General features: G+C 48.1%; 1 protein-coding gene across 1 annotated transcript; it reads left to right on the top strand.

Moving 5' to 3' along the window:
• Positions 1-11,415: 11,415 nt before the first annotated feature.
• nwd1 (NACHT and WD repeat domain containing 1) lies at positions 11,416-90,243 on the top strand. Its single transcript, XM_068050071.1, has 19 exons — positions 11,416-11,533; positions 21,587-21,672; positions 22,852-22,968; positions 23,104-23,458; positions 24,167-25,445; positions 27,904-28,107; positions 30,916-31,075; positions 36,147-36,264; positions 52,704-52,868; positions 54,043-54,237; positions 63,464-63,586; positions 66,252-66,451; positions 68,114-68,386; positions 70,530-70,620; positions 77,859-78,013; positions 79,128-79,404; positions 81,316-81,866; positions 84,681-84,786; positions 89,930-90,243. The coding sequence occupies exons 1-19, from the start codon at positions 11,416-11,418 to the stop codon at positions 90,241-90,243; spliced, it is 4,887 nt and encodes a 1,628-aa protein (XP_067906172.1).
• The last annotated feature ends 36,116 nt before the right edge of the window (positions 90,244-126,359 follow it).

The raw sequence follows: 126,359 nt of genomic DNA, 5'->3' as shown, positions 1-126,359 counted from the left end.
CAGCTTGTTTTTGAAATGTCTGTTAACCCCTGAGCGTTTTAATGGTCAACAAACAGACTTTAAAAGAAATATAAATGTTTATTATACAATGCCCAAAAATACACACAACTTCACCCACTCACACGTGCATACAGACACACACACACACACACGCGCGCACACTTGCGCATACACACACACACACACATACAAACACAGACGCACACACAAGAAAAGATAGGGATTAAAAGATAGCATGCGTTTAGTTCTAATGGTTTAAAAGAGTTTGCTGTAAAACTTGCTTTTCCCCCGGGGTGATGACTTGAAACAGTGCAGGCCTGGTTTTTCCTTTTTTCTGGTTTACTGGGAAAAAAAACTCGGAAGGTTCAGGAGGATGAGTGCGTTGCAGATTCTCTTATTGTATCTCAGTCACAGTTCAATGGTGAAAACTTGCTGATCTTAGGCAGGGTCTTTCCGCTTCGTTGGAATAGATGAAATTCACACTTTTGAATTAATAACTGAATTAAAACTGACACTGATTCTGCTCTAATTGTTCCAGAACATGCTATCGCTTCAGTCCCATGCCGATTGGACAGTTTAAATCCAGGCCACTTTAACACACCTCAAGTCTTTTTGGGTTTGTTTCATGAGTTCATGATATATTTCATAATTTCTCCTTGTGTGATACCTAAACCTTCTGATACTATGATCACTGTCCCCTAAACGTTCCCTGATTGACACTTGACTCACTTGACCACCGCCCCCCCACCACCCCCACCCCCCCCCCCCCCATTCCCCAGAACCAGATCCAGCAATGCCTCCTTCCTCATTGGACTGGAAACATACTGATGTGGAAAATTCTCCTGAACACACTTTAGAAACTCTTGCCCCTTTCTGACTTTTGCACTATTACTATTCCAGTATATATTAGGATAATTAAAGTCTGCCATTATAACCACTCTATAATTCTTGGACCTCTGTGATTTCCTTGCGAATTTGCTCCTCAATATCCTTTCCATGAATTGGTGGCCTATAGAATAGGCCCAGCAATGTAATGGTACTGCTATTTTTTCTTAGTTCGAGGACCACACTAAGAAAGACTACAAGGAATGCAAAAACAGGTTTAGACTGCATGTATATAAATGCACAAAGTGAGGTGAATAATATTGGTGAGCTATAAGCACAAATAGCCATGTGGGAATATGATGTCGTGGCAATGACAGAAATGTGGCTTTAAAATGATGAGGACTGGGCACTTAATGTTCATGGATAGAAAGCGTTCAGAAAAGTTAGGGAAGGAAAAAAGAGGGGGCAAGGACAGAATCCATTTGGTTAGCATTAAGAAGTAAAAAGGGTATGATCACACTACTGGGGGTATTCTATAGGCCTTCAAATACCAAGTGTGAGATAGAGGAGCAAATCTGGATGAAAATCACAGAGATGTGCAAGAACTATAGAGTAATGATATTGGGAATTACCCAAATCTAGATTGGGATAATGTGACAGTAAAGGATGTAAACGGGTATGATATAGTCGGGATTACGGAGACATGGCTGCAAGGTGAAGAAAGGCAGATTATTATCTGAATGGCTATAAACTGAGAGAGGGGAATATGCAGCGAGACCTGGGTTTTCTTGTTCACCAGTCGCTGAAGGTAAGCATGCAGGTGCAACAGGCGGTAAAAAAGGCAAATGGTATGTTGGCCTTCATAGCGAGAGGATTCAAGTACAGGAGCAGGGATGTCTTGCTGCAATTATACATGGCCTTGGTGAGGCCACACCTGGAATATTTTGTGGTCTCCTTATCTGAGGAAGGATGTTCTTGCTATAGAGGGAGTTCAGCAAAGGTTTACCAGACTGATTCCTGGGATGGCAGGACTGACGTATGAGGAGAGATTGAGTCGATTAGGATTATATTCGCTGGAGTTCAGAAGAGTGAGGGAGGATCTCATAGAAACCTAAAAAATTCTAACAGGACTTCACAGAGTAGATGCAGGAAGGATGTTCCCGATGGTGGGGGCGTCCAGAACCAGGGGTCACAGTCTAATGATATATGAGGACTGAGATGAGGGGAAATTTCTTCACTCAGAGAGTGGTGAACCTGTAGAATTCGCTACCACAGAAAGCAGTTGAGGCCAAAACATTGTATGTTTTCAAGAAGGTGTTAGATATAGCTCTTGAGTCTAAAGGGATCAAAGGCTATGGGGGGAAAGCAGGAACAGGTTACTGAGTTGGATGATCAGCCATGATCATAATGAATGGTGGAGCAGGCTGGAAGGGCCGAATGGCCTACTCCTGCTCCTATTTTCTATGTTTCTATGTTTTAGGAGGAGGTGAAATTTCTGAAATGTGCTTTGGAGAACTTCCTTGGCCAGTATGTTCTCAGTCCAATTAGAACCATAGACAAAGTATGGCACAGAAGGAGGCCATTCAGCCCATTGTGTCAGTGCCAGCTGAACAAACGAGCCACCCAATCTAATCCCACCTTCCAGCTCCTGGTCCATAGCCTTGCAAGTTACAGCACTTCAGGTGCATGTCCAGGTACCTTTAAAAAGAATTGAGGGTTTCTGCCTCCACCACCAATCCTGGCAGTGAATTCCAGACACCCACCACCCTCTGGGTGAAAAAGCTTTTCTTCATGCCCCCTCTAATCCTTCTAACAATCACCTTAAATCTGTGCCCCTGGTAATTAGCCTCTCTGCTAGGGGAAACAGGTCCTTCCTGTCTACTCCATCTAGGCCCCTCATAATTTTGTACACCTCAATTAAGTCACCCCTCAGCCTCTTCTGTTCTGAGGAAAACAACCCTAGCCGACCCAATCTTTCCTCATAACTTTCAAGCATTGGTAACATTCTTGTACTCATAGGAAGGAGGCATTACTGATTCTGGTGCTGGGGAATGAGGTGGACCAAGTGTCTGTAGAACACTTGGGTAAGAGTGATCATTGTATCATAGGGCTTGGATTAGTAATGGAGAAGAGCAAGGTAAAATCTGAAATAGAACTTCTAAATTGGAAGAGGGCTAACTTCAATGGGATGAGAGGGGATCTATCCAGGGTAAATGGAGTCATAGGTGAACATTATGGAGAAAATGTTTCAAGAACAGGCTAGAAACATTCCAACAAGGGTGTAAAGTAAGGGTACCAAAACCAGGGCTCCTTGGATGATGAGGGAGATAGAAAATATGATGAATCAAAAAAAGAGGGGTTGATGCATGTCAGGTGAATTCTTCAAGTGAGAACCAGGTCACAGACTATAAATTGAGAGGGGAAATGAAGAGGAAAATAAGACTGACAAGGAGAGAATATGAGAATAGAATGGCAGTTAGCATAAAAGGTAGCACAAAAACCTTCTACCGGCATGTAAATATTAAGTGGGCAGTAAGAGGCAGAGTGGGGCCTACTAGGGACAAGGTGGGTGATATATGCTTAGAGACACAAGGCAAGGTTAGAATACTTAACAAGTACTTTGTACCAGTGTTTACTGAGAGGAGGAGGATACGGACAAAAAAATATTGGTCGAAGTGGAGATGGTCGAGGTAATAGATAGGATGAACATTTTTTGGCAGGAGGTGGTGGGAAGGTTAGCTATGTGTAGAATGAATGGGCTAAAATTGCCATAAACAATGGTGGCCTGCATGTGGGGTCTGAGATTCGTGGAGCCGCCTCGGTGGCTCATTTAAATGGCCATAGCGGACTGTCCCCAGCTCCCCATCCTAATGGCATGGAGGGGGTGGGCAGTCCATCTCTGGCAATGGCTTCAGGCACCACTGAGCAGGCGCTGACACCATTTTTAAAGGGCTTCGAGCCCTTCCATTTTGTTTAAATATTTAAAGATATAGGCCTTTTAAATTTAATCAAAAAATTTAAATTAATGTTTCTAGCCCCTCTCCCACTTGCTTCCAACAATAACCATACAGTGCATTCCTTGCCCTCTCCCCACCAAACATACTTACCTTGTGTACCTGACCTTCCCCCCAACAAAGTTTATGAACTACACCAATCAGATTAGTTTGACCCCACTCACCGCCCCCGCCCCCCCACACTGAAATACTTACCTGCTCCCCCCCTCCCCACCAGTGTCCAGACGGAGATCCGAAAACGCGGGAGTGTCGGCCATTGGCACCAATATCGGAGTGTGACGGATGGTAGGAGCGAGTAAGTGATTAATTTGTTAACTTACATTTTAAAAAATATTTAAATTCTGGTCTCATTGCCGAGCGACAAGGGGACCGTCATGAGGCCTCGTCGCCGCTGGCAATATCGGGCATTCCCGACTTCGAGACCCCTGGTGGGCCTCTGCCAGAGGCATTTTCTGGCCCCTCCCCTGCCACAACCCCCGACGTCATGGGGGGTCTGTAAAATACAGCCACTATGTCGCTTGGTCTTGATGGCTTGCATCCAAGGTTGCTAAGGAAAGTGGGTGTGGAGACAACAGAAGGGCTTGTCATAATCTTCCAATTTTTCCTAGATATGGGGGAGGTGCCAGAGGATTGGAAAGTGGCAAATGTGACACCCATGTCCAAGAAAGAATGCAAGATCATCCTGGTAACTACAGGCCGATCAGTTTAACATTAGTGGTGGGTAAGATTTTTGAAGCAATAACCAGGGAAAAAAATTAATAGGCACTTGGCGAGGTTTGAGTTAATTAAGGAGTGGAAGCATAGATTTGTAAAAGGCAGATCATGGTGAACTAATCTAATTGAAACTTTTGACAAAGTAACAGAGAAGGTTGATGAAGGAAATGCAGTAGATATTGTCTCTATGGATTTTAAGAAAGCATTTGGCAAAGTTTTTTTTTTGTTCATTCATGGGATGTGGGCGACACTGGCCAGGCCAGCATTTATTGTCCATCTCTAATTGCCCTCGAGAAGATGGTGGTGAGCTGCCTTCTTGAACCACTGCAGTCCATTTTGGGTAGGTAGACCCACAGTGCTGTTAGGAAGGGAGTTCCAGGATTTTGACCCAGCGACAGTGAAGGAACGATACAATTCAATAAAAGTACAATATAAAAGGCTGGTTAACCAGTTGACGCTCATGGAATAGAAGGATCAGTGACAGATGGATAAAAAAAATTGGCTTAAGGACAGAAAACAGCAAATCGAGGTAAATGGTTGCTTTTCAGACTTGAGGATGATAGACAGTGATGTTCCCCAAGGATTCACCATTAGCTGATGGGGAACAGACTGAAGGCTTTGGCTGTGCTCTAGTTATGCTAACCTTTGCTCCAGGTCTTTTGTGTTTTGCAGTACCCTACACCTGTTGACAGAGGACCAGGCAATAAGGTGGCCTGTGAGTATGCCTGAGTGACTTCCCAGAGCAACATAACTCTCTCAACATCTACAAGGCCTAGGTTATTATATCATTCTTTAATTCTTCAGGCTACCAGCCCTTGGGGATCTCATGTATGTGGGAAGCCTGTTCTACTGGGGATGGAAGACACTGTCTAGACCTCTCTCTTGACCACTGTGGAGGAAAAGCCAGTGTTCTTTCTGCTTTGGGGAAGGAGGGCAATCCATGTTCAGAGTATTTACACTGAGCATTGTGATACATTCTTTCGCAATCCTACCCTTCACCAGGATGGACCAGCTTCCTTCTCCGTGTTAAAGAGGACCTGCTCATTGATTGTGATAACCACTTGTATGCTGTTGATTGAGACAGAAGTTGTCACTCATTGGTCGGCTTAGTCCTGTGTGAGATTGGCAACTTCTGACGAGATGGGTAGGGTGAAATGAGTCCCTGCAGAAATCCTATATCTCCCTGCTAATTTTTCAAGTAAATCAGAGTTTTCATCCATTTGATTGAATGGCTGAATCCCTTCACATTCGGAGATGATTTTGAATTTGGCCATGGGCCTCTGCTTTGTGTACCCTGTGTAGGGGGGCAGGCTTTGGTGTAGTACAGGGGTGCCTGGCTTAGGTATAGAGTTCTCCATTTGCTTCTGTCCTTTGGAACTGTTATCACTGGATCCAAAGAAGTACTGAAGGAGTGCTGCAGTGTCAAAGGTGCTGTCCTTCAGATGAGAGGTTAAACCAAGGCCATGTCTGCCCTCACAGCTGGACATAAAAAGTCCCATGGTTGCTATTTGAAGAACAGCAAGGGAGTTGTCCCCAGTGCTCTAGCTAATGTGTATCCCTCAACCAACATCACTAAAACAAATAATCTGCTCATATGTCTGATTGTTGTGTGGGAGATCTTACTGTGCACATTTTGGTTGCTGCGTTTGAAAGGCGCTCTTTAAATGCAAGTTCTGTCTTTCTTTCTTTAGTTGTCCGAATCTTCTTATGTGCCTATCATGTATGCCTTTTCCCTAGTGACATGTTTAAGAGTGCACCCCGCCCCCCACCCCCCCACTCCACCATTCATTCAAGATTCCATTCTGCATCCAGAAACCAAAACCTGTGTTGAAAGCTGAGTGTGAGCAGGATTTGCCTATACCTGGTCCATACTAGGTATTTTACGGAATGTTTGTGGATCTCCGAGTGACTGGTGGAGCTGGTTCACTCCATCTATCAATTCTGGAATGTTTCGGGGTCGAAGGCATGTTGCATTTGCATTCAGTGTTTAACAATTATTTGTCCGACAGCGCTACCATGTTTGAGTCAGAATTTGTCCAGTGGCCTGAGGATTGAGAGGATTTTAGAATACAGTAAAGGATGACCTGGAGATTTATAAGGAAAAAGAAAAGAGAATATGAGAGTAGATTAGCAAGAGACACAAAAGCAGATTTATATTTCTATAACATTTAACATTTCTATAGGTACATAAATAAGGAAAAATTAGCGAAAGTAAATGTGGGTCCATTGGAGGCAGAGACAGGTGAAATTATAATGGGGAATAAGGAAATGGTAGAGACATTAAACAAATACTTTGCATCTGTCTTCATAGTGGAAGACACAAAAAACATTCTGAAAATAATGGGGAGCCGATGGTTTAGCAGGAATGAGGAACTTAAAGAAATAGTACTGGAGAAATTAATGGGACTAAGTGGCAACAAATCCTCTGGACCTGGAAACCTGCATTCGAGTGTTTTAAAAGAGCTAGCTTCACAGATAACGGATGCATTGGTTTTGATATTCCACAATTCCTTAGATTCTATAACAGTTCCCAAGGTTTGGAAATTATAAAACATAACCTTGCAATTTAATAAAGGAGGGAGAGAGAAAATGGGGAATTCTAGGACAGTTAGCCTGACAGCAACAGCAGACAAAATGCCAGAATCTATTAATAGGGTTGTGATAATGGCACAGGTCAGAAATGTGATGGAATACTCTCCACTTGCCTGGATGGGTGCAGCTCCAACAACACTCAAGAAGCTCGACACCATCCAGGACAAAGCAGTCCACTTGATCAGCATCCCAGCCACTACCTTCAACTTTCACTCCCTCCATCACCGACGCACAGTGGCAGCAGTGTGTACCAGCTACAAGATGCACTGCAGCAATGCACCAAGGCTCCTTAGACAGCACTAAAGGCCTGCTCAGGTCAGGGAAAAAAAACCCGACCCGAACCCAACAGGACCACATCGGACCCAAGCCCTAACCAGTCTGAGTCCCTCCAATTTTTCCCATGCCTGACCCGACCTGAGCCCGAGCACGACCCAACCCGACCCGAGCCCAACCCGACCACCGGAATGTTCCCTTTACCGACCTTGTGCCTCCGAATCTGCAGGAAGCTGCAGCATGAGCGTGATGACATCATAGAGATGCTCACTCACTCAGCGCGCAGACTCAGAGATTCCCTCCTTGACGTCCCAGACTCCCAGCGCAGTAGATTTTTTACTTTTAACACTTACCAGCAGGGCAAAATTCAATTCTTACTTTGTGTGTCCAATTCGGACTGGGCCCAACCCGGACCTGGCCCGACCCAGCCCGAGCCCGAAAACCGGACCCGGAAGAGCGACCTGACCCGACCAGAACCTGACACATGTCGTCGGATCCTGTCGTTTTCAGGTCGGGTAGCAGACCTTTAGACAGCAACTTCCAACCACCTCTACCACTTAGTAGGGCAAGGTAGATGGACAAGGACAGCAGATGCATGGAACCACCACCAACTACAAATACCCCTCCAAGTCACACACCATCGTGACTTGGAATTATATTGCCGTTCCTTCACTGTCACTGGGTTAAAATCCTGAAACTCCCTTCCTAACAGCACTGTGGGTGTACCTGCACCAACCGGACTGGAGCAGTTCAAGAAGACGGCTCACCATCACCTTCTCCAGGGCAATTAGGGATGGGCAATGAATGCTGGCTTTGTCAGTGGCACTCACATCCCACAATGAATTTAAAAAAAAGAAAAAACACTGGTTCAACCTCAACTGGAGTATTGTGTCCAATTCTGGGTACCACACTTTAGGAAGAATGTAAAGGCTATAGAGTACAGAAAAGGTTTGTGAAAATGATTTCAGGGATGAGGAATTTCAGTTTTGAAGATAGATTGGAGAATTTGGTGTTCTCCTTAGAGAAGAGAAGATTAAGAGGAGTTTTGATTGGGGTGTTCAAAATCATGAGGAGTCTAGACAGAGTAGATAGAGAGAAACTGTTCCCATTGGTGGAAGGATTGAGAACAAAGGACACTGATTTAACGTGATTGGCAAAAGAACCAATGGCGATATGAGGAAGAACTTTTTTACACAGTGTGTGGTTACAATCTGCCTGAGAGTGTGGTGGAGGCAGATTCAATTGTGGTTTTCAAAAGGGAATTGGACGAGCACCTCACAAGAAAAAATATGCAGGGCTGTGGGGAAAAGGTAGGGGAATGGGACCAGCTGAGTTGCTCTTGCAGAGAACCAGCACAGACATGATGGGCCGAATGGTCTCCCTCAGTTCTGTAACCATTCTATGATTCCACATTAGCATGTACACTGCCAGGATCCTTCCTGCATGCTGCATTATTGTGAACAATCGGGGTGTCACTGGATCTCTGTAACTAAAAATGGACAGATCCTCTTCCTGACTCAACAGTTGTCGTGGGGAAAGTTGATCTTCAGTGTTTGTACCAGACACAGAACAAAACATAGCAACAATATACTTACTGCTGGTGGTTAAATACTGAAAGACTGCATATAATTAAAGCTGATTGAACACTTTATTTTTCTTGACAACAACTGAGGGTTTAAATCTCAACAGGGCAACATTAAAGGGGCAGTGCCTTCAAGATAAAAGCTGAGCAAATGTTTTTTGGAGTGGGGGAGGGGAAATGGATAAGGCTTGTCATTTTAATCTTGTGAGATCAAACATAGTGATGCGTTTTGATGCGACTGATGTCACTACACTGTTTGAAGGGTTTAACACGACACAATGAAAATAGTGCCCCTTTAATTTGGAGGGCAAGATAGTGAGTAAATCTTTGTTCCATCCCCCTCTAGTTTCAATATTTTCTGTCACTTAACATGAGGGCTGATGGTCTGGGTCCTTCCTGGTGTCTGTCACTCAGCTGATCACTGGACACCCTCATGCAGCCTGGTCATGCCAGGTTTGGAGGGCTTGAGTTATAAAGAGAGATTGGATAGGCTGGGTCTGTTTTCCCTGGAGTGAAGGAGGCTGAGAGGGGACATGATAGAGGTATATAAAATTATGAGAGGCATAGATAGGGTAGAGAGCCAGAGTCTGTTTCCCATGGTAGGGGTGACTAAAACTAGAGGGCATAGATTTAAGGAGAGAGGAGGAGGGGATCAAAGGGGTGAATTTTTCACACAAAGAATAGGGGGTATCTGGAATGAGCTGCCTGAGGAGGTGGTGGAGGCAGGAACAGTAGCAACATTTAAGAGGCATCTGGACAAGTACTTGAATGAGCAAGGCATAGAGAGATATGGAATTAATACAGGCAGGTGGGATTAGTATAGATAGGCATTATGGTCGGCATGGACGCGGTGAGCATGTTTCTATGCTGTACGACTCTATGACTCTATAGGGAGGCCTACCCATGACCCTTCTCCCCATACTTATTGAATTGCATGAATTACAGAAAATCTGTACACAGAGGAGAGTACAGGTTTATCATTGGCACTGATACTGTCTCACAATACAGTTTGTCTATATGGAGTATATTGTTTTATCATTGGTATATAAACATCCAAATCTCTGATGCTCATAACCTACCTTCCACCAAGTGTCATTCACACATGACCCCTGTGCTTACTGACCTACATTGTCTCCCGGTCCATCAATGCCATGATTTTAAAATTCTCATTCTTCTATTCAAATCCCTCCACCGCCTCATCCCTCCCTATCTCTGTAACCTCCTCCAGGCCTACAAACCTCTGAGGTCTCTGCACTCCTCCGATTCTGGCTGCTTGTAGCTCCCCAATTTTAATTACACCATTGGCGGCCGTGCCTTCAGCTGCCTAGGCCCTACGTTCTGGAATTCCCTCCCTAAAGCTCTCAGCCTCTCTACCTCTCTTTCCTCCTTTAAGATGCCCCTTAAAACCTACATCTTTGACCATACTCATCACCTGTTTTAATATCTCTTTCTATGGTTCGGTGTTAAATTTTGTTTGATAACATTTCTGTGAAGTGTCTTGGGACATTTTATGATATCAAAGGCACCATATAAATGCAAATTGTTGTTGACACTGTCTCACAATACTGGTTTCATCTCCCCTTTGAAACTTTCTAACTTTAATACAGAATAAAATAAAAAATATCAAAGTGAATAAATGCAGTGTTTGAGGTGTTTTCAGTGTGTAAGAGAGTGTAAGCGGATGAAAAATACCCACACGTCTTTCAATACGATGGTTAGGCAGTCGTGGTCTCGACAAGTGTCAGTGTTGACAGCATTCACATTGTAATTAAACCTGGTATTACTGCTCCAGCCTCCTGTTAACAAAAAGAATCCCACTGTTTGCACTGATCAGTTCCTCAAGTATCACCTGGGATTAGCTCAGAGGTGAAAACAAACTGTTGTCAAGGTGATGCATTTCCGGGCTGAGGATAAATAGACATATGAGATTGCAGCTCCCAGAATGGACACAGAGGACACTTAGGAGACGGGTCAAGATAAAGGGAGAAGGTAAGGGAGAGTTCGAAGGGAGTGAAGAGAAATTAGGGCGGGTGAGGGCAGGACTGCAGCGAGCAAAAGAGCAGGTAGAGGGAAGTTCTACAGTTAAATTGATTGAGGCACACCATGAGCAGATAGTGATTAAAGTACTAAACACAATTGGAGTTGGAAATGGAGTCAAAGCACATACTTTTTTTTGGAAGGAGACTGAGAAGACGAAAAAGGCCAAGAGAAAAGAGCAGAGACAGACTCTCAGACAGATGGGAAGAAGGGAAGGAACATTGTTGGTTGCAAAATAGACAGAATGAAGGAATGAAAGAATTAATTTGCATTTAACACTATATCTTTTTTTACTGTTCAAACAGACCAGAACAAAATCTACACGGCTAGTGAAGGATTGACAGGACAGCCTAACGTGTCAAGTTGTCTCTCGACAGGATGAAGGCTAGGATGTTGTGCGCTGATCATCGACATGCTCTACTCCGGGGGGAGCCCACCAACCTCCCAGTGGACCAGTCTAATGTGGTCCGGGTGTTCATCAGCTCCACTTTCGCAGGTTCATTTCACAACAGCTCTCTGTCATGCTTTATATGAAGTCGAGAGTATAGGCCCACTGGGGCAGTACTGAGCAAAGGAGACCACGAGGCGCCAAGGTTCGATACCTGGTCTGTGCCAATTTAGCTAAGTGAAAGCTATAGCCACAGTGGGGAATGATCATTTGGGTTCACTTTTGGGAATAGGGAGAGAGGCAAAATCGCCGCTTCCCATCACTAGACAGTGGGAAATGTGTGGATCCCAGCTGAAGACAAGATTATGCTCAGCTGTGCTGCCTCCATAGGAGAATATCCTCCTGTCAGTCACAATGTAGGCCTGAAGTGATTTATGACTTTAACCCCTTATAGGGACTAAACCAAATCAGGAGTACATCCCTATGAATCTCCTTTAATTAAGTTCAAGCCAGACAAATTCTTATAGAAACTTATTTGGGTCCAAAGAATTGAACAATTTATTAACGTTTATATATTTATTAAAGAATTTAACATGCAATACACCTCTAAGTGGATAAGTACACCATAATATCAAATATTACTAAGAGATGTAGCACATAATCATATTTATAACATAGAATCCAAAAGTTTAACCTTGCTAATGTTACAGCAAAATATCTTAGAATATTCATCAAAATTTAATGTGAACTTTTACTTTAAATTCCCCGAGTAGGACATAGGATGAGAAGTACTGTTTAAGGAATTGAACACTTTGCTTCAAATAGCCCCATGTTTGTACTGTTTCTAAGGTGTCATATGACCTCTTAGGGATATAGGTGTTACCTTTCTGTGTGTGTTTTTCTTGCTTTCAAGATCCATATTTGGTAGTAGCATTAACTAACTCTCTACTTAATGTTTTACTGGAAATCTCCTGTTCTTGAAGTTGTGAGCATTTATCTGGTCAAAATATTCATAATTGTTTTTACTTGACCTCTTGTTCCTGCAAGCACTATTTCATTTATTGTTTAATTATCTATAATTGCCTTTTTTATGGTACCTTAAAGCAACCTTTTGAGCCGATCTGTCTGTATCAACAACCCCATAAAGTAATTAAGTTTATTGCTACCTCTTACTGATGTTACTCAGGATATTTCAATGTGTGTGTTTATCTTCCAAGTCCTTGGCAGCAGAGACACTGAAATGGATTTCCCAACTTGAAAAGTTGTTTCTGGTTCATAACAGGCACCTTGAAATTTTTTAGCTCTATGTTCTTCAAGGGGAATTTCAGTGAGTCTTGAAATCTGACAATTTATTCAATTTTTAATTCTAAAAGGTATAATATATTAACTGTATCTAAATTCTACCTAATTAAGCCTATTATACATATATTCCATCACACCCCCTTCTTGACCCCTATAAAGACGAACAACAAAAATACATTGTTTAAAATGCCTAAAATATAAACATTCAATAAAGTGTCATAACCTATTTTGTGAAGCAGTGCAATAATGCAAAAAACTACATTGACAACAATCATAGTCTGTGTTTTTACATGGATCATCTAGATTTTCCAAAAATAAATCTTTTAATTCTATCACAAATTTCAGAATAAAACTATGCAAAGCGTCCATGATCTGAGGTCGCAAAATGTTCAATAAGGTGACTGCATCTCGACATGTCAAACACCAATGATCAATCAATGAAACCATGTGATGAGGTAGAGAAGATCCATAGCTGCCACTTGATCTTGAACTAATAAAGTCCTGTTGAGATAAATTAAAATGTGCTTTAGTCTATTTTCAGTCACATTCCAGCCAACGTCCTCATAACAGGAATAAAATGAAAAGAGCTTAACATCAGGGAAGTCTGAGGTCACCTGGATAGAAGTGTTATTCAGAACCTGATTATCTTTATAACAGGTGAACTTTCCATTAGAAGCTAACGTGGCGATACAAAGAAGAGCCATTCCGCCATGTTTTCCTCAGTACCCCCATCGCACTCTTCCAATGTTATGATGAATTAAGACATCACATGCATTATCTCCCCTCCAAATGTCACACAGGGCAAATGCAGTAAAATGTTCTATTTCTGCTTCTCTGCAAGAAATCGCATAGTGTGAGGTGTTTAAGCTGTAAGACATCCCTGGCAGCTCAAATGCACTGCCTGCAGCCAGAAGACCTGTAACAAAGATTCCACCAGTACCTTTATCCTTGCTTTACGCGAGAGCAAGTCCCATCACCGAGAGTCTGCGTGCTTCATTCCTGTCCCACAGTGTTTTCTTCTTCCATCATTGTGACTTGACTATCACTCGTTGCGATGAGTGTGGTTCCCTGTGAAACCAACCTTTGAGGCACTGTGAGGTCCTGCATGGGGGAGGAACAGTTACTGACACAGTTGGTTGCAATTAGATTAGTGCTGTTCCCGATGCCATTCTCCAGGCTGGATCCTGAAAGATAGTGTACTGTTCCTCCATGCCTATTCCCTTCAGGACACCTCTTCAGGTTGTCTGCAGAGACAATTTTAAAAGAGTGCTTGCCATTCGGCTGGTTAGCAAATATTTTAAGAGTTCTTTCATTAATAACGGAATATATTTGAACAGGTTTCTTCCACTTCGGTTGCAAACCAGGTTTCTGTTCAAACTTTCTCTCCTGAACCCACTCCCCGGTTACAGCTTTGTTAGTTACCTGTTTTTGTCTATTCTTCTCTCTGATCCCCTGATCAATTTCATGAATTTGATCTGTTATTTCTTATTTCAAATTTAATTGTTGCTGTCGGGTCAAGGAGTCAGAAAGTGTAGAAGCAATAAAAGAACTGAGTAAATGGTGTATGCATTTCAACACCATTCATTAAATAATACAGTGTTCTAGGGAACACTGCCCCTGATGTACATATGGGCACATTATTTAGTGATAACTGTACCTCCGGAATGACGGCAGCCCACTTATTCCCTCTGATTCTCAACAGCTTGGTCAATAGGTTTCTTACTTCCTGGTTTTTACGTCACCAGTCCAGCTGTCTGTGGATGATGTGGTGTGCTGTGCTCTAACCCAATCCCCCTTTGCACACAATAGTCTTTGAAACCTTGGAAGCAAAGGCTCCACCTTGATCAGAGTGTAGGATTTTGGGTGCAGCAGCTATATTAGTAATGTCAGTAATAGCACTGACAAGTGCGGTTTCCGAAACAGTTTTTGCAGGGACCAGTCAGCAGAAAGAAGTGCAGCCGTCAACACAAACGAGAACATGTTCATACCCCATTGATGGGGGAAGTGGTCCAATGAAATCAACAAAAAATGTCTCTATTGATTTATTAGGCTTCACAGGAGCCAACAAGTGATGATTTGTTGATCAAATTACATGGCTCACAATTTGCTACATATGCTTTACAAGCTTTAAGCATGCCTGTCCACCAATATAAAGGAGTCAATTTGCAGAATGTTGTTCAGGCACCACTATGTGCCTGATCCATACCTTTGTGAGCTTCTTTTACAAGCTGTTCTCATTTGTGACTCAGGTATACCTCCCGGACACCCTTGGGCAACTGAACCAGTACAATACCAGTCGCTGTCTCTGAATAGAAGTACTTTGATAGATAGTCTTTTGGATTCTCTTTCGTCGAGTCTAATAGCTGAATCAGTTCCTCATCCTGATTAACTGCCTGTTCTGCCCTAGTGATTACATTAACTATGACAGGCCCCTCTCGAGGGGGTGTCATGCAGACTGAATGTTTTGCCTGTCCATCGGCAAGACTGTTGCCCTTTGAATGTACTGAACCAGTGGTATGCCCGGGTACATGAATTACTTGACAATTATGTTTCTCCTTTTGCAAATGGAGAATATCTTTCCAAAATGATTTCTGTTTTATGGATTTACCTTTATGTTTGGTAAAGCCTGTCTGCTCCAGAACACAAAGTCTTGATTGTAAGACACTTTACAATAGTCACTATCTGTACAAATCAACGTGGGCTTAATAGGGTCTGCCTTTTCTAAAGCATACCGTAATGCTACAGCTTCAGCACACTTAATTGTGTCAGGATCTAATCTCAACTAGGATTTAAAGTGAATTTTAAAGGAAATTTCAAAACCTCAAAAACAGAATGAGGGAGTTCTGATTTAAGATCCACAAACCGTGATCAAGAGTTTGCCGTCCCTAAATTCATAAATTGGGGTCTTAATACCACTGACAGAAAACATTCCTTCTGTACTTACAAATCTAAAATATTGAAAACTAATGTATAAGTATTGGATTCTGTTAACAACAAGACCACATTTTTAGGCGCCAACTAAAGTGATTTATGACTTTAACCCCTTATAGGGACTAAACCAAATCAGGAGTACATCCCTATGAATCTCCTTTAATTAAGTTCAAACCTGACAAATTCTTATAGAAAGTTATTTGGGTCCAAAGAATTGAACTAGCTTTCCATCAAAGAAAGAAAACCAACAGAGAATATTACCATCTTTTAGATAGCCTATTTTTAATAATTATGGCTAAGTCATAAATATCCCAGATATTATAAGGGCCTGGGAAACTCTTTTCAATACGTATCTCTCCACTTAAAGAGACACAGAGAGGGGGTCCTTGTAGTTGTATACAGAATACTACATGAGACAATTTATTAACGTTTATATATTTATTAAAGAATTTAATATGCAATATACTTCTAAGTGGATATGTATATCACAATATCAAATATTACTAAGAGATGTAACACATAATCTTATTTATAACATAGAATCCAAAAGTTTAACCTTGCTAATGTTACAGCAAAATATCTTGGAATATCCATTAAAATTTAATGTGAACTTTTACCTTAAATTCCCCGAGTAAGACACAGGATGAGAAATACTGTTTAAGAATTCAACACTTCTAATTTTTGCTTCAAAAAGCCCCATGTTTGTACTCTTTCTAAGGTGTCATATGACCTCTTAGGATAGAGGTGTTACCTTTTTGTGTGTGTGTTTTTCTTGCTTTCAAGATCCATATTTGGTAGTATCATTAACTAACTCTCTACTCAATGTTTTACTGGAAATCCGCTGTTCTTCAAGTTGTGAGCATTTATCTGGTCAAAATATTCATAATTGTGTTTACTTGACCTCTTGCTCCTGCAAGCACTGTTCCATTTATAGTTTAATTATCTATAATTGCCTTTTTTATGGTACCTTAAAGCAACCTTTTGAGCCGCTCTGTCTGCATCAACAAACCCATAAACTAATTAAGTTTATTGCTACCTCTTACCGATGTTACTCAGGATATTTCAATGTGTGTGTTTACCTTCCAAGTCCCTGACAACAGAGACACTAAAATGGATTTCCCAACTTGAAAAGTTGTTTCTGGTTCGTAACAGGCATCTTGAAAATTTCTAACTCTACCTTCTTAAAGGGGAATTTCAGTGAGACTTGAAAACTGACCATTTATTCAATATTTAATTCTAAAAGGTATAATATATTAATTATATCTAAAGTCTACCTAATTAAGCCCATTATACCTATATTCCAACACAGGCCACATAGTGCGAGGTAGCAGAGTGAAGTGAGATGGCGAGAAAATTGGTGTGGAGGTACATCCTGGGAACACCTGCCAATATTAACAATATTACCTTCACTTTTAGTAGTTTTGTTCTGTGGAACCTGTAAAATTGGTGGACAGATCTCCTGTCCTGTTGCTCCAGGTGCGGAGAGTTGTTGTGGGGAAGGGGGAGGTATTTTTTAATAACAGGTGTGGTGGGCAAAGTGTGACAAGAAGTAACTGTGAAGTGCATGCTATACTTGATGGATGTAATTACAGTGCATACTGAGGGATAGAAACTGACAGTGATGACCAGGCAAGAATCTAAAAGAGTTACCTGCTGGGGTTAGAGACTGCGGCTCAGAATATTTCCTTCATCTCGCTCTACCAGCTGTTGTTATTTATTACAATACATAGCACATGCTTTACCTTCTTACTTCCTTTCACAGCCAAGCCTGATTCTCTCCTCACTGAGTGTACTCAAACATCTGCTTCTGGCAGGGGTCACTGCACAGTGACCCAATGCTGCTTCCCCAGCATTGGTGACCCAAAGGTACCATGGTTAATTGTAACAGTCCTACCCAAGCCTGGATGATATCAGCTGATTTAGCACAGAACCTGGCATCTTTCTGGTCTCTGCTGAGTCATCCACAACTCAACATTGAAGCTATCCTGTTTGGCTCCCATTAGGAAATCCACCTAGTTATTAACCCTAACCAGCCATGGCTCAGTGGTAGTGATCTCACCTCTGAATCAGAAGGAACATTGGAAATAAGAACAGAAGTAGGCCATTCGGCCTATCGAGCCTGTTCTGCCATTCAGCCAGATCATGGCTGATCTTCTACTTCAACCCCATTTCCCGCGCTATCCCCATATCGCTTGATATTTTTAATATCTAGAAAACTATCCATCTCTGGGGTAGAGAATTCCACAGATTTACCACCCTCTGAGTGAAGAAATTCCTCCTCATCTCAGTCCTAAATGGCCTACCCCTTATTCTGAGACTGTGTCCCCCAGTTCTAGACCCTCCAGCCAGGGGAAATATCCTTCCTGCATTTAACCTGTCGAGCACTGTAAGAATTTTGTATGCCTCAATGAGATCACCTCTCATTCTTATAAACTCTCGAGAATATATGCCCAGTCTCCTCAATCTCTCTTCATAGGACAATTCCGCCATCCCAGGGATCAGTCTGGTGAACCGTTGTTTTACTCCCTCTATGACAAGTATATCCTTCCTTAGGTAAGGTGACCAAAATTGCACACAATACTCCAGGTGCTGTCTCATCAAGACTTTACACAATTGCAACAAGACTTCTTTACTCCTGTACTCAAATCCTCTTGCAGTAAAGGCGAACATACCATTTGCCTTCCTCATTGCTTGCTGCACCTGCATGTTAGTTTTCAGTGACTCATGAATAAGGACACCCAAGTCGCTTTGAACATCAACACTTCCCAATCTCTCAGCATTTAAGAAGTACTCAGCAGTTCTGTTTTTCTACCAAAGTGGATAACTTCACATTTTTCCACATTATATTCCATCTGCCATGTTCTTGTCCACTCATTTAGCCTGCCTAAATCCCATTGAACTCTCTTTGCCTCCTCCTCACAACTCACATTCCCAACTAGTTTTGTGTCATCAGCAAACTTGGAAATATTACATAAGGTCCAAATCATTAATATAGATTGTGAACAGCTGGGGCCCAAGCACTGATCCTTCTGGTATCCCAGTAGTCACAGCCTGCCAATTTGTGAATGACGCATTTATTCCTATTCGCTGCTTTCTGTCCGTTAACCAAATCTCAGACCATGCCAGTATATTATCCCCAATCCCATGTGCTCTACTTTTGCTTCCTAGCCTCCTGTGTAGGACCTTATTGAAAGCCTTCTGAAAATCCAAATACACTACAGCCATTGGTTCTCCTTTATCTATTCTGCTAGTTACATCCTCAAAAAACTCCAACAGGTTTGTCAAACATGATTTGCCTTTCATAAATCCATGTTGACTCTGCCCAATCCTACCATTATTTTCTAAGTGTCCAGTTATCATATCCTTTATAAATAGTTTCTAACATTTTCCCTATTACCGATGTCAGGCTAACAAGTCTGTAGTTCTCCAATTTCTCTCTCCCTCCTTTCTGAAATAGTGGGGTTACCTTTGCTGCCATCCAATCTGCACGAACTGCTCCAGAATCTATAGAAATTTGGAATTTTGGTTGTTCTTTCACAGCCCCACTATCTAGTTACATATTTCCCAGCGCTCAAAATGTTTCAGGTAAGTTGTTGTGTTATGGCTCAGTTTCATAACAGGGAGACTCATATGCAATAGGTCATTGCTTTCTTATCATCAGGTTTCTTCCCAATGCTCATGAACCCCTAGACTGTATTCCCAGTGCTCCCTAATTCCTTTGCCACCCCAGTGCTGCAGAAGCTTGAGAACTCCCTCCTCAGTGGCCCCGGTCGTTGAATCATTTCCCATGATTGCAAATTGAAAAACAACAGCTTGCATTTATAGAGTGCCTTCAGCACAGTAAAACAGGAGAGCACTGAGCCACAGAAAGAGGTATTCATAATAGGGACCATTAAGCTGGAAAGAGGAACAGAGTGATCAGGAAAAATAAGGTAACACTGAACTTGGGTACTAAAAGCCTGTAGATTGTATAAAGAATGAAAGACTGAGGAAGACATGCCTCACAGTTTGGAAAATTTGGGAAAGAGTGAATGAGAACAGGACAATAGTGTTGATGTCAAGAGAGGAGGGGAGAATAGGACAACTTACAGCCTAGGAAGAACAAGTGTGCAAAGTTCAGAGGAGAACTAACTGTCGTAAAACTTATAGGATTCCTGACACAGTCACCACTGTCATTCTTAAAGCTACAGGAGATCTGCTGGTCTTTATATATGTTTTATCTCCAGGGTCATCTGTCACCCCTCAATGTATAAAAAGTGTAATAGTAAAAGTGAGAAAAAAGCCAATATAAAAACAGAAAGTGCTGGAAATACTCAGCAGGTCTGGCAGCATCTGTGGAGAGAGAGAGAGTCAGCGTTTCAGGTTCTTGACCTTTCATCAGATGTTTCTCTCTGTTTCCTCTGTTTCTCTCTCCACAGATGCTGCCAGACCTGTTGTTTATTTCCAGCACTTTCTGCTTTTATTTCAGATTTCCAGCATCCGCAGTATTTTACTTTTATTATATGAGAAAAAAGCCAGTGATTTACTACTGTGCTACTCCAATGGCTTTGTTGAATGATAATTTTCTTTAATCCACTGACTGGAGATCTGAATTTATTTTTCAAGAGACGTTTAAAAATGAAAAGCTTAGGATGGTCACCTAGTTTGCAACACTGTATCCTTCACTGCAATGCTGTGAGAAGGGAGATGAAATGTCTGCTAATTCCCTAGCAAGACCCAAGATCCAGGAGGTTTAAGGGAACTGTTTGTTCTCTTTCTTTTAGCAAGAAGAAGTACTGCTAACTGCTATGTTTGAATCACTGAGTGACGGTCGTGTGACATGCCCCTCCCCATGTGGTTTTAAGCTGGTGTTTTCTCTGCAGCAGAAGAGAAGCAACTGGAATCAGACATGTGTAGACCTTAAGTGCGGGTCCCTCTCTCTCTCTCCATTCCAGCTTGAAAGCTTTCAAATCCTGCTTGTTGACTGACCACCTTTGCATACTCCCAATACAATCCGAAACCCTGTTGGAGGAAATCATCCACATCTACCTCTTCAAACTAAAAGCCTCAGGACCACTGAATTCAGCTAGAAGTCAGCCAAATCACCAAATCCATAGACTGTATACCTTTTTTATGGACTCTAATTCAACCAATCTACCTTTTCTCACTCTGTAACCTATTTGTGTGTGTGTAAACCTCTAGTGTGTGTGTGTGAGAGTGGAAGTTGGCACGTTGTTCATTATTTTATTAGTTCGGTTTAGGTACAATAAAGTTAACCTCTTCCTGTGTTAACTCAAGAAAACCTGTCCGATTGGTTCTTGTTACGATCATAGCAAGTAAGTAATCAAACACTGACTGAATTGGCCAGTACATCCACTTGAAGAAAGAATTAAACCTGTTGTGGTCAAACAAAGAGAGGGAAACCCTTCGACTCCCTCCTCACTTGACCGTAACAAGTGGTTCTTATGACTTTCATCCAGGAATTTGGTAAAAAATTATCCTTTCCCAATTTATCTCAAGTTGACCTCAGGATGTGCCTACTTACAGCAATCAGAGTTTTTTTTAGCCTTAAAAGGACATGCTAGTATTGCACCTTAGCAGCATGATAATACACTATAGGTTGTCTGGTACAATACCTGTGTCATTATAAACCAGTGTCACTAAGCAGAAATAAGGAGTTCTGCTCCTCGTTTTTAAAATTCCTTTTTCCTCTTTGGATAGAGTTTTTGTAAGATCTCATCAAGCCCACGAGGCATTACATGCGGGCCAAGTACACTGGCCTGTGGAGGTAGTACAGGTCAGGGGTCAGGAGCAATGACCAGGGTCCAGCTGGAGCTCAGCTTCCTCAGATCAATAGCAGAGCTCGCTCAGCAGAGCAACCCTCCTCATCCTGTCCTGCTGCCCAGAATCAGAATTCCCACAGTGACCAGCTCTTCCCATGTTTTCCAGATATGAACATGGAACGCGATGTTCTCCTGGACAAGGCCTATCCAGAGGTACAGGCTTTCTGTCAGAAATTGGGCCTGGTCTTCGAGGTGAGTCAGACCATCTATCAGCTTAGGGACAATAAATAAAGGTCAACTTTCTTTCTGGAATGAAACTAGGGTGCTAATTTAACCATTCCAATGACAGGAGAGTGTGACAGGAATGGAGTAGGACAGAGAGGGAATGTGGGAGGGAGGGACTGTAATAGGGAGTGTGACAGAGGAGGGAGTGTGACGGGAGAGTTGACTGGAAGAATTACAGGGAGGGAGTGCGAGGAAGCATGACAGAGAGTAAGTGTAGTGGCATGTGGCAGAGGAAGGAGTGTGAGGGAGAGGGTGTGTGAGGGAGCGGGAGTGTGACAGAAAGGGAGTGTGACGGGAGAGGGAGTGTGACAAAGAAGAATGTGACAGTGGGAGTATGACAAAGAGGGAGCGTGGCAGGGAGGGATTGTGAGGGAGACGGAATGTAACAGGGGAGGGAGTGTGACAGAGACAGTGGGACAGAGAGGGAGTGTGACAGGAAAATAGTGTGACAGGAAATTAGTGTGACAGGAAATTAGTGTAACAGGGAGGGATTGTAGCAGGGAGGGAGTGTGACACAGAGAAAATATAGTTGGGAGCCAAGCAGAGATGAGTTGGACATGGTGGGGATTAGGAGTGGACGATAAGGGGGATGTTGGATATTGGAGGTCGAATATTGAGGAGAGGGGTTCAGCCTATTGGGAGACTCCCATCATGTGTTAGTTTTAGAGTAGTGTGGGCAGGTTGATGTGGGGGCGATGGGTGTGGGACAGGGGTCTGGCGGCAGGGGACGCCTTTGGGAATCACTCCTGCTCATCCTGGCCCACAAGCAGTTCTGGAAAGATATTTAACATGCTGCATTCAGCCATTCTCAGCCCCCCTTCAACTATCAGGTTTCCTGAGCTCTGGGAAACATTTGCTAAAGTTGGTAAATGTAAAGGTCAGTGAAATTCAATTTAAGAAGACCACATCTCCTAAGTACATTAGTTGCTGCAATAACTACCTACACTGGTTAGGGCCCCAACTTCCAAACATGCCTTTGTTAAACCTGAAAGTAGGTGTGTTGAAGCTCGGTTGTGATCGTTATCCAAAAATCAGTTATTTTAACTACCCACCCATTCTTGGGGGTTAAAGATTCCCCCCACCCCACGACCCCATTGTTAATGCAGGAACACGTGGTAACCTTGTTTGTCCATTGCCCTCTTTCAGGTAGTGGACATGCGTTGGGGTGTACCAAATACATTGACAGCTGATCACATGAGCACAGAACTGTGCCTGAGAGAGATTGAATCCTGTCAAAGGATGTCACTGGGGCCTACGTTTATAGTAAGTTGTCTTTTTTCCTTTATTTTTCATTGTTCTCCTCCCCTCCCTTCAGTTTTTGTAGTTATTTTATTTTGATCACATTGACTATGGTCCTTCACCTATGCAATAATCACAGTGCTTATCTGAAACTGGCAGGCTCTTGTTGGCAATCGCTATGGATATCGACCTATCCCCCGTGTAATAGAAGAAAAGGAATTTGAGGAGTTACTGTTGAAGCACTCTTCAGATTCCACATCCTCTAAAGTGCTTCTGGATTGGTTCTGGAAAGATGAGAATGCTGTTCCTCCTGTGTATATCCTTCAACCAATCACCACACACCTGCCACATTACAGTGACAAAAACCCAGGGAACCGGGAGCAACACGAGAAGGCAGTGCACACCTGGTCTGAGCTGCAGCAGCAGATCGCAGATCTACTTCGAACAGCAGCTACGCAGGCAGAGGAGGAGGGCCGAATCAAAAAAGAGGCAAAACACAAGTACTTTAAATCAGGTAAGCTGCAGAGGGCTCTGGACTGCTCGCCACATGGCCTACTGGTTAAAGGCACTCACGCCCTCTGCCACACAGGCCAGATTGTGCTGTTAGCTGATTCTGGACACCAATAGTGCTCTTTGCCTTAAAAAGGAAAAGAAAGAATGTCAGCCAGGGTTCCAGCTCCTGGTGACTGGATTGATGCCCAGAGTTAAATATGTTGTTCTTCAGTAACTGTATTACTGACCGTTCTGACTACAGACTGAGCTGTACTACATAGAGTAAAAATACAGGTCAGCCATAATCTCATTGAATGAGGAATCTTCACATAAATCCAAGCTGTTGACTTATCTTGGCCTCTCTGGCTTTTCTGTGGCCTCTTGCCAAACTGCCAGGTTTGGTGACTCGTGGACATCGTGATAAAGTCAAAGAGGGTTTGTGGCATTGGAATCTAAAGTGATCCCCTGCGTGCCTGCCTGTGTGCACTGCACTCCCATATGAGTTTTCTAGGAAGAAAAATGGCATTGGGCAGAAACGTTTTGGGAATCTGCCAGCCGCTATTTTATCTTTGCTCCCACCCTGCTCACGCTGGGTGGCCTGAGTGAAATTGGGGCTGTATTCTCCGGGTCTCACCGATTCTGCCGTTAAATGATTGCTGCTTTCCAGCATTGCTCTGTCCTACAAAAGGCTGCTGTCCTTGTAATGGTCACATTGTCCTTTGTCTTACAGTCACTGAGTTTGAGATTGACCAGGGTCTTCGGGAAAGAAGAGAAGGGGATGTGTACTCTTCCATCTTCATCCGAGATGTTCCCAACATCCAGGATCACTATGACAAGCAACAATTTCACAAATTTATCGACGTTACAAATGATGGGAGCATCGACACTGAGGCTCAGGAGCTTCTCACTGGCTTAAAGACCCAAATTGTCACCAAATATTCAAAGAACCTCCACGTGCACCAAGTGCAATGGTCAAGTGAAGTATTGGATATACAAAGCGAAGCTCACAGGGAATACCTCAATAACCTGTGCCAGAACTTTATTGATGACATGAAACAGCAGGTTCTCAGAAGGATCACGGATCAGCAAGAAGCCCAGGATGAGATGGACTGGCTGTTTGAAGAATTATCTCACCACATGGCTCTCTGCCAGAAGAAACGCAGCATCTTCTGTGGGCGAGCCCAGCTCCTCACCAACATTTGCCAAAGTATTGGATTGAAGAACAAGTGCACCCACAGGCCGTTGGTTGTGTATGGTCCTTCAGGGACTGGGAAGACAGCAGTCATGTCAAAACTTGCCGAGGATGTCAGGAAAAGTCTTGGTAAAGGCACTGTAGTAGTTACCAGGCTACTGGGTACATCACCTCAGAGCTCAGAAATTCACACTGTGCTGAAAAGTGTCTGCTTCCAAGTGTGCTTGGCCTTCAAATTAAAACCTCCTTTGACCCATGTTGTTAACTCCTACAATGAGCTGGTCCGATTTTTTCACAGCCTTCTGAGTGCAGTGTCCAAGAAGAACAAGGAGGCCCTCGTCCTCATTTTTGACTCTCTGGACCAATTGTCTTCCAATGACGGAGCTCACAGGCTCCATTGGCTGCCAAAGGAATGTCCCCCAAAAATCCACCTTATTGTCTCAACCTTACCTGAGGAATGCAACATCTTAAACGTCCTACAAGAAGCCATGCCAAGCCAAGAGTGCTACTTCCAGGTAGAACCACTATCCTGTGAACACGGCCAACAGGTGATTGCTATGCTGTTGATGACGGTGAGGAGAAAGCTCACTGAGGAACAGCAAGAGCTCATTTTGGAGAGCTTCAGGCAGTGTGGACAACCACTCATGCTCAAGTTGTCTTTCGATGAAGCCAAGAGATGGAACTCATACATCCCAGCTTCTGAGCTGTACGTAGCGAAAGGCACACGGGAGGCCGTGCGCTTCTTGTACGCACGCCTAGAGAGGAAGCATGGCAAGGTTTTTGTATCACACGCTCTGGGATATATCGCCTGCTCAAGGTTTGTCCTACTCCATTCCATTTGCAAGACCAAGGTCACTAGAACCAGTTAGTTCGACTGTAATGGAACTTCCGCAGAACTTCTGACGATGGAGTGGGAGAAGTCCTGAGGAAATTCCCAGTGATTCACGTTGGTTCAGTAGGTGTCGGAGTAAAGGAAATTCTTACTGCAGAGAAGAGGTCAGCTTTTCTCTGCACCCAAACTGTGTCAGACCTGATCTGGGAGTGCTAAATGGGGAAATTCATGGTCAGCTTTATTCTCCGTGTATCTGCACTGACCTGACGGTGGGGCCCAATTCCGTTAGGAAAGAGTTTATGAAATTTCCCCCAAGTACCGACAATTCAAACCGGGATTTGAGAACTTGGTCAGCCAATCCCACAGTGCTGTCTCACCACAATGGACAGAAAATCTGACCCCCATTCCTGAACTCCTGCGCTGCAAGTAGCAATCACAGTCTTGTCTCAGTGGTCACACTCTCACCTCTGAGTCAGGAGGTCATGGGCTTAAGCCCCACTCCAGAACTTGAGCACATAATCCAGGTTGACTGCTGCACTATTGGTGCTGCCATCTTTTGGATGAGACGTTAAACCGAGGCCCCGTCTGCCGTCTCAGATGGACATAAATTATTCGACAGCACTACCTGAGAAACAGGGGAGTTCTCCCTGATATCCTTGCAAATGTTTATCTCTCAACCAACACCCCAAAAAGAGATTAGCTGGTCATATTGTTTCATTACAGTGTACAGTGTATAATTACAGCAAAAACAGCCTGCTTTTATATAGCACCTTTAGCATAGTGAAACATCCCAAAGGCCTGTTCGGGTCTGGGAAAAAAACTCCGCCCCGAACCCGACAGAACCACATCAGACCTGAGCCCAACCCGGCCCGCGTCCTTCCATTTTTTCTTGCACCCGACCAGACACACGCCGGACCCGACCCCGACCCAACCCGAGCCTGTCCATAGTGCACTCACTGTACTTAGCACATTTCGATGAATGGAATGGAAGGAAGCTGCACTGCTGCAGCATGAGCGCGATGGCATCATAGAGACGCTCACTCGCTCACTGCACAGACTCAGAGTCTGTGGTGTACTGTGTGTGTCCGACCTGGACCTGGCCTGACCCCACCCAAGCCCAAAAGCTGGACCCGGAAGAGTGACCCGACCCGACCCAAACCTGACACATGTCGTCGGATCCCGTCGGGTTCGGGTGAGTAGCAGGCCTTTAAAACATACTAAGGCATTTCACAGGAGCCTTATGAAGCAAAATTTGACATTGAGCCAAATAAGGTGATATTAGGGCAAATGACCAAAAGCTTGATCATTGAGGTAAGTTTTAGAACCATCTTAAAGGAGGAAAGCGAGTTAGAGAGGTGGAGAGATTGAGGGAGGGAATTTCAGAGCTTAGGGTTGAGGCAGCTGAAGGCACGGCTGCCAATGGTGGAGTGATTAAAATTAGGGATACTCAAGAGATCGGAATTAGAGGAGCACCAATATCTTGGAGAGTTGGGGGCCTAGCGGAGATTACAGCGGTAGGGAAGGGTAAGGCCCTGCAGGGGTTTGAAAACAAGGATGAGAATTTTAAAATTGAAGTGTCGCTTAACTGGCAATCAATGTAGGTCAGGTGAACATAGGGGGGGTGGGTGAATGGGACTTGGTGCAAATTAGGACAGAAAAGCTTTGGATGACCTCAAGTTCATGGAGGGTAGAAATGTGGGAGACCAGCCAGGAGTGTTTTGGAATTGTCAACTCTCGAGGTAACACAGGCATGGATGAGGTTTTCAGCTGCAGATAAGCTGAGATAGGCAGAATCGGGTGATGTTACAGAGGTGGAAATAGACACTTTTAATTGTGGTGCTAATATCGGAATCTCATGTCAGGGTCAAATATGACACCAAGTTTTCGAACTGTCTGGCTTAGCCTCAGACTGTTGCCAGGGAGAGGGATGGAGTCAGTGGCAAGGGAACAGAGTTTGTGGTGGGGACCAAAGACTATGGCTGTGGTTTTCTGAAAATTTAGTTGGAAGAAATTTCTGCTCATCCAGTACTGGATGTCTGACAAGCAGTTAGACAGTGGAGGGGTCAAGGGAGGTGGTGGTTGTCGTCAGCATACATGTGGAAATTGTCGCTGTGTTTGTGTTGCCAAGGGGCAGCAGTAAAATGTATGGCTTCATTACTGTATCATTGCCATAGAGTGTAGATTCATTATAATGTAATGAATAGTTTCATTACAGTCCCGTGTATTGTCCTGTTACAGCACAGTATATTGTTTTGTTACAGTCCAGTGTATTGTCCTGTTACAGCACAGTATATTGTTTCGTTACAGTCCAGTGTATTGTCCTGTTACAGCACAGTATATTGTTTCGTTACAGTCCAGTGTATTGTCCTGTTACAGCACAGTATATTGTTTCATTACAGTCCAGAGTATTGTTTTATTACAGTACAGTATGTTGATATTGCAGGAATGGACTATCAGAGGCTGAGCTGAAGGAGATCCTGTCATTGGATGATGAGGTGCTTGGTGACATCTACCAATATTGGTCACCTCCGAACAAAGACATCATCCGCCTCCCCCCCTTACTGTGGACACGGCTTCAATATGACATTGGAGAATACCTGGTAGAGAGACAGGCTGATGGTTTCCCGGTCCTTGGCCTTTACCACCGGTAACTGTTTAGAGTCTCCATCATGAATCAGTGTCCTCGCTGCAACAATTCTTCTGCACCTTACTGTTAAAACTTCCTTCCTTAGGTGCCAGCTGTGGCTCAGTCAGTAACACTCTTACCTGTGAATTAGAAGGTTGTGCGTTCAAGTCCCCCACTAGGGTTTGAGTATAAAAATCAAAGCTAAGGGCGGCACAGCGGCGCAGTTGTGGAAGGGACATCTTACTGTCCTACAATGAAACTCATGAGTAAGGACACAGGAACAACCCGTCAAACCTGTTCCACCATTCAATCAGATCATAGTGGATCTGTACCACAGCTCCATTTACCCACCTTTGATGCAAATCCCTTAAAACACTTGCCCAACTTCAATCCATCCATATGGGTCCTGAAAGCTCCATTTGACCCCGAGAATCCACAGCTTTTTGGGGGAAAGAGCGTTGCAGATTTCCACTACCCTTTGTACGAAAAATGTTTCCTTATTTTACCCCTGAAAAGCCTAGTTCTGATTTTAAGGTTATGCCCCCTTGTTCCGGACTCCCCCACCAGAGGAAATAGTTTCTCTCTATCTATTATATCAAATCTTTCAATCATTTTGAACATTCAATAGATAAATCCCTCAATGCACTGTGCTACTTTAGCTACCATATTCACACAACCCTCTGAAATGTAATGGATGGTAAGAATCAGATTTTACAGTGTTGAGGGGGATACAGTCATGAAATTAATGTCTCCCCATTTAAAAACCATGCTATCGCCATTAAAAGATAAAGGCCTAGAATTTCAATTGCGCCTTTAGAGGTGTAAAACAGGCGGCTGAAGGGTCCAATATGGCAGGCAGTATTCGTGCATCCATTCCATGCCAGAAGTGTGCCACCCACAATATTAGTAAAAGTTCCTCCATGGGCATCCACTGCAAATGCCTGAAGCAGGCATCAGGTCCTTTTCACCTTGACCTGCACTCTGCTTGCTGCCATCAGTAATCTTGAGGGCTTGGCAACCAAACCAGCAGGTTTTAAATGGACCACTGGAAAGCTAAGTTTTACACTTTTGATTTACTTTAGGGCGGCACAGTGGCGCAGTGGTTAGCACCGCAGCCTCACAGCTCCAGGGACCCGGGTTCGATTCCGGGTACTGCCTGTGTGGAGTTTGCAAGTTCTCCCTGTGTCTGCGTGGGTTTTCTCCGGGTGCTCCGGTTTCCTCCCACAAGCCAAAAGACTTGCAGGTTGATAGGTTAATTGGCCATTATAAATTGTCACTAGTATAGGTAGGTGGTAGGGAAATATAGGGACAGGTGGGGATGTGGTAGGAATATGGGATTAGTGTAGGATTAGTATAAATGGGTGGTTGATGTTCAGCACAGACTCGGTGGGCCGAAGGGCCTGTTTCGGTGCTGTATCTCTAATCTTTATTGTGAAGCTACGAGGAACAAGAAAACTCACCCGGCTCCACATTAAATTCGCGGGGGAGCTTCTAGTCACTGCCCGCCAGCACCCCCTTCCCTGCCATTGCCTCCTTCCCACACTAGGACTTTCCCGAGGACCTCGACTAGTATCTGAGCCAGCTAATCCTGCTGCCCTCCAACCCCCACACCCAAGCAGTCTCTGGGGCTGTGACTTGTGTCCACAGCTTGCCAGTGATAAACAGATGAGGCTAGTGGGTCAATTTCTCAAGGCCCTGTCCTGATCTCCGATTCGGAGCGGGAAAGTCTGCAGGATCAAATTGCGTACAGTGTTATGTATTCTGAGCCTAGAGAACAATTTTCCCATTGATATATCAGCCTGAAAACCGGAGCGTTGGACATACGTGGGCGCATTGATGTGAACTCTAGATATGCGATGGTTAGTCCCTAGCTCCAGAATCTATATTGTTACCAGCGGTATCAATGTGAAAACCTCTCTGTTCCACGCAAACACACCTTTCAGCTGTTTAAAGGAGTGTTTGATAGGGATTCCATCACCCAGTTGTTTTACAGGGTGAATAGAGCAGAGCCCATAGAAATACTAATCAGCTCGTCTTCCTCTACTGACCCTTATCTGCACATCTAGGAATGATTGTCCTTGCTTGAGGTAAGCAGGATCAAGTTGGCTGCACACTGGCGATAGGTGAGTGGAACTCAGGACTCTCTATGTAACTTGGTAACTCAGGCCTTGAGCAGGGCTGACGCACAACTGGAGGTGAGGTAGGTTGGGGCCAGCTGGAATTTCTCCCCACTCACCTCTGGATAACCACGTAGAGCCAATCCCCTAAGCAGTAGGGTGGTTCTAAGTGGCCAAGCAGCAGAAGCCCACCTGTGACTGAATCTTGAGTGTTTCAGTCTGGAGCTCTGTCCCTGGGATAAGAGAATGTGCTCTCCATTTCAGGCAAGCAGAATCTGTAATAAACAAAGAAAATTCTGGAAATACTCAGCAGGTCTGGCAGCACCTGTGGAGAGGGAAACAGAGCTAACGTTTCAGGTCAATGACCTTTTGTCAGAACTGGGAAAAGTTAAAAATATAACAGGTCTTCAGCAAGTGAAAGGGGGGAGGGGTTGGAAAAAGAACAAAAGGGTCTGTGAGGGCAGGAGACATTAAATGGCAAAAGAGTTGGTGGTGTAGGGCCAAAGGGAGTGGTAATGGGACAAGTAAAGAAACAAAGAAACAAAAGATGTGTCTGGAGGAGGTGTGCATGACAGAATGATGAATTCACAGTATTTTTCTTTTGTGTTGAAGCAGAATCTGTACTTATGTGAATTTCTCAATAATTTGAAATTTAACCACAGTCTGTCAGCCAAGAGCCAGAGAAACAAAATGCTTCCTGTGCTCATTTCAGGCAATTCATGGAGGTTGTGCACGAACTGTATCTTCCAACAGAGGAAAAAATCAAACGTCACTCAGTGCTGGCAGATTTTTTCAAGGGAACATGGAGTCAGGGGAAGAGAAAGACCATCGCACTTCCACTACTGAAGGAGACACTGGTTGCAGACAGGAAGGTACTGTTCAGTCAGACTACACAACTCCACACTGAGTGTTAAATAGGCATCTAGACAGAGAGCAATATCCTTGAATATAATTTTTCAATGACAATTTGAGGATACATTCAGTGGATAGTGTGCTCACCTCTGAGTCAATCAAGGCTAGCTCTCAGCTTACCCCAAATATTGCAGGCCCCAATAGTGGCACAGTGGATAACACTCTTCCCTTTGAGTCAGAAGGGTGAGGGTTTAAATTCCACTCCAGTGGCCATAATCCAGGTTGATGCTCCAGTGTAGTACTGCGAGAGTGCTGTGCTGTCAGAAGTGCTGCACTGTCAGAGGTGCTGTTTCTTAGATTAAGATTGTTAAATTGAGGCCCTGTCTGCCTCTCAAGCGGACGTACAGATCTCAGGACTCTGCTTCAAGAAGAACGGGGTGTTCCCCCAGGTTGTCTGGCTAATATTTATCCCTCAACCTTTATCCCATCGTTATCACATTGTTGTGTGTGGGAGCTTGCTGTGTACAAGTTGTCTGCCGCGTTTCCTACATTTCACAGTGGCAATAGTTCAAAAGTATTCCATTGGTTGCAAAGCGCTTCAGACATCCTGAGATCATGAAAGGCGCAATAGAACTGCAAGTCTTATTTCCTATTTTCTTTTATCAATTCAAACCTAAACATCCCAAACTTGTAGTGATAGTTGAGTGGCTCTGGCTCCAAGGTTCACCAGATCCTGCACCCTGGGGTCCTGGAGGTCTCGTGTGGGGTGGATGGCTGATCAGAAAAGTACATATGCATAGGTATTGGTGGATGGACAAATGTGCACTTCACCCGCAAGTTTCAATAGCTGCATGCTGTGTGTCAGGTCCTGCCAGTGGCACAAGGCATTGGAAACATTCAGCCTATCTGTCAGCTAGGCTCAGTTAGTAGCATTCCTGCCTCTCATTTAGAAGATTGTGGGTTCAAACCCTACTACAGAATTTGAACATATAATTCAAGCTTACACTCCAGTGTAGTACTGACGGAGTGTTGCACTGTTGGAGGAGCAATACTGAGGGCGTGTTGCACTGTCGAAGAGCTGCGCTATCAGAGGTGCAGTACTGAGAGAGTGTTGCAATGTTGGATGTGTGGAACTGAGGGAACTATAGAGGCATATCCCTTCTGCCCATTGTGGGGAAGATTCTCACTCATCAGCAAGGACATCCTTCCAGAGACCCAATGCAGTTTCTGGCCATCCAAGGGAACCACAGACATGATCCTTGTTGCTTGCTTGATGGATTCAAGAACAATATCTGGACCAACGCAAAGAGCTCTACATGGCCTTTATTGATCTGTGAAAGGTATTTGACTCCATCAATTGCGAAGCTCTTTGGAAAGATCTCCAGAGACTTGGATGTCCATCAAAATTTGTTCCTATTCTGCAAATTCTGCATGACGGCATGACAGCAACCATCCTTTGAAATGGATTGGAGAATGAGCCTTATTTTATATAGACGAGCGTCAAGCAAAGCTGTTTGATTGTGCCTACTCTGCTGTCTACCTCAGCATGGTCATGGAACTCATTCGTGACCAACATGCACAAGGAATCATGATTGAGTTTTGACTCGACAGGAATCTTACTAACCTAAACAGACTAAGAGCTAAGACGAAGGTGATCCTCCAGCATATCCATGACTTGGAGGTGGCAGGGCTCCCAGCACTGGGCCAAAAAGGCAGAAGGAGCCCCGCCCCAGCCTTTTCCTGCCACTCCACCGCATCCCCGGAGCAATCCTCCACTGTTTTTCTGTCTGTCCCATGCCGGGATCCCCGTCCCTTTAAAGATGGGGATCCCACCTCCAAGAGCTGCTGGTCAATCACAGGCCGGCAGCTCAGCAGTATCAGCAGTGCCACCCCTAGCAGTGACCACTGCCAGGACCGCAGAGGCCTTGGACCCAGGCCCAGCACTAGAATCTTGGACCTCAGGTAAATGAGGCGGGGATGCTGAGGTCAGACTGAAAGCCCTGGTGAGAGGGGAGTGAGAGGGTGGGTGTAAAGTCCAGGGGTGGCAGGTCCATGGAGGTGGAGGTTTTTTCAGTGCACGTCCTCCGTGGGCCACAGATTGCCCATGAAGGAGGGACAACCCCTCCAAGCCCACAGGGAGGGCACCTCATTTTACAAGGCATCCTCCCTGCATGGCGGAGGCATCCCTGCTGCTGGTTAGATCACAGTGGCAGTGGGAAGAGACCCTTAAATGGCAGTTACTAGGGCGCTTAAGGCCCTCAATTGGCCTCTGGGCAGGAAGGCCATCGTCGGCCCATCCCGCCCCTGGCAAAATCACTTGGCTTCGGGGCGGCAATGGGCCCTCCGCCACTGCTACCGGTCATGATTCTATGGGCCCCCCTGCCTCTGACCCCATCTCAAGGGGGCCCATTAAATCCAGCCCACAATATGCTGACAGTTGTGCAGTTGAATCTCACACTGCAAGTGGCATTCAAACCACCCTTGACCTCTCCACATACAAACGGTTGGTCTCTCACTCCACATCAGCAAGACCAACATCTTCTACCACTCCTCCCCTGGACAAGCACCTACATCTCCAGCTATTAATATTGAAGGGAAGCCTTTAGAAGTCGTTGAACATTTCTCAGATCTCAGCAGCTACCTTTCTATAAAGGTCACCATCGAAGTGGATATCCAGCACAGAATCAGCTGTGCCAGCACAGCCTTCCAAAAGTGCACAACTGGGCCTTCAACAACGGAGATCTCCAAACATAGGACAAAGAGTTTCAGCTACAAGGCTGTTTTTGTCACCACTATTCTATATGGCAGTGAGACTTGGGTCACCTACCAAAGGTACTTCCGAGCGCTGGAGAATTTCCACCAGTGGTGTATCCACAGGATACTCAAAGTCAAGTGGGAAGACAGGCGAACAAACCCCAGCATCCTCACTAAAGCCAATTCCTCCAACATCGCAACCATGGTTATGTGAAATCAACTCTTCTGGTCTGGACACTGTATCTACAAGTCAAATAATCAGCTTCCAAAGCAGATCCTCTTCTCACAACTTATGGATGGCACCTGACCTCGAGGAGGACAGAGAAAACATTTTAAGGGCACTCTGAAGGCCTCATTGAAAAGGGGACAAATTGGCTTCAGTGTGTGAGAGGAACTTGCCACAAATCATACCACGTGGCAGTGCCTCATCCAACAAGCTGCAACATCGTTGGAAACTGACCACATAAACTCTGCTGTGGAGAAGTGATGAAAGTGGAAGGAGAGAGAGCAGGACGCTGAAATGAGAATCCCCCTTCCTCGGGGCAGCACATGTCCTCTCTGCCCAAAGAACTCTGGCTCCAGGATTGACCTGCTGAGGACACACAAATCATGAAGCCTTTTAGATATCATCCTCATTTCAAGGGACTGACAACAAGACAACAACTGAGGGAGCACTGCACTGTCAGAGGTGTGGTACTGAGGGAGTGCTGCACTGTCAGAGGGGAGGTACTGCGAGAGTGCTGCACTGTCAGAGGTGTGGTACTGAGGGAGTGCTGCACTGTCAGAGGAGAGGTACTGCGAGAGTGCTGCACTGTCGGAGGTGAGGTACTGAGGGAGTGCTGTATTGTCAGAGGTGAGGTACTGAGGGAGTACTGTACTGTCGGAGGTGAGGTACTGAGGGAGTGCTGCACTGTAGGTGGAGCAGTACTGAGGGAGTGCTGCACTGTCGGAGGTGTAGCACTGAGGGAGTGCTGCATTATCGGAGGAGCAATAGAGGAGTGCTACACTGTCGGTGGTGTGGTACTGAAGGTGTGCTGCAATATCAGAGATGCTGTGTTTCAACAAACCCTGTTGACCAGTTCAGTTGCCTGTTAAAGATATTGTTGCAATATTGAATGAAGGGAAAGAAGATTTCCTGGTTTAGATAAAGTAATTTATTGCGGTGAAGTAATTGAAGAGACTTACAGCTCACCTCCTTAGTTTCAGAAGCCTGGGTTCCCGGGGATACATTTGACAAAGCAATGCTATCATGGTGCCAATTGATTCTGAATGTGCCACACAGACTGCGAGAGTTTGACAGAGAAGCTGTGGAACAAACAACTTCTATATATTCCTTTTGCATTCTTAGGATGTCCCAAAACGCATCTTTGTTTGCAGTATATTTACTTGTGCTATGTGAGATGATAACATTGTGTAAACGAGACTGGTGGAGGGGCGACATGATAGAGGTTTACAAAGTTATAAGCGGCATGGACAGAGTGGATAGTCAGAAGCTTTTTCCCAGGGTGGAAGAGTCAGTTACTAGGGGACATAGGTTTAAGGTGATAGGGGCAAAGTTTAGAGGGGATGTGCGAGGGTGGGGAGTGCCTGGAACCTGTTGCCGGGGGAGGCGGTGGAAGCAGGTACCATAGAGACGTTTAAGAGGCATCTTGACAAATACATGAATAGGATGGGAATAGAGGGATACGGACCCGGAAGTGCAGAAGGTTTTAGTTTAGGCAGGCATCAAGATCGACGTAGGCTTGGAGGGCCGAATGGCCTGTTCCTGTGCTGTACTGTCCTTTGTTCTTTGTTCTTTGAGACTGATGCCACTATTTATCTGAGATCCGCAGTCGTTTTCAAAATGATGTAAAGCACAATGCCCACTTTTTCAGGACATATTGCACGAGTTGAACCACCCTGCAGGAGATCTTCATGGCTTTTCATAGAGGTGTCAGGATATTCGCATTGGGACTTCCAATTGTGAGCCATTTACCTGAGGTGACCACTTACACCACACATGGCCTGTCCTGTGGGCCAGAGGACTAGCCAATTAACATCAAACATGGGGTCAGCTACGGCTCAGTTGGTAGCACTGTCAACTCTGAGTGCACTAAGGGCCCATGAGCACATATCAACCCTCTGTTACCTTGCCCAATGGATATGAGCTTGGATTCTGAGTGTTCATACGCTATTCCACTATAGTGGCATCAGAGCTAGTCTCTGTCCCAAACTTCCTTTATATACTCCCTCCCCAGCAATGGATATTGGACAGTGATCAGGAATGGGGATCCCAGCCGCACACAGAATCTAGTCATAGTGTGGTGTTAAGAAATGATTGAACATTTTCTGACCTAGGTCTCTGCACAACCACTGAAATTTGGGGATGACATTGTGAACTTGCGTAAGCTGAGTGAACTGCCACATCATTTGCTGAATGCAGGGCGCATTGATGAACTGAAACAGGAGGTTCTTGGTAAGGTGAAGCTTACACAGCCTACATTTAAATATTGTGTAAGAGAGGCTGATGCCACTATTTATCTGAGATCCTCAGTAGTTTGCAAAATGATGTAAAGCAGAATGCCCACTTTTTCAGGACACATTACATGAGCTTGAACCGCCTGCAGGAGATCTTCATGGCTTTGAGTGAAGGTGTCAGCATATTCCCACTGAGGCTTCTAAATGTGAGCCATTTATCTGAGGTGACCGCTCACACCACACATGGCCATAAGTGACTGTCCTGTAAACCAGAGGGATAGCCAATTAACATCAAATATGGGTTCAGCCAGGGTTCAGTTGGTAGCACTTTCAGCTGTGTAAGGAGGTCATGGGTGCAGCGTTGTAGTGTTTTGAAATTGCAATTTCATTGTGTATTGTGTATTCTAGAGGCTGCTGTAGAACACACATGCTAGCAAGAGATAGTGAAACTAACACAGAATAAATAGAAAGCCTGTATATTCAGCTTTGAGGGAGGTGGTGGCATTGTGGTAATGTCACTGGACTAGTAATCCAGCACCCAGGCCAATATTTTGAAAACATGGGTTTGAATCCCACCATGGCAGATGGTGAAATTTGAATTCAATTAATAAATCTGGAATTAAAATCTAGTCTAATGGTGACCATGGTCGAGCTGGTTCACTAATGTCCTTTAGGAGAGAACTCTGCTGTCCTTACCTGGGTCTAGCCTGCATGCGCCTCCAGACCCACAGCAATGTGATTGACTCTTAAATGCCCTCTGGAATGGCCTAGTAAGCCACTCAGTTCAAGGGCAAGTAGGGATGGTGCTAGCCTAACCAGTGACACCTACATCCCACAAACAAATAAAAGAAAAGCTGCTGCAGTCTTTGTCTCATATCCTATACTAAACTCAGCTGAAAACTCACCTCACTCCAGTCCTGGGGACATCACAATGGGTTCATGTCCCACTTCAGGAACATGAGCATATAATCCAGGCTGATGCACGCATACAGTATGGAGGGAGTGCAGCATTATCAGAGGTGCTGTACCTCGGAGGAGACGTTAAACCAAGTCTTTCCTCTCGGGCAGATATAAAAATCCCATGTGCTATTTGAGAAAGAGGACGGGACGTGTCCTGGCCAATATTTATCCCTCAGTTAACTTCACTAAAATTAATGTCCTGGTCATTTACCTCATTGCTGTTTGTGGGAGCTTGCTGTGTGCAAATTGGTTACTGTGTTTCCTACATTACATCAGTGACTACACTTCAGAAGTTCTACATTGGCTATAAAGAGCTTTGAGACAGCTAGAGATCTATCTATATTCTAAATACACACATTATATATGCAAATAGTATAGAAAAAGCTCAATAAGAAACAGAAATTGAGAAAGAATACCTTGTTTGTGTTAGGCGATTTTCTCATTCGTGTAACAACCATATGGAATGAGAACATAAAACTCCTGGAGTTCGAGTAGCCATTACTTCCAGGTAACAAGATAAGTTTCTTCGAGTCATGGAGTCATAATGGCACAGAAGGAGGCCATTAAGCCCATTGTGTCCATGCTGGCTCTCTGTAGAACAATCCAATCAGACCATTCCCCTGCTCTATCCCCATAGCCCTGCAAGTTTATTTCCCTTAAGTGCCCATTCAACTTCCTTCTGAAATCACTGATCATCTCTGCTTCCACCACCCTCATAGGTAGCAAGTTCCAGGTCATTACCAGTCACTGCATTAAAAAAGTTGTTTCTCACATCCCCCCTCCACCTCTTGCTCAAAACCTTGAACCTAGTCCTTGTTCCATTAGCTAATGGGAACAGCTTTTGTCTACCCCATCCAAACCTGGCATAATCTTGTACACCTCTATCAAATCTCCCTTCAATCTCCTTTGCTCCAAGGAGAATAACCCCAGCTTCTCCAACCTAACCTAATAAGTAAAATCCCTCATCCCTGGAACAATTCTGGTAAATCTCCTCTGGACCCTCTCAAGAACAACACATCCTTCCTAAAATGTGATGACCAGAACGGGACTCTAATTGTGGCCTTAACAGAGCTTTATAAAGGTTCAGCATAATTTCCCTGCTTTTGTACTCATTACCTCGACTTATGAAGAAGAAAGAAGGGAAGGACTAGGTGTTAAATATTCTTGGATACAAGGTGTTCAGGAAAGATAGGAAAGGAAGAAAATGGGGAGGAGTGGTGGTACTGATTAAGGATAACGTTACAGTGCTTGAGAGAGAGAGGATATCCCAAAGGGGTCTAGGACAGAATCTAGAGCTAAGGAACAAAAAAGGTGCAAATACATTGCTCGGTGTAGTTAATAGGCCACCAACTAGTGAAAAGGATGTAGAGGAACAAATTTGCAAAGAAATTACAAAGAGGTGCAAAAAATATAGTGTAGTTATAATAGGGGACTTTAATTATCCAAATATAGACTTGGATATGAACATACATACGAATTAATAGCAGGAGTAGGCCACTCGGCCCTTCGGGCCTGCTCCGCCATTCAATGAATTCATGGCTGAACTGATTATTCCACCTACCCCCAATAACCTTCCACCCCCTTGCTTATCAAGAATCTATCTACCTCTGCCTTAAAAATATTCAAAGACTCTGCTTCCACCGCCTTTTGAGGAAGAGATTTCCAAACACTCATAACCCTCTGAGAGAAAAAGTTTTATAGAGTCATCGAGTTATACAGCACAGAAACAGGCCCTTCGGCCCATCGTATCTGTGCCAGCCATCAAGCACCTAACTATTCTAATCCCATTTTCCAGCACTTGGCCCGTAGTCTTGTATGCTATGGCGTTTCAAGTGCTCATTTAAATACTTCTTAAATGTTGTGAGGGTTCCTGCCTCCACCACCTCTTCAGATAGTGTGTTCCAGATTCCAACCACCCTCCGGGTGAAAAATATTTTCCCCAAATCCATTCTAAACCTCCTGGCCCTTACCTTAAATCTATGCCCTCTGGTTATTGATCCCTCTGCTAAAGGAAAAAGTATCTTCCGATCTACCCTATCTATGCCCCTTTAATTTTGTATACCTCAATCAGGTTCCCCCTCAGCCTTCTCTGCTCTAAGGAAAATAACCCTCGTCTATCCAGTCTCTCTTCATTGCTGAAATGCTCCAGCTCAGGCAACATCTTGATGAATCTCCTCTGCACCCTCTCCAGTGCAATCACATCCTTCCTATTGTGTGGTGCCCAGAACTGTACACAGTACTCCAGCTGTGACCTAACTAGCGTTTTGTACAGCTCCATCATAACCTCCCTGCTCGTATATTCTATGCCTCGGCTCATAAAGGCAAGTATCCCATATGCCTTCCTAACCACCTTATCTACCTGTGCTGCTGCCTTCAGTGATCTATGGACAAGTATACCAATTTCTCCTCATCTGCATCTTAATTGGGTGACCCCTTATTTTTAAACAGTGACCCCTAGTTCTAGATTCTCCCACAAGAGGAAACATCCTTTCCACATCCACCCTGTCAAGACCCCTCAGGATCTTATACATTTCAATCAAGTCGCCTCTTACTCTTCTAAATTCCAGCGGATACAAGCCTAGCCTATCCAATCTTTCCTCATAAGGCAGCTCGCCCATTCCAGGTATTAGTCTAGTAAACCTTCTCTGTACTGCCTCGAATGCATTTACATCCTTCCTTAAATAAGGAGACCAGTACTGTACACAGTACTCCAGGTTAAAGGCCTGCCCGGGTCTGCAAATGAGATCCGACCCGAGCCCGACAGAACCCCATGCGAGACTGAGCCCGACCGGGTCCAAGTCCTTCCATTTTTTCCCATGCCCGACCCGACCTGACCTGACCCGACCATCAGTTAACCTACCTTCCGTTTTTCACTTTGTTCCGTACCTGCGCAAGCTTAAAATAACTGTAACAAAAACACCTTTAAAGTCCAAAAAGTAAATTAGCATTAAAGTCACTTACCTGAGTTGATGATAGAGCGTGTCCAATCCGGCCCGACCCGAGCCCGAATGCCGGAACCGGAAGTGCAACCTGACCCGACCTGAACCCGACACATGTCGTCGGGTCCCGTCGGGTTCAGGTAGGGTAGCAGGCCTTTACTCCAGATGTGGTCTCACCAATGCCCTGTATAGCTGAAGCATAACCTCCTTACTTTTGTATTCAATTCCCCTGGCGATAAACGATAACATTCTATTAGCTTTCCTAATTATGTGCTGTACCTGCATACTAACCTTTTGTGATTCTTGCATGAGGACACCCAGATCCCTCTGCATCTCAGAGCTCTGCAATCTCTCACCATTTAGATAATACGCTTCTTTTTTATTCTTCCTGCCAAAGTGGACAATTTCATTCATTCCCACATTATACTCCCTTTGCCAGGTCATTGCCCACTCACTTAACCTTTTTACATCACTTTGTAGCCTCCTTTTGTCCTCTTCACAAGTTACTTTCCTACCTATCTTTGTCTCATCAGCAAATTTAGCAACCATACCTTCGGTCCCTTCATCTAAGTCATTTATATAAGTTCAGGCCCCAGCACAGATCCCTGTGGCACACCTCTCGTTACATCTTGCCAACAGGCAAATGACCAATCTATGCCTACTCTCTGTTTCCTGTTAGCTAGCCAATCTTCTATCCATGCCAATTAGTTGCCCCCTACACCATGAGCTTTTATTTTCTGCAATAACCTTTAATGATAGCACCTTATCAAATGTCTTCTGGAAATCTAAGTACAATACATCCACCAGTTCCTCTTTATCCACAGCACATGTAACTCCGTCAAAGAACTCCAATAAATTGGTTAAACGTGATTTCCCTTTCACAAAACCATGTTGACTCTGCCTGATTACCTTCAATTTTTCTAAATGCCCTGCTATAACGTCTTTAATAAAAGCTTCTAACATTTTCCCTAAGACAGATGTGAAGCTAACTGGCCTGTAGTTTCTTGCTTTCTGTCTCCCTTCCCTTTTGAATAAAGGAGTTACATTCGCTATTTTCCAATCTCACGGAAGCTTCCCCAAATTTAAGGAATTTTGGAAAATTAAAACTAGCGCATTTACTATCTCACTAGTCACTAGCCAGATAGTAGTAGTGTAAAGGGTAGAGAGGGGCAAGAGTTCTTAGAGTGTGTTCAGGAAAATTTTCTACAGCAGTATGTTTCCAGTCCAATGAGAAAGGAGGCACTACTTGACCTGAAATTGGGAGTGAGGTGGATCAAGTGGATCAAATATCTGTAGGAGAACATTTAGGGGACAATGATCATTGTATCATAAGTTTTGGGATGGCTAAGGGAAATGACAAAGAACAACCTAGAGTAACAATAATTAACTGGGGGAAAGCCAACTTTAATGGGGTAAGAATAAATCTGGGCCAAATAAATTGGAATCAAAGGTTGGCAGGAGAAACAGTAGCTGAATAATGGGCTACTTCAAAGAAGAGATAGTTTGGGCACAGCCAAAGTATATTCCCTCGAAGGGGAAAGGTAGGGCAAACCAATCCAGAGCTCCCTGGATGACAAAAGAGATAGAGATTAAGATAAAGAAGAAAAAGTGTGCTTACAACAGATGCCAGGTAGCAAATACTTTTGAGAACCAGGCTGAATATAGAAGGTTCAGAGTGGAAGTGAAAAAGCAAATAAGAGAAGCAAAGAGAATGTATGAAAAGAGACTGACAGCTAATATAAAAGGGAATCCCAAAGTCTTCTATAGGCATATAGATAGTAAAACGGTGGTAAAAGGTGGAGTAGGGCCGATTCGGGACCAAAAGGGGAATTTTCACATTTCAGGCAGGGGAATAGCTGAGATATTAAATGAATACTTTGCATCTATCTTTATCAAGGAAGATGATGTTACCCAGGCCATGATGAAAGAGGAGGTAATTAATATACAAGAAGGATTTAAAATTGTTAAAGAGTATTAGATAGGCTGTCTGTACTTAAAGTTGATAAAGCACCAGGACTGGATGAGATGCATCCAAGAATACAGAGGGAAGTGAGAGTGGAAATCGCGGTGGCACTGGCCATAATTTTCCAGTCTTCCTTAAACTCAGGGGTGGTGCCAGAGGACTGGGGAATTGCAAATGCTACACCCTTGTTCAAAAAAGGATGTACAGATAAGCCCAGCAATGACAGGCCAGTCAGTTTAACTTCGGTGGTGGGGAATCTTCTAGAAACAATAATTTGGGACAGAGTTAATAGTCACATGGACAAATGTGGGTTAATTAGGAATGCCAGCATGGATTTGTTAAGGGAAAATTGAGTTTAACTAACTTTCTGGAGTTTTTTGAAGGGGTAGCCAAGAGGGTTGATGAGGGCAATGCTGTTGATTGGTGTACATGGACTTTCAAAATGAATTTGATACAGTGCCACACAACAGACTTGTGAGCAAAGTTATAGCTCATGGAATAAAAGGAACAGTAACAATATGGATACGAAATTCGCTGAGTGACAGGAAACAGAGAGTAGTGGTTAATGGATGTTTTTCGGGCTGGAGGAAGGTTTGTAGTGGAGTTCCTCAGGGGTCAGTGTTGGGACTCTTTTTCCTCCTGGTATATATTAATGATTTAGACCTTGGTGTACAGGGCACAATTTCAAAATCTGCGGATGATACGAAACTTGGAAGCATTGTGAACTGTGAAGAGGATAGTGTAGAACTTCAAAAGGAAATAGACAAGCTGGTGGAATGGGTGGACAAGTGGCAGATGACGTTCAAAGCAGAGAAATGAAAAATGATTAATTTTGTTAGGAAAAACATGGAGAGACAACATAAAATAAAGGGTAGAACTCTAAAGTGGGTGCTGGAACAGAGGGACCTGGGTGTATATGTGCATAAGTCATTGAAGGTGGCAGGACAGGTTGAGAGAGTGGTTAATAAAGCATACAATATCCTGTGCTTTATTAATAGGGGAATAGAGTACAAGAGCAAGGAGATTGTGTTGAACTTGTATAAGACACTAGTTTGGCCTCAGCTGAAGTATTGCGTCCAATTCTGGGCGTCGTGCTTTAGGAAAGATAGGAAGGCATTAGAGAGGGTGCAGAAAAGATTTACGAGAATGATTCCAAGGATGAGAAACTTCATTTGCAAAAATAGATTGGAGAAGTTGAGACCGTTTTCCTCGGATGAGAGGGAATTTTATAGAGGTATTCAAATACATGAGGGGTCTGGACAGAGTAGACAGAGAGAAACTGTTCCCAGTCGTGAAAGGATCAAAAATGAGAGAGAACAATTTTAAAGTAATTGGCAAAAGAAGCAATGGCGACATGAGGAAAAACATTTTCATGCAGCAAGTAGTTAGGATCTAGAATGCACTGTCAGAGAGTGCGGTGGAGGCAGGTTCAATCGAGGCATTCAAAAAGGAATTAGATAGTTAAGTGAAAAGAAGAATGTACAGGGTTATGGGGAGAAAGCGGGGAATGGCCTTAAGTGAATTGTTCACTCGGAGAACTGGTGCAGACACAATGGGCCGAATGGCCTCCTTCTGTGCTGGAACAATTCCGTCATTCTGTGATTCTGAGAAGCCCAAGATCCCATTTGCTTTGCTAACCACTCTCTCAATAGCTCCTGCCACCTTTAAAGATCTATGCAAATGAACCCCAGGTCCCTCTTTCCCTGCACACACTTTAGAGCTGTACCATTTAGTCTATCTTGCCTCTTCCTATCCCTTTTGCCAAAATGCATCACCTCGTGTTTCTCTGTATTAAATTCCATCTGCCACTTGTCTGCCCATTCTGCCAGCCTATCTATGTCCTGTTGTGGTTGATGGGTATAATCCTCACTGTCTGCCACACCTCCAAGTTTGGTATCATTGGCAAATTTTGAAAATTTACTCTGTATTCCAATATCCAAGTCATTTATGTATATTAAAAATGAACAGTTCCTATCACTGAACCTTGGGGGAACACCACTGTCTAATGTCCTCCAATCTGAAAAACAACTATTTAACGTAATTCACTGTTTTCTGCCCTTAAGCCAATTTTTTATCCAAGCTGTCACTGATCCTCCGATTCCACGAGCCTCAATTTTGTTCACCAGCCTCTTGTGTGGTACACTGTCTTACACTTTCTTAAAATCCATAAACAGATAACATCCATTACTTGCCCTTCATCAATCCTCTCTGTTATTTCATTAAGTTTTGCATTAAGTTTAAAAGTGATGTAGTTCAATCTGAAACTAAGCTCTTAAATCTAAACAAAGGAAACTACAAAGGTATGAAGGGCAATTTGGCTGTGATGGATTAGGAAAGTACATTAGAAGTAATGACAGTAGACAGGCAATGGTGAGCATTTAAAGAATTAATACATGGTTTACAACAAATATACATTTGTTTGAGGCTCAAGAACCCAACAGGAAAGTGATCCAACTGTGGCTAACTAGAGAAGTTAAAGATTTAATACATCAAAAGAAGAGGCTTTAAAAAGTAGTAAGCCTGAGGATTGGGAGCATTTTAGAATTCAGCAAAGGAGGACCAAGAAACTGATAAGTAAAGGGAAAATAGAATATGAAAGTAAACTAGCAAGAAACATAAAAATGGACTGTGGAAGCTTCTATAGGTATGTAAAAAGGAAAAATTAGCAAAGACAAATGTGGGCCCATTAGATGCAGAAACAGGATAATTTATAATGGGGAATAAGGAAATGGCAGAGAAGCTAAAACAAATACTTCATATCTTCTTCATGGGGGAATTAACAAAAAACTTACCACAAATACTAGAGAAACAAGGGACTAGCGAGAATGGAGAACTGAAAGAAATCAGTAATAGTAAAAAAGTCGTACTGGAGAAATTAATGGGACTGAAGGTTGATAAATCGCCTGGACCTGATGATCTACATCCCAGGGTGTTGAAAGAGGTGACTGTGGAGATAATGAATGCATTGGTGGTCATCTTCCAAAATTTTATAGATTCTGGAATGGTTCCAGCAGATTGGAAGGTAGCAAATGTAACTCAACTATTTAAGAAATGAGGGAGAGAGAACATGGGGAACTACAGACTTGTTAGCTTTACATCAGTAGTAGGGAAAATGTTAGAAGCTATTATAAAGGATGTGATAACAGGCCACTTGGAAAATAATGAAATAATTGGGCAAAATCAGCATGGATTTATGAAAGGGAAATCATGTTTGACAGACCTGTTGGAGTTTTTTGAGTATGTAACTAGCAGGATAGATATGGGAGAACCAGTGGATGTGGTATATTTGGATTTTCGAAAGGCGTTTGATAAGTTCCCACACAAGTTCCCCTCCAAGTCACATACTATCCTGACTTGGAAATATATCGCTGTTCCTTCACTGTCACTGGGTCAAAGTCCTGGAACTCCCTCCCTAACAGCATTGTGGGTGTATCTGCACCAGATGGACTGCAGCAGTTCAAGAAGGCAGCTCACCACTGCCTTCTCAAGGGCAATTAGTGATGGGCAATAAATGCTGGACTTGCCAGGGATGTCCATATCCCATGAAAGAATAAAAAATAATGTTAGTAAACAAAATTAAAACACATGGGATTGAGGGTAATATACTGACATGGATTGAGAATTGGTTAATGGACAGAAAACAGAGAGCAGGAATAAATGGGTCATTCTCAGGTTGGTAGGCTGTGACTAGTGGGGTGCTGCAAGGATCAGTACTTGGGCCCCAGTTGTTCACAATATATATCAATGACTTGGATGTGGAGACCATATGTAATATTTCTAAATTTGCTGATGACACAAAACTAGGTGGGAATGTGAGTTGTGAGGCAGATGCAAAGAGGCTTCAAGGGGATTTAGGCAGGCTAAGTGAGTGGGCAAGAACATGGCAGATGGAATATAATTGGAAAAATGTGAAGTTATCCACTGTGATAGGAAAAACAGAAATGCAGAGTATTTCTTAAATGGTGAGAGATTGGGAAGTGTTGATGTCCAAAGGGACCTGGGTGTCCTTGTTCATGAGTCATTGAAAGCTAACATGTAGGTGCAGCAAGCAATGAGGAAGGCAAATGGTATGTTGGCCTATATTGCAAGAGGATTTGAGTACAGGAGTAAAGATGTCTTGCTGCAATTGTATTGGTGAGACCGCACCTGGAGTATTGTGTATAGTTTTAGTCTCTTACCTAAGGAAGGATATACTTAACATAGAGGGAGTGCAACAAAGTTTCACTAGACTAATTCCTGGGATGGCAGGATTGTCTTATGAGGTGCGATTGAGGAGACTGGGCCTGTATTTTCTAGAGTTTAGAAGAATGAGAGGTGATCTCATTGAAACATACAGGGCTCGACAGGGTAGATACAGGAAGGATGTTTTCCCTGGCTGGAGGTTCTAGAACCAGGGGACACAGTCTCAGAATAAGGGGTAGGCCATTTAGGATTGAGATGAGGAGAAATTTCTTCAGTCTGTGGTGGATCTGTTGAATTCTCTACCCCAGAGGGCTGTGGAGGCTATGTCATTGAGTATGTTCAAGACACTGATCAATACATTTCTAGATATTAAAGATATCAAAGGATATGGAGTTGATGCAGGAAAATGGCATTGAAGTAGAAGATCAGGGATCTAGTTGAATGGTTTATCAGCATCCTCTTCCTTAATAAACACTGATACAAAGTACTCATGAGGGCAAGAAACTGGAGTCCCACACTAGCATTCTGGAGTTAAGCAAAGGTAATTACATATGCATGAGGACAGATTTGGCCCTAGTGGACTGGGCAGGAAGACTAAAAGGTAGGACAATAAAATAAAAGCAAAATATTGCAGATGCTGGAAATCTGAAATAAAAACAAGAAATGCTGGAAATACTCAGCAGGTCTGGCAGCATCTGTGGAGACAGAAGCAGAGTTAACGTTTCAGGTCAGTGGCCCTTCTTCAGAACTAGCAAATATTAGAAATGTAAAAGGTTATAAGCAAGTAAAGCGGCGGTGGGGCAAGAGATAACAAAGGAGAAGGTGTAAATAGGACAAGGTCACAGAATAGCTGACCAGAAGGTCATGAAGCAAAGGCAAACAATATGTTAATAGTGTGTTGAAAGACAAAGCATTAGTACACGTAGCGTGTTAATGGACTGAAAATTGAACAGCCGCAAGTACAAACATGAAAAAAAACATGAAAAAAAAACCTGGAAAAAAAATGAAAAACTGGCTGAACTTGTTCTCACATTGAACAACTTCTCTTTCATCTCCACGCACTTCCTTCAGGCAATGGGGACCCGCATGGGTCCTAGTTATGCCTGTCTTTTTGTGGGATATGTCGAACATTCCTTGTTCCAGTCCTACTCAGGCCCCCTCCCCCAAATCTTTTTCCAGTACATTGATGACTGTATCGGTGCCGTTTCCTGCTCCCGCCCTGAACTGGAAAACTTTATCAACTTTGCTTCCAATTTCCACCCTTCTCTGACCTTTACATGGTCCATCTATGACACTTCCCTTCCCTTCCTCGACTTCTCTATCTCCATCTCTGGTGATAGGCTGTCTACTAATATCCATTATAAGCCCACTAACTCCCACAGCTACCTCGACTACACTTCTTCACACCCTGCCTCCTGTAAGGACTCCATTCCATTCTCCCAGTTTCTCCGTCTTCGACACATCTGGTCTGATGATGCTACCTTCCATGACAGCGCTTCTGATATGTCTTCCTTTTTCCTCAACCGAGGATTCCCCCCCACTGTGGTTGACAGGGCCCTCAACCATGTCCGGCCCATTTCCCGCAACTCTACCCTCACCCCTTCCCCTCCCTCCCAGAACCGTGACAGGGTTCCCCTTGTCCTCACTTTCCACCCCATCAGCCTCCATATCCAAAGGATCATCCTCTGCCATTTCTGCCACCTCCAGTGTGATGCCACTACCAAACGCATCTTCCCCTCCCTTCCCCTGTCAGCATTCTGAAGGGATCTTTTCCTCCGTGACACCCTGGTCCACTCCTCCATTACCCCACCACCTCGTCCCCTTCCCCTGCAATCGCAGGAGGTGTAATATCTGCCCATTTACCTCCTCTCTCCTCACTATTCCAGGTGCCAAACACTCCTTTCAGGTGAAGCAGCGATTTACTTGTACTTCTTTCAATGTAGTATACTGTATTCGCTGCTCACAATGTGGCCTCCTCTAATTGGGGAGACCAAACGCAGACTGGGTGACTGCTTTGCGGAACACCTCCGCTCAGTCCGCAAGCAGGACCCCGAGCTTCTGGTTGCTTGCTATTTCAACACTCCCCCCTGCTCTCATGCTCACATCTCTGTCCTGGGATTGCTGCAGTGTTCCAGCGAACATCAACGCAAGCTCGAGGAACCGCATCTCATTTACCAATTAGGCACACTACAGCCTGCCGGACTGAACATTGAGTTCAACAATTTCAGAGCATGACGGGCCCCCCATTTTACTTTTATTTTCAGTTATTTTTTATTTTTACTTTTTTTTATATTAGTTTTTTTGTGTGTTTATTTTATTTTATTTCATCTTAGTTTGTTCAGTTTGCTTACCCACTGTTTGTTTTTCATGTTTGTACTTGCAGTTGTTCAATTTTCAGTCCGTTAACACCCTATCTGTACTAATGCTTTGTCTTTCAACACACCATTAACATATTGTTTGCCTTTGCTCCATAACCTTCTGGTCAGCTATTCTGTGACCTTGTCCTATCAACACCTTCTCCTTTGTTATCTCTTGCCCCACCCCCGCTTTACTTGCTTATAACATTTTACATTTCTCATATTTGCTAGTTCTGAAGAAGGGTCACTGACCTGAAACGTTAACTCTGCTTCTCTCTCCACAGATGCTGCCAGACCTGCTGAGTATTTCCAGCATTTCTTGTTTTTATTTTATATTATTATAAAAGGTAGGACAGTTGTTGAGCAGTGGCAGATGTTTAAGGAGATACTCAATTCATCCCAACTAAAATATATTCCAGAGAGGAAGAAAGATTGTAAGAGGGGGAAAAAACATCCATGGTTAAGCAAGGAAGTTAAGGATAACATAAAGACAAAAACTAAGGCATACCATATTGCAAAGGCCAGTGGCAGGCTGGAAGATTGGGAAACTTTTAAAGATCAACAAAGGGTTACTAAAAAAGTAATAAAAAGAGCAAAGGTAAATTATGAAAGAAAACTAGCGCAAAATATTAAAACAGTTAGCAAAAGCTTCTATAAGTATATAAAAGGGAAGAGAGTAGCTAAAGTGAATGTTGGTCCCTTGGAGGATGAGACTGGTGAGTTAATAGAGGGGAACACAGAAATGGCAGAGACACTAAATCAGTATTTTGCCTCAGTTTTCACAGTGGAGGACACTAGTACCATCCCAATAGTAACAGGTAATGCAGAGGTTATAGAAAGGGAGGAACTTAGAACAATCACCATCACTAGGGAAAAAGTACTGAGCAAACTATTGGGATTGAAGGCAGACAAGTTCCCAAGGCCTGATGGCCTACATCCTAGGGTCTTAAAGGAAGTGGCAGCAGAGATATGGATCCATTGGTTATAATATTCCAGCATTCCCTGTATCCGGGAAAGGTTCCAGTGGATTGGAAAAAAAGCTAATATAACGCCCTTATTCAAAAAGAGAGGGAGGCAGAAAGAAGGAAACTATAGACCAGTTAGTTTAACATCTGTCATTGGGAAATTGTTACAATCCATTATTAAGGAAGTAATAACAGGACATTTAGAAAATCAAAACACAATCCATCACAGTCAGCATGGTTTTATGAAGGGTAAACCATGTTTGAGTAATTTGCTAGAGTTCTTCGAAGCTGTAACAAGTAAAGTGGATAATGGGGATCCTGTAGATGTAGTATATCTGGACTTCCAGAAGGCATTTGATAAGGTGCTGCACAAAAGGTTAATACACAAGGTAAGATCACATGGGGTTAGGGGCAATTTATTAGCTTGGATAGAGGAATGGCTAACCAACAGAAAACAGACAGTCGGGATAAATGGGTCCTTTTCTGGTTGGCAAGATGTAACTAGTGGGGTGCCACAGGGTTCGGTCCTCGGGCCCCAACTATTTACAATCTATGTTAATGACTTGGATGCAGGGATAGAAGGTACTATAGCCAAATTTGCAGATGACACTAAAATAGGTGGGATAGTAAGTTGCAATAAAGAAATAAGAAATCTACAAATGGATGTGGATAGGTTAGGTGAATGGGCCAAAATTTGGCAGATGGAGTTTAACGTGGATAAGTGTGAGGTTATCCATTTTGGTCAGAAGAATAGAAAGGCAAATTATTATCTAAATGGAGAGAAACTTCAGAGTGCTTCGGTGCAGAGGGATCTGGGTGTCCACGTGCATGAATCGCAGAAAACTAGTATGCAGGTACAGTAGGTAATAAGGAAGGCAAATGGAATTTTGGCATTTATTGCAAAAGGAATAGAGTATAAAAGTAAGGAAGTGTTGCTGCAACTGTACAAGGCATTAGTGAGACCACATCTGGAGTATTGCGTACAGTTTTGGTCCCCATACTTGAGGAGGGATGTAGCTGCATTGGAGGCAGTTCCGAGGAGGTTCACTAGATTGATTCCAGAGATGAGGGGTTTGTCTTATGAAGAGAGATTGAGCAGTTTAGGCCTTTACTCTCTAGAGTTTAGAAGAATGAGAGGAGATCTAATTGAGGTATATAAGATGATTAAGGGGATTGACAAAGTAGACATAGAGAGGATGTTTCCTCTTGTGGAGCAGTCTAGAATGAGGGGTCATAGTTTTAGGATAAGGGTTAGCAGATGAGGAGAAATTACTTCTCTCAAAGGGTCGTGAGTCTGTGGAATTCACTACCCCAGAGTGTGGTGGATGCCAGGACATTGAGTAAATTTAAGGAGGAGATAGACAGATTTTTAATTAGTAATGGGTTGAAGGGTTATGGAGAATGGGCAGGAAAATGGAGTTGAGGCCGAGATGAGATCAGCAATGATCGTATTGAATGGAGGAGCAGGCTCGAGGAGCTGAATTGCCCACTCCTGCTCCTAGTTCTTATGTTCTTATCTTAAGTATTCAAATCTTGCCCTGAGCCTTGACGTATAAATCCCTTCTTTATCCCTAATAGGACCAACCCCACCTCTTATACGCCGCTTATTATTTTTACGCTTGTGGAAAATTTTTGGGCTACCTTTTAATGTTAACTGACATTCTATTCTCATATTCTCTCTTTGCCAGTTGTATTTGCCTCTTCATTTCCCCTCTCAATTGTATTTGGCTGGGTTCTCACTTGAAGAATTCACCTCACATGCATCATACACCCTCTTTTTTTGTTTTATCATATTCTCTATTTCCCTCATCATCCAAGGAGCCCTGACTTTGTTACCCTTACCTTTCACCTTTATTGGAATGTACCTAGCCTGTTCCTGAAACATCTCCTTAAAGATCACCTATTGCTCCATTACAGTTTTTCCTGTCAATCTTTGGTTCCATTTTACCCTGGATAGATCCCCTCGCATCCTATTGAAGTTAGGCCTCTTCCAATTTAGAAGTTCTACTTTAGATTGTTCCATGCTCTTCTCCATTATAATTTAAACTTTATAATACAATGATCACTCCTCCCACAGGTTCATTTGGCCCGCCTCATTCCCAAGCACCAGATCCAGCAATGCCTCCTTTCTAGTTGAACCGAGAATATACTGGTCAAGGAAGTTCTCCTGAACAAATTTCAGAAATCCCTCCCCCTCCTTTCCCTTTACTCTAACATTATCCCAATCAATATTTGGGTAATTCAAATCCCCCAATATCACCACTCTATAGCTCTTGCACATCTCTGTCATTTCCCTGCAGATTTGCTCCTCTATCTCTCTCTCAGTATTTGGAGGGCTGTAGAATGCCCCCAGTAGTGTGATCATCCCCTTTTTGCTTCTCAACTCAAACCAAATAGATTCTGTCCTTGCTCCCTCAAGGACATCTCTTTCCAACACTACAATGTCTTCCCTAATCAAGACTGTCACACCACTTCCCTTTTGTCCTTCCCTATCTTTTCTGAACACTTTGTACCTTGGGATATTAAGCACCCAGTCCTCACCATTTTTAAGCTACATTTCCATTATTGCCACTACATCATATTCCCAAGCGGCTATTTGTGCTTGTAGTTCACCAGTCTTATTCATCACACTATGCGCTTTTACATGCATGCATTATAACCTGTCTTTGTATTACTCATAATCCTTCTTGTCATTCATATCAGAACCACTGTATGCTCTTCTGTGGCTGTCTCAGTGATTCTGTTGTATTTGAGAGATGAGGCTGTAATCAACTTCAAGAAAACTTTGTTGCTTTGATTATGGCATTTTCATTTGTTTAAATTGACTTTGCCATGTAAATGTCCCAGTTGTCCCAATCTTGACACCAAGTAACACTCCACAGTTCTTCACAAAGCACCATTTTCATTTGATCTCTCCCAAACACCTCTCTCTCTACAGAGTGACATTTCCCAATCCACAATTTCTGAATTAATAGTAGCACCACAAATTATTGTAAAGGACAAACATAGGTCTAACAGTAATACATACCTTCTGTGCCATGTTAACATCTCAGGTTATTTTGAGTTCACAGGGAATATGGAATGGATAGTTTGTAAAATACAAGTCACAGGAATGAAGAGCTTGCTAGAGGATTTTTATGCATGCACCAAGCAAGTCAATTGTCCTGAGGTGCAGCTTGTTCAAGATGCTCTGTTACTCATCTGGCCTACAGTAGACTTCATGGAGAATGGAGTAGGTAAGAACAATCATAGATAACAGTCTGGGTGATCATTGTCTTGGAGAATTGAATAGGTTAACACTCCCTTGGAGAATGTGGGGGTTATTATTTCCTTAAAGAATGGAGTGGGTTAACACGGCCTTATACAATGGAGTGGATTATTGCCCCCAAAGAAAATGGAATGAATTAACCTGCCCTTAGAGAATAGAGTGGGTTAACACTCCCTTGGAGAATAGAGTGGGTTAGCACTCCCTTGGAGAATGGAGTGGGTTAACACTCCCTCAGAGAATGGAGTGGGGTAGCACTCCCTTGGAGAATAGAGTGGGTTAACACTCCCTCGGAGAATGGAGTGGGGTAACACTCCCTTGGAGAATAGAGTGGGTTAGCACTCGTTTGGAGAATGGAGTGGGTTAACACTCCCTCAGAGAATGGAGTGGGTTAACACTCCCTCGGAGAATGGAGTGGGGCGGCACAGTGGCGCAGTGGTTAGCACCGCAGCCTCACAGCTCCAGCGACCCGGGTTCAATTCTGGGTACTGCCTGTGTGGAGTTTGCAAGTTCTCCCTGTGTCTGCGTGGGTTTCCTCCAGGTGCTCCGGTTTCCACCCACATGCCAAAGACTTGCTGGTTGATAGGTTAATTGGCCATTATAAATTGCCCCTAGTATAGGGGTGGTAGGGAAATATCGGGACAGGTGGGGATGTGGTAGGAATATGGAATTAGTGTAGGATTAGTATAAATGGGTGGTTGATGGTCGGCACAGACTCGGTGGGCCGAAGGGCCTGTTTCAGTGCTGTAACTCTAAACTAAACTAAACTCCCTCGGAGAATGGAGTGGGTTATCAGTCCTCTACAGAATAAAGTCAGGTATCATTCCCTTAGAGAATGGAATGGCCTAACATTCTCTTTGAGAATGGAGTGTGTAAACACTCCCTGAGAGAATGGAGTGGGTTAGCACTAGCATGGAGAATGAAATGGGTTAATACTCCCGTGGATTAACACTCACATGGAGAATGGATTGAGCTAATACTCATGCTTATGCTCTGATTAAACCGAAACAATAGTGATAAGAAGGCTCTTTGAGTTGCAGCTGGTGTCCTTAGTCGAGATATACTGCATCTACATGATTGAACAGAAATATAAAATTACCTGAGTAATATTGAATGCATGGTATTGTTTTGTATTTTCTTGGTAGACCAGAGTGTCCTTTACATCGAGATGTTGGCACGCCTCGATTTCTTTAAAGGTTCTTATCCAATGATTGATGAGCTGTGTCAGCAATGCAGGAAATGGTGTACCATGTGTCCCAACCCAGTCCTCACTCCACTATGTGGCTTCTTCCAGACCCCTGGTGGGCCCCTACGGACAACACTGACTGGGTTCAGCAAAGGTACACACCATATTCTGTTCTGATCTGAATTTTTCAATATTTAGAAGGCATCAGGCCAAATGGAGTACACAGAGCTGTGAGCCTTTTGGTCAGTACAAACCAAACCATTCCACAAATATGTAACACTTTTTGTGGCAATAGATCCAGTGTTAATGATTTAATATTCCTGTGTTCAGCAACTTATCAAAGCCTTGGAAAGCATTAATGAGAACAGAAAATGCCAGGTCTGGCAGCATCTGTGCAGAGAGAAACAGTTAACGTTTCAGGTCTGTGACCCTTCATCAGAATATGAACAAAGTGATGGAAGGTGTATTCAACAGTGTTATCAAGCAGCACTAACACACCAATAATCTTCTCACCAATGCTTAGTTTGGCTTCCACCAAGGACACTTGGCTCCAGACCTCAATAGAGCCTTGGTACAAACATAGACAAAAAAGCTGAATTCCAGAGGTGAGGTGAGAATGACTGCCCTTGACATCATGGCAGCATTTCACTGAATGTGGCATCAAGGAGCCCTAGCAAAATTGAAGTCAATGAGAATCAGTGGGGGGCGGGGTGGGGGGGGGGTGGTGCGTTGGGTGGTGGTGGGGGTGGTGGTAGGGGAAAACTCTCTGCTGGTTGGACTCATACCTAGCGCAAAGGAGGATGGTTGTGGTTGATGGAGGTCAATCATCTCAGCTCCAGGCAGGAGTTCCTCAAGATAGTGTCCGAGGCCCAACCATCTTCAGCTGCTTCATAATTGACCTTCCTTCAATCATAGGGTGAGAAGTGGGGATGTTTGCTGATGATTGCACAATGTTCAGCACCATTCACTACTTCTCAGATACTGAAGCAGTCCGTGTCCGCATGCAGCAAGACCTGGAGAACATTCAATAAGTGGCTAGTGACATTCGTGCCACTCAAACGCCAGGCAATGACCATCTCCAACAGGAGAGAATCTAACCATCTCCCTTTGACATTCAACTGCATTAGCATTGCTGAATCCCCACTATCAACACCCTGGTATCATCATTGACCGGAAATTGAACTGGAGTAGCCAAGTATATACTGTGGCTACAAGAGCAGTTCGGAAGCTGGGAATTCTGCGGCAAATAACTGATATCCTGACTCTCCAAAGCCCCTGTACACATCTACAAGTCACAAGTCAGGAGTGTGATGGAATACTTTCCACTTGCCTGGATGGGTGCAGCTCCAACAACACTCAAGAAGCTCGACACCATCCAGGACAAAGCAGCACACGAGGGTGGCGCAGTGGTTAGCACTGTAGCCTCACAGCTCCAGTGACCCGGGTTTGGTTCTGGGTACTGCCTGTGCGCAGTTTGTAAGTTCTCCCTGTGACCGTGTGGGTTTCCGCCGGGTGCTCTGGTTTCCTCCCACAGCCAAAGACTTGCAGGTTGATAAGTAAATTGGCCATTGTAAATTGCCCCTAGTGTAGGTAGGTGGTAGGAGAATGGTGGGGATGTGATAGGGAATATGGGATTAACGTAGGATTAGTATAAATGGGTGGTTATTGGTCAGCACAGACTCGGTGGGCTGAAGGGCCTGTTTCAGTGCTGTATCTCTCTATGACTCTAGATCATTACCCCATCCACCACCTTAAGCAATCACTTCCTCCACAATTAGTACACAGTGGAAGCAGTGTGTACCATCTACTTGATGCACTGCAGCAACTTGCCAATGCTCCTTTGACAGAATCTTCCAAACTTGTGACCTCTACCAGCTAGAAGGACAAGGGCAGCAGATGCATGGGAATACCACCACCTGCACATTTCCCTTCAAGTCACACTCCATCCTGACTTGGAACTATATTGCCATTCCTTCACTGTCGCTGGGTCAAAATCCTCGAACTCCCTTCCTAACAGCACTATTGGTGTACCTACCCCGCACGGACTGCAGCGGTTCAAGAAAGTGGCTCACCATTACCTTCCCAAGGGCAATTTGGGATGGGCAATAAATGTTGGCCTTGTCAGCAATGCTCACATTCGTGAATGAATAAAAAAAGAGCACAGGGGTGATTGTTCAATGGGACTTAATGTGAGTAAAAAGAGAGACAGCAGAGTTTTGGATGAGCTGAAGTTTACGGAGGGTTGAATGTGGGAGGTAAGCCAGAGTATATTGGAATAGACCATTCTAGAGGTAACAAAGGATGAATAAGGGTTTCAGCAGCAGTTGAGCTGAAACAGGGTTGGAGTCAGGCAATGTTAAGGAGGTGGATATAGGTGGTCTTAGTGATCGTGCTGATATGTGGTTTGAAGCTCATCTTGGGGTCAAACTTGACACCAAGGTTGTGAACAGTCTTATATAGTCTCAGACAGTTGCCAGGAAAAGGAATGCAGTTAGTATCTAGGGAACAGAGTTTGGAGCAGGGACCGAAGACAATGTTTTCAGTCTTCCCAGTATTTAATTGGAGGAAATTTCTGCCCCTCCAGTACTGGATGTTGGCTAAGCAGTCTGATAATTTAACAACAATTGAGGAGTCAAGAGAGGTGGTGGTGAGTTAGAGCTGAGTGTTAACAGTGAAGAGTGGGAAGGGAAGCCATTGCAAGTGATACTCTGGCTGCGATTGGATAGAATAGAATGGAACCAGTTGAGAGCAGTCCCACCCAGCTGGATGACAGTGGAAAGGCTTTGGAGGAGGATGTTGTGGTCAACCATGTCAAAGGCTGCAGACAGTTTGAAAAGGATGAGGAGGGATAGTTTACCTTTGTCACAGTCACATAGGGTGTCATTTGTAACTTTGATAAGAGCTGTGTCAGTACTGTGGCAAGGATTGAAGGGATTCAAACATGGGGTGGAATCTTATGAGTGCCGTAGCATTCCCGTCGGTGCGTCCAGAAGTTGTTTTAATTTCTGCTTCTGCCGCAAATCCTGTTTCCCTCGTGGTTTTGTATTTAAATTAGCCATGCGGCATCAGGCATGGGGAACACGTGGGATCATACGGCGGGGACGGCCTTTCATTGGTGGAACCCCCCGTCACTGCCCCAAGCACCATGATCACCACAGATATAAAACATTCTGTACTTGCTGTTTCAAGGAGCAGCAGCCTTCCTTTCATGTCAGTATCTTCAGACTAACTTAAATTGAAGCTTTTACTTAAATCAAAATGTCTTTGCCTCCCTTATTTTGTGAAAGTCACCACCAACTTCACATCATTTATTTTCCCTACAGCCAAAGTGAATCTCATGTCAGCCAGCAGGCAGCATGCTGCCCCACGGTTCAGTGAGGCCTCCCTGCAGGTTCTCCTCCTGTCAGGGAAAGGAGGGAGGTCTTCTTCCCTGCAGATGGCGTGCAAAGACCCTCCCCCCTCACAAGGCGGCCTGGATGGAGGTAGCAGAGGAGGTCTTGAACTATGGGATTGCTCATAGAACATGGGTGCAGTGCCGCAAGTGTATCAATGACTTGCTCAGATCAGCGAGGGTAAGTAGTCTTGGCAAAGCTCCTTCATTGATCTGTTCCACGGCTCCATGTCTTTAAGGCAGAGGGTCCGCAAGGAAGGCAGTGGAATGTGGGAGCAGCCTTGGTGCCATTCACTAAATGATGAAGATTGGCATTGTGTGATTGGATGTGTCATGCGAAAGCTGATGCAGAATGAGTGATGTTGATGCATGTATGTAATGGTTGTGATATATCATTTGCCATGTCATTAAATCTACACTGTCTGTTGCAGGGGAAATGAAGCCACAACCAGCGCAAGTGTGTTAAGACAGGAGGAGGGGTCCTCGACATCAGGCTGCTGACCACAGCTGAGGAGGAGGCATCGGAGATCGTGAGAGAGGAGGGAGGCAGGGTGAACAAAGATGGTGAAGCAGGACTCACAATGTGTAAGGATGAAGTGTCAACTCTGCTCTTATAGTGATATGTAAAAACTGAAGGAAATTGTGTGAACTCATGTGAAACATGTTTAAAGTGCCTCTGTTTGTGTCTCCACTACAGGTGCCTGCACTCGAGTAGCAGAATGCCAGTGGCCCAAGAATCCTGCTCTGGGGAGCAAGAAGCAGCCAATGACCCAGAGGATGCACCGTCACCTGCCTCTTCTTCCACCTCTGCCAGCGCAGATACATCCGCACGGTCCGCGGGGGGTTTAAGATTAGAATCTGGGTCATCAGCTGGTGTGCACAATATAGACACGTCCCAGCAGCTGAGGGAGCATGTGCCAGCTGGGTCCCCTGTCAATCGGAGGACTGCTGGGGACCAGGCCCCTGCTCAGCCCCACACTCATCTTCTGTTTGTTGCTACGAGAAGTCTTCTGATGTGAAGCAAAGCCTTGTGGAAAATATGTCGGAGATGCCTGAGGCTTTACACCATGGAGGAGTCCACGTAAGCTGTGATGTCTGCCATATCCCAGGCATTTGAGTGTATGGCTTCTTCAGATGAGAGTCTGGTGAGATCCGTGGCGAGTCTGGTTGAACATTTGAGCAATATGCGATCTGACTCCATCACTGTTGCCGTGGGCTCCGTGCAGTAGAGTCTAAGTGAGAGGGGGTCGAGAAACCTGTACCTCCCTCCAAGTGCTCCTTTCCCTCAGGGAGACAGGCAGGTGCCATCGTGCACACAGATGGAGAAGCCCGTTCCAACTGCCCCAGGGCCTTCCTCTCAGGACACCCCCTGGGTAAACGGCATCTCGTCCTCTCCCCTGACATTGACCCCCTTACCTCCAGCAGGTGAGCACATGGCACCATTGCTGCAGACCCCCAGTGGGATGGAGCCATCAAGGCCCTGTTCCTCCAGAGGATGCCTGCCACGGGAACGGGGCAGTGCACTGAGCAGACTGCCTCCACCTCAGCTGCTAATGTCGGGGTAGCACCGAGACGTAGTGGGAGAAAAAGGAAATTTACAGAAACCACATCATCAGTGAGAATGGTGATTAAAAACCTCTACCTACCCATAGTGCAAATTAAAAAGTGCAAAGAACATCTTAAAACTATGTACAGCAGCTCGAATGTCGTTATTTCAGTCCAGTTTCTAATCCATAAATTCCATGAGCACGAAGGTGGCACGGGTGCTGTACAGATTGCAAAGATTCATTAAAACCATTTTTATTTCATGCAAAATTTGATCCACTCTTGGTAATGTTTTGCTTGGTTACAGATGGATACAAAGATGTTTTTTTGGAGGCCTATGACAGGAACACAATGATGTTTGCAAAGCATCTCAGGAAATGTCCAGTGTGCAGATCTCATTGGAATTTGAGTCTTCACTCTTCCATGATGGCTGTTTTCCTATTAATGAATATTAATTTTTTCCAATATTGTCATGCCTTACTTTTGTTTTCCACGGTCATAACTTAACGCTGCTTGCAGTGGTGTGTAGTCACATTCATCGTAGCCCACGGGTGATTACAAATGCCAATCACATGAAAGTGCAGCAATGCTTCGTTAAGATTGCAGCGATGAATAAGACCTCATACAAAAGGGAATTTCTGTGGGGAATTGTTATGTTTCTCCTCCCAACATTCCTTGATGATATGGTTTATTGTTGGCTGAAACGTGGATAAATTAAGTTCTCCCTGATGTCCCTTGCATGTCTCTTCATGGCCCTCATATCGATGATGGCATCGTTGTCATTGTTGTCCTCCTCCTCACCCTCTTCGTGCAAGGCACAGCAGACAACAATTATTTGTGACACCATCTGTGGTGTGTACTGAAGAGCCCCTCCAGACCGGTCAAGGCAGCAAAATCGCATTTTCAGCAAACCAATGGTGTGTTCAATGATGGCTCTGGTGGATGTGTGAGTAGCTCTCTTCAGCAGTGCTTTGGGGATGACATACTGGTGTCATCAATCATGTACAAAGGGGATCACCCTTGTCACCCAGGACCCATCCATCCACTGTGAAAACTGTTGGCAGCTGGGTGTTCCTCAAAATGTAGGAGTCATGATAGGTCCCTGGGAAACGTGCGTAAACCTGCATGATTCTTCTCTTGTGGTCACAAACCAGTTACACAATTAAAGAGTGGAAGCCTTTGCAATTGACACATTAGTACAGCGAATCACCCCTTGCACTCTAGGCAGCCGAGCGATGGTGCCGAAGGTCGCAGACATTGCTGCCTAGCTGTCCTCATCTACCGGTAAGTAAATGAAATCATCGGCACGTTGCAAAAGGTCATCTCTTTGATGCACTTGTGGGTCGCAGACTGCGAGATGCCACGTATGCCACCTGTGGATCCCTGGAAGGAGCCCCTGAAGAAAAAATCGAGTGTAGCAGTCACCCTGAGGGCAACTGGCATGGGATTCCCACCGAAGCCAAGTGGTTGCAGGTCATGCCGCAGGATCCTACAAATTTCCATTTCACGTGATATCCTTAGACGTCTCTGGCATTGCCTCTGACATTTGTAGGTTATGTGTCCTTGTCCTGAGGATTCGATGACGAGCCGGTGCCCGTCTTCAATAATGCCATTCCTGGATGTTATCATTCGGATCTTCCTCAATTTCCTGTTCTGCCGTTTGTTGGCACTCAGGCATCATGAGTTGAGGGAAAAGAGCCCCCCTTAGTCTCTCCCGTGGTACTAGACAAGTTGGGTGTATGAGACCCATGTCGCTGTGGCTTTTCTGAACAATAAATAAACAGAGCGTGGTGATTCAGCCCTCTGATGCCAGTGAGCTGAAACATCGAGGCAATGAACAGTTCCCTTATATCTGCCTTCAAATTGCAGCCAGGTGGAAGACACACCCGCTTGCCTCCATCCACTCTCCTTGCTGTCCTTGAATGTCCACATTATTGTTGGAGAAGATGATGTGTGTGGAATTCAAGGGAAGTCTCACCAACTTCCAACCTCCTCCTGCAACCTTCCAGCTTGAGCCGATCACCTTGAACCACCCAATGTTACTGTTACCCTTCGCTCCATTACCATTGATCCTCCCCCCATTACCACGCACAGTGTAATCATCAATATATTCGTGCCATCCCTCCTCCTGTTCCTACTCCCATTACTATCGACATGCCAATTCTTACCCTTGAACCTCCATTGTTGCCGAGTCCCATTTCCCTCCATATGAAGCTGTTAGTCTTGACCTTCTTCCCTACAGAATTCATTTGCCCCCATTGACTGTGACCGTTCCCTCTGCTAGCCGGTACCCTCAATTTGCCCCACAGCTCCCCAAGGTCTACAGCACTCACCCCTCCCTTTAGGCCCTTGCCAAATATCTTCACACAGTACTGATCTAATCTACCCACCACCCCCGCAGCCGACAGCAACATCTTCACCATCAACATCAACTATTCAACAACCTGGACACTCCACTCCACCCATCCTTGCTTCTTGATGCACCTGATCAACCTCAGCCTACCCTCCCCGATTACCCTCTCCTGGTCCTCCATGTAGCCCCCGCTCATGTCTTCGCCACCACCCTTGCTGGTGCCGAGCCTGGAGGCAAACATCCAGTCCAATGGTGATGTGGAGGCAAACACCTATTCCAATGCTGGCATTAGTTTAGCGGATGAGTTAAAGAGAGAAAAGCACAGTGCTGTGATTCAACTGGACAAATCTGACTGTTGCACGCTGCGTTGAAACATTTGTGAACCAGGTGCCAAGGGGACATTGGTGCAATCCACCACCACGCCGGGGAACCTGGGAACGCCGCAAACCCGCTACCGACTTAATTCCTCAAAAATATCCTGCTGTTGGGAATCCGAAAAAACGCCTCCTGTCTAATTATATCACCCGCACGCCACCAAATCCACCGCAGCTGACTGCATAAAAGACCCCCATGGTGTTCTCGAAAAGATGGGCATGAATTTGGTGGGGTGGGGGGGTTAGTGGGTGGTGGGTGGGGTGTTCGATAACACAGTCATGCACTTTGGAGAGGAAAGGGAGGTTGGAGATGGGATGGTAGGCTACAAGGATGGTGCGGTCAAGGGTTGTTTTTTTTTGAAGAGAGGGGTAATGACAGCAGATTTAAAGGAGAGAGGGACAATACCTGAAGAGGGAGAACTATTAACAATATGCTGACCAGGAGGACAAGTTTGCTGGTCATTAGTTTAGTGGGAATAGGGTTGAGAGAGCATGAGGGAAGGTAGAACGGAAACTAGAAAAGGATGTGAGTTGAGGGCTAGGGCAGGGGGGAGCTTTAGAGGAAGTTTGGCCCTTTGGCTTGTGGAAAAGAGGGATATGGCACTGTCAGCTGATCGGATGGTCTCAACCTTAGTGATAAAGAAGTTCATGAGCTCCTTGAACTTGTTGTTGGAGGTGAGAAAAGATGAGGTAGGGAAGAGGAGTTTAAGACGATGGTTTGCAGTAGGGAATTGAATCCCAGGGGTTATCTTTGCATTCCAAGATGATCTTGGCATAGTGAGCAGTATTAGCACATGAGAGCAGGACCCAATTGTGTTTTATGTGGTCTAGCCAGATCTGGTGGTGAATGGCTAAGCCAGTTGTTTGCTATATCCTTTATCCTACAGCCCATGTTTGTCAGCTGTATGTCAACTCTGGCCAGATGGTGGGTTATGAAGGGGGATCCAAAGTCACATGGATTGAGAAGTTTTCTAAAGGCTGCTGATGAAAGTAGTCCCCAGGCCATACTGTAAGTGCTACTTTCAGTATATTAAGTTGGTAGCACTCTCACCTCCGAGTCAGAAGCTTCTGAGTTCAAGCCCCACTATATATTAACTGACACTTCAGTGCAGTATTGTAGGAGTGTTGCACTGTTGGAGATGGCTCCTATTGAATACTCTGTTAAATCAAGACACTGTCCATCTGTTCAGATGGATGCAAAATATCCCATGGTTCCATTTAAGGAAGAGTTTGCAGTTTCTTTGATGCCATGGCCAATATTTTTGTTCAACCAACATTAACTCCTTTGCTCTTTGTGGAGCTTGGCGAAACATTAAACCAAATGCCATATCTAGCTAAAATTGAATTACTGTACTTCAAAAATAATCCATTTGCACTTTGGAATATCCTGAGAATGAATGAAGGTACCACATAAATGGGAGTTCTTTCTTTATAAACTGGAAGGTGATTATACACTTTAGTGACAAAGGTGTGAGATCATGGCTGTCACCACCTTACCAAGGTGCAATTTAGTTTACTTATTTCCAGTCTGCTGAGATCTTCCTCAAATCTTCCTATAGGGTGCACCTATTGACAGCTTATTCCGCCTCACGGCTTCAGGGAAGGCTCTCAGTTGCATTATCAGGTCTGCTGGTCATGAGAACCACCTGACTCGCGCTCAAGTCTATTGTAGGATCTCCAGGATCCTTATATAACCATCAATCCCTTCTGTCTACAGGTGTCACTGCGATGGAGCTAAGTACCGATTGTACCATGCTGGTGGCGAGCTCACTGGATGGAACGATGATTGTATGGAACCTGCAGGATATTGAAGTGATTCACACATTAACAGGTCATTCCGGTGAGGCAGAACTTCTTTTAATGATTTTGCCTTGGCCTGAAATCAAATAAGAGCTAACACATAAATATATGTTGGCAAATTATGTTCTGTTAGCTAGATGTTTAGAAAATTCAAAGTTTTACCATTGGATATTGAGCCTGATTTTATTTATTTATTTAGAGATACAGCACTGAAACAGGCCCTTCAGCCCACCAAGTCTGTGCCAACCAACAACCACCCATTGATACTAACCCTACAGTAATCCCATATCCCCTACCAGCTACCTACACTAGGGGCAATTTACAACAGCCAATTTATCCATCACCTGCAAGTCTTTGGCTGTGGGAGGAAACCGGAGCACCCAGCAAAAACCCACACGGTCACAGGGAGAACTTGCAAACTCCGCACAGGCAGTACCCAGAATCGAACGCGGGTCCCTGGAGCTGTGAGGCTGTGGTGCTAACCACTGTGCCACTGTGCCGCCAATGGCTTATCCGCATGCATACTATCGACCACTTTTTGAAACCTAAGATCAAGCAGAGAATGAGTTCCATAGGGTGAACACAGCATCTGGCTGTTCCTGTCATTGTAACTCTTGGATAAATGTCTCCTTTCCATTGCCTGCAAGGATCTTACTTGGATTGTGGTCTTCCCAGCCCAGCTCTTGGTAGTTCTTCTAGTGTAGGCCTTTATAATGAAAAGATCAAGAGCCAACCGAGGTTGAAAAGAGTTAAAGAGAAGCTGTGGTAAATCATTAAGTAATGATTTGTTGAGACCAAGCTTGTTTTTGAAAAGACTAGGATTGTAGGGAGGGGAAGATGCGGGGTGCAGTGAGCAGCACAGTTTTGAAGTCCTGTTCGAGCAGGAGGTGGTGTGATAAATCTTATTTTCGGCACAGCGGAGATACAGGTAAGAGAAAAGCAAAGACTGTTTGCAGCTGATGAGGAATGAGAGAGGATTGTTGAGAATGTCTTTCTGAGCCATTGATAATGTATCTCCACAAGTCACAGAGTAGTATAGATTTCCCTTTGAGGCAAAGGATGACAACACATTATTGAAGAACTTTACTCTGAATCTAACTATGGTATGCTTAATAAGGGAGAGCTTGTTGTTCACATGAAGGCCCTGATATTTACAAAGACATGGAAAAGGTATAGGGAAGGCCAAAGACAGCTGACGAACCAGGCAAGGCTGGGGATGTGGAGGTCCTATCAATATTAACAGCATGGACATATTAACATATTATAGGCCACCTCCCACCTGCCTGCCAGACAAATGGATGGGGTAGCCAGCAGGCAGAGGAGGGAATACCAGCAGCAGGAGGCTGCAACTAGTGACCATAGGGACAGCCCTGGCAATTTGAAGGTGGGAGGGTCAGCAATCGGGGCTGTGGGGGAGATTAGCAATTGGGCTGTGGTGATGGGATGCTGGAGTTTGGGGCTGGTGGGGAAGCTTATGAGAGGTGGGGAGGCCCATGGCTTCTTTCAGGGGCCCAAGGGAAGCACTCCTTCACCTCTTGGCCTAATGGAGTGTTTGTGAAGCTGGCAGCTGCCCCCTCCCTTTCACTGCCGGGTTTCCTGACCCCTGGGAAACCTGTGCAACAACAGTCAATTTCAAATCGGGCTCCTAATTGCACCTTTCAGTGAGTGTCCTACCTCTCCACAGCAGGACAAACACTCTGACATAAAAATGGTGGTGGGAGTGTGATTGCTGGGTTGGATTCATGTTCCATGCGTTTAACTTTTAAAATCCCTGATCCTCTCCCAGCCATAGTTGGAGAGAGGGGGCTGGGGATGCTGGTTAATATTGAGGCATAAGTGTCAGAAGTGGAAACTGCTTCCATTATTTTGTTTTAAGTCCCTTAATAAAAAAGGTTTGCATAAGAAGTGCAGCAGGCTGTAAGGTGAGGTAGCTAAAGACTACTGGTGCTCATGGAATTCACAAACAGAAGGAAGACAATTTCAGAAAGTAGCATTGTTCAGGAGCTGGCTTTGGGCAATCCATCCACTGTCAGAGCTGTACTGAGACTGTCCAACTCATTTCAAGCCAGGGCCCATGAAGAAAAGGTCAGTTTCTAACTCATTGCACCATCCAGTCCCTAAACACGTAGGCCCTGAATATGTGAAGGGATTGTCCTCATCAGTTCCTGCTGCAACTTCAATGGGAGATCGGCAGGATCCCTGGAGAGAATGTGTAACCAGCAGTACTAGTGTTGCCAACTCTCCAGGATTGGCCTGGAGTCTCCAGGAACTGAAGATTAATCTCCTGGACACTGCTGTGAGCAACCCTGGAGAAAAATCAAAGGGGTATAAAAAAGCCATTTTTTTCTTTTTATTAGAACACTTCTGCTTATTAGTTATGCAAGTATTGGAGATGAGGAAAAATAGCTGTTGCCTGGCAGTCAAGAATCATCTAATTGGATAAGAGTCTTTAAAATTCCAATTGGAGTGGGAACACGGGGTGATACGAGGACGTAGCGGGTCACCAATGGTAGGAGGGTGGGGATGAGGCAATTGGAGGCAGGGGATCATGTGATGAAACCTCCAGGAAAACAATCAACTAGAGATGGCAACTCTAGGCTGAATACATAGTTGTGGTGGGATATCGGGATAAACCTCTTGGAAATTCAGGATCACGCTTAATGTGACCGCCCCTGCTGATCAATGTGATTTGTTACCTGTGATAGCTGAGGTACGGTGCATCAAAGTGATTCACAACAAGGCCCATGCTGTGTCAGGATCATTTGACCATACACTGCGTCTGTGGAATCTACTGACTGGGAAAGAGGTCTACTCCATTCCGGAAGATCACTCTGGCTATGAGCACTTTGCACTGCTCCAGCTGGATGAAGCTACTGATGTGATCTACTCGGTCTCAGGATCCCAGGTAGAAGAATGCTCTGAGCACTTTTTGTAAATAAGATCCCTTTACTTCACTTTACAATTCCAAGAGGGAACAGGAGGGATCTTCCCCCAGTGCATTCAGTTTAAAGATTCTACTTGCTAGGCTCAGTGAGTTAATCCCGTGTGTAGCTGATCTCAAACAGGACAGCAATGGGAATGCTACAATCAGGCTCAGGAACCCAGGCTGGGGAGGTGACCCTGACATGGAGCTGTGTTTATTCTTAAGAATACCAGCAGGGGAGACAGTGACATAATGGTAATATCACTAAGCTAGTAATCCAGAGGCCCAGGCTAATGCCCTGGGGACATGGGTTCAAATCCCACCACGGCAGCTGGTGGAATTTAAATTCAATTAATTAATAAAAACAATCTGGAATTGAAAGCTAGTCTCAGTAATGGTGCCATGGAACTATCTAAAAACCCATCTGGTTCACTAATATCCTTTAGGGAAGGAAAGCTGCCGTCCTTACCTGGTCTGGCCGACATGTGACTCCAGATGGATAGCAATGTGGTTGACTCTTAACTGCTCTGTGAAATGGCCTCACAAGCCACTTAGTTGTCAAGGGCAATTGGGGATGAGCAACACATGCTGGCCTTGCCAGTGACACCCACATCCCATGAAAGAGTCATTAAAAAAAAGGAAGCAGCAGCTGGACAGCGGGCAGGAGCGTAATGTCAAATAGCTGGAGGGAGCTGTGGGACTGAAGGAAGGATCTACCCCTCTCTGGTTCATCCTGGAGATGGTGCCAGGGGATGAGCTAATTCAGCACAGATGGGTGTTAAGCCAGGGTCCTTCTTTGTCTATATGGCTTCCCCACTCACTAGAGACATCATGAGACATTTACAGAAAGAAATGTGGCTTCCATATTCTCATCCCAATGTTTGTGGTAACATAAGCTCAGTGGTACTTTTAATAAACCCTAACAGGATGCAGAGAGCTCCAGAATACTTGTGGACTGCCTAGTACAGCACATTGAATATCGGAACAGGAGGGGGCCATTCAACCCCTCGTGCCAGTTCTGCCATTCATGGCCATGGCTAATCTGGATCTTAACTCTATTTACCCACATTACTTCCATATCCCATGATACCCTTACCCTACAAAAAACTATCTACCTATTGAGCAGAGCAAATTGGCCTTAGTGTTGTACTTTAAGATCAATGGAGAAGCTTGAGACAGTTTTAGTGAATGAACATTCTCGATATATAGCTTCTTATGCCGAGCGAACACATTGGGAATTTGGGCATGCCCACATGACATCATACGGGAGCACTGAGTCCCCAATTTTCAATGCATACTCCCAGCACCAGACTCCGTGCAGGGTGCTTTCATTCATTAACGATACACTGAGAATAAAAACAGGCATAGATGGGAAGTCTGTCAGCAGACAGAAGGAGGGTAGCCTTTCAGGTGAGACCATCCATGGGTGAAGGGGTTGTCCAAATTGTTATCCAGATGCTGAAGAGCAGCCCTTTCTCCTTCAGCTTATGGCATTCATGAGTTTGTTCTTGATCTCTGCCGTGACTGACAGGAAAACAGCTGAGGGGCAAACAGATCACCGAGCAACTGTTACTAAGAGATTCCCTCTCATCTGCAGATTCTAATGTTGTTTATTAACCATCTTATGATGCAACTTGTTTTCAGATTAATGGTTGGCATCTGGAAAATGGAGAACCTCTGTTCCAATTATCTGGTGGTAACCTGGACAACACGACATGCACAGCAGTGCTCGGGTCCAACAACCCACTGCTGACTGTGTCTTCTGGGGGCACGCTATGTGTCTGGGACCAAGTCAGGGGGACTCTGCAGAATACTCACTGTCTCACTGACCTAAGTCACTCAACCCCAACCTGCATCCTTCCACTGAGAAACCAGGAGAAAGTAGCAGTAGGATTCAACGATGGAGCTGTGGCAATGGTACGGAAACTTAGCAGTTGAGAAATACCCCCATTGGCTTAATACTCTGTCATTACTGTCATCTCCCAACTGATAGAAACTCGCCAATCAGGCAGGAATGACAATGTGCAAAGCACAGCTTCTTGCCCCCATTTTGAACGTTTGTCCTCTTTGGAGAAATCTCCAGTATAGGTTTACAATCAAAAGCCTCTGGAAACAGCTATTGATCAACCAAGATCAGGTCACAATAGAATGATGGACAAGCAGGTGCTCAGACTTTCCCTGTTTACCCTGAAAGTTGCACTGTTCAACTTATTGCACATGGCCATTCTGGTCTGATTGACATACGTGTGTATACCTGTGCCCCTGCGATCGCTGCAGTTCATGCATGAGGGATTTATGAATGTTTCTGCAGCTAGTCAAAGGGCTGCAGCACCTATTTAAAGGGGAGCAGCTGTTCACACTTGGACCAAGCACAATGAATTACAACCCAAGATGAAGTCTATCGCTGAGCATTTCTCCCAGGCAATACCACTCTCTGGGGAAATTCACAGCATGTGTAACCTGACAAAGTACAGATCAAACACACTGGCCTCTGTCCTGCAGACCAGTATTTGGAAATTTGGTCTGGAGATGCAACCTCCATTTTAACCTTGGTCATTTCTAAACCACTCAGCACTAAAATAGCAAGATTCCATTGGTGGCGATGAATTCTCAAACAGCATTGAGCACTAACCAGAATCCCAAGGCTACTGTTACAGCCCCAATCAACCTGTATTTGCACCTTTGAGTCTCTGCAGTGGTAGAGGAACCTCCAACTGACAACCCTTATAAGAAACAAGCTTCACCCAACGGGAATTCTGGGATGGGTGATGGACAAAGCTGACGATAGTCAGTCTTATCACCATGATGGGGAAAACTTTCTGGATAGATAGGATGAATGGCCTTCCTTGTTTGTGTGTATTTTGTGATTTCAGGGGGAAAACCCTTCACGGGTTGGAGTTATACCTAGCACAAAGGAAGATGGTTGTGGTTGTTGGAGGTCAATCATCTCAGCCCCAGGACATAACTGCACATGTTCCTCAGGGTAGTGTCCTAGGCCCAACCAGCTGCTTTATCAATGACCTTCCCTCCATCATATCTGGTATATATCAATCATCGCTGATGATTGCTCAATATTCAGCACCATTCCCGACTCCTCACGTACTGAAGCAGTCCATGCCCATATGCAGCAAGATCTGGACAGCATTCAGGTTTGGGCGGATAAGTGGCAAGTAACATTTGTGCGACATATGTGCCAGGCAATGACCATCTCCAACAAGAGAGAATCTAACCATCTTCCCTTGACATTCAGTGGCATTACCATCGCTGAATCCCTCACTATCAACATCCTGGGGGTTACCATTGACCAGAAACTGAACTGGACCAGCCATATAAGTACTGTTGCTATAAGAACAGGTCAGAGGATGGGAATTCTGTGGCGTGTAACTCACCTCCTGACTGCCCAATGCCTGTCCACCATCTACAAGGCTAAGTCAGGAGTGTGATGGAATACTCTCCACTTGCCTGGATAGATGCAGCTCCAACAACACTCAAGAAGCTTGACACCATCCAGGACAAAGCAACCCACTTGATTGGCACCCATCCACCACCTTCAACATTCACTCCCTCCACCACTAGCACAGAGAGGTAGCAGTGTGTACCATCTAAAGATGTACTGCAGCAACTCACCAGGGCTCCTTCAACAGCACCTTCCAAACCCGCGACCTCTACCACCTAGAAGGACAAGGGCTGCAGATGCATGGAAACACCACCACCTGCCAGTTCCCCTCCAAGCCACACACCATCCTGACTTGGAACTATATCGGCCGTTCCTTCAATGTCACTGGGTCAAATTCCTGGAACTCCCTTCCTAACAGCACTGTGGGTGTACCTACCCAAAATGGACTGCAGCGGTTCAAGAAGGCAGCTCACCACCACCTTCTCAAGGGCAATTATGGATGGGAAATAAATGTTGGCCGAGCCAACGATGCCCACATCCCATGAAAGAATATATGTAAAAAAAAACAAAAATTGTTCACTTTAATATACCTTACAAGCTGTCTAGTCTGTCCAAGAGTATCATGGGTTTTATTTCTAAGAAATTCCTTTTTCCTTTCAACAGATGTCTCTGGATGGGCGTTGTGTCATGGAAAAAGTCAACTTATCGGTCACTTTCCTGGTTGCTTCAGAAGATGAAAAGTGCCTTGTGACAGGTACCGACACTCAACAGACTGCAGCATGCTCTTTCATCTCAAATCCTTTCCCCAAACAACCCTTAACTTTATAAAGTTAAAATCCATCCAAGAGTTGGACACACTTTCATTATTTATGAGGCTCCTTGAGCACCTCTCACACTCTCCTTGACAGCATACAAGAAAAGGGCTTGTAGATTTGACTATCATATTTATGCTCCAGTCTCTCTCTCACTCTCTCTCCATTGCAAACCTCCTTTCCCTTGTGTTGTTTCATTTGTGCTCATCTAAACCTTGCTCTCTTGCGTCTTCCTCGCTCCACATATTGTGCATTCAACTTACCAAGCACTTTACAGTCATCTACAGATTCCATGAGTTCCTACTGGTGCAGCTGATAACTATTTCCTAACTCTGTACTTATCGCAGTGCTGTTAGCCCCACCAACCTCTGACAATGCCTCCCCTTCAATATCTCCTGTGGGCATGGGCTGTGCCAATCATTCTTGGCAGCTATCTTGCAAGAGGCAGCTGTGGAGAAAGGGATATCATGGTATTCACAGTGAGAATGAAGGCCCTTGATTAGCCTGGAAAATAGGAGCACTTTTTGTCTAAGCTTTAACATGATATTAACATATTTCACTCTGCTATGCTACATGAGGGCTTACAAACCAGCTTCGCTCAACAGAATCACATGCCTTAATTTATTTTGATACAAAGTTACAGATTTCCATCGTTTTGTTTCAACCAGCTATCCAAGGGAGGGTTCAGGTCATTCAATTCAAATACAAACATCTTGTGTTTATTTTTAAACCTCTGTGTGTTTGGCAGTTCTTTTGATTATTTAACAGTTATTTACATTTTATTTTTATTTATTTATTTATTTTGAGATACAGCACTGAAACAGGCCCTTCGGCCCACCGAGTCTGTGCCGACCAACAACCACCCATTTATACTAACTCTACAGTAATTCCATATTCCCTACCACCTAGCTACACTAGGGGCAATTGACAACAGCCAGTTTACCTATCACCTGCAAGTGTTTGGCGGTGGGAGGAAACCGGAGCACCCGGCGAAAACCCACGCGGTCACAGGGAGAACTTGCAAACTCCGCACAGGCAGTACCCAGAATCGAACGCGGGTCCCTGGAGCTGTGAGGCTGCGGTGCTAACCACTGCGCCACTGTGCTGCACAGTCATTTTCTGGAAAGTATTTCTCACTTTGGCTAGTTCATATTGAAGAGTCTGTCTGAAGCCTTTGGCGTGACCTACATTGACTCTCGGTTCACCAACACCGCGATTTTAAAGTTATCATCTTCCACGGCCTCATCCCTTCCCTATCTCTGTAACCTCCAACAGCCCTTCAATTCTCTAAGATCTTTGCACTCTTCCAGTTCCAGCCTCTTGTGCATCTCCAATTTTAAGCACTGTACCACTGTTGGCCACATTTTCACCTGCCTAGGCCCAAAGTTCTGGATTTCCCTCCTTAAACGTCTTTGCCTCTCCACCTCTCTATTCTCCTTTAAGACCCTCCTTAAAACCTACTTCTATAACCAAGCTTTTGGTCACCTGCCCTAATATCTCCTCCTTTGGCTCAATGTGAATTTCTGTTTGATAATTGCTCCTGTTAAAGGCACCATATAAAGGCAAGTTGATTTTATTGTTGTAGTCAGGGTCAGATCGCTTATGGGGAATAAGAGAAAAAGAAACAAATTAATACATTGCACAGTTTAACATGGCAAACTATTTATTGTTCTTCACTTACTCAAGGAGATCCTTCTTTGGCCACCTTGTGTCAAGAGACAATGAGTAAGCGCCTAGAGGTGGTCAGTGGTTTGTAGAGCAGCGCCTGGAGTGGCTATAAAGACCAATTCTAGAGTGGCAGACTCTCCCACAGGCGCTGCAGATAAAATTGGTTGTGGGGACTGTTACACAGTTCGTTCTCTCTTTACACTTCTGTCTCTTTTCCTGCCAACTGCAAAGTCTCTTTGACTCGCCACTCTTTAGCCCCGCCTTTATGGCTGCCCGCCAGCTCTGGCGATCGCTGGCAACTGACTCCCACGACTTGTAGTCAATGTCACAGGATTTCATGTTGCGATTGCAGACGTCTTTAAAGCGGAGACATGGACGGTCAGTGGGTCTGATACCAGTGACGAGCTCGCTGTACAATGCGTCCTTGGGGATCCTGCCATCTTCCATGTGGCTCAAATGGCCAAGCCATCTCAAGCACCACTGGCTCAGTAGGACCTACATGCTGGGGATGTTGGCCATCTCGAGGACTTCTGCGTTGGAGATACAATCCTGCCACCTGATGCCAAGGATTCTCCAGAGACAGCAAAGATGGAATGAGTTGAGACGTCGCTCTTGGCTGACATACGTTGTCCAGGCCTCGCTGCCATAGAGCAAGGTATTGAGGACACAGGGTTGAAACACTCGGACTTTTGTGTTCCGTGTCAGTGCACCATTTTCCCACATTCTCTTGGCCAGTCTGGACATAGCAGCGGACACCTTTTCCATGCGCTTGTTGATTTCTGCATCAAGAGACAGGTTACTGGTGATAGTTGAGCCTAGGTAAGTGAACTCTTAAACCACTTCCAGAGTGTGGTCGCTGATATAGATGGATGGAGCATTTCTGACGTCCTGTCCCATGATGTTCGTTTCCTTGAGGCTGATGGTTTGGCCAAATTCGTTGCAGGCAGCCACAAACCTGTCGATGAGTCTCTGCAGACACTCTTCCCTGCGGGAGATTAATGCAGCATCGTCAGCAAAGAAGAGTTCCCTGATGAGGACTTTCCGTACTTTGGTCTTCACTCTAATACGGGCAAGGTTGAACAACCTGCCATCTGATTTTGTGTGGAGGAAAATTCCTTCTTCTGCAGACTTAAACACATGAGAGAGTAGCAGTGAGAAGAAGATCCCAAAAAGTGTAGGTGCGAGAACACAGCCCTGTTTCACGCCACTCAATGTCAAAGGCTTTGGTGAGATCTATGAAGGCAACGTAGAGGGGCATCTGTTATTCACGGCATTTCTCCTGTAGCTGGTGAAGGGAGAACAGCATGCCAATGGTGGATCTCTCTGCTCGAAAGCCACACTGTGCCTCAGGGTAGACACACTCAGCCAGCTTCTGGAGTCTGTTTAAAACGACTCGAGCGGAGACTTTCCCCACTATGCTGAGCAGGGAGATTCCACGGTAGTTGTTGCAGTCACTGCAGTCCCCTTGTTCTTATAGAGGGTGATGATATTAGCATCGCGCATGTCCTGTGGTACTGCTCCCTCATCCCAGCACAAGCAAAGCAGTTCATGGAGTGCTGAGAGTATAGCAAGCTTGGCACTCTTGATTATTTCAGGGGTAATGCCGTCCTGTCCAGGGACTTTTCCACTGGCTAGAGAATCGATGGCATTACTGAGTTCCGATTTTGTTGGCTGTTTGTCCAGCTCATCCATGACTGGCAGAGACTGGGCTGCATTGAGGGCGGTATCAGTGACAACATTTTCCCTGGAGTACAGTTCTAGGTAGTGCTGCACCCAGCGGTCCATTTGTTTGCGTTGGTCAGTGATCTTTTCTCCTGATTTAGACTTGAGGGGGGTGATCTTCCTGATGGTTGGCCCAAAAGCTCTCTTAATGCCATCATACATTCCTCTGATGTTTCCGGTGTCAGAGGCCAGCTGAATACGGCTGCATAGGTGTTGCCAGTAGTCATTTGCACAGCGTCTGGCTGTTCTTTGCGCGGTGCTTCTGGCTACTTTAAGTGCTACGGATGTTAACTCGCTGGGGGCTTTCTTGTAGTTCAACAGGGCACTGCACTTAGCGGCTATGACAGGTTCCAGCTCTTCAAAGTGAGATTGAAACCAGTCTGCATTCTGCTTCACACGTTTGCCAAAGGTGGTCATTGCTGAGTCATAGATGGCGTCTCTGATGTGGGCCCACTTGGTCTCTGCATCCCCTGTAGGAGTGTTTTGAAGGGCTTTTTCAAGTGAATTTAGAAACTTTTGTGACAGCTGTGGGTAAGAAATTCTGTTAGTGTTGATGTGTGGGCTGGAGTGATGCAGCTTCTTTAGTTCAAGTCTAACCTTGCTGCACACCAGGGAGTGGTCGGTGTCGCAGTCCACACTGTGGAAGCTGCATGTGATTTGAACGCTATTTATGGAGACTCGCCTTGTGACGATGAGGTCCAGCTGGTGCCAACAACGTGATCTTGGGTGCCTCCATGAAACCTGGTGACAGGGTTTAGTTTACTCGAGGAGATAGTTAGGTTTAAAACTACTGTAAGTCTATGCTCCTGCTCCCTTATTCTTTTATTCATTCATAGGTTTTTTGAGCAATTAAAGAAAGACAGACTTGCATTTTTATAACCTCAGGATATCCCGAAAGGTTTTGTATCCAGTGACGTAACCTTTCAAGTGTCATCATTGTTGTAATGCAGGAAATGCAGCAAACAACTTTCACACAGCAAAATCCCACAAATGGAAGTGAGATAAATGACCAGTTAATCTGCTTTAGTGATGTTCATTGAGGGATAAATATTGGCCAGGACATAGGGGAGAACTCCACTGGTCTTCGTTGAATTGTGTCATGGGATGTTTATCACCCGCCTGAGAGGGGAGCTGGGCCTCAGTTCAACACCCCATCTGAAAGAAGACACATCTGATGGTGCAATTAAATTTAAGTCATGTTCTAATGTATTGTTATTCTATCGCTTGTAAAATCAAGGAAGAATATGAGAGGGCAGGTGATTAAACCAATAAACTGAAGAGAACGATAGAAGCATATCACAAATTTACCTAATTATTGAGACAAGTGAGAGCACTCTCTCTCTGGGTCTTGGATTAAATTGTCACCTTTGGGAGGTGTCAGTGACAATGAACACGCCCTCCCCCAAGAATAATTTAAAGTAAAAGACAACAAAAAAAAACTGAAAATATTGTGCAGACTGTCCAGTCCAACAACTGTGTTACCATGGTGAAGCAAACATACCAACTTCAGAAACTAGCAAAAGCTAACAACTCAAAAACAAGTACTTACACTGAAAGGGCAGTGGGACCAAGAGGTTGCAAGGCAAACTGTAGACATTCCTACACTCATATTGGAGGGAAGCCTAAAGGGGGATACAAGTGTTGAGAGGGGGAAGGTTTATCATCTGGTGAGAGGGGTGTCTGGGAATATTGCACCCACCCGTCCCCAAAAATGTGACTCTGAACTGTTTGTTTCCTGCATTTTCCAGCATTTGAATAGACACTGAGCACAGGCATTGTATTTTTATGCCTAAGGTGGAAGGGACATTTGCTCAGATTTAGTGGAAGCAACTGACAATTTGGGAATTTTTAAAAAATATTTTAAAGCTTCTCCATCCAGTATGAGCAGACAATCTTATACTGGAAGAATAACTTTTATTTTCAATTGCTGAATAGCAAATGATGGATTTAACCTCAATCTTCTTGGCTATTCCAGACACTGTGGGCAGCTGATTTACATTTGGTTAAACTCCTTCTGATTATAGTCCTGTCTGAGTGCCTTGTGCCAATTTCTGGGCATTTCTTGGGAGTGTATGGGGTATGATACCCAGAGCACGTAGACCACAGCTTCCCCAAAATCTAACTCAACAATTACTCTCCCACCTCCACCCCCTCCACCAGTTCACAGATGTTTTACCCCCTTCATGTGCCCCCCCATATATAATAAAGACTTTGTAAAGCTTCCCCAAACCCAATTCACAGACACTGAGCCCCTCAACTACTTATTCAGACACATACTCCCTCTCCAAACCCCCTCTTTCATCTTTGCACTCTTCTTCAGCTTCCCACTCCCGTCTAGGCACATACTCTCATTGCCAACCTTGGCTTCTCTCCTCTCCCCCAATCCTAACCTACACCAATGAAAGGCTTCCATCTGGATTCTCCGGTTGCTCTGGAGTAACTGAATGCAGATGCCTGCTGCGGCTGAGAATTCCTGATCTAGCGAGAATTCCCACCCACAATACGTAACTGCATCTGATTCCTTAAAGGTAAGAAGAGCAACAACAGTCACAGGTAGTGGTCTCAGAATGGCACCAGAGAAAAGGCACCAGACTGTTCCTGTGAACATGTGTTAATGTAGCTGCATTAGCTGAGTACTCAATGTTGTGGTATAACTTTAAGGGGAGTGTATAAAACTGCTATCATCAGACAGGATATGATGTATATACTCATGTAATCATTGAGTAGAAGTTAGGAGAAGTCAGACAGAATAGATTTGTTGGTTACCCTCCAAGTTATTGTTGTACATAGTTTCCTATCTTCAAATAAAGAACCCACTTAGTTACCAATACTCTTCATGTGGTTGGTGTGTTTGTGTTAAAGAAAGAGAAACACAACATTCGATGGCTGCCTTAGGGCTCCAGTCACTTTGGATTATCACTGTGTTGATCTTAGATGTACAAGTAAGCTAAGTAAAGAGAAAAGTTCAGAAACTAAGGGGCTGTATTCTTGGAAGATCTGTTCAGTTAGACTCATCAGTCCAATGAGACCCACGTGGGCCGCGAGGAGAAACAAGGAGTAAATAAAGGGAACTGAAGGTAAGATCAGAGAAAATTACACAGCAGTACCTCTTGACAATGTCCCGAGTATCATGTGGCAGACACAGCCATGTTTATGCTTTTGATATGGGACATCACCTCAATCATGTGACTCATGGGCAACTGCCTCACACGCAGGATTTATTCGATGTTGGCTGTTCTGTACTCTCGTAGGAGTAGAGCAATCAGCCACTCAAGCCTGTTCTGTCATTCTATCAAATCATTGCTAATCTGTACCTCAGCTTTATTTTTTCATCTTTACTCCTTATATCTTGATACCCTTAACGAACAAATATCTATCAATGTCAGGCTTGAAAGCTCCTATTGACCCAACATTTACACCCTTCTGGGGAGAAAGTTCCAGACTTTCACTACCCTTTGTGTGATAAAGTACTTCCTGATTTTGCTGCAGAATGACCTAGCTCTCATTTTGTTTATGCCCCCTTGTTCTGGACTCCCACACTCGGGAGGTTTTCAAGATAATAAGGGGAATTGATAGGGAGAGAGAAAGAAACCATTTCCACTGGATGGGGAGACTAGGGCTAAGGGTTTGAAATTAGGAAACCCTTCTACACACAAAGGGGGGGGGGTGGGAGTAGAGTTTGGTCAGCATCAGCAGCAGCGATGCTAAGTCTCAAAGAGCAGAAGTATTTTTTCTTACGACATTAAACACACGACTTTAATATTCTGATTGGATCATTTTTTAATTATAGGCTTCGGAAATTACGTCCGTGTTTTCAAATTGGATTGCAGCTCGATTCTGAAAGCCTTGACAATGGACTTAGAACATGGTGGCAGAGTTCAGACTGCAGTGATCAATAGGGATGGGAGCTTGCTAATCACAGGGTCCATCGATGAGACCATTCGGGTAAGGTGGGATTGTGGGAATTGTCATCATCGAGTTCGGCTGTGCAGTTTTAACTTCATAATCCTGCATTCTGTAAAGCTCCTTCATCTTTCCTGCACCTCAGCCTTCTGGACCCAAAACCATGTTACCTCCATACCCCACTGTCTGCTTTCAAATGCCTCTAAAAAACGACCTCTTCAACCAACTCAAAGGCAACTAGGGATAGATAATAGCAACGCCACATCCCAAGAACAAATTTTTAAAAAATTCAAACAGCATCTCCCACAGCTCTGGTGGAATGATTACTGAGCCTGACACTGATTTAATACAAGGTCACAGACCTGAAACGTTAACTCTGCTTCTCTCTCCACAGATGCTGACAGACCTGCCGAGTATTTCCAGCATTTTCTGTTTTTATATCATATTTCCAGTATCTACAGCATTTTGCTTTTGTACTGAGCTTGATTTACCTTTGTGCTTCCTGAAGGTGAAATCCTCTTTAAAAAGAATCTTGCTGAAATAACTCCCTCTGTAAAAATGGTGAGACTGCAGCCTCGGTTTTAACCTACCCCACCTGGAGTATAATATTGGGCAGGGTGTAATATGAACATCTGACCCAAACCCAGCCAACTCCCTCCCGGTGAGCTAGGTTGGAATTGTGGTTTGCTCACTCATTATCACCCGCTTTACGTGATCACATAAAGTCAAGATCTACCCCTCAGTACGGTCCCCTAGACACACAGTCAACTAGTGAGTTCGCCCAGGTCATGCAACTCACTCCCAGCTCCAAAGTGGCACCCCCATACCTTTAGATCTCAGCTTCGGGAATGATGTAGAAGGAAGCTAGAGAAAGGAGGCAGTAGAATTTATAGGATGCAGGTGGTGATTGTAAAAAGCTGAGTTTTAGTGTTTGAATCAATTGATGTGTTGTGGGATCCACTGTGCGATCCATTATATGTAGGCCATGGAAGGTCTTGGATTACCTGAGCCTATCTCTGCCTCCCAGCTAAGCTGATTATTGCTGTGAATTGAACAGTGCAATCAGGAGATTGTCTGGAACACTGGTCTGGAGGCATGGACTAGCTGGGAGTCTTTGAAACTGTGCAGTTAGCCCCTGTTTATTCCCTCTTTCTAGGTGTGGAGCTTATTACACAATGTAAAGCTGATGGACGCAATGGAAGGTATGGGAGCTCCCATCACCTCACTTTCGCTATCTGGGAACACCTTGATATCTGCATCACGCAGTGCCTACTACATTAAGATCTGGAATCTTGCCGACAATCGCCAGTACAAAACCACTACGCCTTTCCATAACCGAACTGCAATCACCGGCTTGTCGCAAGACGGGATATTGGTGTGCTTCCCCAAAACTGGGGACTTGGAAAAAATAGTCATCTGGAATTCTGAAGAAGGTGAGGGCTCAGATTGTTCAGGTCAGTAGATATTATTGAACATAACTTGCCTTGCAAAAGGTTAACAACCAAAGAAGTCACCTCTCCATTGGCCCCTCTCCACCCAAGAGTACGCATGCATTAAGTATCCAAGTAGAATGATATCCTGAGTGACTGTGACAGTGGTAAATTATCCCTTCTAGTCGCTCTCAACCTGTCTCAGCCTTTGACAGAGTTGACCACACTATCCTCTTCCAATGCATCTCCTCTGTTGTCCAGCTGGATGAGACTGAACTCACCTGATTCCATTCTTATCTATCCAGTCGAAGCCAGAGAATCACTTGCAATAACTTCTCTAACCACTCGTCCACTGTTACCTCAGATGTCCCCCAAGGATCTATTCTTGGCCCCCACTTCTTTTTCTCATCTACATGCTGTCCCTTGGCAACATCATCTAAGAACACTGTGCCAGTTTCCACATATACGCTGATGATACCCAGCTCTACCTTACCGCCACCTCTCTCAACCCCTCCACCATCTCTAAATTGGCAGTCTGCTTATCCAACATCCAGTACTGGATGAGCAGAAATTTCCTCCAACTAAATATTGAGAAGACCAAAGCCATTGTCTTCAGCCCCTGCCACAAACTCGGGTTCCCTAGCCACCGACTCCATCTCTCTCCCTGGCACCTGTCTGAAGCTGAACCAGACTTTTTGCAACCTTGACGTCATATGTAATCCCATGTTGAGCATCTAACCATGTATCTATACCATCACTAAGACTGTCTACTTTCACCTATAAAACATCGTTTGACTCCTTCCTACTTCAGCTCATTTGTTGCTGAAACCTTGTTACTGCTAGACTTAGCTACACTAGTGCGTGCCTGGTTGGCCTCCCATCTTCCACCCTCTGTTAACTTCAAGTCATCCAAAACTCTGCATCCTGTGCCCTAACTTACACCAAGTCCTGTTCACCCATCACCACTGTGATCGTTGACCTACATTGGCTTCCAGTTAAACAACACCTTGATTTTAAGATTCTTATCCTTGTTTTCAAATCCCCTCCCATCTCTGTAACCTCCTCAGTTATCTAACCCGCTGCGATAACTGCACTCCTCCAATTCTGACTTCTTGCTCATGCCTAATTTTAATTGCTGTACCATTGGTGGCTATACCTTCAGCTGCCCAGGTCCTAAGCTCTGGAATTTCCTCACTATTCTCTCTAAAAACTTATCTCTATGGCCAAGCATTTGGCCATTAGCCCTAATCTCATTTTATGCAGCTCGGTGTAAAATTTTATTTAATAACGTGCATATGAAGTGCCTTGGAACATTTTATTATGTTGAAGGTGCTATATAATTACAAGCTTTTGTTGTTGTTGTAGTAGATAAACTATCCAGCATACATTTCCATCAGTGATTAGATACAACAGCTTAGTTCCCATGAAGGGTCTGCTAATAGGAATGGGGCAGGCATCCTCTACTTGCACTTAGACATTAAACAGAAATTCAGTGACATGTTGAATTCACAGGAACAAGCTGGGTTGGATGGATATGCAACAGTGTCATTTCATCCCTGGAGGGGTGTGTCTAACACAATGAGAGTGCACCTCTGGGCCCCACAAAGCATCTTATGCTCTCTGCTGGCCCCATTCCCCCCAGCCAAGAGATCCTTGTAACAAGCCCTTCCCACTCTCAGACTGACCTTGTTGCTACCATTCTTCAGACAGTGGCAGTGAGCTGCTTCATCCTACTGCCCACCTGATGCTCACTGCCTAAGTTGGGCAAGTGGCAACATTCAGAAGAGGCCAGGGAGTTAAAATCCAACAAATACTCTCACTTTGGAATGCCAAAATAACCAGGTAGTGCAGGGGTGGGAAATCAGCCTTGTAGAATCTGCGTGTTTAGAGTAACTCTGAACTGTCTTGCTACAGGTGTGGCACTCCACCTACTCGATGTTGGCACCGAAATTTGCTGCCTGGCAATCGTTCAGCTGAGGAAGTTGCTGGTCTGTGGCCTGAGGTCTGGCTCGTTGCTGCTCTTCTGCATGGGAACGTGGCAGGAGCTGGCATGCCAACTCCCGCCCAGCCACGGGGAAGCAGTGCAGTGCGTTGCTGTTAGCAGAAGCGAGGAGCAGCTGGTTGTGGCCTACAGCAGCTCCATCATCGTGTACACGCTGTGCAGTGCAGAGTGTGACCCAGTGCTGGGCAAGGTCCTGGTCACATTTACTCCACCATCGCAGGCTGCACTGTCCAGTATTGCTGTCTTTTCAGACTGCAGAGTACTGCTCGGCACGGACACTGGGGAGCTACAACTCTACACTACTGGTAGCTCACTACCAGCCATCCTGGAGCCTCATGACAGCAGGGTTACTTGCCTGGAAACCAGTCACAATGAACTGTATGCCTTAAGTGGATGCCAGGGACCAATCCAGAGAATATGGAATCTCTCTGCACGGAGGTGGGACTATGAGATGTCCTACAAGGTAAGAGTCAACTGTCTCATTACCAACTATAGAATCATAGAATCTTACAGCAAAGAAGGAGGCCATTGGGCCCATCGTGCCTCTGTTGGCTCTTTGAAAGAGCTATCCAATTAGTCCCTCCCACTGCTCTTTCCCCATTGCCCTGCAAATTTTTCCTTCTCAAGTATTTATGCAATTCCCTTTTGACTGTTACCTTTGAATCTGCTTCCTATCAGGGAACACAGCTTATAACATCTCTATAGAAAAAAGAATGAAAGGACTTGCATTTCTATAGCATTTTTCACTGACATTCCAAAGCACTGTACAGCCAATGAAGTACTTTTATTGGAAGTTCTGAAGAATGGTCACTGACCTGAAAGGTTAACTCTGCTTCTCTCTCCACAGATGCTGCCAAACCTGCTGAGTACTTCCAGCATTTCTTGTTTTTATTTCAGATTTGCAGCATCTGCAGTATTTTGCTTTTAATTTTATTAGTATAATCGCTGTTGTAATGTAGGAAAGCAATAGCCAATTTGCACACAGCAAGATCCCACAAATTGCAATATGATAAATACAAGTTCATCTGTTTTAGTGATGTTGGTTGAGGGATAAATATTGTCCAGGACACTGGGAAGAACCCCCCTGCCCTTCTTTGAACAGTGTTATGGGATTTTTTATATCCATCTGAGATCAAAGATGAGGCCGCGGCTTAACATCTCATCCATAATTTTCCAATTCTCCTCAGATACAGGAGTGGTGCCAGAGGACTGGAGAATTGCAAATGTTACACCTCCATTCAAAAAAGGGTATAAGGATAAGCCCAGCGACTACAGGCCAGTCAGTTCAACCTCGGTGGAAGGAAAGCTTTTAGAAATGATAATTCGGGATAAAATTGACACTACTTTGGACAAGTTCGGATTAATTAAGGAAAGCCAGCACAGATTTGTTAAGGGCAAATTATGTTTAACTAACTTGATTGGGTTTTTTGATGAGGTAACAGAGAGGGTTGATTAGGGTAATGCGATTGGTGTAGTGTACATGGACTTCCAAAAGGCATTTGATAAAGTGTCACATAACAGGCTTTTCAGCAAAGTTAAAGCCCATGGAATAAAAGGAGCCATGGTAGCATGGATATGGAGTTGGCTGAGTAACAGAAAACAGAGAGTAGTGGTGAATGGTAGTATTTCGGACTATTGGAAAGTATATAGTGGTATTCACCAGGGATCGGTATTAGGACCATAGTTTTTCTTGATCTCTGTTAATGACCTAGACTTGGGTGTACAGGGCACAATTTCAAAATTTGCAGATGACACAAAACTTAGAAGTATTGTGAACTGTGAGGAGGACAGAGATAGACTTCAAGAGGACATAGATAAGCTGGTGGAATGGGCAACACAAGGCAGATGAAATTTAATGCAGAGTAGTGTGAAGTCATACATTTTGGTAGGAAGAATGAGGGGAGGCACAAATTGTTGAAGGTGGCAGGCCAGGTTGAGAAAGCAACTGATAAGACATATGGGATCCTGTGATTTATAACTAGAGACAAAAGTACAAAAGCAATGAAGTTATGGTGAACCTTCACAAATCACTGGTTTGGCCTCAACTGAAGTATTGTATCCAATTCTGAGCATTGCACTTTAGGAAGGATGTGAAGGCATGAGAGAAGGTGCAGAAAAGATTTCCGAGAATGGTTCCAGGGATGAGGAACTTGAGTTACGTGGATAGATTAGAGAAGCTGCAGCTATTCTCCTTCGAGAGAGATTTGATAGAGGTGTTCAAAATCACAAGGGCGTTTGGACAGAGTAGATAGTGACAAATTATTCCCGTTGGTGGAAGGGTTGAGAACCAGAGGATACCGATTTAAGGTGAATGACAAAAGAACCAAGGGCAATATGAGAAAAAATGTTTTAATGCAGTGAGCAATTAGGATCTGAAATGCACTGCCTGAGAGTGGCGATGGAGGCAGATTCAATAGTGGTTTTCAAAAGGGCATTGGATAATTATTTTTCTCCAAGATGATACTTCTGAAAGTGCAGCTCTCCCTCCTAACACTGGGTGTGTCTGCCTAGATTATGCACTAAGGTGCCTGGACTTGAACCCATGACTTTCCCAACTTAAAGGTAAGACTGCTACTACTGAGCCATAGCTGACACTGTGATATTGTCTTCCTAGAGGGGGTGGGTTTTAGGGTCAAGTTGGTAGTAGACCTGGTGATTGGAGAATGAAAGCAAGTCGACTACTCTGGTGGACTTCATACTGGAACCTGGAAGCTCAGCAGTTCTTCAAGATGTTACAATACTTGGTCAGACAGATGCCTCGTGATGGGGTCTGTGTACAAAGCCACATGAACCAGGAGGTCCCAGGTTCAATCCTTGCTCAGTGTGAAGATCTCAGTGAAGCTGCCCTTTTGTGTGCGGGGCGGAGGGGTGGGGGGCTGTGATTATTCTTTAATGGGATGGAGAAGTGAAATGTGTGTGTGATGTGTGTATATTGTGTTTGGGTATTGGGCGAAAGCCAGTTTGGGCTCAGTACACCTCCATGGATGAATAGCCTGCCATCTCACTCGCTAGTCACTTGGGACAGTTCCTGGAAGGCCTATGGAACTGCAGCCCAGCGAGGAGTCAACACTCAGGAGGGACATTGAGGAGGAATGGATGAATGAGGTCAGAGTGCGCTGCAGTGTGGGAGTCATGTACTGGGTCAGATCTTCCCTCATTGCCCCGCACACAGATTGAGTGACCCAGCAATTGTGGGGTCTCCTTATTGTGGAAACTGATAGGAGGAATTTCACCAAGGAAAGAACATACTGACTGTCTGCTGTTCTCATCCAATCAGGGCTTGTTCTTTCAAGGTGTGACCTGTGCTGCGTTCTCCCAGGATGATCGTCATGTCTACACTGGCTCGCGGGATCGAACCATCAAAGTGTGGGACCTTCAGAACGGTTCGTGTTTCTGTCGCTTGCTTCGAGGCCCAGTCAAACTGGCAAATTTCAGAAAGGCTCCTGGCAACGTGCTGAACAATTGTTGTGAAAAGGCCTCCTCCCTACTATTTTAGAATCACTCCCCCTCCCGCAGCAGTCCCCGGCCCAGGTCTGTCCAAGCTGTTCCCTCTGTGGGCTGTGTAGGTTTGTAGCACAGAGACTCAGGAAGGGGTCCAGGTATAAAGGGTACCCCCATGTTCCATTAATTCCCATGTATCTCAAGTTGCTGATGCTGACAGCTCCTAATGCTCTGATTTAGTATTTATCCACAATGAAGTAACAGTGCTGAGGACAGCCCTTCCTCAAATAGGGTAAAGCAGCAAATAATTGACCATTTGTGAAATAGTGCTGAGGGTTGTGAAGAGAATGGGTCAGCTGCCTCAACTAAACCATTGTCATGGACCTTCTCAATTAAGCTTTTACACAGTTACTCCACTGCCTCCCTCTCTCTTTCCTCTCCCCCAAACTCTACATTACACTATATTGCTGACCCAGATGTCCCCCTTGTTTCTGCGCTGCTGCTGGTTCCTGCCAGATGTGCACAGGGGCTTACTGCTTGGCTTTGGAATGGCTTAACTTATCTTCTATCAGGTTTTGGACGCTTCTCTCCTGAAGACACTGATTCCGTGCTGGCACACATTCCCGCAGGTAAGTCTGCTTCTGGTAACCTTGTCACCTGTGATCCCATATATTAAGGACTGGACTTTACCATAGGCGGACGGGACTTCACCACTGATGTAAAAGTTGCTGGTGAGCCTGCTTCCGCCTAGCCCAGGGATCCGACCTGCATTTTATGGGTCCCCGGGCTTTAATTGTCCCCAGGTGGGACTTCCACCTGCTTGAGGGAGGAGGTGCCGCCTCAGTGATCAGTGAGCTCTTAGACCCGGCAGTGCCACCGGGAGTGGTGGCCACTGTTGGAACTGTAGCCCAGCCAACACCATGGAGCCAGGACTTCAGGTAAGTTGGGCTTGCCTCGCTGGGGGGGTGGCGGGGGTGATGGGGGGGCGGTGAATGGTCATGGCGGCGAGGCAAGGGAGGTCTTGGGAGGTGGGGCGGCCCTCAATCGGGCACCCTGTGCCCAACTGCCATGGCACCCCCCCCCCCACCCGGCATGCAGAAGGCTGGCAGCTATCACTGGGCGGCCTTTCATGTCCCCAGCACGCTTGCTTGCCATGGGTAAAATACCGGTGGAGGCGGGCGAATGCCCTCAAGTGGCCGTTAAGTGGCCACGTAAGGGCCTCGATCGGCCTGCGGTGGGAAGGCAAGCTGCTTCACGCCCACCCCCGTTTTGACTGCTGTATTGGGGGCAGGGCAGGAAAGCCTTCCAGAGCCTCCCACTCAATTTTACGCCGCCCCCATTCGCCCCCACACCGCCATCCGACCCACTGGGGTGGTGTAAAATTCAGCCCTAAGAGTCAGAAGGCTTTTTAATTGTAAGGGGCATCACAACTAAATTCACAACATCACAACAGGGCGGCACAGTGGCGCAGTGGTTAGCACCGCAGCCTCACAGCTCCAGTGACCCGGGTTCAATTCTGGGTACTGCCTGTGTGGAGTTTGCAAGTTCTCCCTGTGTCTGCGTGGGTTTCCTCCGGGTGCTCTGGTTTCCTCCCACAGCCAAAAGACTTGCAGGTTGATAGATAAATTGGCCATTATAAATTTCCCTTAGTATAGGTAGGTGGTAGGGAAATATAGGGACAGGTGGGGATGTGGTAGGAACATGGAATTAGTGTAGGATTAGTATAAATAGGTGGTTAATGGTCGGCACAGACTTGGTGGGCCGAAGGGCCTGTTTCAGTGCTGTATCGCTAAATCTAAAAAAATATAAATCTAAGCCAGCTCCTGTCCTTATCCAACAGATACAGACCTATAGAGGTCATTGGTTAGTGATCAAGAGCTGGAACCTGACTGACTGTCCCCCTCCCTAACCCAGCGGCAGTGTCCAAACAGTGAGCATTATAGCAGACAGTGCCTTTAATAACTAGACCATCAGGGGAGCTGACTATGGGCTCTTTCTCGCTTCTTTCTGGTTGCTTGCAGTGCAATTTACTGTCACACTGACCTACTACAAACAAATGGCTAGAAACAACTTGTGGTCCTTTGACTTGGCAATATTTGCACTTTCCAAGGGGATAGAATATTTTTAATTTTGGACGTGTTGTGTCTGTAACACACACCCCAAGCTCAGCTCCAGCGATGGTTAGATGCAGACTAAAGCTCCCACTAGACCTGTCCAGCATCAATAGCCAAAGCCAATCTCAGACAACACTCCAGGCTGCACCACTGTGATCATTTCCCATTGCCCACACTACCAATCCTGTAGCTTCTCTGATTGAGTCGGTTCTACCCAAAGAAAGGCAGTGTTGTATTGCGGACCCATGCCTACAAGGGTACTCTAATGAACTCTAATGAAAGGCCTGAATTGTTAGCTCTGTTCTTTCCACAGAGATGCTGCCTGACCTGAGTGTGTCCAGAATTTTCTGTTTTATAACTAGGTTGAATGATCCTTCCAACCGGTACACGGAGGAGACTTCCATCCAATCTGTGTGGACTACATCTAAACCCATTGTTGGAAGGGAAACTCAGCGTCTAACCCCTCAACAACCAGTCACCTGGGCTCATTAGAGTAGTGGCCTCAGGACAGTTTATGACAGCGAGTTAGGTCTCCACAACTTCAACTGAGATCCCAATGTCCGTGTGCAACAATCAGGTACAACATACAACCCCACAGCATCCCTAAGCACTTTGCAGCTAATTAAGTACTTTTGAAGTGTAGTTACTGTAATGTAGGGAAATGCAGCAGTCAATTTTCACACAGCAAGATCCCGCCATGCGATAAATCACAACATAATCTATTTTCTAGTGATGTTGGTTTAGGGATAAATATCAGCCAAGGATCGCAGAGAGAACACTCCTTCCCTTCTTTAGCTAATGCCATGGGATCTTTTACATCCACCTGAGAGGGCAGACAGGGCCTGGGTTTAACATCTTATCTGAAAGATAGTCCCTCTGACAAGTGCAGCACCCGCTCAGTACTGCCCCTTTGACAGAGCAACAACATTCTCTCAGTACTGTTCCTCCGACAGTGGATCACTCCTTCAGTACCGCCTCCAGCAAAGCAAAACTCAGTTAGTGCTGCAGCTCTGATGGTACAGCACCACCTCAGCACTGGCAGCGGACTACTGGCCTGGATGATATGCTCTGGAGTGGGACCTGAACAACAACAACATCAACTTGTATTTATATAGCACCTTTTACATAATAAAATGTCCCAAATCATTTCACAAGGCCATTATAAAACACAATTTGACACTGAACCACATCAGGAGATATTGGGGCAGATGACCAAAAGTTTGGCCAAAGAGATAGATTTTAAGAAGTGTCTTCAATGAGGAAAGCGAGGTAGAGAGGTGCAGAGGTTTAGGGAGGGAATTCCAGAACTTGGGGCCCAGGTAGCTGAAGGCATGGCCGCCAATGGAGTAATTAAAATCAGGGTTGCTCAAGAGGCCAGAGTTAGAGGAACGCAGAGATCTTTGAGTTGTAAAGATGGAGATTAGAGAGATAGGGAGAGGCCCTGGAGGGATTTGAAAGTAAGGATGAGATGGGTGAATGGAATTTGGAGCAACTTAGGACATGGGCAGCAGAGTTTTGGATGGCCTCAAGTCTACAAAGGGTAGAACATGGGAGGCCACCCAGGAGTGCATTAGAATAGTCGAGTCAAAGGCATGAATGAGGGTTTCAGCAGCAGAAGAGCTGAGGCAGGGGTGGAGTCGGGCAACGTTATGGAGGTGGAAATAGGAGGCTATAGTGAAAGTGCAGATACATAGTTTAATGTTCATCTCAGGGTCAAATGGGACACAGAGGCTGCGAACAGTCTGGTTCAGCCTCAGATAGGGAGAGGTATGGAGTCAGTGGTGAGGGAGAGGAATTTGTAGCAGGATCTGAAGCCGATTTTTCCCAAGATAAAACAACATTCTCAAGGTGGGACTATTTCTGGGTACTGATCTCGCTTACTTCTGCGGCACCCCCACTGGCTTAATTTTTCGGGAGGCAGCAATTAGCAGGACGCCTCTGCGTCCACTATCCAGTTAGGGATGACAGGGGAGTTCCAGAGGCAGGGGTTGAATACAGTGCGGTCCAGCGCAAGGGAGACTGGCAGCCCTTACTGTGTGATCAGTGGGAGCATTGCTGAGGCCCAAGCAGGAAACAAATGGGGCCACTCTCAATATCGAGGAGAGACTAAGACCTCATTAGGCTCCTGACAATCGGGTACATCTGGCTCCAGAATCTCCACGCTCAATGTGATATATGAAGACAGCAGCCTTGCCATTTCCTGCCGGTATCATTTAAATATCTTCAGCTGTAACACAGCCTCCCCCTCCTGCTGGGAGCTGCCTGCTCTTACTTGCTGGGGTGCGGACACAGTGTGGGGTGTTTATGTGACCTGCTGAATATGCAATGATGTTGTAAAATTTGAGCGAATTGGTTCTTTAACTGCCTATTTGGCTTCCCACTGCTGCTGGTTGGGACGCCATCAACTCTGTGAATCCACCTCTTGGAAAAGCACACTGAGGCGGAAAGATGTCAGGGAGACGGTCCGACACTTCTCTTTCTAATTTTCTGGGCCCCCTCCTGCCTCTAAACCCAACTTCAAGAGGCTGAGAAAATCCCAGTCAAAGGCTTCAGTCTTCCCAATATTTCATTGGAGAAAATTTCTGCTCATCCAGTATTGGATGTCAGACAAGCTGTCCAGCAATTTAGAGAAAGGGGTTGAAAAAGGTGGTGGGAAGGTAATGCTCACAACATGCTGACTGAGAGATGAGAGTGCTACTGCTGAGCCACCGAGTTATATGAGAAACCCATTTCCTCTGTGTGTATGTAGCATGCTGGTCAATGTGTTTACGTACAGTTCCTGTCTCATTAACCACTTACTTTTAATGTGGCTGCCATCAGTGTTAATATAGTTTGGTCGGGAATTTAACACAAACACCTTAAGCAGCAGAAATCTCTCACAAGGTAAGCTAAGGCCCAGCCCAGACTCTGAAAGCTAGTCGCAGTGGAAGAATTGGGGAGATGTTTGCTGATGTTTCTTTGCATTCTGCAGGCTCACTCTTGACAGTACAGTACGTGTATGCAGAGGTAACCAGAATAGTGCCAACTCCAGGCGGGATGGTGGCCAGCACGAGACTGGGATACCTCATCAGGGAGAGACTGATGTGCCCAGCAGCTGTTGATCCCAGTTATAATCCGCTCAGGAACATCAAGGCCACCTGCCATGTGCGATCCAGAGAGGGCAAAGGCTCGAGGATAGTATACACTACTGGACCCAGCGACGCCAGCAGAGTGACCTCAAAAGGCCCACAAACTGGGGCCCAGTGTCCGAACACAACGCATTCCCGAGCCTGCTCCCTACTCTGAACACACACTTCCTGTGCCTCGGGAGTGATTCTCGTTAACACACCAGATATCAACTAGTTATTAGATTGTTCTCTATTCATGTCAACTGTACAACAAAATAATGTCATCCATTAAACAGAAAAAGGATGAAATTCTTTAGCTTTTTGCTTCCCCTGAAGGTGCTGACTCTCCCTCCCCCTCCCCTGTAGGTTCTGACTGTCTCCCCCCTCCCCTGAAGGTGCTGACTCTCTCTCCCCCTCCCCTGTAGGTTCTGACTGTCTACCCCCTCCCCTGAAGGTGCTGACTCTCCCTCCCCCTCCCTTGTAGGTTCTGACTGTCTCCCCCCTTCCCTGAAGGTGCTGACTCTCTCTCCCCCTCCCCTGTAGGTTCTGACTGTCTACCCCCTCCCCTGAAGGTGCTGACTCTCTCTCCCCCTCCCCTGTAGGTTCTGACTGTCTCCCCCCTTCCCTGAAGGCGCTGACTCTCTCCCCCATTCCCTGAAGGTGCTGACACTCTCCCCTTCCCCTGAAGGTGCTGACTCTCTCCCCCTTCCCACTGAAGGTGCTGACTCTCTTCCCCCTTCCCACTGAAGGTGCTGACGCTCTTCCCCCTTTCCCTGAAGGTGCTGACTCTCTTCCCCCTTTCCCCTGAAGGAGCTGACTCTCTTCCCCCTTTCCCCTGAAGGTGGTGACTCTCTCTCCCCTTCCCCTGAAGGTGCTGACTCTCTTACCCCTTTCCCCTGAAGGTGCTGACTCTCTTCCCCCTTTCCCCTGAAGATGGTGACTCTCTTCCCCCTTTCCTCTGAAGGTACTAACACTCTCCCCTTCCCCTGAAGGTGCTGACTCTCTTCCCCCTTTCCCCTGAAGGTGCTGACTCTCTTCCCCCTTTCCCCTGAAGATGGTGACTCTCTTCCCCCTTTCCTCTGAAGGTACTAACACTCTCCCCTTCCCCTGAAGGTGCTGACTCTCTTCCCCCTTTCCCTGAAGGTGCTGACTCTCTTCCCCCTTTCCCCTGAAGGTACTAACACTCTCCCCTTCCCCTGAAGGTGCTGACACTCTTCCCCCTTTCCCCTGAAGGTGCTGACTCTCTTCCCCCTTTCCCCTGAAGGTGCTGACTCTCTTCCCCCTTTCCTCTGAAGGTGCTGACTCTCTTCCCCCTTTCCCCTGAAGGTACTAACACTCTCCGCTTCCCCTGAAGGTGCTGACTCTCTTCCCCCTTTCCCCTGAAGGTGCTCTCTACCCATTTACCCTGAAGGTGGTGACACTCTTACCCCCTTTCCTCTGAAGGTGCTGACTCTCTTCCCCCTTTCCCCTGAAGGTGCTGACTCTCTTCCCCCTTTCCCCTGAAGGTACTGACTCTCTTCCCCCTTTCCCCTGATGGTGCTGACTCTCTTCCCCCTTTCCCCTGAAGGTACTGACTCTCTTCCCCCTTTCCCCTGAAGGTACTGACTCTCTTCCCCCTTTCCCCTGAAGGAGCTGACTCTCTCCCCCATTCCCTGAAGGTGCTGACTCTCTTCCCCCTTTCTCCTGAAGGTGCTGACTCTCTTCCCCCTTTCCCCTGAAGGTGCTGACTCTCTTCCCCCTTTCCCCTGAAGGAGCTGACTCTCTCCCCCATTCCCTGAAGGTGCTGACTCTCTTCCCCCTTTCCCCTGAAGGTGCTGACACTCTCCCCCATTCCCTGAAGGTGCTGAATCTCTTCCCACTTTCTCCTGAAGGTGCTGACTCTCTTCCCCCTTTCCCCTGATGGTGCTGACACTCTCCCCCATTCCCTGAAGGTGCTGACTCTCTTCCCCCTTTCCCCTGAAGGTGCTGACACTCTCCCCGATTCCTTGAAGGTGCTGAATCTCTTCCCACTTTCCCCTGAAGGTGCTGACTCTCTTCCCCCTTTCCCCTGAAGGTGCTGACTCTCTCCCCCATTCCCTGAAGGTGCTGACTCTCTTCCCCCTTTCCCCTGAAGGTGCTGACTCTCTTCCCCCTTTCCCTTGAAGGAGCTGACTCTCTTCCCCCTTTCCCTTGAAGGAGCTGACTCCCTTCCCCCTTAAGGTGCTGACTCTCTTCCCCCTTTCCCCTGAAGGTGCTGACTCTCTCCCCCATTCCCTGAAGATGCTGACTCTCTTCCCCCTTTCCCTGAAGGTGCTGAATCTCTTCCCACTTTCCCCTGATGGTGCTGACACTCTCCCCCTTTCCCCTGATGGTGCTGACTCTCTTCCCCCTTTCCCTGAAGGTGCTGAATCTCTTCCCACTTTCCCTTGATGGTGCTGACACTCTCCCCCTTTCCCTGAAGGTGCTGAATCTCTTCCCACTTTCCCTTGATGGTGCTGACACTCTCCCCCTTTCCCTGAAGGTGCTGACTCTCTCCCCCATTCCCTGAAGGTGCTGACACTCTCCCCCTTTCCCTGAAGGTGCTGAATCTATTCCCACTTTCCCCTGATGGTGCTGACTCTCTCCCCCTTTCCCTGAAGGTGCTGAATATATTCCCACTTTCCCCTGATGGTGCTGACTCTCTCCCCCTTTCCCTGAAGGTGCTGACACTCTCCCCCATTCCCTGAAGGTGCTGAATCTCTTCCCCCTTTCCCCTGAAGGTGCTGACTCCATTCCCCCTGAAGTTGCTGACTCTCTTCCCCCTTTCCCCTGAAGGTGCTGACTCTCTCCCCCATTCCCTGAAGGTGCTGACTCCCTTCCTCCTGAAGGTGCTGACTCTCTTCCCCCTTTCCCTTGAAGGAGCTGACTTCCTTCCCCCTTAAGGTGCTGACTCTCTTCCCCCTTTCCCCTGAAGCTGCTGATTCTCTTCCCCCTTTCCCTGAAGGTGCTGATTCTCTTCCCCCTTTCTCCTGAAGGTGCTGACTCTCTCCCCCATTCCCTGAAGGTGCTGATTCTCTTCCCCCTTTCCCCTGAAGGTGCTGACTCTCTTCCCCCTTTCCCCTGAAGGTGCTGACACTCTCCCCCATTCCCTGAAGGTGCTGACTCTCTTCCCCCTTTCCCTGAAGGTGCTGACTCTCTTCCCCCTTTCCCCTGAAGGTGCTGACTCTCTTCCCCCTTTCCCCTGAAGGTGCTGACTCTCTTCCCCCTTTCACTTGAAGGAGCTGACTCCCTTTCCCCTTAAGGTGCTGACTCTCTTCCCCCTTTCCCCTAAAGGTGCTGACTCTCTTCCCCCTTTCCCCTGAAGATGCTGACTCTCTTCCCCCTTTCCCATGAAGGTGCTGACTCTCTCCCCCATTCCCTGAAGGTGCTGACTCTCTTCCCCCTTTCCCCTGAAGATGCTGACTCTCTTCCCCCTTTCCCATGAAGGTGCTGACTCTCTCCCCCATTCCCTGAAGGTGCTGACTCTCTTCCCCCTTTCCCCTGAAGGTGCTGACTCTCTTCCCCCTTTCCCTGAAGGTGCTGAATCTCTTCCCACTTTCCCCTGATGGTGCTGACTCTCTCCCCCATTCCCTGAAGGTGCTGACTCTCTTCCCCCTTTCCCCTGAAGGTGCTGACTCTCTTCCCCCTTTCCCTGAAGGTGCTGAATCTCTTCCCACTTTCCCTTGATGGTGCTGACACTCTCCCCCTTTCCCTGAAGGTGCTGAATCTCTTCCCACTTTCCCCTGATGGTGCTGACTCTCTCCCCCTTTCCCTGAAGGTGCTGAATCTCTTCCCACTTTCCCCTGATGGTGCTGACTCTCTCCCCCATTCCCTGAAGGTGCTGACTCTCTTCCCCCTTTCCCTGAAGGTGCTGACTCTCTCCCCCATTCCCTGAAGGTGCTGACTCTCTTCCCCCTTTCCCTGAAGGTGCTGAATCTCTTCCCACTTTCCCTTGATGGTGCTGACACTCTCCCCCTTTCCCTGAAGGTGCTGACTCTCTCCCCCTTTCCCTGAAGGTGCTGAATCTCTTCCCACTTTCCCCTGAAGGTGCTGACTCTCTCCCTCATTCCCTGAAGGTGCTGACTCTCTTCCCCCTTTCCCCTGAAGGTGCTGACTCTCTCCCCCATTCCCTGAAGGTGCTGACTCTCTTCCCCCTTTCCCTGAAGGTGCTGAATCTCTTCCCACTTTCCCTGAAGGTGCTGAATCTCTTCCCACTTTCCCCTGAAGGTGCTGACTCTCTCCCCCATTCCCTGAAGGTGCTGACTCTCTTCCCCCTTTCCCCTGAAGATGCTGACTCTCTTCCCCCTTTCCCATGAAGGTGCTGACTCTCTCCCCCTTTCCCTGAAGGTGCTGAATCTCTTCCCACTTTCCCCTGATGGTGCTGACTCTCTCCCCCATTCCCTGAAGGTGCTGACTCTCTTCCCCCTTTCCCTGAAGGTGCTGACTCTCTTCCCCCTTTCCCCTGAAGATGCTGACTATCTTCCCCCTTTCCCATGAAGGTGCTGACTCTCTCCCCCATTCCCTGAAGGTGCTGAATCTCTTCCCACTTTCCCTTGATGGTGCTGACACTCTCCCCCTTTCCCTGAAGGTGCTGAATCTCTTCCCACTTTCTCCTGATGGTGCTGACTCTCTCCCCCATTCCCTGAAGGTGCTGACACTCTCCCCCTTTCCCCTGAAGGTGCTGACTCCCTTCCTCCTGAAGTTGCTGACTCTCTTCCCCCTTTCCCCTGAAGGTGCTGACTCTCTTCCCCCTTTCCCTTGAAGGAGCTGACTTCCTTCCCCCTTAAGGTGCTGACTCTCTTCCCCCTTTCCCCTGAAGCTGCTGATTCTCTTCCCCCTTTCCCTGAAGGTGCTGACTCTCTTCCCCCTTTCCCCTGAAGGTGCTGATTCTCTTCCCCCTTTCTCCTGAAGGTGCTGACTCTCTCCCCCATTCCCTGAAGGTGCTGACTCTCTTCCCCCTTTCCCTGAAGGTGCTGATTCTCTTCCCCCTTTCCCCTTAAGGTGCTGACACTCTCCCCCATTCCCTGAAGGTGCTGACTCTCTTCCCCCTTTCCCTGAAGGTGCTGACTCTCTTCCCCCTTTCCCCTGAAGGTGCTGACTCTCTTACCCCTTTCCCCTGAAGGTGCTGACTCTCTTTCCCCTTTCACTTGAAGGAGCTGACTCCCTTTCCCCTTAAGGTGCTGACTCTCTTCCCCCTTTCCCCTAAAGGTGCTGACTCTCTTCCCCCTTTCCCCTGAAGATGCTGACTCTCTTCCCCCTTTCCCATGAAGGTGCTGACTCTCTCCCCCATTCCCTGAAGGTGCTGACTCTCTTCCCCCTTTCCCCTGAAGGTGCTGACTCTCTCCCCCATTCCCTGAAGGTGCTGACTCTCTTCCCCCTTTCCCCTGAAGGTGCTGACTCTCTTACCCCTTCCCCCTGAAGGTGCTGACTCTCTTCCCCCTTTCCCCTGAAGGTGCTGACTCTCTCCCCCTTTCCCCTGAAGGTGCTGACTCTCTTCCCCCTTTCCCCTGAAGGTGCTGACTCTCTTCCCCCTTTCCTCTGAAGGTGCTGACTCTCTTCCCCCTTTCCCCTGAAGGTACTGACTCTCTTCCCCCTTTCCCCTGAAGGAGCTGACTCTCTCCCCCATTCCCTGAAGGTGCTGACTCTCTTCCCCCTTTCTCCTGAAGGTGCTGACTCTCTTCCCCCTTTCCCCTGAAGGTGCTGACTCTCTTCCCCCTTTCCCCTGAAGGAGCTGACTCTCTCCCCCATTCCCTGAAGGTGCTGACTCTCTTCCCCCTTTCCCCTGAAGGTGCTGACACTCTCCCCCATTCCCTGAAGGTGCTGAATCTCTTCCCACTTTCTCCTGAAGGTGCTGACTCTCTTCCCCCTTTCCCCTGATGGTGCTGACACTCTCCCCCATTCCCTGAAGGTGCTGACTCTCTTCCCCCTTTCCCCTGAAGGTGCTGACACTCTCCCCGATTCCTTGAAGGTGCTGAATCTCTTCCCACTTTCCCCTGAAGGTGCTGACTCTCTTCCCCCTTTCCCCTGAAGGTGCTGACTCTCTCCCCCATTCCCTGAAGGTGCTGACTCTCTTCCCCCTTTCCCCTGAAGGTGCTGACTCTCTTCCCCCTTTCCCTTGAAGGAGCTGACTCTCTTCCCCCTTTCCCTTGAAGGAGCTGACTCCCTTCCCCCTTAAGGTGCTGACTCTCTTCCCCCTTTCCCCTGAAGGTGCTGACTCTCTCCCCCATTCCCTGAAGATGCTGACTCTCTTCCCCCTTTCCCTGAAGGTGCTGAATCTCTTCCCACTTTCCCCTGATGGTGCTGACACTCTCCCCCTTTCCCCTGATGGTGCTGACTCTCTTCCCCCTTTCCCTGAAGGTGCTGAATCTCTTCCCACTTTCCCTTGATGGTGCTGACACTCTCCCCCTTTCCCTGAAGGTGCTGAATCTCTTCCCACTTTCCCTTGATGGTGCTGACACTCTCCCCCTTTCCCTGAAGGTGCTGACTCTCTCCCCCATTCCCTGAAGGTGCTGACACTCTCCCCCTTTCCCTGAAGGTGCTGAATCTATTCCCACTTTCCCCTGATGGTGCTGACTCTCTCCCCCTTTCCCTGAAGGTGCTGAATATATTCCCACTTTCCCCTGATGGTGCTGACTCTCTCCCCCTTTCCCTGAAGGTGCTGACACTCTCCCCCATTCCCTGAAGGTGCTGAATCTCTTCCCCCTTTCCCCTGAAGGTGCTGACTCCATTCCCCCTGAAGTTGCTGACTCTCTTCCCCCTTTCCCCTGAAGGTGCTGACTCTCTCCCCCATTCCCTGAAGGTGCTGACTCCCTTCCTCCTGAAGGTGCTGACTCTCTTCCCCCTTTCCCTTGAAGGAGCTGACTTCCTTCCCCCTTAAGGTGCTGACTCTCTTCCCCCTTTCCCCTGAAGCTGCTGATTCTCTTCCCCCTTTCCCTGAAGGTGCTGATTCTCTTCCCCCTTTCTCCTGAAGGTGCTGACTCTCTCCCCCATTCCCTGAAGGTGCTGATTCTCTTCCCCCTTTCCCCTGAAGGTGCTGACTCTCTTCCCCCTTTCCCCTGAAGGTGCTGACACTCTCCCCCATTCCCTGAAGGTGCTGACTCTCTTCCCCCTTTCCCTGAAGGTGCTGACTCTCTTCCCCCTTTCCCCTGAAGGTGCTGACTCTCTTCCCCCTTTCCCCTGAAGGTGCTGACTCTCTTCCCCCTTTCACTTGAAGGAGCTGACTCCCTTTCCCCTTAAGGTGCTGACTCTCTTCCCCCTTTCCCCTAAAGGTGCTGACTCTCTTCCCCCTTTCCCCTGAAGATGCTGACTCTCTTCCCCCTTTCCCATGAAGGTGCTGACTCTCTCCCCCATTCCCTGAAGGTGCTGACTCTCTTCCCCCTTTCCCCTGAAGATGCTGACTCTCTTCCCCCTTTCCCATGAAGGTGCTGACTCTCTCCCCCATTCCCTGAAGGTGCTGACTCTCTTCCCCCTTTCCCCTGAAGGTGCTGACTCTCTTCCCCCTTTCCCTGAAGGTGCTGAATCTCTTCCCACTTTCCCCTGATGGTGCTGACTCTCTCCCCCATTCCCTGAAGGTGCTGACTCTCTTCCCCCTTTCCCCTGAAGGTGCTGACTCTCTTCCCCCTTTCCCTGAAGGTGCTGAATCTCTTCCCACTTTCCCTTGATGGTGCTGACACTCTCCCCCTTTCCCTGAAGGTGCTGAATCTCTTCCCACTTTCCCCTGATGGTGCTGACTCTCTCCCCCTTTCCCTGAAGGTGCTGAATCTCTTCCCACTTTCCCCTGATGGTGCTGACTCTCTCCCCCATTCCCTGAAGGTGCTGACTCTCTTCCCCCTTTCCCTGAAGGTGCTGACTCTCTCCCCCATTCCCTGAAGGTGCTGACTCTCTTCCCCCTTTCCCTGAAGGTGCTGAATCTCTTCCCACTTTCCCTTGATGGTGCTGACACTCTCCCCCTTTCCCTGAAGGTGCTGACTCTCTCCCCCTTTCCCTGAAGGTGCTGAATCTCTTCCCACTTTCCCCTGAAGGTGCTGACTCTCTCCCTCATTCCCTGAAGGTGCTGACTCTCTTCCCCCTTTCCCCTGAAGGTGCTGACTCTCTCCCCCATTCCCTGAAGGTGCTGACTCTCTTCCCCCTTTCCCTGAAGGTGCTGAATCTCTTCCCACTTTCCCTGAAGGTGCTGAATCTCTTCCCACTTTCCCCTGAAGGTGCTGACTCTCTCCCCCATTCCCTGAAGGTGCTGACTCTCTTCCCCCTTTCCCCTGAAGATGCTGACTCTCTTCCCCCTTTCCCATGAAGGTGCTGACTCTCTCCCCCTTTCCCTGAAGGTGCTGAATCTCTTCCCACTTTCCCCTGATGGTGCTGACTCTCTCCCCCATTCCCTGAAGGTGCTGACTCTCTTCCCCCTTTCCCTGAAGGTGCTGACTCTCTTCCCCCTTTCCCCTGAAGATGCTGACTATCTTCCCCCTTTCCCATGAAGGTGCTGACTCTCTCCCCCATTCCCTGAAGGTGCTGAATCTCTTCCCACTTTCCCTTGATGGTGCTGACACTCTCCCCCTTTCCCTGAAGGTGCTGAATCTCTTCCCACTTTCTCCTGATGGTGCTGACTCTCTCCCCCATTCCCTGAAGGTGCTGACACTCTCCCCCTTTCCCCTGAAGGTGCTGACTCCCTTCCTCCTGAAGTTGCTGACTCTCTTCCCCCTTTCCCCTGAAGGTGCTGACTCTCTTCCCCCTTTCCCTTGAAGGAGCTGACTTCCTTCCCCCTTAAGGTGCTGACTCTCTTCCCCCTTTCCCCTGAAGCTGCTGATTCTCTTCCCCCTTTCCCTGAAGGTGCTGACTCTCTTCCCCCTTTCCCCTGAAGGTGCTGATTCTCTTCCCCCTTTCTCCTGAAGGTGCTGACTCTCTCCCCCATTCCCTGAAGGTGCTGACTCTCTTCCCCCTTTCCCTGAAGGTGCTGATTCTCTTCCCCCTTTCCCCTTAAGGTGCTGACACTCTCCCCCATTCCCTGAAGGTGCTGACTCTCTTCCCCCTTTCCCTGAAGGTGCTGACTCTCTTCCCCCTTTCCCCTGAAGGTGCTGACTCTCTTACCCCTTTCCCCTGAAGGTGCTGACTCTCTTTCCCCTTTCACTTGAAGGAGCTGACTCCCTTTCCCCTTAAGGTGCTGACTCTCTTCCCCCTTTCCCCTAAAGGTGCTGACTCTCTTCCCCCTTTCCCCTGAAGATGCTGACTCTCTTCCCCCTTTCCCATGAAGGTGCTGACTCTCTCCCCCATTCCCTGAAGGTGCTGACTCTCTTCCCCCTTTCCCCTGAAGGTGCTGACTCTCTCCCCCATTCCCTGAAGGTGCTGACTCTCTTCCCCCTTTCCCCTGAAGGTGCTGACTCTCTTACCCCTTCCCCCTGAAGGTGCTGACTCTCTTCCCCCTTTCCCCTGAAGGTGCTGACTCTCTCCCCCTTTCCCCTGAAGGTGCTGACTCTCTTCCCCCTTTCCCCTGAAGGTGCTGACTCTCTTCCCCCTTTCCTCTGAAGGTGCTGACTCTCTTCCCCCTTTCCCCTGAAGGTGCTGACTCTCTCCCCCTTTCCCCTGAAGGTGCTGACTCTCTTCCCCCTTCCCCCTGAAGGTGCTGACTCTCTTCCCCCTTTCCCCTGAAGGTGCTGACTCTCTCCCCCTTTCCCCTGAAGGTGCTGACTCTCTCCCCCTTTCCCCTGAAGGTGCTGACTCTCTTCCCCCTTTCCTCTGAAGGTGCTGACTCTCTTCCCCCTTTCCCCTGAAGTGCTGACTCTCTCCCCCTTTCCCCTGAAGGGGCTGACTCTCTCCCCCATCCCCCTGAAGGTGCTGACTCTCTCCCCCATTCCCTGAAGGTGCTGATTCTCTTCCCCCTTTCCCCTGAAGGTGCTGACTCTCTCCCCCATTCCCTGAAGGTGCTGACTCTCTTCCCCCTTTCCCCTGAAGGTGCTGACTCTCTTCCCCCTTTCCATTGAAGGAGCTGACACCCTTCCCCCTTAAGGTGCTGACTCTCTTCCCCCTTTCCCCTGAAGGTGCTGACTCTCTTCCCCCTTTGCCCTGAAGGTGCTGACACTCTTCCCACCTTCCCCTGAAGGTGCAGACACTCTTACCCCCTTTCCTCTGAAGGTGCTGAATCTCTCCCCTTCCCCTGAAGGTGCTGCCTCTCTTCCCCCTTTCCCCTGATGGTGCTGACTCCCTTCCTCCTGAAGTTGCTGACTCTCTTCCCCCTTTACCCTGAAGGTGCTGACTCTCTTCCCCCTTTCCCTTGAAGGAGCTGACTCCCTTCCCCCTTAAGGTGCTGACTCTCTTCCCCCTATCCCCTGAAGGTGCTGATTCTCTTCCCCCTTTCCCTGAAGGTGCTGACTCTCTTCCCCCTTTCCCCTGAAGGTGGTGATTCTCTTCCCCCTTTCTCCTGAAGGTGCTGACTCTCTCCCCCAATCCCTGAAGGTGCTGATTCTCTTCCCCCTTTCCCCTGAAGGTGCTGACTCTCTTCCCCCTTTCCCCTGAAGGTGCTGACACTCTCCCCCATTCCCTGAAGGTGCTGACTCTCTTCCCCCTTTCCCTGAAGGTGCTGACTCTCTTCCCCCTTTCCCCTGAAGGTGCTGACTCTCTTCCCCCTTTCCCCTGAAGGTGCTGACTCTCTTCCCCCTTTCCCTTGAAGGAGCTGACTCCCTTCCCCCTTAAGGTGCTGGCTCTCTTCCCCCTTTACCCTAAAGGTGCTGACTCTCTTCCCCCATTCCCTGAAGGTGCTGATTCTCTTCGCCCTTTCTCCTGAAGGTGCTGACTCTCTCCCCCATTCCCTGAAGGTGCTGATTCTCTTCCCCCTTTCCCTGAAGGTGCTGACTCTCTTCCCCCTTTCCCCTGAAGGTGCTGATTCTCTTCCCCCTTTCTCCTGAAGGTGCTCACTCTCTCCCCCATTACCTGAAGGTGCTGATTCTCTTCCCCCTTTCCCCTGAAGGTGCTGACACTCTCCCCCATTCCCTGAAGGTGCTGACGCTCTTCCCCCTTTCCCTGAAGGTGCTGACTCCCTACCCCCTTAAGGTGCTGATTCTCTTCGCCCTTTCTCCTGAAGGTGCTGACTCTCTCCCCCATTCCCTGAAGGTGCTGATTCTCTTCCCCCTTTCCCCTAAAGGTGCTGACTCTCTCCCCCATTCCCTGAAGGTGCTGATTCTCTTCCCCCTTTCCCCTGAAGGTGCTGACTCTCTCCCCCATTCCCTGAAGGTGCTGATTCTCTTCCCCCTTTCCCCTGAAGGTGCTGACTCTCGCCCTCATTCCCTGAAGGTGCTGATTCTCTTCCCCCTTTCCCCTGAAGGTGCTGACTCTCGCCCTCATTCCCTGAAGGTGCTGATTCTCTTCCCCCTTTCTCCTGAAGGTGCTGACTCTCTCCCCCATTCCCTGAAGGTGCTGATTCTCTTCCCCCTTTCCCCTGAAGGTGCTGACTCTCGCCCTCATTCCCTGAAGGTGCTGATTCTCTTCCCCCTTTCTCCTGAAGGTGCTGACTCTCTCCCCCATTCCCTGAAGGTGCTGATTCTCTTCCCCCTTTCCCCTGAAGGTGCTGACTCTCTCCCCCATTCCCTGAAGGTGCTGATTCTCTTCCCCCTTTCTCCTGAAGGTGCTGACTCTCTCCCCCATTCCCCTGAAGGTGCTGACTCCCTTCCCCCTGAAGTTGCTGACTCTCTTCCCCCTTTCCCCTGAAGGTGCTGACACTCACCCCCATTCCCTGAAGGTGCTGACGCTCTTCCCCCTTTCCCTGAAGGTGCTGATTCTCTTCCCCCTTTCCCCTGAAGGTGCTGACTCTCGCCCTCATTCCCTGAAGGTGCTGATTCTCTTCCCCCTTTCCCCTGAAGGTGCTGACTCTCGCCCTCATTCCCTGAAGGTGCTGATTCTCTTCCCCCTTTCTCCTGAAGGTGCTGACTCTCTCCCCCATTCCCTGAAGGTGCTGATTCTCTTCCCCCTTTCTCCTGAAGGTGCTGACTCTCTCCCCATTCCCTGAAGGTGCTGATTCTCTTCCCCCTTTCTCCTGAAGGTGCTCACTCTCTCCCCCATTCCCTGAAGGTGCTGATTCTCTTCCCCCTTTCCCCTGAAGGTGCTGACACTCTCCCCCATTCCCTGAAGGTGCTGACGCTCTTCCCCCTTTCCCTGAAGGTGGTGACTCCCTACCCCCTTAAGGTGCTGATTCTCTTCGCCCTTTCTCCTGAAGGTGCTGACTCTCTCCCCCATTCCCTGAAGGTGCTGATTCTCTTCCCCCTTTCCCCTAAAGGTGCTGACTCTCTCCCCCATTCCCTGAAGGTGCTGATTCTCTTCCCCCTTTCCCCTGAAGGTGCTGACTCTCTCCCCCATTCCCTGAAGGTGCTGATTCTCTTCCCCCTCTCCCCTGAAGGTGCTGACTCTCGCCCTCATTCCCTGAAGGTATTGATTCTCTTCCCCCTTTCTCCTGAAGGTGCTGACTCTCTCCCCCATTCCCTGAAGGTGCTGATTCTCTACCCCCTTTCCTCTGAAGGTGCTGACTCTCGCCCTCATTCCCTGAAGGTGCTGATTCTCTTCCCCCTTTCTCCTGAAGGTGCTGACTCTCTCCCCATTCCCTGAAGGTGCTGATTCTCTTCCCCCTTTCTCCTGAAGGTGCTGACTCTCTCCCCCATTCCCTGAAGGTGCTGATTCTCTTCCCCCTTTCCCCTGAAGGTGCTGACTCTCGCCCTCATTCCCTGAAGGTGCTGATTCTCTTCCCCCTTTCTCCTGAAGGTGCTGACTCTCTCCCCCATTCCCTGAAGGTGCTGATTCTCTTCCCCCTTTCCCCTGAAGGTGCTGACTCTCACCCCCATTCCCTGAAGGTGCTGATTCTCCTCCCCCTTTCTCCTGAAGGTGCTGACTCTCTCCCCCATTCCCCTGAAGGTGCTGACTCCCTTCCCCCTGAAGTTGCTGACACTCTTCCCCCTTTCCCCTGAAGGTGCTGACACTCACCCCCATTCCCTGAAGGTGCTGACTCTCTTCTCCCTTTCCCCTGAAGGTGCTGACTCTCTTCCCCCTTTCCCCTGAACATGCTGACTCTCTTCCCCCTTTCCCTTGAAGGAGCTGACTCTCTCCCCCATTCCCTGAAGGTGCTGACTCTCTTCCCCCTTTCCCCTGAAGGTGCTGACTCTCTCCCCCTTTCCCCTGAAGGTGCTGACTCTCTTCCCCCTTCCCCCTTAAGGTGCTGACTCTCTTCCCCCTTTCCCCTGAAGGTGCTGACTCTCTCCCCCTTTCCCCTGAAGGTGCTGACTCTCTTCCCCCTTTCCCCTGAAGGTTCTGACTCTCTTCCCCCTTTCCTCTGAAGGTGCTGACTCTCTTCCCCCTTTCCCCTGAAGGTGCTGACTCTCTCCCCCTTTCCCCAGAAGGTGCTGACTCTCTTCCCCCTTTCCCCTGAAGGTGCTGACTCTCTCCCCCTTTCCCCTGAAGGTGCTGACTCTCTTCCCCCTTTCCTCTGAAGGTGCTGACTCTCTTCCCCCTTTCCCCTGAAGGTGCTGACTCTCTCCCCCTTTCCCCTGAAGGGGCTGACTCTCTCCCCCATTCCCCTGAAGGTGCTGACTCTCTCCCCGATTCCCTGAAGGTGCTGATTCTCTTCCCCCTTTCCCCTGAAGGTGCTGACTCTCTCCGCCATTCCCTGAAGGTGCTGACTCTCTTCCCCCTTTCCCCTGAAGGTGCTGACTCTCTTCTCCCTTTCCCTTGAAGGAGCTGACTCCCTTCCCCCTTAAAGTGCTGATTCTCTTCCCCCTTTCCCCTGAAGGTGCTGACTCTCTCCCCCATTCCCTTAAGGTGCTGACTCTCTTCCCCCTTTCCCCTGAAGGTGCTGACTCTCTTCCCCCTTTCCCCTGAAGGTTCTGACTCTCTTCCCCCTTTCCCCAGAAGGTGCTGACTCTCTTCCCACCTTCCCCTGAAGGTGCTGACACTCTTACCCCCTTTCCTCTGAAGGTGCTGACTCTCACCCTTCCCCTGAAGGTGCTGACTCTCTTCCCCCTTTCCCCTGATGGAGCTGACTCCCTTCCTCCTGAAGTTGCTGACTCTCTTCCCCCTTTCCCCTGAAGGTGCTGACTCTCTTCCCCCTTCAGGTGCTGACTCTCTACCCCCTTTCCCCTGAAGGTGCTGACTCTCTTCCCCATTCCCTGAAGGTGCTGACACTCTCCCCCTTTCCCTGAAGGTGCTGAATCTCTTGCCACTTTCCCCTGAAGGTGCTGACACTCTCCCCCTTTCCCTGAAGGTGCTGAATCTATTCCCACTTTCCCCTGATGGTGCTGACTCTCTCCCCCATTCCCTGAAGGTGCTGACAATCTCCCCCTTTCCCTGAAGGTGCTGAATCTATTCCCACTTTCCCCTGAAGGTGCTGACTCTCTCCCCCATTCCCTGAAGGTGCTGACACTCTCCCCCTTTCCCCTGAAGTTGCTGACTCTCTTCCCCCTTTCCCCTGAAGGTGCTGACTCTCTCCCTCATTCCCTGAAGGTGCTGACTTCCTTCCCCCTTAAGATGCTGACTCTCTTCCCCCTTTCCCCTGAAGGTGCTGATTCTCTTCCCCCTTTCCCTGAAGGTGCTGACTCTCTTCCCCCTTTCCCCTGAAGGTGCTGATTCTCTTCCCCCTTTCCCTGAAGCAGCTGACTCTCTTCCCCCTTTCCCCTGAAGGTGCTGATTCTCTTCCCCCTTTCTCCTGAAGGTGCTGACTCTCTTCCCCCTTTCCCCTGAAGGTGCTGACTCTCTTCCCCCTTTCCCCTGAAGATGCTGACTCTCTTCCCCCTTTCCCCTGAAGGTGCTGACTCTCTTCCCCCTTTCCCCTGAAGGTGCTGACTCTCTTCCCCCTTTCACTTGAAGGAGCTGACTCCCTTACCCCTTAAGGTGCTGACTCTCTTCCCCCTTTCCCCTATAGGTGCTGACTCTCTTCCCCCATTCCCTGAAGGTGCTGATCCTCTTCGCCCTTCTCCTGAAGGTGCTGACTCTCTCCCCCATTCCCTGAAGGTGCTGATTCTCTTCCCCCTTTCCCCTGAAGGTGCTGACTCTCTCCCCCATTCCCTGAAGGTGCTGATTCTCTTCCCCCTTTCTCCTGAAGGTGCTGACTCTCTCCCCCATTCCCCTGAAGGTGCTGACTCCCTTCCCCCTGAAGTTGCTGAGTCTCTTTCCCCTGAAGGTGCTGACACTCTCCCCCATTCCCTGAAGGTGCTGACTCTCTTCCCCCTTTCCATGAAGGTGCTGACTCTCTTCCCCCTTTCCCCTGAAGGTGCTGACTCTCTTCCCCCTTTCCCCTGAAGATGCTGACTCTCTTCCCCCTTTCCCCTGAAGGTGCTGACTCTCTCCCCCTTTCCCCTGAAGGTGCTGACTCTCTTCCCCCTTTCCCCTGAAGGTGCTGACTCTCTTCCCCCTTTCCCCTGAAGATGCTGACTCTCTTCCCCCTTTCCCCTGAAGGTGCTGACACTCTCCCCCATTTCCCTGAAGGTGCTGACTCTCTTCCCCCTTTCCCTGAAGGAGCTGACTCTCTTCCCCCTTTCCCCTGAAGGTGCTGACTCTCTTCCCCCTTTCCCCTGAAGGTGCTGACTCTCTTCCCCCTTTCCCTTGCAGGAGCTGACTCCCTTCCCCCTTAAGGTGCTGACTCTCTTCCCCCTTTCCCCTAAAGGTGCTGACTCTCTTCCCCCATTCCCTGAAGGTGCTGATTCTCTTCGCCCTTTCTCCTGAAGGTGCTGACTCTCTCCCCCATTCCCTGAAGGTGCTGATTCTCTTCCCCCTTTCCCCTGAAGGTGCTGACTCTCTCCCCCATTCCCTGAAGGTGCTGATTCTCTTCCCCCTTTCTCCTGAAGGTGCTGACTCTCTCCCCCATTCCCTGAAGGTGCTGATTCTCTTCCCCCTTTCCCCTGAAGGTGCTGACTCTCTCCCCCATTCCCTGAAGGTGCTGATTCTCTTCCCCCTTTCTCCTGAAGGTGCTGACTCTCTTCCCCCTTTCCCCTGAAGATGCTGACTCTCTTCCCCCTTTCCCTTGAAGGAACTGACTCTCTCCCCCATTCCCTGAAGGTGCTGACTCTCTTCCCCGTTTCCCCTGAAGGTGCTGACTCTCTCCCCCTTTCCCCTGAAGGTGCTGACTCTCTTCCCCCTTTCCCCTGAAGGTGCTGACTCTCTTCCCCCTTTCCCCTGAAGATGCTGACTCTCTTCCCCCTTTCCCCTGAAGGTGCTGACTCTCTCCCCCATTCCCTGAAGGTGCTGACTCTCTTCCCCCTTTCCCCTGAAGGTGCTGACACTCTTCCCCCTTTCCCTTGAAGGAGCTGACTTCCTTCCCCCTTAAGATGCTGACTCTCTTCCCCCTTTCCCCTGAAGGTGCTGATTCTCTTCCCCCTTTCCCTGAAGGTGCTGACTCTCTTCCCCCTTTCCCCTGAAGGTGCTGATTCTCTTCCCCCTTTCTCCTGAAGGTGCTGACTCTCTTCCCCCTTTCCCCTGAAGGTGCTGACTCTCTTCCCCCTTTCCCCTGAAGATGCTGACTCTCTTCCCCCTTTCCCCTGAAGGTGCTGACTCTCTTCCACCTTTCCCCTGAAGGTGCTGACTCTCTTCCCCCTTTCACTTGAAGGAGCTGACTCCCTTACCCCTTAAGGTGCTGACTCTCTTCCCCCTTTCCCCTATAGGTGCTGACTCTCTTCCCCCATTCCCTGAAGGTGCTGATCCTCTTCGCCCTTTCTCCTGAAGGTGCTGACTCTCTCCCCCATTCCCTGAAGGTGCTGATTCTCTTCCCCGTTTCCCCTGAAGGTGCTGACTCTCTCCCCCATTCCCTGAAGGTGCTGACTCTCTCCCCCATTCCCTGAAGGTGCTGATTCTCTTCCCCCTTTCTCCTGAAGGTGCTGACTCTCTCCCCCATTCCCCTGAAGGTGCTGACTCCCTTCCCCCTGAAGTTGCTGACTCTCTTTCCCCTGAAGGTGCTGACACTCTCCCCCATTCCCTGAAGGTGCTGACTCTCTTCCCCCTTTCCATGAAGGTGCTGACTCTCTTCCCCCTTTCCCCTGAAGGTGCTGACTCTCTTCCCCCTTTCCCCTGAAGATGCTGACTCTCTTCCCCCTTTCCCCTGAAGGTGCTGACTCTCTCCCCCTTTCCCCTGAAGGTGCTGACTCTCTTCCCCCTTTCCCCTGAAGGTGCTGACTCTCTTCCCCCTTTCCCCTGAAGATGCTGACTCTCTTCCCCCTTTCCCCTGAAGGTGCTGACACTCTCCCCCATTCCCTGAAGGTGCTGACTCTCTTCCCCCTTTCCCTGAAGTAGCTGACTCTCTTCCCCCTTTCCCCTGAAGGTGCTGACTCTCTTCCCCCTTTCACTGAAGGTGCTGACTCTCCTCCCCCTTTCCCTTGAAGGAGCTGACTCCCTTCCCCCTTAAGGTGCTGACTCTCTTCCCCCTTTCCCCTAAAGTTGCTGACTCTCTTCCCCCATTCCCTGAAGGTGCTGATTCTCTTCGCCCTTTCTCCTGAAGGTGCTGACTCTCTCCCCCATTCCCTGAAGGTGCTGATTCTCTTCCCCCTTTCCCCTGAAGGTGCTGACTCTCTCCCCCATTCCCTGAAGGTGCTGATTCTCTTCCCCCTTTCTCCTGAAGGTGCTGACTCTCTCCCCCATTCCCTGAAGGTGCTGATTCTCTTCCCCCTTTCCCCTGAAGGTGCTGACTCTCTCCCCCATTCCCTGAAGGTGCTGATTCTCTTCCCCCTTTCTCCTGAAGGTGCTGACTCTCTCCCCCATTCCCCTGAAGGTGCTGACTCCCTTCCCCCTGAAGTTGCTGACTCTCTTCCCCCTTTCCCCTGAAGGTGCAGACACTCTCCCCCATTCCCTGAATGTGCTGACTCTCTTCTCCCTTTCCCCTGAAGGTGCTGACTCTCTTCCCGCTTTCCCCTGAAGATGCTGACTCTCTTCCCCCTTTCCCTTGAAGGAGCTGACTCTCTCCCCCATTCCCTGAAGGTGCTGACTCTCTTCCCCCTTTCCCCTGAAGTTGCTGATTCTCTTCCCCCTTTCCCTGAAGGTGCTGACTCTCTTCCCCCTTTCCCCTGAAGGTGCTGATTCTCTTCCCCCTTTCTCCTGAAGGTGCTGACTCTCTTCCCCCTTTCCCCTGAAGGTGCTGACTCTCTTCCCCCTTTCCCCTGAGGATGCTGACTCTCTTCCCCCTTTCCCCTGAAGGTGCTGACTCTCTTCCCCCTTTCCCCTGAAGGTGCTGACTCTCTTCCCCCTTTCCCCTGAAGATGCTGACTCTCTTCCCCCTTTCCCCTTAAGGTGCTGACTCTCTTCCCCCTTTCCCCTATAGGTGCTGACTCTCTTCCCCCATTCCCAGAAGGTGCTGATCCTCTTCGCCCTTTCTCCTGAAGGTGCTGACTCTCTCCCCCATTCCCTGAAGGTGCTGACTCTCTCCCCCATTCCCTGAAGGTGCTGACTCTCTCCCCCATTCCCTGAAGGTGCTGATTCTCTTCCCCCTTTCTCCTGAAGGTGCTGACTCTCTCCCCCATTCCCCTGAAGGTGCTGACTCCCTTCCCCCTGAAGTTGCTGACTCTCTTTCCCCTGAAGGTGCTGACACTCTCCCCCATTCCCTGAAGGTGCTGACTCTCTTCCCCCTTTCCATGAAGGTGCTGACTCTCTTCCCCCTTTCCCCTGAAGGTGCTGACTCTCTTCCCCCTTTCCCCTGAAGATGCTGACTCTCTTCCCCCTTTCCCCTGAAGGTGCTGACTCTCTCCCCCTTTCCCCTGAAGGTGCTGACTCTCTTCCCCCTTTCCCCTGAAGGTGCTGACTCTCTTCCCCCTTTTCCCTGAAGATGCTGACTCTCTTCCCCCTTTCCCCTGAAGGTGCTGACACTCTCCCCCATTCCCTGAAGGTGCTGACTCTCTTCCCCCTTTCCCTGAAGGAGCTGACTCTCTTCCCCCTTTCCCCTGAAGGTGCTGACTCTCTTCCCCCTTTCACTGAAGGAGCTGACTCCCTTCCCCCTTAAGGTGCTGACTCTCTTCCCCCTTTCCCCTAAAGGTGCTGACTCTCTTCCCCCATTCCCTGAAGGTGCTGCTTCTCTTCGCCCTTTCTCCTGAAGGTGCTGACTCTCTCCCCCATTCCCTGAAGGTGCTGATTCTCTTCCCCCTTTCCCCTGAAGGTGCTGACTCTCTCCCCCATTCCCTGAAGGTGCTGATTCTCTTCCCCCTTTCTCCTGAAGGTGCTGACTCTCTCCCCCATTCCCTGAAGGTGCTGATTCTCTTCCCCCTTTCCCCTGAAGGTGCTGACTCTCTCCCCCATTCCCTGAAGGTGCTGATTCTCTTCCCCCTTTCTCCTGAAGGTGCTGACTCTCTCCCCCATTCCCCTGAAGGTGCTGACTCCCTTCCCACTGAAGTTGCTGACTCTCTTCCCCTTTCCCCTGAAGGTGCAGACACTCTCCCCCATTCCCTGAAGGTGCTGACTCTCTTCTCCCTTTCCCCTGAAGGTGCTGACTCTCTTCCCGCTTTCCCCTGAAGATGCTGACTCTCTTCCCCCTTTCCCTTGAAGGAGCTGACTCTCTCCCCCATTCCCTGAAGGTGCTGACTCTCTTCCCCCTTTCCCCTGAAGGTGCTGACTCTCTCCCCCTTTCCCCTGAAGGTGCTGACTCTCTTCCCCCTTTCCCCTGAAGGTGCTGACTCTCTTCCCCCTTTCCCCTGAAGATGCTGACTCTCTTCCCCCTTTCCCCTGAAGGTGCTGACTCTCTTCTCCCTTTCCCCTGAAGGTGCTGACTCTCTTCCCCCTTTCCCCTGAAGTTGCTGACTCTCTTCCCCCTTTCCCCTGAAGGTGCAGACACTCTCCCCCATTCCCTGAAGGTGCTGACTCTCTTCTCCCTTTCCCCTGAAGGTGCTGACTCTCTTCCCCCTTTCCCCTGAAGATGCTGACTCTCTTCCCCCTTTCCCTTGAAGGAGCTGACTCTCTCCCCCATTCCCTGAAGGTGCTGACTCTCTTCCCCCTTTCCCCTGAAGGTGCTGACTCTCTCCCCCTTTCCCCTGAAGGTGCTGACTCTCTTCCCCCTTCAGGTGCTGACTCTCTACCCCCTTTCCCCTGAAGGTGCTGACTCTCTCCCCCATTCCCTGAAGGTGCTGACACTCTGCCCCTTTCCCTGAAGGTGCTGAATCTCTTCCCACTTTCCCCTGATGGTGCTGACTCTCTTCCCCCTTTCCCCTGAAGGTGCTGACTCCATTCCCCCTGAAGTTGCTGACTCTCTTCCCCCTTTCCCCTGAAGGTGCTGACTCTCTCCCCCATTCCCTGAAGGTGCTGACTCCCTTCCTCCTGAAGTTGCTGTCTCTCTTCCCCCTTTCCCCTGAAGGTGCTGACACTCTTCCCCCTTTCCCTTGAAGGAGCTGACTTCCTTCCCCCTTAAGATGCTGACTCTCTTCCCCCTTTCCCCTGAAGGTGCTGATTCTCTTCCCCCTTTCCCTGAAGGTGCTGACTCTCTTCCCCCTTTCCCCTGAAGGTGCTGATTCTCTTCCCCCTTTCTCCTGAAGGTGCTGACTCTCTCCCCCATTCCCTGAAGGTGCTGATTCTCTTCCCCCTTTCCCCTGAAGGTGCTGACTCTCTTCCCCGTTTCCCCTGAAGGTGCTGACACTCTTCCCCCTTTCCCTGAAGGTGCGGACTCTCTTCCCCCTTTTCCCTGAAGGTGCTGACTCTCTTCCCCCTTTCCCCTGAAGGTGCTGACTCTCTTCCCCCTTTCACTTGAAGGAGCTGAATCCCTTCCCCCTTAAGGTGCTGACTCTCTTCCCCCTTTCACCTATTGGTGCTGACTCTCTTCCCCCATTCCCTGAAGGTGCTGATTCTCTTCGCACTTTCTCCTGAAGGTGCTGACTCTCTCCCCCATTCCCAGAAGGTGCTGATTCTCTTCCCCCTTTCCCCTGAAGGTGCTGACTCTCTCCCCCATTCCCTGAAGGTGCTGATTCTCTTCCCCCTTTCTCCTGAAGGTGCTGACTCTCTCCCCCATTCCCTGAAGGTGCTGATTCTCTTCCCCCTTTCCCCTGAAGGTGCTGACTCTCTCCCCCATTCCCTGAAGGTGCTGATTCTCTTCCCCCTTTCTCCTGAAGGTGCTACCTCTCTCCCCCATTCCCCTGAAGGTGCTGACTCCCTTCCCCCTGAAGTTGCTGACTCTCTTTCCCCTGAAGGTGCTGACACTCTCCCCCATTCCCTGAAGGTGCTGACTCTCTTCCCCCTTTCCATGAAGGTGCTGACTCTCTTCCCCCTTTCCCCTGAAGGTGCTGACTCTCTTCCCCCTTTCCCCTGAAGATGCTGACTCTCTTCCCCCTTTCCCCTGAAGGTGCTGACTCTCTCCCCCTTTCCCCTGAAGGTGCTGACTCTCTTCCCCCTTTCCCCTGAAGGTGCTGACTCTCTTCCCCCTTTCCCCTGAAGGTGCTGACTCTCTCCCCCATTCCCTGAAGGTGCTGACTCTCTTCCCCCTTTCCCCTGAAGGTGCTGACTCTCTCCCCCTTTCCCCTGAAGGTGCTGACTCTCTTCCCCCTTCCCCCTGAAGGTGCTGACTCTCTTCCCCCTTTCCCCTGAAGGTGCTGACTCTCTCCCCCTTTCCCCTGAAGGTGCTGACTCTCTTCCCCCTTTCCCCTGAAGGTGCTGACTCTCTTCCCCCTTTCCTCTGAAGGTGCTGACTCTCTTCCCCCTTTCCCTTGAAGGTGCTGACTCTCACCCCATTTCCCCAGAAGGTGCTGACTCTCTTCCCCCTTTCCCCTGAAGGTGCTGACACTCTCCCCCTTTCCCCTGAAGGTGCTGACTCTCTTCCCCCTTTTCCCTGAAGATGCTGACTCTCTTCCCCCTTTCCCCTGAAGGTGCTGACACTCTCCCCCATTCCCTGAAGGTGCTGACTCTCTTCCCCCTTTCCCTGAAGGAGCTGACTCTCTTTCCCCTTTTCCCTGAAGGTGCTGACTCTCTTCCCCCTTTCACTGAAGGAGCTGACTCCCTTCCCCCTTAAGGTGCTGACTCTCTTCCCCCTTTCCCCTAAAGGTGCTGACTCTCTTCCCCCATTCCCTGAAGGTGCTGCTTCTCTTCGCCCTTTCTCCTGAAGGTGCTGACTCTCTCCCCCATTCCCTGAAGGTGCTGATTCTCTTCCCCCTTTCCCCTGAAGGTGCTGACTCTCTCCCCCATTCCCTGAAGGTGCTGATTCTCTTCCCCCTTTCTCCTGAAGGTGCTGACTCTCTCCCCCATTCCCTGAAGGTGCTGATTCTCTTCCCCCTTTCCCCTGAAGGTGCTGACTCTCTCCCCCATTCCCTGAAGGTGCTGATTCTCTTCCCCCTTTCTCCTGAAGGTGCTGACTCTCTCCCCCATTCCCCTGAAGGTGCTGACTCCCTTCCCACTGAAGTTGCTGACTCTCTTCCCCTTTCCCCTGAAGGTGCAGACACTCTCCCCCATTCCCTGAAGGTGCTGACTCTCTTCTCCCTTTCCCCTGAAGGTGCTGACTCTCTTCCCGCTTTCCCCTGAAGATGCTGACTCTCTTCCCCCTTTCCCTTGAAGGAGCTGACTCTCTCCCCCATTCCCTGAAGGTGCTGACTCTCTTCCCCCTTTCCCCTGAAGGTGCTGACTCTCTCCCCCTTTCCCCTGAAGGTGCTGACTCTCTTCCCCCTTTCCCCTGAAGGTGCTGACTCTCTTCCCCCTTTCCCCTGAAGATGCTGACTCTCTTCCCCCTTTCCCCTGAAGGTGCTGACTCTCTTCTCCCTTTCCCCTGAAGGTGCTGACTCTCTTCCCCCTTTCCCCTGAAGTTGCTGACTCTCTTCCCCCTTTCCCCTGAAGGTGCAGACACTCTCCCCCATTCCCTGAAGGTGCTGACTCTCTTCTCCCTTTCCCCTGAAGGTGCTGACTCTCTTCCCCCTTTCCCCTGAAGATGCTGACTCTCTTCCCCCTTTCCCTTGAAGGAGCTGACTCTCTCCCCCATTCCCTGAAGGTGCTGACTCTCTTCCCCCTTTCCCCTGAAGGTGCTGACTCTCTCCCCCTTTCCCCTGAAGGTGCTGACTCTCTCCCCCATTCCCTGAAGGTGCTGACACTCTGCCCCTTTCCCTGAAGGTGCTGAATCTCTTCCCACTTTCCCCTGATGGTGCTGACTCTCTTCCCCCTTTCCCCTGAAGGTGCTGACTCCATTCCCCCTGAAGTTGCTGACTCTCTTCCCCCTTTCCCCTGAAGGTGCTGACTCTCTCCCCCATTCCCTGAAGGTGCTGACTCCCTTCCTCCTGAAGTTGCTGTCTCTCTTCCCCCTTTCCCCTGAAGGTGCTGACACTCTTCCCCCTTTCCCTTGAAGGAGCTGACTTCCTTCCCCCTTAAGATGCTGACTCTCTTCCCCCTTTCCCCTGAAGGTGCTGATTCTCTTCCCCCTTTCCCTGAAGGTGCTGACTCTCTTCCCCCTTTCCCCTGAAGGTGCTGATTCTCTTCCCCCTTTCTCCTGAAGGTGCTGACTCTCTCCCCCATTCCCTGAAGGTGCTGATTCTCTTCCCCCTTTCCCCTGAAGGTGCTGACTCTCTTCCCCGTTTCCCCTGAAGGTGCTGACACTCTTCCCCCTTTCCCTGAAGGTGCGGACTCTCTTCCCCCTTTTCCCTGAAGGTGCTGACTCTCTTCCCCCTTTCCCCTGAAGGTGCTGACTCTCTTCCCCCTTTCACTTGAAGGAGCTGAATCCCTTCCCCCTTAAGGTGCTGACTCTCTTCCCCCTTTCACCTATTGGTGCTGACTCTCTTCCCCCATTCCCTGAAGGTGCTGATTCTCTTCGCACTTTCTCCTGAAGGTGCTGACTCTCTCCCCCATTCCCAGAAGGTGCTGATTCTCTTCCCCCTTTCCCCTGAAGGTGCTGACTCTCTCCCCCATTCCCTGAAGGTGCTGATTCTCTTCCCCCTTTCTCCTGAAGGTGCTGACTCTCTCCCCCATTCCCTGAAGGTGCTGATTCTCTTCCCCCTTTCCCCTGAAGGTGCTGACTCTCTCCCCCATTCCCTGAAGGTGCTGATTCTCTTCCCCCTTTCTCCTGAAGGTGCTACCTCTCTCCCCCATTCCCCTGAAGGTGCTGACTCCCTTCCCCCTGAAGTTGCTGACTCTCTTTCCCCTGAAGGTGCTGACACTCTCCCCCATTCCCTGAAGGTGCTGACTCTCTTCCCCCTTTCCATGAAGGTGCTGACTCTCTTCCCCCTTTCCCCTGAAGGTGCTGACTCTCTTCCCCCTTTCCCCTGAAGATGCTGACTCTCTTCCCCCTTTCCCCTGAAGGTGCTGACTCTCTCCCCCTTTCCCCTGAAGGTGCTGACTCTCTTCCCCCTTTCCCCTGAAGGTGCTGACTCTCTTCCCCCTTTCCCCTGAAGGTGCTGACTCTCTCCCCCATTCCCTGAAGGTGCTGACTCTCTTCCCCCTTTCCCCTGAAGGTGCTGACTCTCTCCCCCTTTCCCCTGAAGGTGCTGACTCTCTTCCCCCTTCCCCCTGAAGGTGCTGACTCTCTTCCCCCTTTCCCCTGAAGGTGCTGACTCTCTCCCCCTTTCCCCTGAAGGTGCTGACTCTCTTCCCCCTTTCCCCTGAAGGTGCTGACTCTCTTCCCCCTTTCCTCTGAAGGTGCTGACTCTCTTCCCCCTTTCCCTTGAAGGTGCTGACTCTCACCCCATTTCCCCAGAAGGTGCTGACTCTCTTCCCCCTTTCCCCTGAAGGTGCTGACACTCTCCCCCTTTCCCCTGAAGGTGCTGCCTCTCTTCCCCCTTTCCTCTGAAGGTGCTGAATCTCTTCCCCCTTTCCCCTGAAGGTGCTGACTCTCTCCCCCTTTCCCCTGAAGGGGCTGACTCTCTCCCCCTTTCCCTTGAAGGAGCTGACTCCCTTCCCCCTTAAGGTGCTGACTCTCTTCCCCCTTTCCCCTGAAGGTGCTGACTCTCTTCCCCCTTTCCCCTGAAGGTGCTGACAGTCTTCCCACCTTCCCCTGAAGGTGCTGACACTCTTACTCCCTTTCCTCTGAAGGTGCTGAATCTCTCCCCTTCCCCTGAAGGTGCTGACTCTCTTCCCCCTTTCCCTTGAAGGAGCTGACTCCCTTCCCCCTTAAGGTGCTGACTCTCTTCCCCCTTTCCCCTGAAGGTGCTGATTCTCTTCCTCCTTTCCCTGAAGGTGCTGACTCTCTTCCCCCTTTCCCCTAAAGGTGCTGACTCTCTTCCCCCATTCCCTGAAGGTGCTGATTCTCTTCGCCCTTTCTCCTGAAGGTGCTGACTCTCTTCCCCCTTTCCCCTGAAGGTGCTGATTCTCTTCCCCCTTTCCCTTAAGGTGCTGACTCTCTGCCCCCTTTCCCCTAAAGGTGCTGACTCTCTTCCCCCATTCCCTGAAGGTGCTGATTCTCTTCGCCCTTTCTCCTGAAGGTGCTGACTCTCTCCCACATTCCCTGAAGGAGCTGATTCTCTTCCCCCTTTCCCTGAAGAGGCTGATTCTCTTCCCCCTTTCCCCTGAAGGTGCTGACTCTCTTCCCCCTTTCCCCTGAAGGTGCTGACACTCTCCCCCATTCCCTGAAGGTGCTAACGCTCTTCCCCCTTTCCATGAAGGTGCTGACTCTCTTCCCCCTTTCCCCTGAAGGTGCTGACTCTCTTCCCCCTTTCCCCTGAAGGTGCTGACTCTCTTCCCCCTTTCCCTTCAAGGAGCTGACTCCCTTCCCCCTTAAGGTGCTGACTCTCTTCCCCCATTCCCTGAAGGTGCTGATTCTCTTCCCACTTTCCCTTGAAGGTGCTGACTCTCGCCCTCATTCCCTGAAGGTGCTGATTCTCTTCCCCCTTTCTCCTGAAGGTGCTGACTCTCTCCCCCATTCCCTGAAGGTGCTGATTCTCTTCCCCCTTTCCCCTGAAGGTGCTGACTCTCTCCCCCATTCCCTGAAGGTGCTGATTCTCTTCCCACTTTCCCTTGAAGGTGCTGACTCTCGCCCTCATTCCCTGAAGGTGCTGATTCTCTTCCCCCTTTCTCCTGAAGGTGCTGACTCTCTCCCCCATTCCCTGAAGGTGCTGATTCTCTTCCCCCTTTCCCCTGAAGGTGCTGACTCTCTCCCCCATTCCCTGAAGGTGCTGATTCTCTTCCCCCTTTCTCCTGAAGGTGCTGACTCTCTCCCACATTCCCCTGAAGGTGCTGATTCTCTTCCCACTTTCCCTTGAAGGTGCTGACTCTCGCCCTCATTCCCTGAAGGTGCTGATTCTCTTCCCCCTTTCTCCTGAAGGTGCTGACTCTCTCCCCCATTCCCTGAAGGTGCTGATTCTCTTCCCCCTTTCCCCTGAAGGTGCTGACTCTCTCCCCCATTCCCTGAAGGTGCTGATTCTCTTCCCCCTTTCTCCTGAAGGTGCTGACTCTCTCCCCCATTCCCTGAAGGTGCTGATTCTCTTCCCACTTTCCCTTGAAGGTGCTGACTCTCGCCCTCATTCCCTGAAGGTGCTGATTCTCTTCCCCCTTTCTCCTGAAGGTGCTGACTCTCTCCCCCATTCCCTGAAGGTGCTGATTCTCTTCCCCCTTTCCCCTGAAGGTGCTGACTCTCTCCCCCATTCCCTGAAGGTGCTGATTCTCTTCCCCATTTCTCCTGAAGGTGCTGACTCTCTCCCCCATTCCCCTGAAGGTGCTGACTCCCTTCCCCCTGAAGTTGCTGACTCTCTTCCCCCTTTCCCTGAAGGTGCTGACTCTCTTCTCCCTTTCCCCTGAAGGTGCTGACTCTCTTCCCCCTTTCCCCTGAAGATGCTGACTCTCTTCCCCCTTTCCCTTGAAGGAGCTGACTCTCTCCCCCATTCCCTGAAGGTGCTGACTCTCTTCCCCCTTTCCCCTGAAGGTGCTGACTCTCTCCCCCTTTCCCCTGAAGGTGCTGACTCTCTTCCCCCTTTCCCCTGAAGGTGCTGACTCTCTTCCCCCTTTCCCCTGAAGATGCTGACTCTGTTCCCCCTTTCCCCTGAAGGTGCTGACTCTCTCCCCCATTCCCTGAAGGTGCTGACTCTCTTCCCCCTTTCCCCTGAAGGTGCTGACTCTCTCCCCCTTTCCCCTGAAGGTGCTGACTCTCTTCCCCCTTCCCCCTTATGGTGCTGACTCTCGTCCCCCTTTCCCCTGAAGGTGCTGACTCTCTCCCCCTTTCCCCTGAAGGTGCTGACTCTCTTCCCCCTTTCCCCTGAAGGTGCTGACTCTCTTCCCCCTTTCCTCTGAAGGTGCTGACTCTCTTCCCCCTTTCCCCTGAAGGTGCTGACTCTCTCCCCCTTTCCCCAGAAGGTGCTGACTCTCTTCCCCCTTTCCCCTGAAGGTGCTGACTCTCTCCCCCTTTCCCCTGAAGGTGCTGACTATCTTCCCCCTTTCCTCTGAAGGTGCTGACTCACTTCCCCCTTTCCCCTGAAGGTGTTGACTCTCTCCCCCTTTCCCCTGATGGGGCTGACTCTCTCCCCCATTCCCCTGAAGGTGCTGACTCTCTCCCCCATTCCCTGAAGGTGCTGACTCTCTACCCCCTTTCCCCTGAAGGTACTAACACTCTCCCCTTCCCCTGAAGGTGCTGTCTCTCTTCCCCCTTTCCCCTGAAAGTGCTGACTCTCTTCCCCCTTTCCTCTGAAGGTTCTGACTCTCTTCTCCCTTTCCCCTGAAGGTGCTGACTCTCTTCCCACCTTCCCCTGAAGGTGCTGACACTCTTACCCCCTTTCCTCTGAAGGTGCTGACTCTCTCCCCTTCCCCTGAAGGTGCTGACTCTCTTCCCCCTTTCCCCTGATGGAGCTGACTCCCTTCCTCCTGAAGTTGCTGACTCTCTTCCCCCTTTCCCCTGAAGGTGCTGACTCTCTTCCCCCTTTCCCTTGAAGGAGCTGACTCCCTTCCCCCTTAAGGTGCTGACTCTCTTCCCCCTTTCCCCTGAAGTTGCTGATTCTCTTCCCCCGTTCCCTGAAGGTGCTGACTCTCTTCCCCCTTTCCCCTGAAGGTGCTGATTCTCTTCGCCCTTTCTCCTGAAGGTGCTGACTCTCTCCCCCATTCCCTGAAGGTGCTGATTCTCTTCCCCCTTTCTCCTGAAGGTGCTGACTCTCTCCCCCATTCCCCTGAAGGTGCTGACTCCATTCCCCCTGAAGTTGCTGACTCTCTTCCCCCTTTCCCCTGAAGGTGCTGACACTCTCCCCCATTCCCTGAAGGTGCTGACTCTCTTCCCCCTTTCCCTGAAGGTGCTGACTCTCTTCCCCCTTTCCTCTGAAGATGCTGACTCTCTTCCCCCTTTCCCTTGAAGGAGCTGACTCTCTCCCCCATTCCCTGAAGGTGCTGACTCTCTTCCCCCTTTCCCCTGAAGGCGCTGACTCTCTCCCCCTTTCCCCTGAAGGTGCTGACTCTCTTCCCCCTTTCCCCTGAAGGTGCTGACTCTCTTCCCCCTTTCCCCTGAAGGTGCTGACTCTCTCCCCCATTCCCTGAAGGTGCTGATACTCTTCCCCCTTTCTCCTGAAGGTGCTGACTCTCTCCCCCATTCCCCTGAAGGTGCTGACTCCCTTCCCCCTGAAGTTGCTGACTCTCTTCCCCCTTTCCCTGAAGGTGCTGACTCTCTTCCCCCTTTCCCCTGAAGGTGCTGACTCTCTCCCCCATTCCCTGAAGGTGCTGATTCTCTTCCCCCTTTCTCCTGAAGGTGCTGACTCTCTCCCCCATTCCCCTGAAGGTGCTGACTCCCTTCCCCCTGAAGTTGCTGACTCTCTTCCCCCTTTCCCTGAAGGTGCTGACTCTCTTCCCCCTTTCCCCTGAAGATGCTGACTCTCTTCCCCCTTTCCCTTGAAGGAGCTGACTCTCTCCCCCATTCCCTGAAGGTGCTGACTCTCTTCCCCCTTTCCCCTGAAGGTGCTGACTCTCTCCCCCTTTCCCCTGAAGGTGCTGACTCTCTTCCCCCTTTCCCCTGAAGGTGCTGACTCTCTTCCCCCTTTCCCCTGAAGATGCTGACTCTGTTCCCCCTTTCCCCTGAAGGTGCTGACTCTCTCCCCCATTCCCTGAAGGTGCTGACTCTCTTCCCCCTTTCCCCTGAAGGTGCTGACTCTCTCCCCCTTTCCCCTGAAGGTGCTGACTCTCTTCCCCCTTCCCCCTTAAGGTGCTGACTCTCGTCCCCCTTTCCCCTGAAGGTGCTGACTCTCTCCCCCTTTCCCCTGAAGGTGCTGACTCTCTTCCCCCTTTCCCCTGAAGGTGCTGACTCTCTTCCCCCTTTCCTCTGAAGATGCTGACTCTCTTCCCCCTTTCCTCTGAAGGTGCTGACTCTCTTCCCCCTTTCCCCTGAAGGTGCTGACTCTCTCCCCCTTTCCCCAGAAGGTGCTGACTCTCTTCCCCCTTTCCCCCGAAGGTGCTGAATCTCTCCCCCTTTCCCCTGAAGGTGCTGACTATCTTCCCCCTTTCCTCTGAAGGTGCTGACTCACTTCCCCCTTTCCCCTGAAGGTGTTGACTCTCTCCCCCTTTCCCCTGATGGGGCTGACTCTCTCCCCCATTCCCTGAAGGTGCTGACTCTCTTCCCACCTTCCCCTGAAGGTGCTGACACTCTTACCCCCTTTCCTCTGAAGGTGCTGACTCTCTCCCCTTCCCCTGAAGGTGCTGACTCTCTTCCCCCTTTCCCCTGATGGAGCTGACTCCCTTCCTCCTGATGTTGCTGACTCTCTTCCCCCTTTCCCCTGAAGGTGCTGACTCTCTTCCCCCTTTCCCTTGAAGGAGCTGACTCCCTTCCCCCTTAAGGTGCTGACTCTCTTCCCCCTTTCCCCTGAAGTTGCTGATTCTCTTCCCCCGTTCCCTGAAGGTGCTGACTCTCTTCCCCCTTTCCCCTGAAGGTGCTGATTCTCTTCGCCCTTTCTCCTGAAGGTGCTGACTCTCTCCCCCATTCCCTGAAGGTGCTGATTCTCTTCCCCCTTTCTCCTGAAGGTGCTGACTCTCTCCCCCATTCCCCTGAAGGTGCTGACTCCCTTCCCCCTGAAGTTGCTGACTCTCTTCCCCCTTTCCCCTGAAGGTGCTGACACTCTCCCCCATTCCCTGAAGGTGCTGACTCTCTTCCCCCTTTCACTGAAGGTGCTGACTCTCTTCCCCCTTTCCTCTGAAGATGCTGACTCTCTTCCCCCTTTCCCTTGAAGGAGCTGACTCTCTCCCCCATTCCCTGAAGGTGCTGACTCTCTTCCCCCTTTCCCCTGAAGGCGCTGACTCTCTCCCCCTTTCCCCTGAAGGTGCTGACTCTCTTCCCCCTTTCCCCTGAAGGTGCTGACTCTCTACCCCCTTTCCCCTGAAGGTGCTGACTCTCTCCCCCATTCCCTGAAGGTGCTGATTCTCTTCCCCCTTTCTCCTGAAGGTGCTGACTCTCTCCCCCATTCTCCTGAAGGTGCTGACTCCCTTCCCCCTGAAGTTGCTGACTCTCTTCCCCCTTTCCCTGAAGGTGCTGACTCTCTTCCCCCTTTCCCCTGAAGGTGCTGACTCTCTCCCCCATTCCCTGAAGGTGCTGATTCTCTTCCCCCTTTCTCCTGAAGGTGCTGACTCTCTCCCCCATTCCCCTGAAGGTGCTGACTCCCTTCCCCCTGAAGTTGCTGACTCTCTTCCCCCTTTCCCTGAAGGTGCTGACTCTCTTCCCCCTTTCCCCTGAAGATGCTGACTCTCTTCCCCCTTTCCCTTGAAGGAGCTGACTCTCTCCCCCATTCCCTGAAGGTGCTGACTCTCTTCCCCCTTTCCCCTGAAGGTGCTGACTCTCTCCCCCTTTCCCCTGAAGGTGCTGACTCTCTTCCCCCTTTCCCCTGAAGGTGCTGACTCTCTTCCCCCTTTCCCCTGAAGATGCTGACTCTGTTCCCCCTTTCCCCTGAAGGTGCTGACTCTCTCCCCCATTCCCTGAAGGTGCTGACTCTCTTCCCCCTTTCCCCTGAAGGTGCTGACACTCTCCCCCTTTCCCCTGAAGGTGCTGACTCTCTTCCCCCTTCCCCCTTAAGGTGCTGACTCTCGTCCCCCTTTCCCCTGAAGGTGCTGACTCTCTCCCCCTTTCCCCTGAAGGTGCTGACTCTCTTCCCCCTTTCCCCTGAAGGTGCTGACTCTCTTCCCCCTTTCCTCTGAAGGTGCTGACTCTCTTCCCCCTTTCCCCTGAAGGTGCTGACTCTCTCCCCCTTTCCCCAGAAGGTGCTGACTCTCTTCCCCCTTTCCCCTGAAGGTGCTGACTCTCTCCCCCTTTCCCCTGAAGGTGCTGACTATCTTCCCCCTTTCCTCTGAAGGTGCTGACTCACTTCCCCCTTTCCCCTGAAGGTGTTGTCTCTCTCCCCCTATCCCCTGATGGGGCTGACTCTCTCCCCCATTCCCCTGAAGGTGCTGACTCTCTCCCCCATTCCGTGAAGGTGCTGATTCTCTTCCCTCTTTCCCCTGAAGGTGCTGATTCTCTCCCTCATTCCCTGAAGGTGCTGACTCTCTTCCCCCTTTCCCCTGAAGGTGCTGACACTCTTCTCCCTTTCCCTTGAAGGAGCTGACTCCCTTCCCCCTTAAAGTGCTGATTCTCTTCCCACTTTTCCCCTGAAGGTGCTGACTCTCTCCCCCATTCCCTGAAGGTGCTGACTCTCTACCCCCTTTCCCCTGAAGGTACTAACACTCTCCCCTTCCCCTGAAGGTGCTGTCTCTCTTCCCCCTTTCCCCTGAAAGTGCTGACTCTCTTCCCCCTTTCCCCTGAAGGTTCTGACTCTCTTCTCCCTTTCCACTGAAGGTGCTGACTCTCTTCCCACCTTCCCCTGAAGGTGCTGACACTCTTACCCCCTTTCCTCTGAAGGTGCTGACTCTCTCCCCTTCCCCTGAAGGTGCTGACTCTCTTCCCCCTTTCCCCTGATGGAGCTGACTCCCTTCCTCCTGATGTTGCTGACTCTCTTCCCCCTTTCCCCTGAAGGTGCTGACTCTCTTCCCCCTTTCCCTTGAAGGAGCTGACTCCCTTCCCCCTTAAGGTGCTGACTCTCTTCCCCCTTTCCCCTGAAGTTGCTGATTCTCTTTCCCCGTTCCCTGAAGGTGCTGACTCTCTTCCCCCTTTCCCCTGAAGGTGCTGATTCTCTTCGCCCTTTCTCCTGAAGGTGCTGACTCTCTCCCCCATTCCCCTGAAGGTGCTGACTCCCTTCCCCCTGAAGTTGCTGACTCTCTTCCCCCTTTCCCCTGAAGGTGCTGACTCTCTCCCCCATTCCCCTGAAGGTGCTGACTCCCTTCCCCCTGAAGTTGCTGACTCTCTTCCCCCTTTCCCCTGAAGGTGCTGACACTCTCCCCCATTCCCTGAAGGTGCTGACTCTCTTCCCCCATTCCCTGAAGGTGCTGACTCTCTTCTCCCTTTCCCCTGAAGGTGCTGACTCTCTTCCCCCTTTCCCCTGAAGATGCTGACTCTCTTCCCCCTTTCCCTTGAAGGAGCTGACTCTCTCCCCCATTCCCTGAAGGTGCTGACTCTCTTCCCCCTTTCCCCTGAAGGCGCTGACTCTCTCCCCCTTTCCCCTGAAGGTGCTGACTCTCTTCCCCCTTTCCCCTGAAGGTGCTGACTCTCTTCCCCCTTTCCCCTGAAGATGCTGACTCTCTTCCCCCTTTCCTCTGAAGGTGCTGACTCTCTTCCCCCTTTCCCCTGAAGGTGCTGACACTCTCCCCCATTCCCTGAAGGTGCTGACTCTCTTCCCCCTTTCCCTGAAGTTGCTGACTCTCTTCCCCCTTTCCCCTGAAGGTGCTGACTCTCTTCCCCCTTTCCCCTGAAGGTGCTGACTCTCTTCCCCCTTTCCCTTGAAGGAGCTGACTCCCTTCCCCCTTAAGGTGCTGACTCTCTTCCCCCTTTCCCCTAATGGTGCTGACTCTCTTCCCCCATTCCCTGAAGGTGCTGATTCTCTTCGCCCTTTCTCCTGAAGTTGCTGACTCTCTCCCCCATTCCCTGAAGGAGTTGATTCTCTTCCCCCTTTCCCCTGAAGGTGCTGACTCTCTCCCCCATTCCCTGAAGGTGATGAGTCTCTTCCCCCTTTCTCCTGAAGGTGCTGACTCTTTCCCCCATTCCCTGAAGGTGCTGATTCTCTTCCCCCTTTCTCCTGAAGGTGCTGACTCTCTCCCCCATTCCCTGAAGGTACTGACTCTCTTCCCCCTTTCCCCTGAAGGTGCTGACTCTCTCCCCCATTCCCTGAAGGTGCTGATTCTCTTCCCCCTTTCTCCTGAAGGTGCTGACTCTCTCCCCCATTCCCCTGAAGGTGCTGACTCCCTTCCCCCTGAAGTTGCTGACTCTCTTCCCCCTTTCCCCTGAAGGTGCTGACACTCTCCCCCATTCCCTGAAGGTGCTGACTCTCTTCCCCCTTTCCCTGAAGGTGCTGACTCTCTTCTCCCTTTCCCCTGAAGGTGCTGACTCTCTTCCCCCTTTCCCCTGAAGATGCTGACTCTCTTCCCCCTTTCCCTTGAAGGAGCTGACTCTCTCCCCCATTCCCTGAAGGTGCTGACTCTCTTCCCCCTTTCCCATGAAGGTGCTGACTCTCTCCCCCTTTCCCCTGAAGGTGCTGACTCTCTTCCCCCTTTCCCCTGAAGGTGCTGACTCTCTTCCCCCTTTCCCCTGAAGATGCTGACTCTCTTCCCCCTTTCCCCTGAAGGTGCTGACTCTCTCCCCCATTCCCTGAAGGTGCTGACTCTCTTATCCCTTTCCCCTGAAGGTGCTGACTCTCTCCCCCTTTCCCCTGAAGGTGCTGACTCTCTTCCCCCTTCCCCCTTCAGGTGCTGACTCTCTTCCCCCTTTCCCCTGAAGGTGCTGACTCTCTCCCCCTTTCCCCTGAAGGTGCTGACTCTCTTCCCCCTTTCCCCTGAAGGTGCTGACTCTCTTCCCCCTTTCCTCTGAAGGTGCTGACTCTCTTCCCCCTTTCCCCTGAAGGTGCTGACTCTCTCCCCCTTTCCCCAGAAGGTGCTGACTCTCTTCCCCCTTTCCCCTGAAGGTGCTGACTCTCTCCCCCTTTCCCCTGAAGGTGCTGACTCTCTTCCCCCTTTCCTCTGAAGGTGCTGACTCTCTTCCCCCTTTCCCCTGAAGGTGCTGACTCTCTCCCCCTTTCCCCTGAAGGGGCTGACTCTCTCCCCCATTCCCGTGAAGGTGCTGACTCTCTCCCCCATTCCCTGAAGGTGCTGATTCTCTTCCCCCTTTCCCCTGAAGGTGCTGACTCTCTCCCCCATTCCCTGAAGGTGCTGACTCTCTTCCCCCTTTCCCCTGAAGGTGCTGACTCTCTTCTCCCTTTCCCTTGAAGGAGCTGACTCCCTTCCCCCTTAGAGTGCTGATTCTCTTCCCCCTTTCCCCTGAAGGTGCTGACTCTCTCCCCCATTCCCTGAAGGTGCTGACTCGCTTCCCCCTTTCCCCTGAAGGTACTAACACTCTCCCCTTCCCCTGAAGGTGCTGACTCTCTTCCCCCTTTCCCCTGAAGGTGCTGACTCTCTTCCCCCTTACCCCTGAAGGTTCTGACTCTCTCCCCCCTTTCCCCTGAAGGTGCTGACTCTCTCCCCCATTCCCTGAAGGTGCTGACTCTCTTCCCCCTTTCCCATGAAGGTGCTGACTCTCTCCCCCTTTCCCCTGAAGGTGCTGACTCTCTTCCCCCTTTCCCCTGAAGGTGCTGACTCTCTTCCCCCTTTCCCCTGAAGATGCTGACTCTCTTCCCCCTTTCCCCTGAAGGTGCTGACTCTCTCCCCCATTCCCTGAAGGTGCTGACTCTCTTATCCCTTTCCCCTGAAGGTGCTGACTCTCTCCCCCTTTCCCCTGAAGGTGCTGACTCTCTTCCCCCTTCCCCCTTCAGGTGCTGACTCTCTTCCCCCTTTCCCCTGAAGGTGCTGACTCTCTCCCCCTTTCCCCTGAAGGTGCTGACTCTCTTCCCCCTTTCCCCTGAAGGTGCTGACTCTCTTCCCCCTTTCCTCTGAAGGTGCTGACTCTCTTCCCCCTTTCCCCTGAAGGTGCTGACTCTCTCCCCCTTTCCCCAGAAGGTGCTGACTCTCTTCCCCCTTTCCCCTGAAGGTGCTGACTCTCTCCCCCTTTCCCCTGAAGGTGCTGACTCTCTTCCCCCTTTCCTCTGAAGGTGCTGACTCTCTTCCCCCTTTCCCCTGAAGGTGCTGACTCTCTCCCCCTTTCCCCTGAAGGGGCTGACTCTCTCCCCCATTCCCGTGAAGGTGCTGACTCTCTCCCCCATTCCCTGAAGGTGCTGATTCTCTTCCCCCTTTCCCCTGAAGGTGCTGACTCTCTCCCCCATTCCCTGAAGGTGCTGACTCTCTTCCTCCTTTCCCCTGAAGGTGCTGACTCTCTTCTCCCTTTCCCTTGAAGGAGCTGACTCCCTTCCCCCTTAGAGTGCTGATTCTCTTCCCCCTTTCCCCTGAAGGTGCTGACTCTCTCCCCCATTCCCTGAAGGTGCTGACTCGCTTCCCCCTTTCCCCTGAAGGTACTAACACTCTCCCCTTCCCCTGAAGGTGCTGACTCTCTTCCCCCTTTCCCCTGAAGGTGCTGACTCTCTTCCCCCTTACCCCTGAAGGTTCTGACTCTCTCCCCCCTTTCCCCTGAAGGTGCTGACTCTCTTCCCACCTTCCCCTGATGGTGCTGACACTCTTACCCCCTTTCCTCTGAAGGTGCTGACTCTCTCCCCTTCCCCTGAAGGTGCTGACACTCTTCCCCCTTTCCCCTGATGGAGCTGACTCCCTTCCTCCTGAAGTTGCTGACTCTCTTCCCCCTTTCCCATGAAGGTGCTGACTCTCTTCCCCTTTTCCCTTGAAGGAGCTGACTCCCTTCCCCCTTAAGGTGCTGACTCTCTTCCACCTTTCCCCTGAAGTTGCTGATTCTCTTCCCCCTTTCCCGGAAGGTGCTGACTCTCTTCCCCCTTTCCCCTGAAGGTGGTGATTCTCTTCCCCCTTTCTCCTGAAGGTGCTGACTCTCTCCCCCATTCCCTGAAGGTGCTGACTCTCTTCCCCCTTTCCCTGAAGGTGCTGACTCTCTTCCCCCTTTCCCCTGAAGGTGCTGACTCTCTTCCCCCTTTCCCCTGAAGGTGCTGACTCTCTTCCCCTTTTCCCTTGAAGGAGCTGACTCCCTTCCCCCTTAAGGTGCTGACTCTCTTCCCCCTTTCCCCTGAAGGTGCTGACTCTCTTCCCCCTTTCCCCTGAAGGTGCTGACTCTCTTCCCCTTTTCCCTTGAAGGAGCTGACTCCCTTCCCCCTTAAGGTGCTGACTCTCTTCCCCCTTTCCCTGAAGGTGCTGACTCTCTTCCCCCTTTCCCCTGAAGGTGCTGACTCTCTTCCCCCTTTCCCCTGAAGGTGCTGACTCTCTTCCCCTTTTCCCTTGAAGGAGCTGACTCCCTTCCCCCTTAAGGTGCTGACTCTCTTCCCCCTTTCCCCTGAAGGTGCTGACTCTCTTCCCCCTTTCCCCTGAAGGTGCTGACTCTCTTCCCCTTTTCCCTTG

This window comes from Heterodontus francisci, chromosome 18 (assembly GCF_036365525.1).
Source record: "Heterodontus francisci isolate sHetFra1 chromosome 18, sHetFra1.hap1, whole genome shotgun sequence".
In the NCBI taxonomy this organism is placed as follows: domain Eukaryota; kingdom Metazoa; phylum Chordata; class Chondrichthyes; order Heterodontiformes; family Heterodontidae; genus Heterodontus; species Heterodontus francisci.
Note: the sequence above shows the minus strand (reverse complement) of the source record. Positions and strands in the feature narration are given on the sequence as shown.

Excerpts from the sequence above, each read along its gene's own strand:
- nwd1 (XM_068050071.1), top strand. The coding sequence starts at position 11,416 with ATGAAGGCTAGGATGTTGTGCGCTGATCATCGACATGCTCTACTCCGG. Across the intron at positions 25,446-27,903 it reads GGATATATCGCCTGCTCAAG|GAATGGACTATCAGAGGCTG; the intron begins GTTTGTCCTACT and ends TTGATATTGCAG. Across the intron at positions 36,265-52,703 it reads ACTGAAACAGGAGGTTCTTG|GGAATATGGAATGGATAGTT; the intron begins GTAAGGTGAAGC and ends TTGAGTTCACAG.